The sequence below is a fragment of the Myotis daubentonii genome, chromosome 3 (genome assembly GCF_963259705.1).
Source record: "Myotis daubentonii chromosome 3, mMyoDau2.1, whole genome shotgun sequence".
Taxonomy (NCBI): domain Eukaryota; kingdom Metazoa; phylum Chordata; class Mammalia; order Chiroptera; family Vespertilionidae; genus Myotis; species Myotis daubentonii.
This window is the reverse complement of record NC_081842.1, coordinates 156,751,461-156,885,369: the sequence shown is the minus strand read 5'-3', so window position 1 is coordinate 156,885,369 and position 133,909 is coordinate 156,751,461. Positions and strand designations below refer to the sequence as shown.

The 133,909-nt window shown below is 41.8% G+C and overlaps 3 protein-coding genes and 1 long non-coding RNA gene across 4 annotated transcripts; 1 reads left to right on the top strand and 3 right to left on the bottom strand.

Moving 5' to 3' along the window:
• Positions 1 to 39,347: 39,347 nt before the first annotated feature.
• On the bottom strand, positions 39,348 to 59,317 carry LOC132229450 (uncharacterized). The gene is made up of 4 exons (XR_009451686.1): positions 56,579 to 59,317; positions 53,070 to 53,142; positions 40,792 to 41,839; positions 39,348 to 40,243 (listed from the first exon to the last, which is right to left on the bottom strand). It is a non-coding gene; the product is annotated as an uncharacterized LOC132229450 (long non-coding RNA).
• A 2,014-nt stretch (positions 59,318 to 61,331) lies between these two features.
• On the top strand, positions 61,332 to 73,298 carry RPF1 (ribosome production factor 1 homolog). Its single transcript, XM_059689039.1, has 9 exons — positions 61,332 to 61,581; positions 63,464 to 63,520; positions 65,528 to 65,608; positions 68,542 to 68,637; positions 69,253 to 69,406; positions 71,563 to 71,645; positions 72,034 to 72,215; positions 72,407 to 72,533; positions 73,073 to 73,298. Exons 1-9 carry the CDS (start codon positions 61,366 to 61,368, stop codon positions 73,112 to 73,114), a joined length of 1,038 nt encoding a protein of 345 aa, XP_059545022.1. The 5' UTR covers positions 61,332 to 61,365; the 3' UTR covers positions 73,115 to 73,298.
• Positions 73,299 to 74,113: 815 nt separating this feature from the next.
• GNG5 (G protein subunit gamma 5) lies at positions 74,114 to 82,390 on the bottom strand. Its single transcript, XM_059689041.1, has 3 exons — positions 82,182 to 82,390; positions 77,531 to 77,673; positions 74,114 to 74,417 (listed from the first exon to the last, which is right to left on the bottom strand). The coding sequence occupies exons 1-2, from the start codon at positions 82,260 to 82,262 to the stop codon at positions 77,548 to 77,550; spliced, it is 207 nt and encodes a 68-aa protein (XP_059545024.1). The 5' UTR covers positions 82,263 to 82,390; the 3' UTR covers positions 74,114 to 74,417; positions 77,531 to 77,547.
• Positions 82,391 to 94,508: 12,118 nt separating this feature from the next.
• Positions 94,509 to 123,612, bottom strand: CTBS (chitobiase). Its single transcript, XM_059689038.1, has 7 exons — positions 123,383 to 123,612; positions 117,968 to 118,106; positions 117,255 to 117,463; positions 104,198 to 104,369; positions 101,647 to 101,744; positions 101,103 to 101,264; positions 94,509 to 94,843 (listed from the first exon to the last, which is right to left on the bottom strand). Exons 1-7 carry the CDS (start codon positions 123,548 to 123,550, stop codon positions 94,631 to 94,633), a joined length of 1,161 nt encoding a protein of 386 aa, XP_059545021.1. The 5' UTR covers positions 123,551 to 123,612; the 3' UTR covers positions 94,509 to 94,630.
• Positions 123,613 to 133,909: the final 10,297 nt, after the last annotated feature.

The window sequence follows — 133,909 nt, the reverse complement described above, 5'->3', positions numbered from 1 at the left end:
CTTCCTGGTGGTCAGTGTGCATCATAGCGACGGGTCATTCTGGTCTTTCCACCGTAACTGTCACTTAGGCTTTTATTATATAGATTGGTGGCAATTTACCTACTTTGCATTTATATTCTCTCTACATAAACTATCATATATAACTAAAATGAGAATAAAAGAAAAAATATTTGCTCCATATTAGTCAACTCTCAATTGTTCATGGAGTGATTGGCAATCTTACAGATTAAATTTCATCTCCTTCATAGAGACTTCTCTGACTCTCCTGCAGAGAGAGGGGGGAGGAGGGAAACCTCTTTCTCTGTGTACTTCATACTATTTACTCCTATTCCTCTTAATTTTCTTTCTCACTGGTTTATGGTTAAAATATATCATTCTTGCAGCTGCTACTTACTAACTATATGATCTTGGATCATACACTTGAACTCTCTGAGCCTTGGTTTTCTTATCTATGAAATGGATGTAAGAAGCCTAACACAGAGTTGACAATACTGTGGAATTTTAATCTGAATTTCCACACCCAGCAAGAAAAGACAAAAGAAAGTTTAGAATGAGTAGTATGTTCAAAAAATTTTTTTAAATCAGATTAGGAGAAAGAAATGAAACAGCACCTAAGTCTAGCCCATCAACTTAGGGGAAAAGAAGTGTAACAAAGAAACCAGAATAAAATCTAATACTTTCAACTCCAGGATGCTTCATTTTCTGTAATTCTTATTAATAAACATTATATAAATCAATAATAATAAATTTATATTAATTACTAATTGCTTCATAGAGTTTGAGATATAGTTCCTAACTTTAAGAAGTTTACAACCTAGCAAAAGTAATCACATCAGGAAGGATTGCAGAATAACTTGTTTCTTTTTTATTTGCACTTTATTCTTATTTTAAAATATTATTGTTATTAAGACTTACTAATTATAAATACTAACTTCACTAACTTTCTGCATATAAACTCTAGACATCTTTGCAGCGTGGATGGCTAAACAGTTGAAGACACGCTTGCTTACCGAAACCTGGCAGCAAAAGAGACAAGAGCTTCCTTCAAACTGCTCCCTTCCTTACCTGTCTACAATGTCAAAGCAATTATGATATCTGGACAATATTATTATTATTATTATTATTATTATCATTATTTAGTAGTGTCCTTGCCTGTGCCTTAGCATTGACAGCTGGTAGCCTTGAACACCAGAAAAACAGTCCTGGTTCTGCGGTCCAAGTTTCTTAGGCTTGTTACCATTTCCATTGCCAAGAACACTGTTCTGATCAGACGTACCTAGCCTTTTCCAACTTGATGGCTTCCACCAAAATTGACATCCTAGTATTCTGAAGGAATTAACCTAACAGCCTCCAAAGTGTCTCTTTTGTCCTCATGAACTAAGTCACTTTTTCTGTAAAATGTGGCTTTGACCTTGATGCTGAAGACTTAATTTATCCCCATCCACACAGAGAGGGTTATTACTTCCCTCCCTACTAGTGAGAAAAATGAACCTCGTTAACATTTCCAGTGTCCCTTGAGAGGTATAGAGGTTCAGTATTATCATGTGGCATTTGCTATTTTTTAAAAAACTGCATGTCTCTCACTTAGACATCACTTTTCTTTTTTATACCTACACTAGAGGCCCGATGCACAAAATTTGGGCAAGAGTAGGCATTCCTTCCCCTGGCTGCCAGCACCAGCTTCCCTCTGGCACCCAGGACCCAGGCTTCCCTCACAGCCCTGGCTTTGGAAGGTCATCTGATCTAATTAGCATATTATGCTTTTATTATCATAGATAGTCCCAGTAGTTCAAGGATACCAAATACTTGGGAGGAAAAAAATATATATCTTGGTCTTGGAAGTTCCCTGTGGTGGAGCTTAGAGGCAGTCACAATAAATGATAGTGAGCTGTCTTTCTCAACATATGCCCAAGAATGCCACCCAATTATGATGATTCCTGTGGGGAGACTGAGATATGTCTTTAGGAGAATGACATTATTGGAAGGCAACTGAAATATATGAGAATATAGAGGATGTTTTTGTTGATTCTCTTTGAGTGAAATGGGAGGATTTGGGAGCGATCAATTAATGAAATTTAAGTTCTAAACTATGGTTTAAAATAAGTACTAGAATGAAAGACTCATATCTAAGATGGGAGTGTATCTTACAAAGAAGTATAGGATATGTTTGGCTGTAAACAACTTTGTGATAGTGGAGAAAAAATAAAAAACCACAACCTATGGCACTAAATAGAGAAGAGGATGGCAGTTCTAATATGAAAATCCCAAATCATTTTTGCTGTGCTCCATACCTGTCTTAGAAAAACTATTTTCCACAATCTGTTGGTATCAAGAGACCCTTTCCTCTCCAGCTCCAAATAACTGGACTAAGAGTTGGCCTGTGACACCAAAGAAATTAAGCCATAGGCCAAGCTAAGGCCATCAGATTTGATAGTGAGTTTAAAGCAGGAGTGTCAACACTGAGTTTTGAGGCTAGGGAACTGCATCTGGAGGGTCATGTCCATTGAAGATAACTTCTCTATTTTCTGCCTTGTGCACCATAAAGCAAAAGATGCAAAGGCTGGAGAATGGTGCAAACGTACCACAAGATCAAAGGAGCACAGAGAGAGTGATATCAGTTCCCAACTTAGTTCCTTGTAGAGCCCAGTTATTCTCCCTGGTCACATATTCTATGACATACCCCTATATCCTTTCATCAAATGCCTCATTTTTAGTTTAAGTTAACTTGAGTAGGTTCCTGTTTCTTGCAAGCAAACAATTCTTCTCTAAATCACGTAGACACAAGGATGACAATGTGAATGTAGTACCAAATCATCTCAATTGGAATAATAATTGAGAAATGGGTCATAGACAATTCTCACAATTTCACAATCTCAGGTGTTATACATACCAACACAGAATATCGATTATTCTGTGTTGGTATATAAAATGGGAAGTAAACTTGAAATTGTAGAGTGGAATAATAAATATGCTTCATATGAAGCATTTTGTGGGATAGAATACGAAAGAATAATGAGCCCTCGCTGGTTTGGCTTAGTGGATAGAGCGTCCCAGGTTTGATTCTGGTCAAGGGCTCATGCCCAGGTTGCGGGCTCGACCCCCAGTAGAGGGCATGCAGGAGGCAGCTGATCAATGATTCTCTCTCATCATTGATGTTTCTATCTCTCTCTCCTTCTCCTATCCTCTCTAAAATTAATAAAAATATTTTTTTAAAAAAAGAAAGAATAATGATAGAGATTCAAATATTCAGACACTTACTAAGGGTTTTATTCAACCAAAATAATTATTTATTAACTTTTGACTTAACATACTGACAATTTCATTTCCCAAAGAGTACATGAAATGACCAGACCTTGAGATTTGCAAATGAGGTGAAATGAAAGTAATAGTGCCCCTGAAGAAAAAGATCCCTGGATGATTATTAGGGAAAGAAAAGTTGAATGTAGTCCAAGTTTTAAAAGTCTGAGATTGAGATACAAAAGAAAATATGATTCCATGGCAAAAGACTCTTAAAAGGAATGCAGTTCAAGAGGTTAAGAAGTTATCAAAAATAAAATTTTGACGATATGATTTCTCTATGAGAAAGAAAAAGAGAAAAAGGTCTACAGAAAGCATTGTAACTATATAGCCTATTTTCTCACAAGCTCATATGTAACTTAGGTACATACAAAGCATGGGAGGAAAAGGCCAATGAACAGAGAAGAGTAAAAGAATGGCATCACCCTATATAAAGAATTATGTGAAGCCACGACGTTATTTGTTACAAAAAATGTGGTTAACAAAAAATGTTGATACTTATTTTTGGATCAAGATTACATTAGAATTAATAGTAGTTTGTAAATGCCTAAAAAAGTCTCTTTTACTTTTGTCTTTTCAGTAAAGATGAATGGTATTCAAACTGAAAAGGTATGGAAAAAATGGTCTGAGACAACAAAATCAAGGCCACTGTAATGTAATTTTAAAAGATCACTCAGCTCCCTCCAGTGAGTTTATGTTTCCAGGCCCAATCTTTTATAGTGAAAACTACTGAAAGACCAGAAATATTTGAGAAAACATGGAAGACAGACAAATATCATTTTAATTTTCAAAGCTAGAAGATCTGTTCTCCAGTGTAATCCCCAGCATGATTTTTCGGTGGATCCTTAAAAGGCCAGATTGCAAACCTTTGGAAAATGATCAACTGGACAATCTGAAGGTGTCAGCATGAACCAGGTTCTCAAAGAATTAGGCATCTCTGACTACCTCACTTCTTTTTTTGACAAGAGTTACAAGACTGGTTGATCATAAAATTGTAGTATCCTTGGACTGCAACAAAATGAAGCTCTCTCTTGATATCCTTATCGTCAAGATGATAACTTGGGGTGAATTTGAGTACAGTCCAATTAATTTTATGCATTATTCAAAGGGTAGTGATAGTGGATCTGTGTCAACTTGAAAGGAGGTTCTTGGTATCATACCAAAGTACTCAAGCATTTTTCCCAATTTAATCCATCAAGCATACTCTAGACTAGACACTGTGTGAGTAAAAGAAACAACACTGAACAAGACAGACAGTCTCTGCTCTTATAGATCTTATATTTGAGTCTGTCCTTAGCCTTGCTCCATAAACATTTTTATATGACTTTGGTGAGTATTCAGAAGATATATTTATTAAATTTGTATATGCTAAGCAGGTAAGAGGAATATCAAATTCAGCAGATGATGAAATTGCATCCCAAGGAAATTTGAAAGGCTAGTGTCATGGGTTAAGCCAAGTAATAGTAAATATAAGGATAAGTGTAATAATCTTCCCTTAAATCCACAACAACAACAACAACCCACAATGGCCATCACAGAAGTATAAGTTGAGAGGAAATATAGTTTAGCAGCAAATGATGTATAAAATGATCCAGAGGTTTTGGCAGAAAACTCAATATGACTAAATAGTTTAATTGACTGAAAAAATTAAAAAAGAAGATAATGCAATCTTGAGATATATGACTAGAACATATATTAGGAAGTAAGAAAATAGATATATTCTATCTTGTGTTAGTGGCCTAGGTACCACCTTTATGAGGAATGTAGAAAGAGTGGAGGATGTATAGAAGATATTGGCCTGAATACTGATGGCTCTTGAGACAGGAGAAGGAGCAATAGAAATAAATGAAAATGTCTATTTCTGAAAGGTCTTATTGGGGACAGGGTAGATATCTTCAAATATACAAAAGACTATTCTAAAGAGGTAAGATACAAGAATGAAAACAGAGTGATCTATATTTAGTTCAAACTAACTACAAAGTGTGTTTGTTGTCAAACCTCTTGCTTTGGCCTATGATGCACCCTAGACTCCCTCTCCAGCTGTTCTCCCAGATCTCCCCCAGACAGTTACTACACTTCACCCACTGCCATTCTTCTTGATCCTCAAACTCACCAAACCCAACTCCACCTCACAGTCATGTGCTTACTATTCTGCTGTCTGAAAAACTTTTCTCCCAGCTATGTACATGACTGACCTTTCCTCATCATTAAGTTCCTCAACAATTAAGTAATTTCTTATGAGAGATCTTTTCTGATCACTCTACCAAAATTAGCATCTCCAGTCACTTTCAAACACAATGCCCCATCTTATTTTATTTTAGCCTTTACTACTCATTATATAATACTAGAGGCCCAGTGCATGGATTCGTGCACATTGAAAGGAAATTAATTAGAAGGTGGCTGGTGGGGCAGGACTGGGCAAGATGGGCTGGACATGCCCTGAAGCCAATCTCCTGTGGTCCTTCCCCTGCTGGCCTCACCTGGGGCAGCGCTGGGTCTCGAAGGACGTCTGCAGGGTGAGCAGGGTCCCTTTTGCAGGTAGGGTACCTCAGTCTGGCTTGTAGGGATTGGGCCAAAACCAGCAGTCCGACATCCCCCTAGCGGTACTGGAGTACAAGAGGGCACTCTGCAAAGTTGCTATTGCTCGAAAGCTCCTGCTTTGAGCGTCTGCCCCCTGGTGGTCATTGCATGTCATAGCTACCAGCTGGTCGGCCAGTCAGCTGGTTGCTTAGGCTTTTATATAGAGAGATTTTCTTCATGACAGATCATGGATTTTTGTGTTCTGTTCATTGTCAAATAACCCAGGTCCTAGCAGAATGCCTGGAATATTAAGTGTTCAGTAAATATTGGCTAAGTGAATGAATGAACGTAAAAGATGGCAAGATCTGCTCAGATACATGTTTGAGTGAAGAGCAAAATGTCATTGGAAGGGGTGCAGTCGAGAGGATTCACACATAAATCAAAAGGCAGAACTGGATATCTTAAAGTCCTTTTCAACACTGAAATCCTATAATAAGCACTAAATTGTGGGATGTATTATAATTACACTATTGGTATAGAGAGGGATAATTAATGAAGAACAGTTAAGAAGTCTTCATTGAAGAGGTGGAAAATAAAGGGCTCTTCAAGGATGGCCAGAGTTGGAATGGGAGGAAAGATGTTCTAGGAGAGAGCAATATTGTGAGCAAAGTCTCAGAGGTAGACCTGAGGAGCACATGAGAAAGAGACAATTGTAAGGATGAGGCTTGACTAAAGGAATGGTTGTGCTTTGGGAATTTAAGAAAATGAGACAGGGCAGGTAGAGTAGGGACACAATGTGAGGTGGGACCTTAAAGCCAAGCTATGAGTTAAACTCAATGGTATTCTTGAGGAGATAGATGAACATCACAAGAGAGGCAATAATTTAAGAGAAGTTAGACTATGACAGAGTCTACCAGTGGTTCTCAACCTTCCTAATGCCGCCACCCTTTAATACAGTTTCTCATGTTGTGGTGACCCCCAATTTCATTGTTACAAATTGAACATAATTAAAGCATAGTGATTAATCACAAAAACAATATGTAATTATATGTGTGTTTTCCAATGGTCTTAGGCGACCCCTGTGAAAGGGTTGTTCGACCCCCAAAGGGGTTGTGACCCACAGGTTGAGAACTGCTGGTAAGCCTTGTAATCAATTTGGACTAAATGATGTCCTTTCAGTTCTAAAACAATTTATTTTTTCTATTTTATTCCATTTGAGGAGGCTCTGATGATAATCCTGATGTGAGATATGATGTCCTGGCAGAAAATTATAACAACTGAAACATAAAAAGGTAAATGTGAGAGATAATGTTTTTAAAAAGCTGTGAAGATTTTATGCCTAAATTAATAATAACTATAGTTATTTCCATAATGGGAACCTGACATATAGTAGGTGCTCAATAAATATTTGCTTGCCACCATAAAAAGATCCTATTACTGAACATTGGCAAGATATCTATGAGCCTTTGTGTAAGAATGACAATGGATTTACATATGTCTGTCACTCAGTGTCCTGCAGGTAGCTGGCTGACTATGGTTACATGGAAAAGATGTCCTCTATTGTAAACAGATGCCTTCTATGACCTTTATGACTATGACCTTATTAGAATCATTCTCCACCCAGACCAGTTGTTATAACCTTACATGACCAAACCAGACCTATATGAGGCAGCATCATAAAGGGATTAAAATGATTTTTTATCCATCTTTCCAGCACTTATACATTCAATGAATGGAGTCCTTCTTAATTAATTACTTTAAAAGCCCATCCTTTAGTCTCATTCTTCCCACCCACCCTGACACTTCTCTTTAAAAAAACTTTCAGCCATACAATAAAAAAGTCTCATCATTGTAGGCAGTGGCCCATGCCATGTAACTCTCTGCCAAATCTCTAAGGTATCAACACAGCTCCCCACAGCAGGCAGTTATGGTTAAAGATCTGGATCCAGTTGTCCCTAGCCCCATTTCACTTCCTCTTACTTGTTAACTGGCCTCTCTTTCCACTTGACTTATTTATTACTAAGATTTCTTGATTTTTGTTGTTGTTTTTCCTCAGATTTTTTGCAACATTCCTTAAAGGAAATGTTTAATACATTAGTTTTATTTGAATGAATTCAGTATGCCACCCCATGAGAGCCCAGCTGAATTTGGAGGTGGGAGCAGAGTACAGCATAACAGCTCTGTGTAACAGTATAACAGGCTGGGTTTGAAAGCTGGCTCTGCCGACCTTGAGCAATTACAAGCTGTGTGACCTTGAACAAATTATTTAACCTCTCTAAACAATTTTCTACACTGAAAAACAAGAATGATAATAATAGGAATAAGATAATCTATGTAAAAACACTTCGTGCCTAGCACATAAAAATGTTCCCTTATCTTCCATTTTAAATGATCAGAACAATAATAAATATTAACTATCTTAATTAATCTTCTTAATTCAAAGGTTGAGGGAAAAGTAAATGCTCTATCTGCACCATGTTCTAGCAACTGCTCAATTCTGTGAAGAATCAACCTAACAGATCGGTGTAACTAAAGCAAAGGAGCCGGACATACGTTTTGAGTTGTTCCCTTTCTCCATGGTGATAGTGCTTCCTCAATAACAAATAGACAAATATATAAAAGCCAGTCATTTTTTGCTTTATCTCATACTTGAGGACTCAAGAGGAAATGAGTGAAAGACATATTCTCAAGAGAAGAGGAAGGTACAGGCATAAGCCTTGCAAACATGCATGAGAGTTCTTTGCAAATGCTTTCAGTACAACATTAACAAGCTGACTAAAGGGAAAGGGCGCTGCTGCCATTGTTTGCAGAGCAAACAGGCGTGAGGCCGTTGAGGAGAGCAGGGCTTTGGAGGTTTAAATTCCAGTTCTGCTACTTTCCATGCGGCCTCAGGCAATGTGCCCAAGCCCTCAACACCTCGATTTCCTCATTTGTAAAATGGAGAAATTAAGAAAAATAATGTATGTAAAGTTCTTCCACAGGAAGCAGGCAGTGTAACCTGGATCACTACTCCCTTGGAGCAATGCTAATGAAATAAAATTGTGTTCTGATCAGGGTTTCTAGGCTGCATCATCTGAAGTGCACATGGTGCTTTGGTACAAAGGAGGACTTTGTATCTGAATAGGAGGCAGGCGGGTGTTCAATAAATATTTGATCATTTGTTTTGGCTTTCATGGAAGCACCTTGTGTACCTCATACGTGGGTTAGGATCTTCTTCATAACCTTTGTAGGTAGGGAAGCTACCAGCTTCTTAGATTTGCAACATCCTCACCTAATCCCAAGATCCTGTCTATTTCATTCACCACTGTTTTCCTTCATTTCCTAGACTAGAGTCTTAGAAAGTTTCCAGTATTTTTGCAGGAGACTTATCCATGGAAGGAAATCTTGTTGATATTCGGACTGTGTTTAAGCTTTCACTACGTGTAATCATCTCTCTACGGTTGGGAGCTATTTCAAACAAAATTGAGGGAAGAAGAGTAATTTAGATGAGTGTCCTAAGCAATAGATAGAAATCAATGTTATATATCTATAACCTTCTGAAAAAGGGGCTGTCTCCCTTTTTTTTTTCCTTTTGTGTAAGAAGATTGTTATAACCTCTAGAGGCCACTGATTCATGAGGGGATGGGAGCTGTGGACCTTGGGGGCAGTGTCGGTCTGAGCAACTTTGGTTCAGCCAAATAACTGGAGTGTCAGGGGTGGTTTGGGGAGGGGGGAGGTTCTTTAGAAAAGGAGGAAAAGCAAGAAAATAGAAATTCCACCCTTTGGTGCATATATTATAGGGGAGAAATATATAAATCAATTTTGAAATAACTTTATCTCATAGATTAATGTTTTGTATTTCTTTCATATTTTTAACATAATCTTAAAATATGTTTAAAATATGTTTTTAAGTTTTTAAAATATATTTTTAATTTTAAAAAGAAATATATGTTCACTAGAGAATATTGCAATATACAGATAAGGAAAATAAAGAAAATTCAAAGTACTTTGCAAAAAAGAAGATCAGTGGCTGCCTGGAGCTGGAGGTTGGGGGAAGTAGAATTGATTAATAGGGGCATGAAGAAACTTTTGAGGGGAGATGCAAGTGTTTTGTCTTGATTGTGGTAATGATTACAAATATGTATACATTGTCAAAATTCATAGTACTGTATACTTAAATGGGTTACAGCATTTCACTGCATGTAAATTATACCACTCTAAAGCCAAATGATACTTTTCGAAGTAACTTTTGTCATTACCCGTACAAAACTACTGTTAATACTCTTGCGTGCATTTTTTCAAATGATTTTTTATGTGTTTACTAGAGGCCGGGGGTGTGGGGTCTCTCAACCTGGCCTGCACCCTCTCCAATCTGGGACTCCTGTGGTATCAGGCCTAAACCAGCAGTCAGACATCCCTCTCGCAATCCGGGACTGCTGGCTCCTAACCACTCACCTGCCTGCCTGCCTGATCGCCCCTAACTGCCTCTGTCTCCACTCCCAGCCTAAGCCACAGTCTGGCCTCCCTCTGCGGGAGGCAATCTGGAGGACCAGGGGAAGGCGCCTCCCCCATTACCCCACGGCTGCTGCCACTGCTGGCCTGAGCCTGGGCCCTTCGCAGCTGCTGTGGCTTTGTCTGGAAGATCTCCACCCTAATTAGCATATTACCCTTTTATTAGTATAGAATGTATACACATATCTGTTTACATGAAAAAAATGACATCATTTTTTTATCAAATGTAACTGGGTTTTGTTTTTTTTTCAATTTCTATTTTTTACTCTCTTGCCTAGAAGTAGATTTTACCACTATAAACAACTGCTCCACAAAGCTTATTACATAACACTCAAGCGGGGGGAACTTGCTTTGAGGAGAGAGAAATAGGAAACTATTTTGACTTTAACAGCCTCCATAATCTCATTGTTGATGATTTCACAATCACTGCACATTTACTAGGCAGGGTCTTACTATATAAATGTTGGATAACATTTGCTATCAAATTTTAATGGCCACTGAGTGCTGAGAAACCCACAAGCAGCGGCTGCCAACACTCTTGATCATATCACATCTGCCTCTGAGAATGTGATTCTATCTATATGTGTGTGCCTGATGTACAGCTACAAAGCTCTTTGCACCTAGACTAGAGTTTTACCAGACACTTGAAAGAAAGAGGACAACAGAAAATTCTGACTGCTTCATTCAGAGACAAAGCTATTTTCCAGAAGTAATTTTAAGGGAGGCAAAACTTTACCTCTACCCTCTTAGAGTCTCTTGCCAGGTCTAAGAATAAAACTGATGTAAGACAAAGTAACAGGATAAAATCATACAAACTTTATTTAATACTAGTGGCCCAGTGCACGAAATTTGTGCACCCGGGGGGGGGGGGGGGCGGTGTCCCTCAGCCCGGCCTGCACCCTCTCCAATCTGGGACCCCTCGGGGGATGTCCAACTGCCAGTCAGACATCCCTCTCACAATCCAGGACCGCTGGCTCCTAACTGCTTGCCTGTCTGCCTGCTTGATTGCCCCAACTGCCCTCCCCTGCCAGCCTGATCGCCTCCAACTGCCCTTTCCTGCCCACAACTGCCCTCCCCTGCCGCGACCCACCTCCTCTGCCAGGACCGGCCTCCTCTGCACCGCAAGGAGCCGTGGGACTCGCAGGCCTCACCGTGTGGAGCAGCCACCGGGCCCGCCTCCGCTGTGCACGTGGCCATCTCGTGGCAGCCATCTCGTGGCAGCCATCTCGTGGCAGCCATCTCGTGGCGGCCATCTCGTGGCAGCCATCTCGTGGCAGCCATCTCGTGGTGGCCATCTTGTGACAACATCGCGCATGAGGGCCACCTAGGCTTTTATTAGTATAGATAGGTTTTATGTAACATAGAGCCTTCATAAGTAAATGAAGACCCAAAGAAGTGGAAAAACCTAAATGCTTTTATGCTAAATTGAACAAAGAGAGGCAATTGTGGAAAATCAACTAAAATCAATGGGAGGCTAAAGGAAGAAAAGAGTTATTTTTTATTTTATTTTAATGTAAGATTAAGATAAGTGTTTTATTTTTTATTTTATTTTTTTAAAATATAGTTTATATTCAATATTATTTTGTATTAGTTTCGGGTATACAGCATAGTGGTTAGACAAGCATATACTTTACAAAGTGATTCCCCCAATATTTCAAGTACCCACCTGGCACCATACATAGTTATTATAATATTATTGACTAAATTCCCTGTGCTGTAATTTACATCCCTATTTTGTAACTACCCAATTTGTGCTTCTTAAGCCTTTCATCATTTGCAGCTGGTCCTCCAAACCCCTCTCCTTTGGCAATCATCAAAATGTTCTCTGTGTCTATGAGTCTGTTCCTATGTTGTTCATTTCTTTTGTTCTAGAAAAGAGTTATTCTTACAAGGTCAGTTTGTACAGAATTCTCTGGGACTCAATTCCCTGAATATGTTTCTTTCCTCCTGATATACAGAGGACATCATTCACATGGAATTTTATCACTTGCATTTAGGAAGAAAAGGGGAGGTCAGAGCACCCTTTTTACACCTGCTCAGTGCATTTAGCTCAAAATAATCCTTAAACCAAAATGTCATAGTTTAGGGTAATATACTCTGATTTCCTTCATAATTCTGAACCCCTGAGAGCCAGTTCCCACTCTTGTATGTGAGACCTCAGGAGTAAGGATGGAACCAGAGGATATAGAATTAAAACCATCCCTGCAGTTAATATGAATGTTGGGCCCAGACGTTGTGGCTCAGTGGTTGAGCATCGGCCTATGAACTTGTCAGGGCACTTGCTCAGGTTGCAGGCTTGGTCCCCAGTAGAGGGTGTGCAGGAGGCAGCCAATCAGTGATTCTCTCTTATCATTGATGTTTGTATCTCTCTCTCTCCATTCCTCTCTGAAATCAATAAAAATGTATTTTTTTAATATGAATGTTGGCATAAAAGACCAATTGTAGGGGAAGCAGCAGCAGTTCCCACCTAACTTTGGCCTCTGCTCTTGTGGGTACCTGTGTGCAGATGGGCTCTCTAGGCAAAGGGAGAGGTTTAACTTCTCCTGGGGATTTAGACCAAGATGCTAACTATGGGGTAATTTAATCTGCCCCTGCTGTGGCTGGTTCCTAGAGAGCATGAAAGGAAGCCATAAAAGTCCATCCCCTTTTACTGGGGACCAACTAAGTTGGCCCCATTGACATAAAAACACAAATAAAAAACTGGTCAGTTTGCATAACTTATTTACAGCAGTGCCAGGTAGCTCAGGACCTGAGGTAGAGGAGTGTTTAATCCCTGCTTCCTGGTGACTCAGGTCTGCACACCTCCAAGAGGAGGAAGAGTGCCTGGGAACTGAGGGGAGGCTGGGCCAAGCTGCCTGGCCAGCCAATTGTGTCTCCACATCCAAGAAGTCAGACTTGCAGCCACCTCAACTCCCTCCTGAAGCCCAGGTGAGGACTTGGAGGCAGGAAGGCTAGAGTTCCTTTGGAAGGCAGCTATGCTCACCACTATACCACCAACGCCAACTAGAGTTCCTTTGGATCAGGGCTCTGCATAAAGGCATCCGAGTGGCAGAACAAGCGGTCCCCTGTCCATGCCTGAGGATGGTCTGAGCCACTCTTGGGTGCGTACAAAGTGAAGGCAACACATCAGAAGCAGGGAGTCAGGACACTGACAACAGCAGAGAAGTGACAGTGACAGGGAGGGAAGAAGAAGAACTCCAAGTGTGCAGCTGTCTGGAGCCATTTGGCACTGGGATAGCAGCCCTGTGGCCCTCCAATGCCCCTGGGGGCATGGCGGTCTGATAGCACTGCACAGTGACTGATGCTCAGAGGGAGTCATCAAGCAAAGGTCAGGTTATGTTCAGAACATTTTGTCTAAGAAGACAAAGTGAAGCATTTTGAAAAAATCACTTTCTAAAATAAAATTTTTTAAATGGGCATTTGTTTGGATTATATTATGTTGGTTATTAATAGTACTTCCACTTAAAACATTAGGTATATTTCATATTACTATATTAAAAATCCTATTCAGTGAGAACTGATTTTTATCTTTGTAGTCTTACTGATATATAAATAGGTACACCCACACATACACCTATTTTAAACTCAAATCTTCTGTCTTCCTGCCTCTTCTGGGACTTGACACCATTATTTATCTCCTCCCACATCTTCAGCCACTTTTTTCCTACGAGGTCTTTCTCTTCAGCATCTATATAATAAAAGCCTAAGCAACCATTACGGCAGAATGACCAGAACAACTGGTTGCTATGATGCACACTGACCACCAGGAGGCAGACACTCAAGGAAGGAGCCACCTCCTGGTGGTCAGTGTGCTCCCACAGGAAGAGCGCCACTCAGCCAGAAGCTGAGCTCATGGCCAGCTAGTGCAGTGGCAGTGGCGGGAGCCTCTCCTGCCTCCAGGGCAGCGCTAAGGAGCAGCAAACTGAGCAGTAGGGAGCAGCCATCATGTGGGCGGTAAGGAGCAAGGGGTCTCAGACTGCAAGAGGGCACTGGCCAGGCTGAGGGACTCCCCCTCCAGTACATGAATTTCGTGCACCAGGCCTCTAGTATAAACATATTTAAGTCCCTCCCACCTTGAAAACAAAACAAACAAGAACCTCACCCTCTCTCAAAACTAACCTATGCTGTTCCTTTTCTTCTGATTCTTAATGTCCACTTCTCCAAAGAATCTCCTTTTGCTAATTTCTAATGCTTTCTTTTTTTAAGTTTTTTAAAAAATATATTTTATTGATTTTTTTACAGAGAGGAAGGGAGAGGGATAGAGAGTTAGAAACATCGATGAGAGAAACATCGATCAGCTGCCTCCTGCACACCTCCTACTGGGTATGTGCCCGCAACCAAGGTACATGCCCTTGACCGGAATTGAACCTGGGACCTTTCAGTCCGCAGGCCGACACTCTATCCACTGAGCCAAACTGGTTAGGGCTTTTTTTAAGTTTTAATATTACCTTTTGCTCATTCATATTTGAAGGTACCCCTTTTCATAAGCCATGCTTTCCTCTGCGTCTCCATGAAGCTCTTTTATTTTATTTCTAATCCTCTCTCACCAGTGTCTCCTTTCAAGTTTCCCTTCCCCCTCTCTGAACCCTCAGAGTCGATATCCCTCAGGATTCTATCTCTTCTTACTTGAAACATTCTCCCTAAGCAGCTTTGTTCCCATTGCTCGATGACACCCACCTCTATATTTCAGACAAAGTTCTCACTTGTGTATGCATATGTGCATGTGAGTTCAGTGAAGGCACCTAAAATGTCCCATATTCAAGCCTCCTTCCTGCTCATCAGACCTGCTTCTCCTTGGGTTTTCCCATCTGAGAAACACTCACCCAATAACCCAGCTTCGGAGACAACATAGATTCTTCCCTTTCCCTCATTCTCATACAAACAATTGTCACCTCTTGATTCTGCTTCCTTAATATCTCTCCGATCTATCCCCTCCCTCCTGCCTTCCCCATGTGCTGCTCTGCCTGCACGTTGCATCAGGGTATGCCTTCAGTCCTCACCTTCACTCTTCAGTTCTTGATTCCTGACTCCTTATACTCCTTGACTCCTCTTTGAAATTTTGGATTTGGTAATCTGGATTTATTCTCACTCACAATCCAGGACATAAGGCCCTGGTCCTGGTGTACAGTCCAAAAAGCACTCTTCCCCAACTCTTACCACCATCCTCCATAAGGGAGACAGAAACTGGACACTTTCTCTTCGTTGAGGACACTTCCCAACAAACCATAACTCAATCACAAGTAATTATTATTCTCTTTTAGACTTGCTGGTCCCTTTGTTGGCCTCTACTTTATGCTCTGAATTATTGGGCAAAACTTGAGTGCCGATTTCAATATCTAGATCATCAATAGGACTGCTTCTATTACGTGCCTTTTCTTTTGGTTACTAGTCACGTTTTATTGACACATCACATGTCTACTAATTTTATAACATATGCCAGACATTAGTCACAAAAATATCATAAAAATTACAAATGTTATCTTCTATCAGAGAGAGTTCCCCCTTTCCTCTGATAGGCATAGGGGGTAAGGGGATGGTCACTTCAATTACATGAGAAATTGAGGTGTGTTGGGCCAGAATTTCAGTTTTACCAAGACTTGCTCTACCTCTGGTCCAACCCTGTTCCTGGAGCATGGTTCTCCTGAGTTGATGATTGTGAGCCTGAGGGTCATCATCACCTCAGCCCTGAAAGACTATAAGAGATCTAGCTCTGCTCTTCAAGAGTTACAGCCCAACTCGTCAGCTCCTGTGCCTCACAACTTCAATATCTGGTAAATGTCTTGAGGAGAAACTGGAGGCATTTTGAGGCAAGGTCCTCCCTAGGGGATCTTTATCTTCCAAGCATTTCAAGGCTCTGAGAGGTAGATTTCACTACGTCTTTTAGGAGCTTTACCTTAGCCCTATAGCCTCCTGTGCAGTACCACAATTCAGCGAATATGTTATGGGGAAAGTCAACCATGTGTTTGAGTGTCCTTCTTCCTGTCACATTATCCCTTTAAAACTGTTAAAAACTTTCCTGCTGTTTTTTTTTTTCTTTTTCCCCCTTTTAACCCCAGCAGAAGTTCTCTTTAACCCACAGTCCCGATTAGCAAATGCCCTAGGGAAAAAATATCAGATAGTGTCGGTTCAATTTGGAAAGGATTCTACTTTCTCTGGAATTTTAGTTCATTTAATCTTCATTGCATCCATAGCAACTTGATGCCTTTAAAATATGATTTTTGTCATTTATCCAGGCTATCCTTGTTGTTGTACTACATCCGACCAATAAAATAGTCTCATATAAGACTGTTGATAATTAGTTCAGTATTTTGTGCATAATGTACAATAACTTGCCAATTGAATTTTTAATTAATGAATAAAAAATTCATTTAATTTTTTTAGCATCATTTCCTTTTAGTGAGATATTTTACATGAGTTTAATGCTTACTGGTATACAAAATATTTTCAATTCAAGAAAGAATATGGTCCATAGTCCATATTCATTTAATTTTTACAATACCTCTTTAATAGGAGTCAAAATAATGGTAAGGAGGATAAAAATAGCCACTGTTTACTTACTCTGTGCTAAGCCCTATGCTAAATACTTTACACAGGTTATTTTATTTAATCTCTACAGTAAGTTGAGATACCTCTCTCCCTACTTCCATGAGGAAATAGAGGCTGCTGAATGTTAGTGATTTGTCTAAATGCTCAGAGGTGGTAAATGGAAGATTTGGGATTCAAATACACTATGTCTAGTTCCTAGTCCAGGATATTTTTCACTGCATTTCAGCCTTCTGTCTGGTATGCTACCAGTTTTCCTGTAGGGTTGAACTACAATGCCTGATATTCTTCAACCTATAACCATTCCTAAGAACTACATGAATATAAAATGTAGTTTGACATACCATAAGACAATACTGAAAACACTTAGAAGTAGGGTAAAGGACTTGAATCGGTTGCCTCTTTTTGATGGAGATAGTTTTGCCTTGTTTAAATGGCATTTCATTTTCTGGTCTCAGACCTGGACAGCAATAAATATTTGTAACACAAATGATTAGATAGGATGAGTAAACCTAAACCTCACAGGAATTAAATTTGTTACTTTGACTTCACGAGTACCTCACTTCAAATTTCTGTTAACCAGCCACAGGTGAAATGCTACTTTATATTGGTAAAAATAAAAGCTATTCCATTTGTTTCTTTAAAATTCACTACTTAAAAAAACACAAAACAGCAATCCGAATGTCCCATGTTAAATTATTTGTTGTCATTTGGAAAAATAAAAAGATTTACTGAAAAAATAAATCAGCCATTTCAGAAACTAAGTGATTAAAATACATACTTTTTATCATGCTGAACTAGATTTCTCTTTATTCAAAATCATTATTTTTTATCACTTATCTCACTAAAAATGCCTACAGAAACCTTTTGTTGATGCCATCTTTCCATTCATGGTATAAGTGAGACAAGGAAAAGTGAACTGACCGAAGTGTTTATCAGGCATGTTATTAGATACGGATGGGTGGGTATTATAAGCTTTATTTAGTTAAAGCATCATCTTCTTTTCTTATGAAATGTGCATGGAAAATAAGAAATACAAACTTCTCACCAAAAGAGAATTTTAAGAAGAAAATGACATCAACAGAGCCCTGCATTCTTTATTGTTTCTGCCTGAAAGCTATTATTAGTCTCAGTGAGTGAGTGGAATCCTATCTAATAAAAGAGAAAAATGGTAATTGCCGTACGACGATACCCTTTTCATTGGCTAATCAGGGCTATATGCAAATTAACTGCTAACTATGATTGGCAGTTAACTGCCAACTATGATTGGCAGTTAACTGCCAACTAAGATTGGCAGTTAACTGCCAACTAAGATTGGCAGTTAACTGCCAACAAGATGGCGGTTAATTTGCATATGTAGGCACAATGCAGGGAGGCGAAAGGGAAAGCAGGAAGAAGCCCCCTGCCACTGACAGTGATTGGAAACCCAGGGGGGAGCTAAGAGCTGGGGGGCAGGGCAAAGGCGGCCCTGGGGCCGCCTTTGCCCTGCCCCCCAGCCATGATCGGAGAATCAGGCGCCTTTGCCGCCCTGGCCAGTGATAGCAGGAAGTAGGGGTGGAGCCAGCGATGGGAGCTGGGCACGGTCGAAGCTGGCAGTCCCGGGAGCTAGGGGTCCCTTGCCTGGGCCTAAAGCGGAGCCCACGATCGCGGGGCCGCTGCAGCTGTGGGTCCCCGCTGCCCGGGCCGGACACCTAGGCCAGAGGCATTAGGCCTGGGCAGGGGCGGAGCCTGCAACCGCGGGGAGCTGGGGGTCCCCTACCCAGGCCTGACACCTCTGCCAGAGGCCTCAGGCCTGGTTAAGGGGCCGATCCGGTGATTGGTGATCGGAGGGTGATGAGGGTCAACTCCTCTGGCCGAGGCATCAGGCCTGGGTGGGGGGCGGAGCCGGGGATTGGGGGGATATGATGGTCCCCTTGCCCAGGCCTGAAGCCTGGGTCAGAGGCATCAGGCTTGGGCGGGGGGTGGAGCCAGCGATCAGAGAGAGATGGGGGTCCCCTGCCCAGGCATGATTCCTGGGCCAGAGGCCTCAGGCCTGGGCGGGGGCCAGAGCCAGTGATCAGGGGAAGATGGGGGTCCCCTGTCCAAGCCTGACACCTCTGGTGGAGGCGTCAGGCCTGGGCAAGGGGCTGATCAGGTGATCAGAGTGTGATGGGGGTCTACGCCTCTGGCCGAGGCATCAGGCCTGGGCAACGGGCCGATCCTGCCATTGGAGGGTGATGGGGGTCAACGCCTGAGGGCTCCCAGTATGTGAGAGGGGGCAGGCTGGGCTGAGGGACACTCCCCTCCCCCCACACACACCCAGTGCACGAATTTCGTGCACCGGGCCCCTAGTAATTATTATAAACAGAATCCTTTCAGAAAGAATTGTCTTTACCTGTTCACCTCCTGTGTGTGTATAAATTTATATATGTCTTTTATAGATATAAATAAATCTATTTAGCTATATATACACATACATACACACATGTATACATATATATGTATGCACATATATGCATGTATTAAGGTATATATACATTATATATGCATCTAGAACCTATACGTGTATAGACATATGTGTCAAAGTAGGTCTTTTGTTTATTATATAGATATTTATTTTTTATATGTAGATATTTCTTGACCTTTCAAGGTATTTTCAGATCTAGTATATAATTTCTCTTCATACAAGTGATTATGTTAGCAACAGAAGAAACCATAGTACAAAGAGTTAATGTTTGTACGTGATCACAGAGCAGAACCCAGGTGACAGCCTGGTCTGGGACTCTTCCTTCGCACGACGCTGTCATGCTTGCGTGATAGGCTTCACTCCAGCTGAGTCTGGGAAGGACACCATGTCCCCATTTCGATCTCCCTGAATCAATTCACTCAAACAAAAGGTCATTTTAGACAGACGTCCAATGTGACTGATTTCTTTCACTGTTTTGCCCAGTTTAAATAAAATGAGCACATCAGTGTCTTTGTTTCTGTATTATATACACAGCCTAAATGCTGACCAGGTGCTGTAACACTAGTCTCTGTGACCCATTTTAAACCCTGTCTTTTGGATTAAATAAACACCTTTGTCTCTAATTAGAATATGGCTGAAAGGAAGGACAGGGAAGATGAAAAGACAGCAGATGACCCTTTTCTAAGCTAACACTATTAAATTACAAAGGCTAAAAAAGCTATTTTTGAAAACTGCAACCACGGGGAGCAAATTTATCGATCGTATCATTGTTTTTTTCCTCCCTGTTGCTAGGATGTGGTCTATATTAAACACAGTTGTTGCCTTGGTGAAAATCTTCCCAGAGCAAAGTAGTAGTGCTCCCCCTGCTGACCAAGAAGCCCAGGTTGTAGTTTTGTTTTTTTGTTTTTCTTTTCTTCTCAATTTAAAACAAAACAAAAAAATTAGGCAATTAGATGTCTTCAGCATATCGCTTTGGACATTCCTTACAAAATCATATTCTAAGGATATTAAACACTATTTACATGACATTGGAAATTTTCTTTCCTGGTATATATGAAGAGACATGAGGCAAATTCTAACCAGGTGCCAGGTTTCTCATTGCTTGGGGCTATTTCTTTGTTTCCTCTCTTTTAATTCAGGGTGAGCCTGGCAATTAAGGCCGTTCTCACCTTGATATAAATCATAAAGTTCTTTGGGTGCCATTTAAATTTTGAAAGGGCCCAGGACAGGAAGTTGCTTATAATATTAATAGTGATTTTTAATAATCACTAGTTACTTATAATAGAGGAGATGGAGAACGAAAGAGGATCTGACAAAGGTCTTAGCTTCCTTCACCATGAAAATTACTGAAAGCACCTAACAATAAAGCTGGGAAGTGGTAGGGATGGAGTGGTCAGATTATGAAGGGGCAGGTGAGCCTCACTGAATTGGGTGCAACCTATCCAATTAGCTATTACCAGAGGGAGCAGAGTTTGGGAGAGGAATTGGGAAATGGAGTCATAGATTTAAAAATCATCAATCTACAGTATGTCAGAGTTGAAATCATAAGTATGGGCGAGATCATCCAAAAGGGAAAATAAAGAAAATGAAGAGAAAGGGCTAAGCAGGGTAACTTGGGGAACATCACTAATATTGAAAGAATGGGCAGAGAGGAACCATTAGTGAAAACTGTGACAGGAACCTCAGAGATTTTGGAGAAAACCAAGAGAAATTATTATTAGATGAACCAAAGGAGGAGAAAAATTCAAGAAGGAAGCAGTCAGTAGCATCCAAAAACAAAGCCAAGAAGATGAGAACATATTCCACTGGCTTTGTCAGTCAGGAGATGCCTGGTGACCCCAAGAGAGTTTCAGTAGAGTGGTGAAAGGGAAAACACAATTTTAGTGACAATTGAAATGATAGATGAAAATGTGATGAGATAAACAATCCTATTGAGAAATGTGGCAGTGAAGTAGCAGGGAGAAACAGAGTGGTGCCCAGAGGAACCAGTAGGGCAGTAGGAATTTTCCTAAGACCAGTGATATGCACGTTTGAAGGCTAATGAGGAAGAGCCAATGAAAAGGAAGAGACAGATAGGAGTAGAACGATTGGTTCAGACAGGTTTGAGCGAAGTCGGGAGTGGAAAGGATCAAGAGCACAGGTGGAATCTTGTAAAGAGTAAGAACACATTTCTTCTGGGACAGCGGGACAGTAGGAAAGGATGTACAAATGAGCTTTGAATGGTGGTGGGGATGGTGATTTCAGGAGGATGGTACTGAGAAGAAGGTTTAAGGAGACTAGTCAAGGTTTCATGCTAGAGCCATTGCTATAGGAGGAAAGGAAAAGCAAGCCAATTAAAGATTCATAAGAGATGCCCTGGGCAGTGTGGAGGGGACTGTAAGGTTGGAAATAGAAGCTGAAGGAGATGAGCATCTGCATGGCTGAGTGGTTTTCTCCATCAGTAACAGGTAAACCAAAGGCATGAGAAGAAAAACAAGTAATTGGGCTGGTTCAGAGTTAGAGATTGCCATGGCCAGTGACATGGACAAAAGAGTTATGTCCTGGTGAGAATGTGGCAGTGAATAGTTCTGCTGTGGAATGCAGGAGGAACATGAAAGGAAATGAAAATGACGTGGAGAAAAGGGATAGGGTGGAGGTTGCAGGGGTGTGGCTGACAGTTTGGGAAACTAAGATGAGATCCAGAGACCAGAGATACCAAAGGGACTGACAAGCTCATTTAGTGGGAGAGTGAACTTGGAGAGAGATGTTGAAGGATAGAAGCTGGAGTCTGTAAGGGGCTTTGAGAATTCCAGATCTTTGGAATGGAGCAATTCTTGGTCTAAGGGTTGCTGAAGGGGAATGTTCATGAGGCTCTCTGAGGCTGAATAAAACTTAGATGCCAAAACCCTCAGAGAATTCCTCATAGACTGTGGGGAGATAAACCTAAATATCAGGTTATAATAGGATCTATAATAGACTCCTATTTTGTAAGCTCCTACTATATGCCAGGCACTCTATGGAGGCAATTTGGAAATGTTACCTCATTTAATTATCTTTCCATTGTTGCTACTCAGTGGAGTTACTATTACTCCCGTTTTACAAAAGATGAAACCAAAGCTCAGAGAAATGAAGTGACTTGACCAAAGTCCCTCAGGTAGTAAAATGGCAAAGTTGGAATGTGAATCCTCCCAGACCATAAGCATCATACTGTGTGATTGAGTGTTTTGTCCCCAGCAGCTAACAACATCAAGCACATTTTAGGAACCTAAAAAATTGTCACAAAAATAAAGAAGGAAGGAAGAGAAAGTGTAAATTAATAATCTTTAAAAGTGAATGAAGGCCAAAACCGGTTTGGCTCAGTGGATTGAGCGTCGGCTTGCGGACTGAAAGGTCCCAGGTTCGATTCCGGTCAAGGGCATGTACCTGGGTTGTGGGCACATCCCCAGTAGGGGGCGTGCAGGAGGCGGCTGATCGATGTTTCTCTCTCATCCATGTTTCTAACTATCTCTCTCCCTTCCTCTCTGTAAAAAATCAATAAAATATATTTTTAAAAAAAAAGTGAATGAAGGACTTGAAAGGCCACATGCTTTCCTCTGTCCTCTATTTCCTCCCCAAAAGGGTGTGGTCTAATAAGATGGCAAAATCTAACTACCAGCAATAAAAAACAAAGGAGCCCTCCAATCATTCCACTCCTCTTCCCTTGCCATTAAACACGGAGTTTTGTTTTTAAATCAGAGTACACACTAAATTAGATTTCTGACATCAAGACTTCCTGATTATCTTCTATCTGCCCTAGGTTGTCACGTGGGCCACATAAATAAATAAAACAATCTGTTCTTCTCAGACATGGAGCTTTCCAAAAATAATCAGCACTATCAGTTTTGTGCCAATCCTCCCTCCACTTCCCTTAAACTAATGAAATGGGCTTAGGTTCCTCTGGGGACAGAGACAATTGAGGTGAAGCTAGATTTTGCTGGTCAGAAGCTGAAGTGAGAATGGGAAATGTTTTGTGTCCTTGCAAACGCATAGGGAAGTGCTTTCTCACCACAGTCACTGGGAAGGAGAACATTTTCACAGCCTCTATTTTTGATAAATATTTTTAAGAGTGCAATGTTGTAATAAGAGAAAACTTAGCACTTGCATGTAAGCTCTTGGAATAGTTTTTAAAGGACCCTTATCTCTCACGCCTACCCTCCTGACACTTACTATGGCAAGGTGTTGGTAAGCCTGTGACTGCCAGAAGGCTGGCACCTTACCCTCCAAGTAGGCTGGGGGCAGGTAAGTAGTCTCAAGTTCATGAGAACAGAGATCTGACCTCTAAGAGGCAGGAGGAAATACAAAATGAAGCTCTCGGGCAGTTTTCAGAGGTCTGTCTGGGAGAGTGTTTCTATGGCGTCTCTGGGCTACTCTGGGGATGTGGAGGGTGAAAAGTTGGAGGACGGGGATCCATTGCCCTCCATCTAGCACAGCTTGCTCTATACACTGGGTTTCCGAATGAGGTTTGATTTAAGCAAAGATTATGCTAATTAAAAGAAGAAGAAAAAAAACCCAGAAAAGCTCCAAGGTTCTTTCCAGTTCTAAAAATATGCTATGATTCTAAATCTGTGGAGCAGCTACCCAGAAGATGACATGCTGTGATTTGCTGTGGTTTGAGGAGACTCACAATGATTTGTTTGCTCAAAAATCTATCCTATAAAAAAACCAGACAGATGATTCAAGGAGGGAAGGTGGTTAGGAGAGGTTCCGGTTGCTCTGGGAAGGAAGGAAGGGACCCCTGAAGTCAAGTCATCCTGAGGGGACCACAAGGAGCCTAGGGACATCACAGGGGCCCTGATGGCTGGCATGGGAGAAGGGCCTTAAGCAAGGCCATGAGCACCTAGGAAAATTCCGTGCTTCAGCTAAGACTGACCCTAAACCCAGCTTAAGTGAAAAGCTTAAATTTCTTCCTCGTTTCCAAGGAAACATACTTAAGGGACACAGGTGGTAATTCCTCCTGGAATTGACAGAGAAATTCCTCTAAGGTTTGACTACTGGGTTTGTATCAAACAAACAAGCTTGGCTAGTCAGAGGGGATCACAAGCTATGATCAGACCAAATGAAATAAATGCTTAAGAACTTTGGGCATGGATGGGAGGTGGAAGGATAAGGGACAATATATCTTTGTCTATTCTAAGCCTGAGGAGGAAAGAAGACAGCGATTCTCAAATCCAGGTCCAATATAGAAAAGGTAACGTTCTATATTTGTAACACTTTATGTGACTAGGATTCATTTTTAATTTACGAATAATGATGCCTAAGGACAGGGGTCAACTTGTTATTAATAGAACAGTATAAACTGAAAATAATCCATGCATTTACTAGGCTCTTTCCTTTGATTCTTGAATATCTGTATCCTCCCTCAGCAGCTTGCACATAGTAGGTATTCAATAAAATACAGGGGTGAAAAAAAATACAGGGGTGGGGCAAAAATAGGTTAATGATAATAATAAATGATACAATAATTAATCTTACCTAATAATAGACAAACATGTAAATTAACCATCCCTCCACTATGCTCACCAGCCAATCAGGAGAATAGGCAAATTATCCCAACAAAGATTTGCATATGTAGGGGCAAAGTGGCGGAGTGAAGACTGAAGGCTCCGGCCGGAGTGAAGGCCTGCGTCCTGGGTGCCGGAGGAAAACCGGTGCTGGCAGCCAGGGGAAGAGAAGGCCTATTGCATGAATCTCTTCGTGCAATGGGCCTCTAGTTAATTAATAATAATACAAGAATAAACTCTGTTATGCATACTCACAACTGTAAACCTACTTTTGCCCATCCCTGTATGTTGAATGAACAAATAATGTAAGATATTTGTGAGTATGGAGCCATGAGAGCATTGAAGATTTTTTTCTACCTCAGGTGATTGATAGCTTCTTCTGGGGACATGAAAGTCCCCACATCAGTGTTAGCTGAACAGCAACACGTTATTATAGACTTTAATACTGAAATTAATTCCTGTGGATGATGTGAAGGATCTTGGCAGATCTAAAAATGTGCTAAGCCCTTTACGAGCAGTGTATACAGAAGCCACAGTTTGCTCTCAGGGACTAGTTTTTGGGATAATATTTGTTTTCCCAGCATGAGTTACAAAACTAAATGAATTGAGTACAAAGACAATGCATTACATTTAAAGTAATTCTAGAAAACACAAACAGTTGCAATGTAAATAAAGACTTTGCTGGAAAGCAGAGCTGGCGCAAAGGCTGTATTTCTATACATAAAAGAAGAGAAAGCAAATTTTATTCTGTTTCTTGTTAGAAGATCTTCCTAGTTGGAATTTTTAGACTCGATCAATCAGGAAGGGGCTGCTCTAGTAGAGGTTGTATATCCCTAAATATTCTCAATTTCTTTCTGCAATTACATAAAATGGGGTAAAGTTCTACAAACATGGAATATTAATTAGAATCATATTTGTATTTCTACTTACCAAAATCTAATCATTCATTTGTTTTAATAAAAATCTCCTTGATATTACTGTTAAATATTCTAAAAAGTATTCCCTCTTTAGTGGTGTTCAACTTTTTTTACCATACGGTAACTCACTATCAATAACAAACCTTAGTCATAACAAGTAGCCCTGCACATTACTACAAATTCTCAGTTCATGAGGGTGTGCACATTCCAGAATAGATGATGGGACGATTACAAAATCAACATCTAGTCTTCTAGCCATCCACTCTATTTTCACTCTTCCCTGCTTTCATTCTATTTTGTTCAAAGAGAAGTCAGAACGCCTCACTCCTCTGTTCAAAATTCCACAATGGCCAAAAGCCTTGCTGTCACTCAAACAAGCGGGGCGCACACCCCCTGCTCAAGAGCTTTGCGAGTGTTAGCTGTGCAGGGAGCTCCCTCCTCCCAAATGGCATCATGGTTTGCTCGCTCTGCTTCTCCGCAGCTTCACTCGAACGCGGCCTCCGCGGTGAGGCCCTCCCCACCACCTAACACTGCAATCTTATTCCTCACTCTGGACATTGTCTGCCCTCTTTTTCTTTTCTTTTTTTTTTTTTTTTTGTATTTTCTACTTAGCACACCTAACCATTTAAAATAATGTATATTTTACTTTAGTATCTTTCTGACTTGTCCTATAACTGGAATAGAAGCTCTATGTTTCTCTGTTTTGTTCCCTGAGGTGTGTCTAGATCTAAAAGAGTGCCTGTACCTAACAGCTGCATGTAGGTATTTGTTGAATGAATTGCATGACACCAAATAGAACAAACCTCTTGAACCAAAAGTGAGTAGGAAAAGGATGAGAAAATAAGTAACATGTTCATTTGGCTTTACTACTTTGCATCAACTGCTTTTGATAAAGTTGAAATACTTTTACAATGTCAATCTTTTGCATAGTGGATTTTTTTCATTTATCCAAATGTTCCTGTCTTCGTTCCCAGAACTCCAAACATGATGAATAGCAAAAAATTTCTTTGTACTTCATCCACTCTATTCTTTTCCACCACTTTAAAGGCATAATGAGAGGGATTGGGAGTAAGAATAAAAAATATAGATAATGTCAAAATGGGCAAACAGTCCCTGAAAAAGACAGCTGGTCTTTTCAATGAAAATAGTCAAATGTGGGCACAAAGAAATTTTCTTCAATGAGGTACCCTATCTGGTTTGGGTTGTTTAAGCCACTAAATTCAAATAAAAATACTTCTTACTTACTTTTTCAATATGTTTTTATTGACTTCAGAGAGAGGAAAGGAGAGGGAGAGAGAGAGAGAAACATCAATGATGAGAGAGAATCATTGATTGGCAACCTCCTACACAACCCCTACTGGGGATCAAGCCTGCAACCCTGGGCATGTGCCCTGGCCTGGAATCAAACCCTGACCTCCTGGTTCATGGGTTGATGCTCAACCACTGAGCCACACTAGCTTGGCTCAAATAAAAACACTTTTTAAAAAACTATATAAACTAATATACTAGAAGGTAATTCTCATTACACAAGGAGACAGTGTTGCTCAGAAAAACTAAAGATTCTATTTCCTTAGCTAAGTCATAAACATGAATCATCATCATGCACCCAAAATCACTACAGAAAGAACCAATGTGATTTTCCATGTGACTACTGGTCCAACTTCTTCCAAACTTACTACCTTCTGAATGAAAATGGATGTTGCAAAAACAAAAACAAGGAAAACACAAATGCATTTATAAAGGCCCATTGGTAGGTGCTCTGTTTGAATACTCACTCAAAACAGCAGATCAGGAAATTGTCTTTCTTTGTTTATGGTTTTATTTATTTTTTTCATTGAACTTATTGGTATGACATTGGTTTGCAAAACCATACAGGTTTCAAGGGTACAACTCAGTAAAGCATCATCTGCACACTGCGTCGTGCTCCCATCATTCCAAGCAAAGAGTCTTTAGGGCCAAATTTTAAGAGGTAACTTTAAATTAAAAAGAATATATTGAAATTATACAACTGTTGAAGGTTAAAGTTGCTTCAGCCAGAACTCAAGTCTTCCTTCTTTTAAATTGCCTGCAGGTAGCCAGGGCTTTGTTGGCAGTGCCGGTGATGAGGGCTGAGGATTTACCTTCTCATGCTCTATCGGTGTTTTATTAATTCACTCTTAGAGATAAAGAGATGGAGGAGGTATGCCTTGGAGATTAGAGTTACAGCTGAACAAAGTCACCAATCAATTTGAGCAGTGTGTTCTGCTCGTAACATCAGCTCTCAATTATTCCCCATGTGCATTGCCGTTAGGCAGGTTTCCCACATGGAATGTTAACACCGGGCTGGCTTTCTCCTGCCATTAGCGTTCCCCCAAACCAGTGGTCAGCAAACTCATTAGTCAACAGAGCCAAATATCAACAGTACAACGACTGAAATTTCTTTTGAGAGCCAAATTTTTAAAACTTAAACTATATAGGTAGGTACATTGTTATTAACTTAATTAGGGTACTCCTAAGCTGGCCTTTGCTAAAAAACATCCTCAATCTGATTGAGGTACGTTCGCTGAGGTCGACCCCTTCCAACTCTCCCGTCCACACTCGTCTTGTATACTTGTTTCGTCTGTCTCCTTTCGTTCATCCTCTCTATATGTCCAAACCATCTCAACGTACCTTTCTCAATCCTCGACACTACATCTTCTTTCACTCCACAACGTGCCCTAAAATTAACTTAATAAACTTTAAAGTTTTAAGTCAACTTCGCACTTAAGGGGCCAAAGAGCCGCATGTGGCTCGTGAGCCGCGCTTTGCCGACCAGTTTTTGGGACCCAAACCCACCTGGGCCATCCCAGGCTTGTGGGTGCTTCTCAAAGTCAAGTCATTTTCAATGCCATTCGCCTAAAGCAAATCATAATTAGGAGGGGAAAGCCACTACAGGACAACAAAGTAACACATCCCAAAGGCAAACAAGCTACTCACGCTAAGTTTCACATAATAAGCAATTAAAAACGGGTTGTTACTAGGATGATATCATTTTTTTTGAAGACAGGTGATTTTTTAGGCATACACTTACAGGCCTCGTCCAGGACCCTTGGTGACCCAATAACTTGCATTTCAACAAGCTGGTTCCACCAGGGCATATTTAGAGCCCTCCCTGGGTTCTTAAAACACGTACCAAGTGTCTGAGAACACAAGTCCTAGGCATACTCTTCCACTTGTTGCTTATCTCCGTTTCATTCTCCTTGCTATTCCAAATCAAGGTTGACCTGTTTTTAATTTGTTGAAAGATAGCTTATAGGAAACTTTTCCAATCTCAGGATAACCTGGCAAGCCTTACTATTAAAGGAAGTTTTTAAAAAGTGAACACTCAAGATACTGCAAAATCCATTGAGGCCAGATAAAATACTTTTTTCTACTATGCTTGGGTAAGAGAGCTTAAACATGGGCTCCTGACTATCAACAAATACAAGGAAACTGGGAGTTTACAAGGAAACCTGATACTTTGTTTCAACATATAAATCATTAAAACTCAAGGAATGAGCAACTGAGTACAGGAACATCCTAGTGACTATTACGTGAGTCCAGGTTAAGCTCTCCAGTTTGTTAGAGAATATTATTGTTGCCCTTTGAGCTAATGACTATCAATGGATCTGTATCTGACCATAACTGCAACATTATTTACACTCCAGTTTCTTGCCTTAAATATAACCTTGTACATACTGCTGCCAAACTCACATTGGGCCCAGCCAGCGTGGCTCAGTGGTTGAGCATCAACCTATGAACCAGGAGGTCCCGGTTGGAGTCCTGGTCAGGGCACATGCCTGGGTTGCAGGCTTGATCCCCAGTGGGGGGCAAGTAGCTGATCAGTGATTCACTCTCATTGTTGATATTTCTATTTCTCTCTTCCTCTCCCTTCCTCTCTGAAATCAATAAAAAACAAAACAAAAAAACTCACATTGGCTGCTCACTCACCAAGAATAATATTTAATTATAGTTGCCCCTATAATATGCTGTCCATTGATTCTCTTGATCAGTGATTTTTGACTTTTAAAAACAAAGATCTTTTTCTTCTAAATAAATCTTACTTAGCATCCCACTTTTTAAATAAGTTAAACAAGGCTACCCTGGTTGAAGTGGGAATGGAGGCTTAGATCCCCTTCACACCCACCACCACCAGGCCTCAGACTCTAGAAGAAAATGGTGCTACCCTAGAGTTCTGCAGGGTGTGGTTTAAATCCATGCTGGAGATATTGTTACTATCACTGCTGGGTCAGACCAAACTGTCAGAGAGACATACATTTGAGCCTTTGGGCTTTTGTAGATTAATTGTCTGAAAGTTCTGAATCAAATTTACTCAAATTGCATTGAGGTACCTTGTTTTCATATTAAACTAGCGGCACAGTGCACAAATTCGTGCATAGGTGGGGTCTGGTGGCCTGGCCCCAATTGGGGCAGATAGGGGCTGGGCCTGTCAGGAAGAGGAGATGGCAGGAGGTTGGCTGGCCGGCCAGCCCACCCTGATCAGGGCCTGATCAGGGAAGGGGCCGCAGGTGATTGGGGTTGGGGGGGCTAATTGGGGGTGGGGCTGGCCATGGGGAGGGACTGTGGGAGGTGGGCCAGCCGGCCCCACCCCAGAATGGGGTGAGGGGTGCCTATCAGGGGCCAGCAGCCTGGGGAAGGGGTCATGGGTGGTTGGCTGGTTGGCCCTACCCCTGATGGGGTGGGGGTGCAATCAGGGGTGGGGTGGCCAGGGAGAGGGGCTGAATGAGGTGGGCCACCCAGCCCTGCCCCCTATTGGGGTGGGGGGTGTGATCAGGGGTGGGCCTATTGTGGTGGGGCTGGCTGATCAGGGGCAGAGCTGGCCAGGGGGAAGGGAGGGGGCATTTGGCCAGTGGCCAGCTCTTGATCAGGGTGGGAGAGTCTGATCAGGAGCAGGCCAGCAGCAGGGTGGGGCCGCGAGGTTGGCCAGCCGGCACCACCCCCTGATCAGCTGGCTCGCTGGCCACAGTGGGTGGCTTAGCGACCGGTCATTATGGTCATTGTGACCATTATGGTCACTGGCTTTTTATATATATAGATTAGATTTACTTAAAAAGTAACCCAAAGGCCCTGGTCCTATAGCTAGCTCAGTTGGAGCATTGTCTCTGTCTGCCATGGTTGGGGTTTGATCCCTGATCAGGGTAAATATAAGAATCAACCAATGAATGCATAAATAAGTGGAACAACAAATCAATGTTTCTTTCTCTCTCTCTCTCTCTCTCTCTCTCTCTCTCTCTCTCTCTGTGTGTGTGTGTGTGTGTGTGTGTGTGTGTGTGTGTCTCCCATCCTCTTTCTCTCTAAAATCAGTTTTTAAAAAGTAACAGTATAGTAGCCAAAATGGTAGACTTTGGAGCTGGATACCCAGGTTTCAAATTCCCTAATATTTATTAATTGCATCATTTCATGCAAGTTACTTGACCTCCTTGTGCCTTTGCTCCCATATCTATAAAAAGGAAATGAGGACAAAATAGTATCTATCTCAGAGAGTGATGTGCGCCATAAATGAACTCAAGTATATAAAGCAATCAGAAGAATGCTATTTATGAAGAGCCACACAGGATTGATTCTTTTCTTTAGTCCTCAGTATTAAGAAAATTTATCTCTCACCCTGCACTGTATATTTTTATCATGAAAACACTGTAATTCTTACAAATGATTATGATATCTGCTTTATTGTGGCAAAATACAAAGAGGTGTCTACTTCTCCCTCGGGGCCTATTGGAGGCACAATCAGCCAGTCTCCCACTGAGACCACAGTAGGCCTCAGAATGCTTCGCAAGTAATTCAGGCCGCTCCTACCACTAAGTCAAAGCTGGCAGGTAAATGAAACCTACTCCGCTCCCTGGGCTGCAAGTACTCTTTCCATTAAACCACTCAGCATTCCAGGAGGAAGAAACAGCAGGACCAAAGAAATTAATACATAAGTCCTATAGACAAACAATCAGTAAAGATACAGCAATCCTAAATGACTCACTAGATCAGATGGACTTAATAGACATCTTCAGAACACTTCACCCCAAAGCCAGAGAATATACGTTCTTCTCAGGTGCTCATGGGACATATTCAAAAATAGACCACATATTGGGTCACAAGCAAAGTATCCCCAAATTCAAGAAGATTGAAATCATAAAAAGCATCTTCGCAGACCACGATGGCATAATATTAGAAATAAACTACAATAAAAACAACCCAAAATACTCAAACACCTGGAAGCTGAATAGCATGCTATTAAATATTGATTGGGTTACCAATGAGATCAAAGAAGAAATTAAAAACATCCTGGAAACTAATGACAATGAAAACACAACAATCCAAAACCTATGGGACACATTGAAAGCAGTCCTGAGAGGGAAGTTTATAGCTCTACAGGCCTATCTCAAAAAACAAGAAAAAATGGTAGTAAATCATCTAACTCTACAACTCAAAGAATTAGAAAGAGAGCAACAAGAAAACCCCAGAGTGAGCAGAAGGAAGGAGATAATAAAGATTAGAGCAGAAATAAATGACATAGAGACCAAAAAAACAATACAGAAAATCAATGAAACCAAGAGCTGGTTCTTTGAAAGGATAAACAAGATTGATAAACCTCTAGCCAGACTCACCAAGAAGCAGAGAGAGAGGACCCAAATAAATAAAATCAGAAACGATAGAGGCGAAATAACAACAGACCCCACAGAAATACAAATGATTGTTAAAAAATACTATGGACAGCTTTACTCCAACAAACTAGACAACCTGGAGGAAATGGACAAATTCCTAGAAAAATACAGCATTCCAAAACTCAATCAGGAAGAATCTAAAAATCTCAACAGGCCAATAACTATGGAAGAAATTGAAGCAGTCATCAAAAAGCTTCCATCAAACAAAAGCCCAGGACCAGACGGCTTCACAGGGGAGTTTTACCAAACATTCAAGGAAGAACTAAAACCTATCCTCCTCAGACTACTACAAAAAATTCAAGAGGAAGGAACACTTCCAAGCTCATTCTATGAAGCCAGCATCACCCTAATACCAAAACCAGGTAAAGACAACACAATGAAAGAGAATTACAGGCCAATATCCCTCATGAACATAGATGCCAAAATCCTCAACAAAATCTTAGCAAATCGGATCCAGCAGTACATCAGAAAGATCATACACCATGACCAAGTAGGATTTATCCCAGGGATGCAAGGATGGTACAATATCCGCAAATCAATAAACGTGATACATCACATAAACAAATTGAAAGAAAAAAACCACATGGTCATATCAATTGATGCAGAAAAAGCATTTGACAAAATTCAACACCCATTTTTGATAAAAACTCTCAGCAAGGTGGGAGTAGAAGGATCATACCTCAACATAATAAAAGCCATATATGATAGGCCCACAGCCAACATCATACTCAACGGACAAAAACTAACACCATTTCCCCTAAGAACAGGAACAAGACAGGGATGCCCCCTCTCACCACTCCTGTTCAACATAGTACTGGAAGTGTTAGCCATTGCAATTCGGCAAGAAGAAGAAATAAAAGGCATCCAAATTGGAAAAGAGGAAGTAAAACTGTCCTTATTTGCAGACGACATGATATTATACATACAAAACCCTAGAGATTCCATCAAAAAGCTACTAGACTTAATACATGAATTTGGCAATGTAGCAGGATACAAAATTAACCCCAAGAAATCTGAGGCATTTCTATACACCAATAATGAACTTTCAGAAAGAGAGATTATAAAAACAATCCCGTTTACCATTGCACCGAAAAAACTAAGCTACCTAGGAATAAACTTAACTAAAGAGGTAAAAGTCCTCTACTCAGAAAACTACAGGACGTTGAAAAAAGACATAGAGGAAGACATAAACAGATGGAAGAACATACCGTGTTCATGGATTGGTAGAATCAACATCATTAAAATGTCCATACTACCCAAAGCAATCTATAAATTCAACGCACTTCCCATTAAAGTACCAACAGCATACTTCAGAGATCTAGAACGAACTTTCCAAAAATTCATCTGGAATAAAAAAAGACCCCGAATAGCTGCAGCAATCCTGAAAAAGAACAAAGTAGGTGGGATCTCAATACCAGATATCAAGTTGTATTACAAAGCCACTGTTCTCAAAACTGCCTGGTACTGGCACAAGAATAGGCATATAGATCAATGGAATAGAATAGAGAGCCCAGAAATCGGCCCGAACCAATATGCTCAATTAATATTTGACAAAGGAGGCAAGAACATACAATGGAGCCAAGATAGTCTCTTCAATAAATGGTGTTGGGAAAATTGGACAGATATATGCAAGAAAATGAAACTAGACCACCAACTTACACCATACACAAAAATAAACTCAAAATGGATAAAGGACTTAAATGTACGACAGGAAACCATAAAAATTCTAGAAGAATCCAAAGGCAAGAAAATCTCAGACATATGCCGAAGCAATTTCTTCACTGATACAGCTCCTAGGGCACTTGAAACTAAAGAAAAAATGAACAAATGGGACTACATCAAAATAAAAAGCTTCTGCACAGCAAAAGAAACCATCAACAAAACAACGAGAAAACCCACTGTGTGGGAAAACATATTTGCCAATGACATATCTGATAAGGGCCTAATCTCCAAAATTTATAGGGAACTCATACAACTTAACAAAAGAAAGATAAACAATCCAATCAAAAAATGGGCAAAGGACCTAAATAGACACCTTTCAAAAGAGGACATTCAGAAAGCCAAGAGACATATGAAAACATGCTCAAAGTCACTAATCATCCGAGAGATGCAAATCAAAACAGCAATGAGGTACCATCTCACACCTGTCAGACTGGCTATCATCAACAAATCAACAAACGACAAGTGCTGGAGAGGATGTGGAGAAAAAGGAACACTTGTGCACTGCTGGTGGGAATGCAGACTGGTGCAGCCACTATGGAAGACAGTATGGAGTTTCCTTAAAAAACTGAAAATGGAACTCCCATTTGACCCTGTGATCCCACTTCTAGGAATATATCCCAAGAAACCAGAAACACCAATCAGAAAGGATATATGCACCCCTATGTTCATAGCAGCACAATTCACCATAGCTAAGATCTGGAAACAGCCTAAGTGCCCATCAGTAGATGAATGGATTAGAAAACTGTGGTACATCTACACGATGGAATACTATGCTGCTGTAAAAAGGAAGGAACTCTTACCATTTGCAACGTCATGGATGGAACTGGAGAGCATTATGCTAAGTGAAATAAGCCAGTCAATAAAGGAAAAATACCACATGATCTCACTCATTCATGGACAATAGAGACCATTATAAACTTTTGAACAATAATAGATACAGAGGCAGAGCTGCCTCAAACAGATTGTCAAACTGCAGTGGGAAGGCCGGGGAGGGTTGGGGGGCAGGAGGTAGGGGGGTAAGAGATCAACTAAAGGACTTGTATGCATGCATATAAGCATAACCAATGGACATAAGACACTGGGTGATAGGGGAGGCTAGGGGACTGTCTAGGGCGGGGGGATAAAATGGATACATATGTAATACCCTTTGTAATACTTTAAGCAATAAAAAAAATAAATAAATAAAAAAATAAAAAAAATAAAAAAAAAAAAAAAAAAAAAAAAAAAAAAGAGAAAGAAACGTGATTGAAAGAAATTAAGAAGAGAACATCTGTATTTTTAATAGCACTGGGCAGTATATAGAATTTTTATGTATGTTTATATACATATATCCATTTTTTGACTCACTTGATTATCACTCTAAACCACAAATGAGGAAACTGAATTGCTGGGAAATAATGTGATTTCATCAAGTACCAGTACCTAAATCTCTAAGCTTGAATTTGTACTTTGTTTCCTCAGGCATTTTCATTTAGGCTATGTCAATTTGTGTTTCATATGTAATGTTTATGTACTCCTAATTTTCTCTATTAAAATTCTAATGTGGCAAAAAAAAAAAAAAAAAAAAAAAAAAAAAAGAAATTAATACAGAGCGTGCTTATGAAATAGCAAATATAAGAAGCCAGCGTAAGTTTTTATTTATCAAAAATTGATATTGACTTCCTGTGCCAGGCACTTAAAAATATTAACTATTAATGTTAAATAATATAAACTTCATAATAACCTTTTGAGGAAGATGCTATTATTCCTATGTTACAGAGGCAGAGAGAAGTTAGGAACTTGGTCAAGGTCACACAGCTCGTCAATGCTAACTCAGGCAGTCAGCTGCAGAAGACGGAAGACAGCTTTAACCACCTGAGGTGAGGCCTCTCGTTGGGAGTATGGAAGAAAGAAAGAATGTCAGATCTGGGCTTTAAGAGGACCAACCTGCTAGCAGGAAGTAGGGTGGACAAGGAGGGGTGACCAGTATTGCAGTAATGCCCCCCTTATCTGCAAGGGAAATGTTCCAAGCCCCCCAGTGAATGCCTGAAACCACGGATAGTACTGAACCCTACATATACTATGTTTTTCCTATACTTACATGCCTATGCTAAAGTTTAATTTATAAATTAGGCACAATAAGAGATGAACAACAATAACTAATAACAAAATAGAACAATTATAACAACATCCTGTAATAGAAGTTATATGAATGTGGTCTTTCTCTCTCTTGAGTAATTTTTATATTTTTCAGTCCAAATCTATTGAATCTGGGTAACCATCCCTTACCTGGTAAATGGCTTGGTGCCACTCGTTTCAAAGATCCCTTGCTGCTGCCACACCGGTTTGGCTCAGTGGATGGAGCATCGGCCTGCGGACTCAGGGGTCCCAGGTTCGATTCCGGTGAGGGGCATGTACCTTGGTTGCAGGCACATCCCCACTGGGGGGCGTGCAGGAGGCAGCTGATCGATCTCTCTCATTGATGTTTCTGGCTCTCTATCCCTCTCCCTTCTTCTCTGTAAAAAATCAATAAAATATATATTTTTTTTCAAAAAGATCCCTTGCTGAAGTCTTTCTATAGGCTCAATGTTTTTTGGCACAACATGCTGCCATCAGTAGGAACAAGTTTTCTGTTTATGTCTCTACCCAAAAAAATAATACCTTTTCCATCTTTACTAACCACCGCATGCACTGTAGCCATAGCTCTGCAATCTGAGGTGTGACAGCAAAACTAACACGAATTTCTTTTTTCTTCTTCACAATTTTACAGATTAAAGATTTGTTCTCACTGTGGACTGCAGCAACTGAGGTCTACAATTTTTTCTTTCCTTTTCAATTGAGAACTTTCACCTTTTCACTTAAAAGAAGCATTCTCCAGCTCCTTTTTGGCATATCTGAATGGCCATCATCACTACTCTTGCACTTAGGGCCGTTATGAACTAAAATAATAGTTACATGAATACAAGCGCTGTGAAACTGAAACAGTGGACCTGAAAACCACGAGGGCTACTAAGTGACTAATGGGGTGGATGCAGCATGGATACATTGCACAAAGGGATGAGTCACAACCCAGGTGGGACAGCGCAGGACAGCGCAAGCTTTCACCACGCTCCTCAGAACGGCAAGCAATTTAAAACTTAGGAATTGTTCGTTTCTGGAATTTTGCTTTTAATATTTCAGGCCACAGTTGACCACCAGTAAGCAAAACTGCAGAGAGCAAAACGGAGAACAAGGGGAGACTACTGTGATTACTGTTATGTGCTAAGCACTCTCCTGAGTATTTTACATACATTCTGACATTAATTCTCACAGCTCTTTAAGGCCAATATAATTGTGATCCCCATTGTACAGGGAGATTAAGCCATGACACATAGGTAGTAAGTGGCAGAACTAGAACTCAAACCTTATTCTGCCTGACTCCAAACCCGTATTCTTCACTGCTCTCAAAATATGACTTTATGTGACATATGTAGTAAGAAATAATAGGAATGAAAGAATACCGATGTAAGTCATACTGCAAAGACGGAATTCATGGAGTTTAGCAATTGCTTCAGTGCATCGAGGAAAGGGGAGGAGTCAAAGATGACTAAAGTTTGAAGTATGAATAAAGCTTGGAGAATAGTGACATTGTTCAAAGAGATAGAGAAGTCAGGAAGAGCCGGCTCTGAGAGCATGATGAGTTCAACACTCATTCCAGAGAAGCAAAGTGGAGTGGAGCAGAGATATACAAGGATTATCCTAATAGGCATTGCCAATTTTGCAAAAATAATAGTTCCATCTTTTTGTGAAAACTTCTGTTTCTTCTACAATCCTCCCCCCCCCCCCCCATCCTACCACCAAAAGATAGTAAGGAACATTTTTATGAGAGAAAAAAATTATGATTGATTTTTAAAATCTCATGTTTATGCTATTAATTGGTTTGTGACCTAGACAAGTACCTTGACTTTTCTGTGTTCACTCATTTTCCTCCTCTTTAAACTATGTAGGTCGTCTAGATCAATTCAGCTCAGACTTCACTAATGTTTACTGGATGGAGCTAGGCTTCTTTCCAATGCTTTAGAGTCCGTTATTCGAAACAGTAGAAAAGAGGGACAAAGGGCCTTGAGCCCCAGTAGACATTACAGCCGACAGTGCCGCTGCAGTTCGTCTCATGCAAATTCCCTCAGTGTATAAACCGAGAAAATGAGCGCAGGGTCTTGACTCATTCTGGATAAAGAGCTGGTTAGCCACAAAGTCTGATCTAGAACTGAGATCCTAGCTGTCAATCTTGTGCATTTCCCTGGACACCACCATGTGTTTTTTTAATCGTCTGGCTTAGAAATGTTTGCCTTGGATGAACTCAGAGTGAATTCTAAGGGGGAATAAACCTCACACACACATGTACATGAAGCCTCACTGACCTGAGAGAGATTTATGTGTTGGACTGAAGGTCCTTATAAAATGAAATTCCATAACACTCCAACATAAAAATATTAAGACTGCGTTAATGTGCTTTTTATAGCACGGCATTATGGCTAAAGCCTCAGACAGAATTGCTGCTCTCACCACAGCAGACACAGTGTAACTTTCGAAAAGTTACTCCAAATTCTCAGCTCCCAAGACTACAAAAGGGAGGTGATGGTACCCTCCTAGTCGGGGAGTGCCCTTGGCCGAGTGTGAATTCAGTTCCCACTTTTACTTTACTGCTGGAGGAGCAAAGAAGAGAAATGGGCATTCTGAGCTATGTAGGCAGGAAAGAAAATGGATGACAGAGGGGAGCAATAAAGTAAGTCCTTTGTCAAAACCCCAGGTCCCTATCTAATTACCCCTCTCTTTACTGCTGGCCCTGAGAAGGCTACAGAAATGGAGAAATAGTAAACAACTACATTTAAAAATGAACACTCCAATGAGATCAGATTGCACTGCCTGAGGAGCTGTGTGCAGATGCCCACACTGCCCACCCAAGGGCGGGCTCTGCTCACCACCTCTGGGCTGAGCTGTGAGGTTTAATACAACCACCTGGTGTACACCTTGAAATTCCTTAGAGATAGACACTAAGCAAACAAAGAAAAGACTAATAAATGAAACCAACTCATTGATTTTAGATATCATAGTCCTCTTACCTTCTAAACAAGAGTGAAAATAAAAAGATGTACTTAACCACATGCCTCTTTTGAGGCAAAAACAGTCTGAAACACTAAGTAGTTAGTTGCCCACTCTGAACATAGAGTAGCTTACCTCCTCTGACACTGTGCTTCAAGTCTTCCTTTTCTGAATGATGGGCTTTATGATATTCACAATTCCAGGTCCAACATACTTATTATATCTCTTACTCTAAAATGATTTTTTAAATCACGCTAATATTCATTCATTCATCTACAAATATTTATTGTCTCCTATGTGCCAGGCACTGTTCTGAGTGCTAGAAATACAAAAGTGAGTGAAACAGACTAAAATCCTGTGCTCATGGAGCTCATATTCTGGTTGAAATCTCTCCCTCTTTATTTTCAAACGGCCCAATTTAATAAATGTTTGTTGAATGAATGATAAATAATATTTGGGGTAATATGTGAGAATCAGACAAATTACAGTATAAAGATGAGATGTAAGCCATTTAAAACCTAAATTAGACTGTATATATTTTATAAATTTGTCCTTGAGTTTCATCTTCATTGCCCTTCAACTCTGCTTTTTCTTTTTGGGAAGTAATTTCTTGGAAGTGTTTCTACCAAACACTTTGTGTAAAACATCAACAAAGGAAAAAGACACTTCTGCAAAGAGAAAAAAATAAAATGGAGAGTCTGCCAATGATCACCCTCATTCAGCGAGGCCCTCAACTTAGAGACCTCGTGTTTCTATGCCGAGCATCAAACTTAAAAACCCAATGAAGTGGCACCTCAGAAACCAACACTAAATAAGTAAAAATCTGTCTGAAAACTTACTTCAAGGAGGTTCAGAGATGACCTTCCACAGCCTGGCCTTCGGGCTTCCATGCTTGTTTGAGTTCATCTGAACCCAGCAGATCACTACTGACTTCCAGTCAGTGGCAACTTCATTTTCATAATGGCCTGTCCTAGGTGGTGCACTCCTTGGAGGGATGGGCCAGACAAGCCCAGGAGTTTCATAATGCTGTCAGGCTCAGAGCATGTCCTTTGCCTCCGGGAAATAAAGTTATGAGGATAAGAGGTTATGAGGGAAATCACTTCTAGCATCATGGAATGGCAACACATATGGAAACACAGACATCAAAGCCTGGGTAATTATTAAAACAATTTTCCAAAGAAAGAGGTCCCATCATTGGAGGAAGCCACCTCTCACTCTCCTCTTCTAAGCTGATGCGATGAAAGGAAAAAGATTTATTATTATACCGGGAAGTTAAAAAGAAAGAAAGAAAGAAAGAAAGAAATACCAGAACACCACAAGCAAATGACATTTGCTAGCCTAAATAATGCTACCTTCATCTCAGTGTGGCCTCTCCTTAGAAGGCAAACCTATAATAAAAGAAATGAACTAAGCTTTGTTTGCCATCTCTCTTAAGAAAAGTATCATTTGTATTATCATAAACTACATTCATATCCAAGAAAATAGCTGAAGCTAAACAGAAGTTTTTAAATAATACCAACAATATGCAGGTAAAGATCCTTAAAATAGAAACACAGAACAAAATAAAAAATGACTTTATGAGGTCCAGGGCAGAAGCTCACCTCCATCCTGAGGACAGTAGTAAGAGGTGCATTCAGCTTGATTCCCTTCTTGGATTGTCCTCTCAGGTAGTCTCTTGCAAGAAGGCTGACTTGACAACTACTACTAATAAAGCAGTTAGAAGCAGTTCTCTTTTTAATTAGAGGCCCCCTTGCCTGGCCCGTGTGGCTCTGTGGTGGAGCATCGAGCTACAAACCAGGTCATGGTTTTATTCCCACTCAGGGCATATGCCTGGGGTTGTGGACTTGATCCCCAGTAGGGGGCGTGCAGGAGGCAGCCAGTCAATGATTCTCTCTCATCATTGTTTCCATCTCTCTCTCCCTCTCCCTTTCTCTCTCTTAAATCAATAAAAATATTTTTTAAAAATAATAATAATAATTAGAGGCACCCATGTCATGACAAGCAATAGCTCTAATATGATATTGAAAAAAAATGCCCAAAACTATTGACTTTTGTAAAATGTCCTGATCAGAAAGGCTGGAAGAGGGAGAGATGGATGGTAGTGGAGATGCAGATATAAAAAGAGAGGATGAGAGATAAGCGACACTTTTGTGTTGCCTAGTTCTAGTCATTTGCTTTTGAATATTTTAAAAATATTTTATGAGCATTGGTTCCTCCTTTTTCAAATTTTCATCTTTCTCTTCAGCTTCCTTTACTAGAATTTTCTTCCTTTTTATTATAAAACATTTTTAATGTTGACCTTATTGCAGGTGTTCCCCTTTCCACCTGCTCTCTTTGCCCACCTCCACCCACTCCTGCCTCCCCCTCCCCTGGCCTTTCCCACACTACTGTCCATGTCCATGGGGTATGCATATATGACATATATTACATGTTCTTTAGCTAATCCCTTCACCTTCTTTATTTAGTAACATCCCCCTCCGCTTGGGCACCAGCCAGTCTGTTCCATGTGTCCATGCTTCTGGTTCCATTTTGTTCATGAGTTTATTTTGTTCATTAGATTCCACATATTGGTAATGACTTTTTCTTCTTTTGTTGCTTTTTCTCTTCCTCTTTTACTCCTTTTTCTCTGTACTGCAAAATTCCAAGTTTCTGTATAAAAAAGGAAAAAGAATGAAATGAGAAGGGAGAATGAGAGTGTGATCAGGATTAGAGGAGGAATCATTTATCTCCCTTGAACCCTGGTTCTATGAAAATATCTGTATGACCTGGTAAAAATTATTTCAAAATGTGGCAGAGATGGAGACTTAAGAAGAAAAGTCCACCATTATAAATTCCAGTTATGAAACGTATTAACACATTCCCAGTCATTTTGCACCCCCCATACATTCCACCTCCTGGCTTTGATATTACATAAAAACATACAGGAAACCTTTGAATGCCAGAGGTCCGAAAATGTGCATGAAAAAGATTACTAAGGACAATATCTTGTGGATGATCCACAAGCCAGTGAATAGGATAGACTGGCTGGGGTGGGGGCAGGAGAGATTAACCAAAGAACATATATACATAACCCATGGATACAGACAATAGTGTGGTGAAGCCCTGGGGAGGGCCGGGTAGAGGGAGGATCAATAGGGAAAAAAAGGGGGGTATTTGTAATACTTTCAATAATAAAGGTAAATATTTTTAAAAAGATTGTTCATCTTTGGACACAGGCATAATCATTGCTGTCATTACACTGACTAAGAAGAGCCTCTATCTACCCAGAGAAACAACCCAATATATCTAGTAATAAATGCACGCTTTCCATCCATGAGTAAAATATAAAATAACACAAAATATACAAATAAAAATACAATCCTATCTAATAAAAGAGTAATATGCAAATTAACCATCACTCCAATGCAAAAGATGGCAGCACCCAGTCCTCTCAGCCCCGCTGGAGTCCTCCAGTCCTGGGGGTGGCTGCTGAGAGCAGGATCTGCTTGGCCATCGCCCCGGCGATCCGGGAGCTGCCAAGCGGGTCCCGCAGGCAGCAGAGAACCACGGGGAGTGGGCCAAAGCCATCAGTAGGACATCCCCTGAGGGCTCCTGGATTGGAGAGGGTGCAGGTCGGGCTGAGGGACCCTCCCTCCTGTCCCCCATGCACAAATTTAATGCACTGAGCCTCTGGTAAATAATAATCCTATCTAATAAAAGAGAAACATGGTAATTGGCGAACGACCGCTACCCTTCCCATTGGCTAATCAGGGCGATATGCAAATTAACTGCCAGCCAAGATGGCGGCCGGCAGCCAGGCAGCTTGAAACTAACATGAGGCTCGCTTGCTTCAGTGACAGAGGACTCCAACGTTCCCTGCCTGACGCTGCAGGCCTCTGAGCGGCAACTCTAAGCAACTATGTAACAAATATAGAAGCTAAACAAAACCCCAGAAACCTGCTTTAGTCCGCCCGGCTTCAGCCAGCAGGATCGCAACATTGTAAGCAAAAGCCAGAAACATACTTTCAGCAGCGGAGGCCTAAGAGCTGGAGCCAAGCCTCAAAGCTAAAGCTGGCCCAGAATAAAAAATTTTTAAAAAAAGAAAAAAAGGAGTGGTTGGGAGCTTCAGTCACCCCCAGCCTGAAAACAGCCCTCAGCCCCTCACCCAGACTGGCCAGGCACCCCAGTGGGGACCCCCACCCTGAAGGGTGTGTGACCAGCTGCAAACAGCCATCATCCCCTCACCCAGGCTGGCCAGGCACCCCAGTGGGGACCCCCACCCTGATCCAGGACACCCTTCAGGGCAAACCAGCAGGCCCCCACCCGTGCACCAGGCCTCTATCCTATATAGTAAAAGGGTAATATGCCTCCCAGCACCAGGATCAGCGGAGCCGCGAGGCCTCCCGGCACCGGGATCAGCATGACAGGGGGCAGCGCCCAAACCCCCTGATCGCCCTGTGGCTCTGTGTGTGACAGGGGGCGGGGCCACAATCTCCCTATCCACCCTGCTCTGTTCGTGACAGGGGAAGGCGCCCCAACCCCCTGATCAACCCTGCTCTGTGCCTGATAGGGGGGAGCTCCCCAACCCCCTGATCGCCCTGCGGCTGTGTGTGACAGCGTGCAGCGCCCCAACCCCCTGATCGGCCCTGCTGTGTGTGTGATGGGGTAGAGCCATAACCTCCCCATCGGCCCTGCCCTGAGTGTGAGAGTGGCGGCGCCCCAACCCCCTGATGGGCCCTGCTCTGTGGGTGATAGAGGGTGGCGCCCCAACCCCCTGATGGGCCCTGCTCTGTGTGTGACAGGGGGCGGTGCCCCAACCCCCTGATGGGCCCTGCTCTGTGTGTGACAGGGGGCAGCGCCCCAACCCCCTGATTGGCCCCGCTCTGTGCGTGACAGGGTACAGAGACCCAATCCCCCTGATGGACCCTGCTCTGTGAGTGACAGGGGGCAGTGCCCCAACCCCCTGATGGGCCCTGCTCTGTGCGTGACAGGGGGTGGCGCCACAACTTCCCCATCGACCCTGCCTTGAGTGTGACAGGGGACAGTGCCCCAACCCCCCAAACGGCCCTACCCTGAGTCTGACTGAGGGTGGCATCACAACCTCCTGATTGCCCTGCTCTGTGCATGACAGGGGGTGGCGCCCCAACTCCCCAATCGGCCCTGCTCTGAGCCCGACCAGGGGCTGCACCTAGGTATTGGGCCTGCCCTCTGCCACCCGGGAGCAGGCCTAAGCCAGCAGGTCGTTATCTCCTGAGGGGTCCCAGACTGCGAGAGGGCACAGGCTGGGCTGAGGGACCCCCCTCCCCCCCGAGGGCACAAATTTTTGTGCACCGGGCCTCTAGTAATAATAATAATAATAATAATAATAATAATAATAATAATCTACACTAATAAAAGAGAAAAATGGTAATTGGCGTACGACGATACCCTTTTCATTGGCTAATCAGGGCTATATGCAAATTAACTGCCAACTATGATTGGCAGTTAACTGCCAACTAAGATTGGCAGTTAACTGCCAACAAGATAGCAGTTAATTTGCATATGTAGGCACAATGCAGGGAGGCGAAAGGGAAAGCAGGAAGAAGCCCCCTGCCACTGACAGTGATCAGAAACCCAGGGGGGAGCTAAGAGCTGGGGGGCAGGGCAAAGGCGGCCCTGGGGCCGCCTTTGCCCTGCCCCCCAGCCATGATGGGAGAATCAGGCGCCTTTGCCGCCCTGGCCAGTGATAGCAGGAAGTAGGGGTGGAGCCAGCGATGGGAGCTGGACACGGTTGAAGCTGGCAGTCCTGGGAGCTAGGGGTCCCTTGCCTGGGCCTAAAGCGGAGCCCACGATCGCGGGGCCGCTGCAGCTGCGGGTCCCCACTGCCCGGACCGGACGCCTAGGCCAGAGGCGTTAGGCCTAGGCAGGGGCGGAGCCTGTAACCGCGGGGAGCTGGGGGTCCCCTGCCCAGGCCTGACACCTCTGCTGGAGGCCTCAGGCCTGGGCAAGGGGCCGATCCGGTGACTGGTGATCGGAGGGTGATGAGGGTCAAATCCTCTGGCCGAGGCATCAGGCCTGGGCGGGGGGCTGAGCCGGGGATTGGGGGGATATGATGGTCCCCTTGCCCAGGCCTGAAGCCTGGGTCAGAGGCGTCAGGCTTGGGCGGGGGGTGGAGCAAGTGATCATAGGGAGATGGGGGTCCCCTGCCCAGGCATGATTCCTGGGCCAGAGGCCTCAGGCCTGGGCGGGGGCCAGAGCCAGTGATCGGGGGGAGATGGGGGTCCCCTGTCCAAGCCTGACACCTCTGGCGGAGGCGTCAGGCCTGGGCAAGGGGCCGATCAGGTGATCAGAGGGTGATGGGGGTCTACGCCTCTGGCTGAGGCATCAGGCCTGGGCAAGGGGCAGAGCCAGCAATCAGAGGGGTCTGGGGGGTCCCCTGCCCAGGCCTGATGCCTGGGCCAGAGGCGTCAGGCCTGGGCAAGGGGCCGATCCTGGGATTGGAGGGTGATGGGGGTCAACGCCTGAGGGCTCCCAGTATGTGAGAGGGGGCAGGCTGGGCTGAGGGACACTCCCCCCCCACACACACACCCAGTGCACGAATTTCGTGCACCGGGCCCCTAGTAACAATAATAATAGGTATCTTGAAAAGTATTTTTATTTTTAAACTACTGAAGTATTTTGAAGTACTAACTTCTTTTATCTTCCTCTTTTTTTTTTTTTTTTTTCCAGTTTTCTTGTGCCTCCAGCCTGCTTCCCAATTCAAGCACTTAGAAAATTATGTGTTTATTGCCTCTTAGTAGCTTTGGGGCGAGGTGGAAAGCAGAAGAGGCCTACAAGTCCCTTATGACTCTTCCTGGACCTTAGGAGAACATTGTGGTTTTGTGAAAGGTGTGAAAGCGTCGATGCTAAACATAAAAAAAGTGTCTTGGTCAGAAATATAAGGGGAAGAAGACTTTCACTAGTTGAGATTCCCTCTGTTCCAGGGTAGTGGCTGAGGGGAGAAGAGGAGGAGAGAGAGGAAGGACTGCAGGTTCTGAGAGCAAAGCAAACCTGAGCCCACTTCTTGCCGGCACACTAATGCAGCATCAAGACCTAGACAGTAAAAAGCTGCTGGACTGGTAAAGTGCAACAACCTTAGTAGAAAATTTCCAGCTAATTCCAGTAGGTAAAGGTCTTGGCCATAGGTGATGTATAAATTATGGTTCTTAGCTTGGAAGCAAACCAAACCTGGTTTGAGACTGTATTACCTCAGCAAAATGGAATTTATTGGAAGGTTATGGGAAAATTCAAGGAATCAAAAGTAATCTGGGAGCACCTAGCTTCAAAAAGGAAAAGACTAAGGTAATTCTGGTCATTTTGGTGACCTGAGTAACAGGAAGTAGGGCTACCTCTAGGGCAGTGGTCGGCAAACTGCGGCTGGGCAAACCGCGGCTCGCGAGCCATATGCGGCTCTTTGGCCCCTTGAGTGTGGCTCTTCCACAAAATACTGGCTCTTCCACAAAATACCAACTTCTGTGCATGGGCCACAAAGTTTCAATCGCACTATACGTGCGCGCCTGCACGGGGTATTTTGTGGAAGAGCCACACTCAAGGGGCCAAAGAGCCGCATGTGGCTCGCAAGCCGCAGTTTGCTGACCATGGCAGGGTGCTGACACCAAGTGGATCAGCTATAATCTTCTCCCATCCTTGAGTCACTCGTTACAAAATTTAAATTCCTGGAGGAATTGAAAGAACCTTGCTCAGATCTCTTGCTCAACTTTCAGCTAAGGAGAGTAGGATAACTTATTGGATAGTTGTAGGAGATTGTAGACATTGTGAAAAGATTAAGCCTCCACCCCAAAAGAAAATCAAAGTGCTATTACAAAAAAAAATTAAAGAAAGAATGGATGCTGGGCAGACGTAAACAATATATGCTCACTGACCACTTTAGATAAATAAAAAATCTTATATGCTTGATTACTTTTTAATATTGTGAAAATCAATTGGAAGAAGTTGGAGTTCAACTATATTTATTGTGGAACTCCCCTGCTTACAACTGTTCATTGACTCCCTATTCTGTCCAATAAAGCTCTACCTTCCTTCATATTCTTATCCTTGCCTATCCCTCCAGCTTATTCTTCAATTCCTTTTTTCCCCTGCAGTTTATGTCCTAATAATCCCATTCAATTTTCTGCTCCTGAACACGTTACCCTATTTCATATTTATGAGTTTTTACACAGGCAACACCCTCTGCTTGAAATTACCTACCTTATTCCTTGTCTACCTGGAACTCACTGACTCAATTCAAACACTCTTCATGCCTTTCTGATACCTATCATCCTCTCCTCCACCACGTTTTCTTCTTCATCTTGGTATCACCATTATATATCTTGCACATGACTCTATTTTTAAAATGTATTTTATTGTGTTGTAATAATTTCTTTATATGCTTGTATCCCCTACAGACCTATGAGCTTTTTTGGGGGGGGGGGGGTAGTTTCTGAATAAATGGTTGTTGAATGAACTAGTGAATTTTCCAGTAAGACACCAATATTCACCAAGGGCCCACTCTGCTTGGAATCATAAATAGAAGGCATAGTAGTTGGTAGTCATTCAGAATCTTTACTAAAGCAGTATTTCTCTACTACGGGTAGATCATCAGTGGGAAGGGAAAAGTGGTCTTGGTAGGACATAAGGTTTTCATTAGAATTTCTGAATATTCAATCTTACTTAATCTCCATGCAAGCATGGTGTACCATTTTCTGCCAACAGAATTTGCTGATTTTTATTTATGTTCATTTCATATCTGTAGTGGTAAAGTTTATACTCCAAAAAATTATCATATTTTGAGAAACCACTTGGTTTTATAGAGTGGGTCATTTTATGGAATAGACCCTAAGAATATTGTCTGAGCTTATTTATTTCCAGGATTTAGGTTCTTTGGTGATGTAATTATCAGGACTTAAGAAATTATTCAAAGTCACTTCAATAGCGGGACCTTTAAGGAACTGAAAAATTAATAGAACAAACAGGACAAACACATATTCACACCCATCTGATATTATGCATAGTTATGAGAATATTATTGACTATATTCCCTGTGCTATACTTTACATCCCCACGACTATTCTATAACAACCAATTTGTACTTATTAACCCCTTCATCTTTTTTACCCATCTTCCCAATACTCCTCCCATCTGGCAACCATCAAAATGTTCTCTATATTTAGAGTCTGTTTCTGTTCTGCTTGTTCATCTATTTCACTTTTTAGATTAAATTGTTGATAGATGTGTATTTATTGACATTTTATTGTTTATATTTTTTATCTTTTTTTCCCTCTTCTACTTAAAGAAGACCTTTTAACATTTCATATAATACTGGTTTGGTGGTGATGAACTCTTTTAGCTTTTTCTTGTCTGGGAAGTTCTTTGTCTATCCTTCCATTTTATTTATTTATTTTTATTTTTTAAATATATTTTTATTTATTTCAGAGAGGAAGGGAGAGGGAGAGAGCGACTGAAGCATCAGTGATGAGAGAGAATCCTGGATTGGCTGCCTCCTGCACACCCCGTACTGGGGATCCAGCCCGAATCCTGGGCATGTACCCTTGACCGGAATCGAACCCTGGACCTTTTGGTCTGCAGGCTGACGCTCTATCCACTGAGCCAAACCGGCTAGGGCTATCCTTCCATTTTAAATGACAGCTTTGCTGGGTAGAGTTATCTTGGTTGTAGGTCCATGCTTTTTATCACTTTGAATATTTTGTGCCAATGCCTTCTATCCTGCAAAGTTTCTATTGAGAAATCAGCTGACATTCTTATAAAAGCGCCCTTGTAGATAACTAACTGCTTTTCCCTTGCTGCTTTTAGGATTTTCTCTTTGTCTTTAACCTTTTGCATTTGCATTATGATGTGTCTCGGTGTGGACCTCTTTGGGTTCATCTTGTTTGGGACTCTCTGCACTTTCTGGACTTGTATGCCTATTTCTTTCACCAGATTAGAGAAGTTTTCTGTCATTATTTTTCACATACGTTTTCAATTTCTTGCTCTCCCTCTTCTACTTCTGGCACCCCATGATGTGATTGTTGGTCTACTTGAAGTTGTCCCAGAGGCTCCTTATACTATCTTCATATTTTGGATTCTTTTTTCCTGTTATTATGATCAGGTGTTTTTTGCTTCCTTATATTCCAAATTGCTAATTTGCTTCTCAGCTTCATCTACTCCTTTGTTGATTCTTTGTAAATTATTCTTCATTTAAGTTAGTGTATCCTTCATTTCTGATGAGTCATTTTTTATGCTGTCGAGGTTTACTAAGTTCATTGAGCATCCTTATCTCCAGTGTTTTGAACTCTGCATCTAGTATATTGCTTGGCTTACTTACTATTCATTGGTTGGGGGAAGAAGATAAGAGTGATGGTGTTTAAGAGAATAAGCTTGCAACGAGTAGTAAATAAGTCATAGAGATCCAAGTACAGTATAATGAATATAGACAATAATATTATCCTATCTAATAAGAGAGGAATATGCAAATTAGGCTGGGACTCTGTAATGTCACGACCGCTTGGCAGGGGTGGGCAGGTGGGAGAGGGGAGTGGGGTCTGCCTGGATGTGAGTTTGTGGTGCCTCCTTAGGAGTTGGGGAGCTAATGACCGATGTGCTCCGGGCCTCCTCCACAGCCCTTTCCAGCAGGCATGGGGTTGCTGAGACCCAGGCCGGGCCTCTGGCCACAGATCCACAGCTTCGCAGAGACCGACTCTACCAGGTGCCCAGAGGCCATGTGGCTGGGCCGCAGGGTGCCTGTTCAAGATGTGACACAGAGGAGGTGCAGGAGGAAACCCAGAGAACGGGATGTGGGAGTTCAAGACTCACTTCCTTTGGGCTTTGTCCTTCTTGGCCTTGGTCCTTTTCTTTCAGGCCTGGAGCGCAAAAACTGCAGGCGAGTGGGATGGATGAAGACCGAATGTGGAAGAAAGGAGGTGACCCAGGTGAGGGTGGAGACCTAGCAGCAGTGGGAGGCCAACTGTGGTGCCGCCTGAGGGGCTGCTCCTGGGCGAGCCCCGAGGCTTTGGCGAAATGGCCGGCCAGGAGGCGGTGGCCCAAGGGGCGCAGAGCGGTGCCGCACCGGCTCTCTATGAGGACCCCCCACACAGGCGCTGCCTTCACCAGCAGGCTCTGGGCAACATCTGCAAATGCGACTGCAACCTCTAACATTCTGGGCAAAGAACTGACCCTGTGCCCCTCAGTACCAGGCTTGCTAGGAGTGTGCTGTCACCAATGCCATAGATCAAAGGCAAAAACCTGGTGAGGTGGGGTGCACCGGAGGGGGTTCAGGCCGTGGCAGGGGGCGGCCGGCTGGGATCTGCCTCACCTGCGGAGAGCGAGGTTCTGCAGTGGCCCCAAGACCTGGGTTGGCCCAGCGGGGAACAAGGGGCATGGAAGGACGCCTGGGTGGAGGGGCGCGGACCCGCAGCCTGAGGCGGGGGGGTTGAGGGGCGGTGCCACCTCAGTGGAGGGATGCCACACTGCAGGGTACCCAAATGACTGGTGGGATTCAGAGAAGCTCCGGGCGCCAGGCCTCACCCGGGCAGCCTTTGCACTTCAGAGGCGATGACTCCTGCTCCCACCTTGGCCCAAAAGCAAGCCCACGCCCCCTGCGCGTGAGTTCGAAGCTTACCATCTGCTCCAGAGAAGGGGGGACAGTAAAGAATGGGGGTGGGAGCGGGGGAGAGGAAAGAATGTGGAGCTTTGTGATGAAGAGGTGCTTGAGAAGGAGGCTTGGAAGCTTGATGGGGTTTGTTCTGTTTGCCCCACAGCTGCCCCTTAGGGATGGCAGAGAGCATGGCTGTGAGGGCTCCCTGCGCACTGAGTCAAGTTCCGCAGACAACTGGAATTGGCCTCAGTTTCCTGCTCTGTAAAATGGATTAAGCGTGTCCCAGAGCCTTCGCTGAGCTTTGAGGGCCAATTGAGATACTATATACAGAAAATGAGGGAAGAAGTGAGAAAGAAAAGGAAGGGCAAGCAACACAAACAAAGATTGGAAGGAACCTGTAAACCTATTGTCACTTAAATAGGGAATATAGTCAACAGTGTTGTAATGACGGTATGATGCCAGGTGGTACTGGAAATATCGGGGAAACTTTGTAAAGTATATGATTGTCTAACCACTATTCTGTAACTAATATAAAACCTGAAACTAATACAAAATAATATTGAATGTAAAGAAATGAAAATAGGAGTGAAATTTTTATAAATTTCAAAGTTCAAATAAAGGCTGTAAAGGAAGAAAGGGGGAGAATAAAAATAGTATTTTTCATTTTACCACTTTATTGTCTTTTCAGTACATGCAAAAGATAGTTGTCTTTATATGGTGATTTTATATTTTTCTATGTCATTATCCCATTTGATGTTCAGGGCAACTTAAAGACAAGATAATTATTCCCTCCACTATTCAAAGAAAGGAAATCTTGGTGTCTGGCCCCAGTGATTCAATCGTCCAACCCTATTGTAAAGCAGGGTTAGTGAAATTTTCTGTGAAGGGTTATATCTATACTAATAAAAGCCTTGGGGGCGATCAGGCCAGCAGGGGAGGGCAGTTGGGGACAATCAGACTGGCAGGGGATCAGTTAGGGGGCGATGAGGCTGGCAGGCAGAAGCAGTTAGGGGCAATCAGGCAGGCAGGCAGGCAGGCAGGCAGGCAAGCGTTTAGGAGCCAGTGGTCCTGGATTGTTAGAAGGATGTCCCCTAAACCAAAAGTCAGACATCCACCGAGGGCTCCCAGATTGAAGAGGGTGCAGACCGGGCTGAGGGACACCCGCCCGCCCCCGACCCCACCTCCCCCACCCCCCGTGCACGAATTTCATGCACCGGCCACTAGTGTACTATAAAGATTTTAAAAATTAAACCTATGTTCCTAACCATTAAAATACATTACTTCCCAAAACCAGGGCTCCCTTTTTATTTAATACCACAGCACTTATTGATAGATATAATCTTCTAACGTCTAGAGTTCTTTTCCAGTGCTATTTAATGCCTGAATTGAGGTATAAGATTTTATGTTGTATGTTCTGATTCTTCATTATATATTAAAGTCCTTGCAGAAAGGGGCCTTATGTTGTGTTTTGTTCTTTGGCTTCCTCACAATGCCATGCTTGATTGTGAGGGTTCAGAAATATTTCTAGAATAAATGAATAATAGAATCATCTTACTTAATAGTGTATATGGACTAAATGTGCTACACTCATTAAGTACATTTCCAAGTTTAGGGAGACTTCCATTTTTAGTGAAGATGCCTATGGGTAAATACCATTACTCCTATTTAAATGTGTGATATGACAATACAATGTTCCTCTGTATATAACACACTGTGTTTCCTTATCTAGAATAGCAAACCCTGACCACTCTATGCTAGATGTTAGTTTCTCAACAAATGCTAAAATGTTTATGCTAGTTTTAGATAAAATATGAAATAGTATCTTTTATCAGCTATGTAAAGTACATTAGGTACATCTTCATTTTGTATAAGGCTAGAGGCACAGTGTTCTAGTAATTCAAATGGCAGCCCAATATGAAATCTCCCTATGAATGATTTCAATGTGAAATCTAGTCCAAATATTTGAAAACTATTTTATTCCTGAGAGAGAAACCTGGAAGAAAAATCAAAATTCTCCCTGGCCTATGACCAACAATTTTGTAATTGTGTCAACCAAATAATTTTCAATTTAGTACCTCACTTCAGGAAATCATAAAGATAATTCTTTCCCACTTCCTATAATTGTGAACCCCTGAGTTAAACTGCATAGTTTAATTATATATATGGAAAACAATGCATCAAATATACATATATTTTTACTTAAACTTATTTTGCCAAAATTGTATTAACCTCTACCATCTCTGCAATAGAAAACATGGGTTGAAATGGTTAAATGAAAAATATTGCTCTTACATTTACTGCTCCAAACTTCATGCATCTGCCTCTTTTAAGGGATCCATATTGCACTTCATCAAGTGCTTTGTTCCTGAACATTCATTGCAGAATCAAGAAAAAAAAAATGAGTATATGCAGATGTATGGGGTTGTTCACTTAACAGTTCATTCTAAATAATATGAATCTAAGTACATGACACATGATTAGTTGAAAGAGCTTTGGCCTAAGAATTATGATTCTTGGTTTATCTGGTGCTGTTTTGAAACTCTTCAAATTTTTATTTTCCCACTGGAAAAGTGGGGATCATTCCTGCCTTGCATCCTATATAATAAAAGCGTAATATGCTAAGTGTCTGACCACCAAGGGGCAGATGCTCTGACCAGTAGGTTAGCTTGCTGCTGGGGTCCAACCGATTGGGACTGGGCAAGAGGGATGGACACACCCTGGAGCCCTCCCATGGTCCCTCCTGTGGTCCCTCCCCGGCCAACCAGCCCCCATCACCTTGATCAGGACTGGGTGAGACGGCCTCAATTGGCCCCGATGGCTAGCCAGGCTGAGGGACCCTACCCATGCACGAATTCATGCACTGGGCCTCTAGTTTATTTATAAAAATTTTTTTATAAATTTTTATTTTTATAATTAAATTTTATTTATTTTATAAATAAAAAATTTTAGAAGGATTCAGATGATACATTGGAAAGACTTTGAGAATCTCTAATGTTAGATGTATCATAAGTCTTGGTATTTTAAAGTAGTTTTGGCTTTAGTTTACATACATATTACCAAAAAAGATAAGGGAGATAAATAGTTTCTTCTATTACAGGCCTTTTTCAGAATTTCTCAACATATATCTATAGCCAGAGCAAGATAACATGTTATCCTTAAGTACTTTAAAAAACAAAATACAATAAAACAGAAAGCGTCAAAGAAGACAGATAGCTTTCCGTTCAGCCCAAAATTTATTTTAGAAATGTTAACTTCACCATGAACTATTCACCTTCAGCCTCTAGTGTATTTCATATGGATGATTAAAAATTTTGATATTCTGGTTTCCACTGAAAAATTCTGCATTTTGACAAGTTTTGATGAAGTCTATTCACTCTAGACAATTTATGCAAACCTAAGTTGAATAGTTAGTTGATTTTGACTTTATCCCCTTGAATTCCTAGAACTGCTCAGAATAAATTTTAAAATATAATTACAGGTAGCACATTGAGTCAGTTGGTTAGTCAGAGAAATCCAAGCTCTGAATGCCTACTTCCTGCAGCACACTGCATTAAGTGCTCTGGAGGAGGGCGGAGGTGGATGAGATCAGTCATCCATGAAATTATTTGAGGATTGTTATTAAAATAACATATCATCAAGTGCAAAGTACTCAAGTAAAAACTCTGTACATATAAGTTCAAGGAATAGAGAGTAAATGCCTGTTCTAGATATTTAGAAAATGTGTTTTTTGACAGTTAGTAGCTTAATTTCTTTTATCTAAAAATAATTCAAATAGTTTGTTAAGTGAGGATCAGAAATTGATTTTTTAAAAAGAAATTTAAAAAAAAATTTTCTTCTGGAATAATTTTAGATTTATGGAAATGTTGCAGAAATAATACAGAGAGTTTCTATATACTCTCATCCAATTTCAGTTAATGTAAACATTTTACATCACCATAATACATTTTTCAAAACTAAGAACCAATATTGGTACATTACTATTAACTAAATTTTGGACAGTGTCCAGATTTAATTTTTTTTCCACAAATGTCTGTTTTCTGTTCCAGGAGGCAGTCCATATACCACATTGTATTTAGCAGAAAGAGATTTTATTTATGTATTTATTTATTTTATTAGTTTTATTTTTCTAATCATACTCTTGGATTATCTAGATATGCAGTTATATTACCTGGAAATAATCATCATATTGTCTCCACTTTGCAATTCTTTTATTTTTTTAGCAGAAAGAGATTTTAGTGTCATAGTAATTATATTAAAAAATCCACCATTTCTGCCGAAACCGGTTTGGCTCAGTGGATAGAGCGTCGGCCTGCAGACTGAGGGGTCCCGGGTTCGATTCTGGTCAAGGGCATGTACCTGGGTTGCGGGCATATACCCAGTAGGAGATGTGCAGGAGGCAGCTGATCGATGATTCTCTCTCATCGATGTTTCTGACTCTCTATCTCTCTCCCTTCCTCTCTGTAAAAAATCAATAAAATATATTTTAAAAAAAAATCCACCATTTCTGAGCAAAATGGATCACTGCCAAAAAGGGATGTGCACAGTAATAAAAACAGGTTGTGTCCGAAAGCCACCCGGCACACCAGAGTGTCAGATTCTTAACTAACTTTTAGCAAAAAGTAAACATGATCTTGTAGCCAGTTACTAATCTCTGTTTTCCTTTTTTTAAAAAATATAACTTTTTATTTTTTAATTACAATCTACATGCAATATTATATTAGTTGTGGGTATAAACATAGTGATTAGACATTTATACAACCTAAATCTCCCACCCATCTGACACTGTACATAGTTATTACAATATTATTATTTTTTTGTTAATCCTCACCCAAGGATATTTTCCATTGATTTTTTTTTTTTTTGGGGAGAGTGGAAGAGAGAAGGAAAGACAAAGAGAAACACATTGACTGGTTGCCTCCAGCCCCGACCAGGTCTCGGGCCGGGAAGGAGCCTGCAACCAAGATACCTGCCCTTGACCAGAACCAACCCCGGGACTCTTCAGTCCGCAGGCCGACACTCTATGGCTGGGGCCATAGTTATTACAATATTGTTGAGTATATTCCCTATGCGATACTTTACATGCCCATGACTATTTTGTAATTACTAATGTGTACTTCTTAATCCCTTCCCCTTTTTCACCCATCCTCCCAAACCCCCTCCCATCCAACAACTGCCTAACTCTGTATTTAGGAATTTGTTTCCATCTTATTTGCTTATTTTATTTATTTGTTTATTTATTATTTACTTATTTATTTATTCATTTTAATATATTTAAATATATTTTTATTGATTTCAGAGAGGAAGGGAGAGAAACATCAATGAGAAACATCGATAAGTTGCCTCCTATACACACCCCAATCAGGGATCAAACCTGCAATCTAGGTATGTGGCCTGACCAGGAATTGAACCTGCAATCTTTTGGTGTATGGGATAATGCTACAACCAACTGAGCCACCTGGCCAGCACTCGTCTTCTTTTGGCAGCCTTCCTGTGTTTGTTTTTCTATGTATTAGGTAGAGCTGCTACATCTCCCAGGCTTGGTAGAGTGGCCTAATGTAGTAGGTGTTTTGTAGCGTCCAGTGGCACAGCCTCCTTGATCACCCAAGCTGAGCACTCAGCATGTGTCCCCCTCCCCCAATGTGGGTTGTGCACACCCCCTATTGTTGTTGAGCCTTGATTGCTCTTGGCACCTCAAGGGGAGAGATTTACCCCTAGGCCAACTGGCTGAGAGGATTGGCTTCAACCACTGTAGAGGATCAATTGTGCAGGGAACCACTCTATGGAACAGGAGCAGGACTTACTTCAGAAGGTCTCTGGTGCCTGCTGAGTCCACCCCTTCAGTGTGTCTCTTGTGGGAGAGGTTGGCTGGTGCTTCAATGTGGTCTGAAGATGTACACTAGGTACACTGCCTCCGGGGCCTCCTGGAAGAAAATGCAGGCCTAGGTCAGCTGATGCCTGTGCCCAAACCCGGGCCACCTGGTATGAGCTACAAAATGATATGCAGATGGTTGGTACTTGTAGTGGGCTTGGAGGTACCCAGAAGAGATCACGCTGTAAACTGAGGCAGGCTGCCAGGAGTTGGGACTGCTTAGCAAGAGGTATGAGGTGTCCCAAAGCCAAATGCTTCTTGTTTGAAGTTTGTGAACCTTTGATAGATTTTAGAAAATTCCACAGCATGAGCCAAGGTAAGCCCTTTGTATGGAAAAGCCACTGGAAGCTGCTTGAGTGGGGCAGGGTCACGGGGATTAACCAGGGATGGACCAACAGTGTTAGCCAAGCTGATGGAGACTCAGATACAATGCCTACCTGACCCTGCAGAGGTAGGGGTCAGCAAAGGCTGACCCCAATGGCTTCTGCCAGCACTTCTGTCTTGGAGAATTCTGCCCTTCCAGACAACTTTCAAGCCCACCTAAGGCTGTTTCTAGCGGTTTATCCATCTGAATGGCCTGGCTTGACTCATGCTTCAGACTTTCCTAAAATATATCAAACAAGCTGCATCTGGTCTCAACATGCCCTGTACCTTTTGCTAAGTGAACCTAGACACAGCACTAGCAGCAGCCAGACTTAGTTTGCAGCATGGCCTTGCCAGGGTACCTCCAAGCTCAGCACAATAAGCAGCCATGAGCAAATCACTTTATAGCTCATGCTAGGTGGGCCCAGGTAGAACACAGGTGGCAGCTGACCTTGGCCTGCACCTTCTGGGAAGCCCCAGAGCCAGTGCACCCAGGAGACAGCATCAGAACATGGCGATGCATCACCACCCAACTGCCTCCACAAACAACACACTCAAGGGGCAGACTCAGCAGGCACCAGAGCCCTGCTTAAGTACGTACTGCTCTGTGGGGTGGACTCCTGCAGAGCTGTTCCTCCATGATGGTCAGATATCAGTGGTCAATGGTTGCAGCCAGTCCTTGCAGCTGATTTGCCTGGAGGTAATTCCCTCCCATTGACATGTCAAAGCAGTCAAGATTCAACTACAATAAGAAGGTATACACAGCCCATATGGGGAGCAGGGGGAGTTACACCTTGAGTGCCCAGCTTCAGTGATCAGGGAGGCTGTGCCATTAGACCAGCCGTGGGCAAACTACGGCCCGCGGGCCGGATCCAGCCTGTTTGAAATGAATAAAACTATTGAAAAAAAGACCATACCCTTTTATGTAATGATGTTTACTTTGAATTTATATTAGTTCACACAAACACTCCATCCATGCTTTTGTTCCGGCCCTCCGGTCCAGTTTAAGAACCCATTGTGGCCCTCGAGTCAAAAAGTTTGCCCACCCCTGCATTAGACCCTTCAGAACACCTACTACATAAGGCCACTCTACCAAGCTCAGGAAACAGCAGCTCTACTTAATTCATAGAAACAAACACAGGAAGGCTGCCAAAACGAGGAGACAAGGAAACATGTCCCAAATGAAAGAACAGAACAAAACTCCAGAAAAATAACTCAACAAAATGAAGACAAGCAATCTACTAGATGTAGAGTTCAAAACACTGGTGATAAAAATACTCAGTGAACTTATTGAGAACCTCAACAGCATAAAACAGGACTAATCAGAAATGAAAGATACACTAACTGAAATGAAGAATAATTTACAGGGAATCAACAGTAGAGTAGATGAAGCTGAGAATCAAATCAGTGATCTGGAATATAAAGAAGCCAGGCAATTCAGTTTCTCCCTGTGTGTCCTTGGTACCATTTTTTTTTTTTTAAATCCTCACCCAAGGATATATTTTTCATTGATTTTTAGAGAGACTGGAAGGGAGAGCGGAGAGAGAGAGAGAGAGAAACATTGATGTGAGAGAGGCACATTGATTGGTTGCCTTCAGTATCAAGCCTGCAACTAAGGTACGTGCCCCTGACCAGGAATCAAAGCCACAACCCTTCAGTCCACAGGCTGACACTCTAACCATTGTGCAAAACCAGCCAGGGCCCTTGGCACCTTTTGACCTGCTGCTCAACACAGTACTCAGCATAAGTGAGTCTGAGTAAGTCCATGCATAGGCCATTTAAGAGGAATGTCTGGAACTCCAGCAGCAATCCATCTCACTCAGCCACAATCCCTGCTTGTTTTTACAGCTAGAAGTTATGACACTGGAACCTTGGGCTGGGAGCCTTGTATGGGACTGGGACTCCTTGCTCCACAGAGGGGAACCTCTGTAGCCAAAATATGCCTCTGTATTTTTAACCACCACATGTGGGTATGGGACCAGCCCATTCGACCTTCCACCCCTCTTATAAGTCTCGGTATGGCTTCTTCTGTACATCCTTAGTTTATTGGACTTCTGTTCAGCTATACTTGAGGAGGCTCTCAATGATGGTTGTTCTGTAGTTTAGTTGTAATTTTGAAGTGGTTCTGGGAGTAGGCAAATACAGCTTTTACCTACTTTTCAATCTAGATCAGAAGCTTCCATTAATATTTTATTTGCCTAAAGATAATGATTATATCACTACAAGCTCTACCATCATTGTTAGAGGTTTTTTAATATATATGAGAGCATCCTATATAATAAAACCCTAATATGCAAATAGACCAAATGGCAGAACATCCAGTCACTATGATGAGCACTGACCACTAAAGGCAGACATTCAATGCAGGAGCTGCCCCTGGTGGTCAGTGGGCTCCCACAAGGTGAACACTGCTTAGCCAGAAGTTGGGCTCACAGCTGGCAAGTGCAGCAGTGGTGGCAGGAACCTCTCCAGCCTCCAATGCAGGCAGGCGGTAAGACTGCAAGAGCCCCCAGCTGTGAGAGGGATGTCTGACTGCCAGCTTAGATCTGATCCCAGAGGGGTCCCAGACTGTGAGGGATCCCACCAGTGCACGAATCCATGCACCAGGCCTCTAGTAATAATAATAATAAAGAGAAAAGTAAGCCAATCTTCAGGGGTCCACAAATAAAAGGTAACAGGGAGATAGCTTAGCCTAAGAAATAGCACTGGGTTATATACATCAATAAGAAGCCTTCATTACCCACAACTCCTCACTCTCTTAAACCTCTTCTGCATGGCATTATGAGTACTACCATCAGCGACCTGGACTATCAAACAGTGTCAATAGTGAAACATATAATTTGAAATTAAGGCAATTTCTGGGAAATTAACTCCCAGTAGTCAATCAAAAGGAAGTCTTTTGTCTCTGTTTGAAGGACATTTTCATAAAACTGAAATGAGGAATAAAAAAAATTAACCATTAGGGAAACACTTTACTTGGCTTCCATGGCTCTCTACTGTCTTTCTCTTTTATTAGATTCTCCTTTTCTTTCCAACTCTTCATGTGGGACTCCTCGGGTTCAGTCCTTCATCCTCTTCTCCTTTTCAGTTCTCTAGCTACACTCACTATCATGGTTTAAAACACTACCTGTATGCTGATGACTCCCAAATTTTGATCTCTAGTCCACACCTCTCTCTCTTGCTGCAGAATCATACATCCCAATTGAGTACTTGAGAACAATCATAACTGTCTCAACCTTAACATTTACACAACTACACCTTGATTTTACTCTTCAAATTTGCTCCACCAGTAGTCTCTCACATCTTACTGATGTGGCTCCATTCTTCCAGCCGCTCAGTTCAAAAGTCTTGGAGTGATCCTGACTCTTCTCTTTCTCTCATCCTTCATTCAATCATCAGGAACTTTCAAATGAATCTGACCACTTCTCACTCCCTCCATTAGCACCACCCTGGTCCAAGACACTGTCATTTCTTCCCTCCTTTCACTTTCTCTCCCCTTAAGTCTATTCTCAAAAGGAGAGTCTGAGTAATGCCTTTAAAATCTGAGTTAGGTCATGTTATTCTTTTTCTCAAATCCTCCAAGAGATCTGCATGTCACATAAAATAAAAACCAAAGTAAAAAATAAATAAATAAACCCCTACACAATCTCTCACTCTTAACCCCCTCCTCCCCTTCCTCTTCTTTCCCATGTGACTCCTGCCCTCCATGGTTCTTCCCAAACATGCCAGGCTTGCTACTGACTATGCGCCTTGCAACTGTGCTTCCTTTGCTTGGACAGCTTTTCTAAGGCTTGCAGCTCTTCCCCCAGATAACGCCACAGTTTACCCCATTATCTCCTTCAAATCTTTGCTCCTGACCGAGGACCAACCAAAACCTTCGCACATGGGGACCACGCTCCAAACTGAGCTACGTTCGTAGCCAGGGGCTATGATTTCCTATTTAAAAGCTGCAACATGCCTTTCTACCCTTCATCTTCTTTATCCTGTTCTATTTTTCCCCCACACCGTGTATTATTTACTTTATGGCTCACCACATTATAGACCTGTAAGCTCATTTTAGATCTCTCTAGTAAAACGTAAATTCTCTACTGAAAAGATTTTGTTTTAATGTTTTGAGGGCTTGAACATAGAAAACGTTCAGTAGAGAATTCCACGAATTCATCATTTTACTGTCCATACAGCTTGGCAACCCCATTAACTTTTTGAAACCTAAATTTCAACACCTTCTTAAAAGGTTAAATGCTCCGCCGGCACTCTACATTTTTTAAAGAACTTCCCGCCCCGGAAGTAAAAGCCTAAGAGGGTCGGGGGAGGAAGCTACTTCCGTTTCCGTACGGACGCCAAGGAGCAAACACCATGGAGAAGACCGGCGGCAGCCGAAAGAAAGGCCTGAAGCGCAAGAGCGCTGCCGAAGAACCTCAGGAGGCTGCAGTCGGTGAGGATGGGGCGACGGAAAGCGGGGGCCAAGCCCCGAAAGCGTCTGCCTTCCCTCCGGGCTTCAGCATTTCCGAGATTAAGAACAAACAGCGGCGACACTTAATGTTCACGCGGTGGAAGCAGCAGCAGCGGAAGGTAGCAGAGGGGCGGAGGCGGCAGGGCGCATGCGCAGTGTCCCTGGCGCGCGGGAGAGGGCGGCGCGGGTGGGCGTGTTGCACTTGCGTGGTCTCCCCTCCCAGGGATCCCAGCCGGAGGGTTGGGCGGGGCTCCCGATCGCCTCGTCCTGCTTTTTGCCGGAGCGGCCGGGTTTCCCTTTTTTACCAGCTCCTGGCTAGGGTTCGTGGCTGAGAATGAAAGCAAGAAGCCCTGCTCGCCCACTAGTGAAAAGTACTCCCTCCTGGCCTGGGAGGCAAAGGCTCCCTCTCCGCGCGGTCCCGTCCGCCTTCAGCTCCGGGTGGTTAATGCCTAAAACCTAATCCAGGCAATGCATAAACTCAGAGTGATGCTTCTCTGATTACTGCGGCCACTCGTACTGAAATTAGTACTGTAAAGTTTCTAGTAATCTTATTACTCCTTTTTATTTTGATATTTCCTTTTTTTTTCTTAAATCTTTATTGTTGAAAGTATTACATATGTCCCCATCCCCTCCCACATTGACCTCTTCTAGCCCGCCCTCCCCTGCCCCTTCCCCTCCCCCCACCCCCCTCAGGCTTTCACCATCCTGTTGTCATACAAGTTCTTCGGTCGATCCTTTCCCACACACCCACCCTTCCCTGCCTTCCCTCTGAGATTCGACAGTCTGTTCCATGCTTCTGTGTCTCTGGATCTGTTTTGTTCATCAGTTTATTTTGTTCATTGGATTTGATACTTGTCTTCCTCTGACTGGCTTATTTCCATTAGCATTATATTCTCCAGGTCCCTGCATACAGCTTTATCCTCATACTGTTCTGTGAGGTAAACAAGTATGGGGAGACAAGCAGATAAAGCCGAAGGTCACAGTGCTCATTTGTGGTTAAATTTCCGTTGAAAGCAAGAGTTTGCTTATTCTTGCACATCATAAAAGCTCACACACATAATACTCTTTATAGGTGCCTGACTCCTCTTACTAGATTTTTTGAAACCCTGGACTGAGCCTTAAGGGCTAACGTGCTATTGGAGTACATAGAAGGAGCATCTAACCAGCCGCGGGCAAACTACAGCCCGCGGGCCGGATCCGGCTGGATCCGGCCGGTTCGGCTGTTCTATCCAGCCCGCGACCCAAAAGAGCGGAGGGTTCTCTTGGCCCCCCCCCCCCCCTTCACCAGCAGCAGTGTTAACATGGCAACGTAGGGAAACAGGGCCGCAGCTCCTTCTTCTGAGTCCAGTTTAAGAACCCATTGTGGCCCTGGAGTCAAAAAGTTTGCCCACCCCAGAACCATTGTGGTGCGGGGGAAGGGTATTCTAGAAGACTTTTGAGACCTGATACATTGAGGCTTAATAAACGCTGGGGGAGAGGGGGAGTATTTTCTGTTGTCAGTTAAGCATTCTGTTCAGAAATCTCCAAAAGATACACATTCACAGTACAAACAATCTTAACTTGCAAGTACTTAATAAGTTTAAAAGCATTTTTTGATTATAAAATATATGGATAGCTATTTGTACTTTTATGGGAAGCAACCTGAAAACAAATCTCCCATTCCCATTTATTTTTAGTACTTTCCTAGAGAAACAGCCAGCATAGCCATGTTTTTCATTAGGATGCGACTTGTTAGAAATGCAGAAAAAAAAATTGGTCAACTTAGATTTTGTTTTTTAAGAAGCAAAGTCATTGTTACAAAAATCGTATTGATTGTTCAGTTCACTTGTTTTACAGTAACTTAGGTATGAAAATCTATGTCAACATTTTAATTTTAATAAATTAGGAAGATTAAAGATTACTCCGTGTAAGTATTCTTAGCATTAGTAATTTGTAGTTTCAGTGTGTTTGTGATCTAACTAATGATCTCTCATTCTTTTTTTCTTTTTTTAAACCTTTTAGGAAAAGTTGGCAGCTAAGAAAAAACTTAAAAAAGAGAGAGAGGCTCTTGGTGATAAGGTAAAGAAAATTTTTAGCCATCTATCTTAAGAAGGAATGCTCCCTGATACTTATGTTGAATGACTTTCTTTTAAAATTTATTTTGAAATATTTCAAGTGTATAAAAATAATATAGCAAACTCCTTTTTACCCTTTACTCCGCTTAAGAAATAATGCATTAGCAAATACTGTTCCAAGTCCCTTGTGTGTTTCTGATTGCTTTTTCGTCCTCAGATAACCACTCACAAAATTGCTGCTTATTGTTCCCATGCACTTCTTTATTACTTTTACTATGTATGTTTGTGTTCCCAAACAAGCACAGTGGTGATGTTTTGAATGTTTTAAAATTTTAACATAAATGTTATGCATATTTTGACTTGCTTATTTTACTTTATGTGTTTGAGAAGTAGAGACATACACATCTCCTTGACTTTGGAAATGGGGGAAGCTCCCTAAATTAGAGCTGGAGCTCTTGAGATTTGAAGCAAAGGTTCTTTGTCAGACAAATACTCTTCTGTTAAAGCATTGGGTGAATAAGAATGAGAGCTGTCACATGATATGAATCTGTGAAGAGGGAGAAGGGGGGGATGGAAGGAAGATGATATGCCCGGATGGGTTATAGCAAAGGAGAGAGCAGAGATAATGCATCAAGAAAACATTTGGCTATTTTTGTGATAAGTGAAATCTTTCTATTGAAAATTTTAAAAAGAACTAAATACTTGCACATTATTGCACAACTAAGTTATTTTCATTTGGTTTCATTTCACTTATAGTTTGTTCTAGGTTATGATTTATACTTGCAAATTTTTAAAAACGTACAACTCTTCCCTCTTCCCCTCTCTTAAGATGAGGTACTAAGAAAGGATAAGTGTTTTTTAAGAAGGGAAAAATATAAAGACTGAAACATTTTGCTTTTTCATGCATTCTCTTAATAGTATTAGGTTAAATAACACGAACTTGCCAATATTAGACTTTCCTGACCTGCAAAATTCTATCAAGCAATATTAGTCTCTTTTTAGCTCTCAATAATCAATTATAGCAAATTAATATGCTGATCACCATTTGAAAATATCACCATTCTGTTTTTTTGTACTGAAAGATGACTTCCTAGAACTGCCTCCTTCAAAAAATGATTTAAAACTTAATATTTGTTTCATAGAATAATAAAAATAAAATCCTAAATGGTTACCAACTCATGCTTCTTCTATCTCTGCTAGTGTACATATACTTTGAATTAATTTTAGTTAGTGTATGTTACAGTTCTGTATTCCTGATCCATACCATTTTATTTACAGTTTTTGATCTAAGCTGAGTATGCATGATTGCTAATTCTAAAAGTATTCCATTATGTTGTTGGATCTTTGTCCTATCTATTCGCTGTTCATATCTATTAAAGGACTTGTATGCATGCATATAAACATAACCATTGGACATAGACACCAAGGGGGTGAGGGCAAGAATGGGAGTGGGGGGATAAGGACACATATGTAATACCTTAATGATTAAAAAAAATATATGAAACTAACAAAAAGAACAATAGTGATACTACATCTTTCTTTGTGTAAATTGCTCCCCCCTTTCATTCCTTACCATAAATCCCCCGTTCTAGAATTACTATTTCAGCAGATAGATTTGTAGCTTTTGTTATATATATTCTGAATAGCTTTTTGAAAGCTATTGGGACAAAGCTACATGTATATTTACTTTTGTAATTTTTTTCCATTTTGTTTGATAACTTTTCTTTTTAGTGGATAGTTATTTTGACCAATATTTTTCTCTCTGCTACTTCTGTCTGTTTTTAAGCCATTTCATCCTATGTTGGCAATTCTTTTAGTACGTGTGTGTTCCTGCTCAGAGAATTAAAAAACCTTTTACTCAGTATTGTCGTTAGGATTGATGTAGCAGTGGGTTGAAATGAGCAACAGATTGTGTTTTGGATTGTTTACAAATTTCTGTTATTCCCAACTGTAATGAAAAATTATTTATGTAAAAATGCTTCTACAACTTAATCTTATTTCTTTTATTTAGGCTCCACCAAAGCCTATACCCAAGACCATTGACAACCAGCGAGTATATGATGAAACCACAGTAGACCCTAATGATGAAGAGGTAACATTAAAAGTCTTAAATAAATTTGGATGGCCACACTTGATAAATTATCTGTTCATATGTTGACAGTTAATTTAAATTACTGTCTGGTGAATTCGTATAATGGACTGATACAGCTATAATGTTGGCACATTATCTTATTTGCTATCAATTGTTTAATAATTAAATTTCCCAGTAATTGCATAGAAAGAGGCAGTGATTTATTTTCTAGGAATTTATTATGTTTTATACCTTTTGTCATTTAATCTCCGTATAACACTTCTTTTTTATATATCATTTGAAAAGTATTTCTCATACTGTAGAATTTTGTAACACCTGTTAAACATTTTGAAAATTAAGGATAATATTTGATGGTATTTTTTGTGTCCTTATAAAACCTTTTGGTTTTAAAATAATCTACTTTTCACATTTTTCCTTTAAAAAATTTGCAGTAGTATAGTCAGAGAATCAAGGTTTTTAAAATGTTGTATATATTTTTAAAATTTTGTTGTTTGCTTTTAAACAATGCTTTTTATCATAATTCTTTTACATACCTCCTAATATTCATTCAGTCAGTCTTCCACCAAATGTTTTATTAATTTCCTACTGTGTATTGAGATTTGTTTTAGGGACCTGGGATCAATCAATACAAATACTCTCACATATACACACAAAATTTCTGCCCACCCAGAGCTTATATTCCAGGAGGAGAGACAAACAGTGAACATCCTATATAATAAAGAGCTAATATGCAAATACTCATTACGCCCTCACGCCCTTGAACAGGAACTGCTCAGACACTCAACACTGGAGAGAGAGGAATGAGGACCAGCCAGGCACAAATGAGCTTGCGAGAGAGGAATGGGGACCAGCCAGGCTGCAGCCTGGGAGAGGGACAAGCCACCCACCCCGCAGTCTTGGGCACCAGAGACTGCGCCTGAGGTCTGGGAGAGGGACAAGCCGCGTGCCCCGAGGTCCCAGGTGCCTGCAGTTGTGGCCCGGGCAAAGCTGCCCGCCCATGGTCCCCTGCGGCTGTGACTGACCCAGGTGCCTGCAACTGGCTGGAGGAGGAATCCTGGGTCCCAGGTGTGGGGCGAGGCAGAGGCGGTTAGGGGTGATCAGGCCAGCAGGGGAGCAGTTAGGGATGATCAGGTAGGCAGGCAGAGGTGGTTAGGGCAATTAGGCAGGCAGGCAGAGGGGTTAGGGGTGATCAGGCAGACAGGCAGGCGAGTGTTTAGGAGCCAGCAGTCCTGGATTGCAAGAGGCAGTTGGACATCCCCCGAGGGGTCCCATATTGGAGAGGGTGCAGGCCAGGCTGAAGGGACACCCCCCACACTCCCATGCACAAATTTTGTGTACCGGGCCTCTAGTAATAAAATAAGTAAGTTGTGATATGTTAGCAGATGATAGGTTACTAGAGTTAACAAATAGGGTAAAGAGGATTTAGGACTAACTGGAGTAGAGTTTGCAATTTTATATATATATACGAGTTTGTATGTGTATTCATTTATTTATGTTTTACATAATTTCAGACTTAATAAGAAAAATAGGAGTTTGTATGTTTTCTTCATCCAGATTTCCTAAATGTTAAATTGTACCATACTTACCTTTCATTTATATTCTTTCTGAAATGCTTGAGAGTAAGTGGCAGACAATAAGCCTCTTTGCTCCTATATACTTTTAGAATGTTTTACCTAATAAGTGTATTTTTTAAATAAACATAGCATAGAGTTATCAAAATCAGACAGTTAATATTGATATATAATATTATCTAATTTGTACAGCTTATCCAGATGTTACCAGTTGTCCCAATGATGTCATTTTTAGCAAAAGAAAAATCCAAACTCATGCATTTTATTCTATTATAATGACTCTTTAACCTCCATTAAATTGTAACAGTTCCTCAGACATTCTTTGCTTTTAATGACATTGACATTTTTGAAGAGTACAGATCAGGTAGTCTTGTAGAATGTCGCTAAAAATGATTTGGAGGTTTGCTCATGATTATATTCAGTTATGTACTTCTAACAGGAATACTACAGATGTGATGTTATGTTCATTTCAGTGCCTCTTATCAGGACTCATATATTAGTGATTTTCCCATTACTGGTTATGTTAACTTTCATCACTTTTATTAAACTGCCTGCCAGGTTTCTCCCATTATAACTACAGTTTTTCCCTTTGTAATTAATAAGTATTTGGGGGATAGATACTTTGAGATTATATAAATAAATGTTACTCTTCAAACTTTTAATCAAGATTTTGCAATTACAAATAATTTTTTCCAGTCTGATAGGTGAGAAATTATATCTCAGTGTAGTTTTAACTTGCTGTTCTCTTGTTAAAAATGAGATTGAACATGTTCTTTTTTTGAAATATGTTTTTATTGATTTCAGAGAGAAGAAGAGGGAGAGATAGAAACATTAATGATGAGAGAGAATCATTGATCGGTTGCCTCCTTCGTGGCCCCTATTGGGTATGGAGCTTGCAACCTGGGCATGAGCCCTGATTGGGAATAATGGAACTGTGACCTCCTGGTTCATGGGTCGACACTCAACCACTGTGCTACACTGGCCGGGCTGAACATACTTTTTTTCCCTGTCTTTTTAGTCAATTATTTGTTCATGTCTCGTGCCCATTTTTCTGTTGGTTTGAGTTGCAGTTTCATATACAGCGGTCAGGGTAGGTTTCATTGAGATGACTTTTAGCAAAGACTTGAAGGATATAAAGAGATTAGCCATCTTTGGGTGAAAAGTACTTCAGGATGGGGAAACAGCCTATGCAAAAGCTGTAAAGCAGGAGCGTGCTTAGCATGTTTTTTGAAGAAAAGCAAAGAAGCTAGCATGCTGAAATTAAGTGAACAATGGGGGAGAGTTGTAGAAGAGGTCATAAGAAAGTATGGGGAAAGGGAAAGCCAGATCAGTGACTTGGTTAACTTGTTTTTCTGTTCTTAGGTTGCTTATGATGAAGCTACAGATGAATTTGCTTCTTATTTCAACAGACAAACTTCTCCCAAGATTCTCATTACAACATCAGATAGACCTCATGGGGTAATAAATACATTAATTAGTATAGTTCTTAAATTCCTAATTTTCTTTTATTACTTTGACTATTTAAAGGAACTCTGTTCAGAAGAGTTAGAGATTGCCTTAGTGATGCCTGTGAATAAGCTAAATAAAATTTAATATTGGTAATACAGTGTAAGAAATGACTTGATAATTTGCAAGAAATGACTTGTTTTCAAAGCCTGATTCTTCAGGATAGGGTTTTTCAACCTCAACATTGTTAACATTTGGGGATGTATAATTTTTTGTTATGGGGGTTGTCCTGCTCATTATAGATACTTAGTTGCGTCCTTAGCCTCTATCCACTAGATACCACCAGTAATAGCCGTCCCCCACCCCCAGTCATAATCACCAAAAATGTTTCCAGACATTGCCAAAGGTTCCCTGGTGGAACAGAATCACCCCCAATTGAGAACCACTGCTTTAGAATGATCAGCCTTTGGTAAAGGATGGAACTGTTCAGATTTAACTCTTGTCCTAGCATTGGTCTCTATTATAACATTGTCTTATAATAATCATTATGCCTTTCCTGATAAATATATATCACATAAGATTTTTATTCTTTTCATTTTTGAGGATTTTTTTTATTTTGTTTTACAGAGAACAGTACGACTCTGTGAACAGCTTTCCACAGTTATACCAAACTCACATGTTTATTACAGAAGAGGACTGGCTCTGAAAAGAATTATTCCACAGTGCATCTCAAGAGATTTCACAGATCTGATCGTTATTAATGAAGATCGTAAAACACCAAGTATCCTTTGTTTTTTAAGGAAGGGCTTCTATTTTGCATGGTTGATGTTAGAGATTAGCAGTAACATAAATTTTTGCACAGCAGTTAGTAAGTTTGAATTTTGTAGTTTGCTTCTGACACAAACAACATTTAGTAGGAATGTTCTAGAACGGATTCAAGCCCTGATTTAATTTGCAAGAAATGACTTGTTACCTCTCTTAACCCCCTTATAAGATTTGATTAATTTTTTCAATGTGCAAATGATACAGAAATACTTTTGACTGTGCCTCATGAAGTTGAACCTGTGGTGTACCTTTGAAAAGAAGAATTCAAACATTTACTGATAATCTGCTATGTGATAGGCACTAGTATCTGTCAGAAACAGATCTTTCAAGAGCTGATGGATTAGATGGGAAGAAAGGCATTTACGTGACTATAACTCAATTTCAAGTGACAAGTGCTATAGTAAGTAACAGTGAGAACTGAGATATAGATCTTAATTTTGACTACGTAAAATGAGGTGGCATTTGAATTGGGCATTATTGGATGAGTAAACTATTGAAGCTATTTGAAATAGCATGAGTAAAAGAAAAAAATGGTTAATATGTATGGTGTGTAAGAGATTGTATCACTGCCTACCAGTTAGGAAACACCATGAGGAGACAGGTTAGAAAGATAGCTTGGAACCACATTGAGTGTCAGACCAATGTTTTATTCTGTAGATGAGGCTGATAAGAGTGGCTTGAAATTAGCTGTAGCTGTCAAGAATCAAGGTATCTAGTTTGTTTTTTTCACTTAGCATCTGAGGAACTGGTGCAGGTAGTGACACAGCTAAGCCCCATAGCTCGTTACTTGGTTTTATAACCAAGGCCTAAGTCCAGACTTGATTTACAGTCTGTATTAGAAGATGTACTTAAACTGTTGGAGAGGTCATACCAACCAGGCTACTGTTTTAATAATCTAGGTGGGAAATCTCAAAGACATCAACTAAGACAGTAATAGTAAGAGAGAGATGTAGAAGTGAGGAACTTATGTAAGCAGTAGGATTTAGTGGGAGAGGAGGAAATTCAAGATAACCATAGCTTCTACTCTGGATGAATAGGAGTGTTGATTCCATTATAAAGAAGACAGTATGTTTTATAAAACTAATATTATGTACAAATATTTGAAAACAATCAGATTCTCATCTTTTAAGGTTCAGCATTTCAAAGAATCAGGTTGTGCTATAACCACTTGAATATTGTATAGGTCAGTGATGGTGAACCTATGACGTGTCAGAGGTGACACGCGAACTCATTTTTTGGGTTGATTTTTCTTTGTTAAATGGCATTTAAATATGTAAAATAAATATCAAAAATATAAGTCTTTGTTTTACTATGGTTGCAAATATCAAAAAATTTCTATATGTGACACAGCACCAGAGTTAAGGTAGGCTTTTTCAAAATGCTGACATGCCGAGCTCAAAAGGTTCGCCATCACTGGTCTAGGTAGTAATCTTAATTTGCTGCATCAAGGACTTTTAAAGCCTTGGGCTGCCAACCCTGCTAGGTAGGTAGGTGTCTTATATTTCATTCATGGCAGACAATTAGTAAATGGCTATTACTAAGTTTAATTTGTGGTACAGTAATCACAAGAATAAGAGCTTGTTTCTATCAAGAAGAGAATTTAGGAGTCTCTGGTTTTGTGGGATGATCAATTCAAAGCTGGCAGCATATCCTAACCTTACAAACATCAAATGTATATACAAATGTATAAAAGTGCACTTTTAGGGTTATAAGGCTTCTAACATGGAGGTAAACTTATATTCTATTTACAGTGCTATAGTTACTCTTGAATCCATTCCTGTCTTATCATTCCTGCTAGAGTAGTGGATATTAGTTGCTTCACATACTTTAGTTGAATGCTCAAAACACCCTGTAGAAGGGGCTGATGAGCTATTTATCCTATTGTGAAAAGAGAAAAGGTAGGACAATAGGCTAATCCATTTTTCTGAAAGATTTATGTTGATTTATATGTCTAGAGATTGAGGCTTGGTAAGAAAATCTCCGTTAACCCAGAGGAATGCATGCACCCCACCTATTCACTTCGCTACAGATTTTAGGAGCCTTTGAGGATCAATTATTTAAACAATTCAAAATTTAGATTTGAGTTCAATATGTTCTTAGCTTTATGAACAGATGGATTAATTCTGAGTCACTTGCCAAATGGACCAACTGCTCATTTTAAAATGAGCAGTGTTCGTCTGCGTAAAGAAATAAAGGTAAGTTTTAGGCATTTCTTGATTGGCATTGGTCCCCTCATAGTTTTTGCTTTTAAGTAGACTGACTTAGCAGCTGCTTGATTTTACTAATGGCATTTGCTCTCCTAATTAAAGCAATAGTTTTATCTACTGGCAGGTTTCTTGTGAGACTGTCATAATTGAGTTATGGCAGACAGGCAATAACTTTCATTACTGTGAAATGTTACTTTCCTAGAACTTCCCTTTTGGTGCATTCACAGCATACAAAAAACTTTTAGATAATCTTACTTCATGGGTGTAGTAAGCCATTTGTGGTTGTCATTGAGATAAATTTCTCATTTGTCATGGGAATTATAAAACTTAAAATTGCAATGATACAGTTTTGCTAATAAACTTGTGATTTTTCTAGAGAAGAGGCAAGGACCCCACAGAACACGTACCTGAAATAATTCTGAATAATTTTACAACAAGGCTGGGTCATTCTGTTGGACGAATGTTTGCATCTCTCTTTCCCCATAATCCTCAGTTTATTGGAAGGCAGGTTGCCACATTCCACAATCAACGGGATTATATCTTCTTCAGATTTCACAGGTGAGGAAGGTACCTTTACTCCTTGGACTTTTAATCATGAAATACCTGTTCAAGATAAACCTGTTCCTAATGTATTTTGACAGGTATTATATAGATGAGAAATACGTTCTTTTCGACCATCATAAATGTTAAAGAAGTAATAGGTGGGTTAATGCGGACTAATTTCCTCAACTTTTTCTTTACCTTTAAAGATACATATTCAAGAGTGAAAAGAAAGTGGGAATTCAGGAACTTGGACCACGTTTTACCTTGAAATTAAGATCTCTTCAGAAAGGAACCTTTGATTCTAAATATGGTGAATATGAATGGGTCCATAAGGTATGTACTTACTCTAGAAAAGCCATTTAGATGATTTTAAGTATGGGATGAGAAGGAAATCGTGTACTTTTTAAGCTTTGAGTTGTTCTACCTCAAGTTATGCTTCTGAATATCTTCTGTCATGAGCTAAAAACCATTTTCTGATGTGGTAATTGGATCTGGTGATTAATCCTGGTTAATTTGAAGTATCCTAAATATTAATGGTTCTCAAAGTAGGACCAGAAGCATCACCCAGAAACTTTTAAGATGAAAAATTGTTGGGCCACAGATTTACTGAATTAGACCCAGCAATCTATGCATAAGATTGTGCTACCCTGATTCTGGTGCATGCTTGAGAACTATTTTCTATCTAGTAAGTAGTATTTCACTTAAGTGTGATTTTTACTTTAAAATTGTGTATGTTTAACACACATCTATTGGAACTGTAATTTCCAACACCTTTTATATTAAACCTGAAGACTGATACTTCAGTGACAATTTTTAGCATTGTTACCCATTGATTGATTGTGTGCTAACTTTGTTTACTCCCTAATTTTCAGCCCCGGGAAATGGATACAAGTAGAAGAAAATTCCACTTATAAAATACTGAAGGAATAGTACTGGATTTTGCGGAACGGGCCTATCTTGAATTTGTAACAGAAGACTCTTCAAAATGGCATTTACTGATTTCATATACCTTATTTCGTGTCTGGACAAATTACCAAGAGCCATGAATTACCACTCACTGTTTCTGTAGGAAATACAAATAAAAGTATTTTGGTGAGAGTTTAGGTTGCAATTTAGATTTCCTAAAATTTTTTATTTTTAGTAACTGAATAATTTAAGTTGGAATCAAGACTCAATCTAACTTTCCCATATGCACTCTTTTAATCTTTATTGTTGAAAGTATTACTTGTCCTCTTTTTTCCCTATTGACCCCTTCTAGGCCTCCCCCACCCCTCTACCATCTACACTTTCATGGTACATGTGGGCGAGTGGAAAATACAGTGCTCGGTAGATACAATGTAACCAACCCACTGGTTTTCTACCAGACTCTTGGATCTGGCACAGAGTTTTTAACTTTTCTCAATGATTGGAGACCACATGTCTGGGATGTTTTAACATTTCCTTAAGCCTTTCCGAAGGATAAAAATTTTTAAGCAAAATGGTTTACCAAGGACTTAAAGCAAAGTTGCAAATTATTGAAGCCAATCTTTGGTTCCTTTTTTCTTACGTTATACATCATTACTCTCTACTGTAATATTCCATTCAGGAATTGTCTCAAGCTCTGAAGTTTTTCTTATATCTTCTAATGGAATTCTTACATCCAGTCTTTACTATCCTTATTAGGAGATAGGAGATAAAGTAAATAACTTAGGTGTAGTGGTAATAAACCCACAAAGGAGTTTATTAGAAATATTTATTAAAACAAAGTTAGCCCTGTAAATAACTCATATGAGTAGAAACTATTATGAGCAACTTTCTCCTGACTCTTAAAAGCAGTGTGCAACTTACCTTTGCTTTTCTAGCAGTTTTGCAAATGTATGGCATAAAGTTATATGAGAAGAGTTGGTGGAACAAACGCTAAAAGCAGCCCATAATGACTGGGAAAATTGCCATTTAATTTAGGTGTTCAAAACAAACTAATACATAGTGTACTACCAATAATTAGGCAAAAATACTTTTTATACTAAGTATTTTATTTGTATGCTGCTGCCAGTGTATATAAAATAATCATTCTTGTGAAATAGAAATTCATGAAAATTCAGAGAGGTAGATGTTAAGGACTGACAAAAGCAGAAGTTTGTAGAGTATGGCACATGTTATAGGGTAAGCCTTTTGTACAGGCTTCAGAATTAGCTCTCTTTGAATATTTGCCGGTTCAAGAAAAGTGGTTTAGAACACCTGAAATGAGAAGAAAAAAAGTGAGTTAGAGTAAAATATCAAATAATCAATGGATTAACAATAGCACTGCATTTTGTATTTTTACAGCATTCATCTGAATGTTAGTCTATAAAGTACTTTCAATTAAACTAAATCTAGTTTTAAAAACAAAACCAGACACATCACAGGGTTTCTGGAGAAAAACGGTAGGAAATGACTATGGTGTAAAATGTAACCACCTCTTAATTTTCAAAACCACTCTGAAGTATATATCATTTACAGTTTACAATAAGACTTAAAAATTAACTTGCTAAGATCATTGCTAAAATACACTCTGTCTTAATTTACAATGAACAATAGTATTGGGGAGAGCAGTTTGGTAATATCTACTAAGGTAGAAAGTGCAACCACACTTCACTCTTTACCCAACTAAACCTATATACAAAGAGAAACATGTACATGGATACTGTTTATAGTGATATTTTAACAGCAAAGAACCGGAAATAGCTTAAACAACTCAACAGGACTAGATAAACTAAGGTTCATACACAATGAAATACTAGACGGCCAATTAAATGACTAAACAATTTATATGGAGATAAACCAACAAATATATGTAGTAAAAATAAAAACATGGGCATACCACATGTTATCTATGTGGAAAGGTAGGAAAAGTGTATCATTTTAAAACTAACAAGCTAAACTAATTCAGGATAGATACAAGTTCATCTTTGTACTTGAAAATTTGATATATTCCATAACGAAAATGTTCAAGAGGCATAAACAATCAATGGTGGAAAAACAAGTGTTCAACTTAACATTTGATTCAGTGCCAATTATAAAAACAAGATAGGCAGAAAATAGCAAATAGGCTGGCAAGGGCTCAGCATCAAGTTCCAGGTGAAATAACGAAGTTTAATAAAAAGACTAGTGTTAATAAAATTTAAATGTCATTCCTTATTGAATAATTTTACTTCTAGAAATGTACCTTAAATAGGTAAAGTATATATAAATATATAGATACCAACATATTCCCTTCAGTGTAACTTCAAATTTGGAAACTTCAATATTCAATGAAGTATAATTCAGTTACAATACAACCATTGAACATCTCACAAATATTTAATGAAATAAAATTCATAAATGTTTTTAAACAAACTACATACCATAATCCTCATTTTATTTATTTTTTATTGATTGATTTGGGAGAGGAAGGGGGAAGAGAAACACTAATTTGTCCCATTTATTTATACATTCATTTTTGATTCTTGTGTATGCTCTGGCTGAGGACTGAACCCACAACCTTTGGTGTATTGGGACGATGCTCTAACCCAGCGTTCGCCCATCAGTGGTCAGTGGACCACTGGTGGTCTGTGAGGTCCAAAAGGTTAGCGACCACTGCTCTAACCAACTGAACTACCTCTACGCAGGGCTGATCCTCATCCTTAAGAATTTTTTTTTTCTCTTAAAAGGAAATATCTAACAATTGTTATTTCTAGGTATACTGACCATGGTACTTTGTATTTTCCTTAGACCAGCTATTGATAAGTTAGCTATGCTGCTGTTGATAAAAACCATATATTTTTAAATGCTATGAGTATAACGTTTCAACTGTAAATTCTCTGCACTCATGTCACTCACTGTGGGCCCAAGACCACTGGCAGTAGTATAACCCAGAAACTTGTAAGAAACACAGGTTGTAGGACCTCACTTCAGACCCACTAAAATAGAATTTGCATTTTAACAAAGTGATTTATAGGTATATCAAATCTAAAATTTTTTTACATCATATTTTTTCCTAGCCAAAAATGTTTCAATCATCATATCCACAAAGCTGTTTCATTATACTGCCAGGATTAATAACCATTATTTTACTTTGAAACCTGGATTATTATCCCAGCCATATTTAAACACTTTATCTGTAGACTCCTGTGAAATGTAGATTATTAACTGCCAGTTAAGAGCCAGGCTACTTAACAGTACTTTATATCAAATGAAAATAAACCATTTTTTAAGTGAATAGGAACATAAGTTTAAAAAGGATCTTTAACCATAAAAATATGTAATTGCAAAAACTGCCATGAAGAATTAATATTGCCATAAGCAAGGAACTACAGCTTAATAGGAGTTAGACTGTTGAAAAGACTTCCATATGGAAAACCTATCACTCAAAGGTGCTTCCAACCCCCCCCCTCCCACCCCCTGCCCATGTTTCCAAAAATCTTAACCAATCACTGTATTTACTGGAAACATGCTGTACTTATACAGACTTCCTGGGTACTCCCAAATCTACAAAGCGTAATTAGGGAGGGCACAACTATGTAACATGGTATTTTGGGAAGCAGCTTCCTGGACTTTGAGGAGTTAGACTGTTTATAAAGGGTGTGTGCCATACAGAGTGTTTTGGGTTTTTTTAAAGCACTATTAGTTTAAGGTTGCTCCTCATAGGTCAATACTAGTGAGTATACACCCTGACTAAAGCACTATGGCTTTATAAAAGGTAGCACCCTTGGGTTACACTTAAAATGTAACCACAGCATATTCTGGTACATCTCTTTTGGACTAATATGGTTTTGCACACATTGACATTTGATCTGGAAGACACAGATTAAAATTTAGAAGTTAGCTTATTCAACTGTCTCATTTTCTCTTGCATTCACAGCTCCCAATTCTTTTCTATATTGCCCTATAAGTGAATTCTGTTAGAGTAAAAGCATCAGAATCAGTCCAAATCAATTGGTAGTACTTTAAAAGTCATCCCCATAAACATTCTATAAAGTTTAAAAACTATTTGCTACGTACACAAAAATTAGACTAGTGTTTAGGGCCCTCAAAATACACCATTAGGGCCAATGCTATAAAAAGTAACACAGCTTGTCACTGTGATTTTCTAGTAACTCTCCTATATCCTCTTGTATGATTATTAAATCATCTATTTAACCCTCTTTATGGTAAGATAGAAACAATTAGTCTTCATGGACTACTAAATCAGTAAATTCCATCAACCTTCACTTTCCTCACAAAACAAGACTGGAAACTTGCAGTGCCAAACAAAAGTGCATAGAAGCAAATAAAAAGACAACTGGTTATTCCAGCTTCATGCAGTTTTATTGTTTTACTGTAAGGAAACTTACCTTCAAAATTCATTTTACTACAAAAAGGAACAAACTTTCTGGGGTCTGAAGGGATTGGTACTTGAAGATACTCCAGTTAACAGGGGGTCATGTTGAGCATTCTGCAGACAGAATTGTTTCAAATCTGCCGCTGCCTGGGAAACCTATACAAAACAAAGTGGGAGGGAATGGGAGGTGATTAAGAATGTTTTCAGAAAAAGTTTTCTCAAATCTTTCAAAATACCTGCAATAAACATTTCTCTTAACTCAAATTCCATTTATCTGTAAAGTACAGCACATCTTGCTAGTTTATTAATAAGCAGGTTGCTCAAGTGCAACCTTGAAGGGAAGCAGCATCTTACTTTTTATTAAAAAGCAGTACCCAAAGCAGTACACGTGATAAGAGTTTAAGCAAAAAGCATTAAAATTCTAGCAAACTATTACTTCACCTTGAAAGCAATACTGAAAAATGCTACCACTGTGAATGAACATGAAGTTCTAAATCTAAACCATTCAATTCACTGTTTTGGTATCATGCATCATCAGCTGTTTAATGTTACAAAACTGGACAGTGACAGCTTTCTGCTCAGTATCAGGGAACTAAAAGCTGATAGCAAACTTCAGTTAATTTTAACAACTTCACTGAGCAGCCTGCCTGTAAGAAACTGTATTTGCCTTAAATGTGATTTTATTGTTGTTGTTAATCCTCACCCGAGGCTATATATCCATTGATTTTTAGAGAAAGTGGAAAGGAGGGGGAGAGATAGAAACATGGATGTGAGAGAGAAATATCAACTGGTTACCTTCCGCATGTGCCCCATCCAGGCTGGGGATCAAGCCTTCAACAGAGGTACATGCCCCCGACCATAATCAAACCCAGAACCCTTCAGTCCACAGGCCAATGCTCTATCCACTGAGCCAAACTAGCTAGCACCTTAAGTGTGATTTAATAATTTTCATGTGTATACAATGCCACCCAAATAGGACTTAAAGAACTTCTATGGCAGGGGTCCTCAAACTACGGCCCGCGGGCCACATGCAAATACAAATATTGTATTTGTTCCTGTTTTGTTTTTTTACTTCAAATAAGATATGTGCGTGTGCATAGGAATTTGTTCATAGTTTTTTTTTAAACTATAGTCCGGCCCTCTAACAGTCTGAGGACAGTGAACTGGCCCCCTATTTAAAAAGTTTGAGGACCCCTGTTCTATGGCTTTACACTTTACTTTGTTTATAAGCTGTATCATTTAAACATCCTATATAATAAAAGGCTAATGCAAATTGTCCCTACTGGCAGGAGTTCGACTGACCAAGAGTTAGACATGTGCTGACCACCAGAGAGTGTGAAACATGGTGGGTGTCAGCAACGCGGTGCTGGCTGCTGGCAGCCGCTAGCTACCCTACCCGTGCATGAATTTCGTGCACTGGGCCTCTAGTTATACTAATAAAAGGATAATATGCTAATTAGACAGGGTCCACTGGACATCTTCCGAACATCCGACTTCTTTCCAGACAGTTAGGGGGCGACCAGGCCAGCAAGGGGGCAATTAAGGAGCGTCCAGGCGGGCAGTTAGGGGGCAACCAGGCCGACAGGGGGGCAGTTAGGGGGCGATCAAGCCAGCAAGCAGAGGCAGTTAGGGGCGATCAGGCAGGCAAGTGGTTAGGGACAATCAGGCAGGCAGGTTAGGAGCCAGCAGCCCCGGATTTCAAGAGGGATGTCCAACTGCTAGTTTAGTCGAACATCCCAAGAGGGGTCCTGGATTGGAGAGGGTGCAGGCCGGGCTGAGGGACCCCCCACCACCACGTGCATGAATTTCGTGCACCGGGCCACTAGTTTGTATATTTGGTAAGGTGATGCAGGATACAAAAACAATGAACTGAATGGGGTTCAGGTATAGAATATGGATCACTAAAAGATGCCCCAAATGAATAAAATATCCTAAGTCTTGAACTGAGGTTTAGGAAGATGGGAAAAATAATCATTTATTCTCAGTTTTAAGTATCCTCAAGGAAGGTGAGTGCAGTAGTCAGTCCAGCTGGGGTATTTGGCCCTTGAAAGGAGTAAAGAGCATCACAGATGCTCTCTATACCAAGAAAGCCTGCAGATTATTGCTGTACCTGATAAAAGTACATTAACCTGATAAAACGATCCATCATCCTAAGCTGAATCTAAACTCCACTCTCAGAATCTATGTGTATGTTTGGCTTATACAACAGTTCAGGGTAATGAGTTCCATAGGTTTATTTAACAACTGTGTAAAGTAGTATTTTTAAAATACCTGGTAGCAACTACTATGATAAATGGCCACTCTGCTCCCTCCAAAAAAAAAAAAAGGTAGGTATAGAGCTAAAGTGTTACCATTTTTCACAGTCTTATAACTTGATTTCATTCACATTGACTAGCAGCAAAAATACAGTAAAGTATCTGTTAATTTTCTGCCTAAGGTGTAGTAAATTCCAACTTAACTCCCTTTCACAAACTTCTCAAGCACCACTATGTGCCAAATATACTTCTAGACATTGAGAATATGTAAAAGCAACCAGGTCCCTGCTGTTATGGAGCTGACAGTTCAGAGAAAAAGACAGATAAGGTGCTCTAAAGAAAAAAGAATGGTTTGTTAGACTGTGATGTACAGGAAGGTGTCTCTGAGGAGGTGACATTTAAACAACTCAATGCCCCAAAATCCAGCCAAATGACCACCAGTGTGAACTGATCAGTGAGAATTCCAAGGAGTGGGGAAAACAGGCAAAAGTTCGAAAAACCTCACAAGCTGCTAGCCCCTATGGCGCTGTAATGATCACCATCCAGGAGGCTGAAATCCTATAATCCTGGCATAATTACTAGTGCCCCAAAGGTGTCCTGGATTGGCATTCAAGTGTATGGTCACCCTACATAGGGGAGAATTTCTCAAGCACTTGTGACAATTTCTATCAACTGTATTCAAACAAAGGTTTAAACAGTAAACTTGTGCTAGCTTAAAAATATCACTGGTAAAAAGAAAGCATCTAGCACAGTCATGGATAAAAAAAGATGCACAAAATGAAATCAAACTGACCACATTGTGCATCTAAAAACTCATTTAAAGTCTCAAGGTTTGAATGGCACCCTCCTTCTGCCGCGCCCTACCATCAGACAAATTGAGAACTCTAAACCCGAGTCACTTGTGGTGGCTTTGATGTTCCGACCAGAAGCCTCCTAAAGAATTAAGTATAGGATGCAGGCATCATGCTGGGGAGTTACTGAAGGGGCCAAGCTCTTCCTAATGAAGCCCTCGGAGTCCTTTAGTCTGGGGACTTCATCTCATTTTCCTTGGAGACTGGGGCTTAAGGACCCGTACTTAACACTTACAACTTGCAAGCAGCATTTTTTTTTTCTTTTCTGAGCCATTCCATTGTATAATAAAGGCACACCTGACTGTCCACAAATACCACTGGATAAGGTTAAGAATCTGGAGATTAGAGAAACGAATTCCAAACAGCGATGGAGTCCACAGCACTTACAGGACAGGGAGGGGAATCCCACACCAACACTAACGGGAATTTCCCTTCCCTCCTGAGGTGAACACAACTACGTTAGGTTCCTGACATTTCTACTGAAGGAAATGGGCAAATGGGAGACCACTTTATCCACAAGACATTGCGGGGGGCAGTAAAGACTACCCTGATGAATTCAGAATCAAATCATCTTGGAAAATGGCTGCTTCTTTGGACAAAGTGAATGATTCCTATTCTACTCTCGTTTCTTCTTTTAATTACAAGGCGCGTTTCACACGTAAGATGATCTGTACCAGAAAGAAGCCAATCCACTTGGGATTTAAAAAAAATCTGGAGGAACTTGGAATAGCATTTAAATGTCAGGTTATCGCACACCAACACATACAAAAGGCTCCCCCCCCCCCCCACCGCACCCTCCGCCACCCGCCCCAAAATAAAATAGCCAAAGACAAGGTCAATGCTAACCAAATGCCAAAACAAGTAAGACCGGTCCACCCTAACCACTTTCCGGCGGTGTGCGGCCTGGAGGTACCCCCAAGGTCAGACCTCCGCGCACTGAGCCTAACGGGCATGAAATGCACGCTTGGTGCGAGGTTGGTTATACAGGCACCAGAGGTAACCTTACACGCCGGGGCGTTTCAAAAACGAACATATAGCTCAAGTTCTGCAAGAAAGCGTCCTCAAGCTCGGTGGATGAGAGGAGCTGGAGGTAACAATCTTCTGCTACAGGGAGTGGGTTTGGAAAGGTCTGCCACGAAAACAAAAAAATACGTCTGTTCTCAATCATCGGATAAAGCCCCGCGGGGCGACGAGAGGCGGAGGCTGGCAGAGGGACGGGAAGGGTGCGGACCGCGCGGAGGAGCAGCCGCGGGCCCGGCCAGCGCGGAGTCACCTCGCGGGGCGGAGGATGGGGGGGGAGAAGGGGGGTCAGAATGCGGAACGCCGCAGCTCAGCCCGGCCGCCGGCCCGCTTCGGGAAACCCTAGGGCGGAAGGGCGCGCGAACCTGGCCCCCAACCCCAGCGCCGACCCACGTCGCCAAGTCTCTGACGTTCGTAGCTCCCGGGTCGCCCACGGAGGCCGGCGCGCACCCTCAGTCCGCCCGCCCCGGCCAGCTCGGCGGCGATCCCACCGCCACGTCCGCCTTCCCCTCCCCCTCGGCCGCCCGCCCCCACTCACCTTCACGCGGTTGAGCCCGGCCTCCAGCCGGAGCTGTTGGACCACCTTCTTCATAGCGGTGACGCTGGAGGAACCAGACATGGTGCACGCGAGTGCCGGGCAGATTGGTCGGTAGCGGGTCGCGGGTCCGCGGGGGCCAGTCAGCGGGGCAGCGACGCGAGGGGCGGAGCTCAGAACTTTGTAAGTTTCCGGTCCTTCGCACAGCGGCTCCGCCCTCGGTGCGCATGCGCGCCTCCTCCGCGGGCAGTTTCAGCGCCACGCCCGGTGGGACGCGAAAGCAGGGAGGCGGAGACAGAGCGTGAGGGGCGGGGCATGGAGCGTGAGGGGCGGGGCGGAGCGTGAGGGGCGGGGCGGCGGAGACGGAGCGTGAGGGGCGGGGCGGCAGCCGCGAGACGCATGCGCAGACTGGACCAGCCTGCCTCCGGTGCCCGGGAGGCGGCTTTAGGAGAGGTTGTGAAAGCGCGGGTCCTTGGCCGCGGAGACCCAAGAGGCACCTCAAGGAGACCGCGGAGTGGAAGCCGGACGCTTGCGGGAGCTGATCGAAGGCCTGGCGGCGGCGTGACCAGGAGGTTCCAGTTTTCCTGACGGAGTTGGCGGCAGAGATTGAGGGGAGGGAAAGGGAGAGCCCTGCCGAGGCGTGGGAACTAGAAGCACCCGGGTTCTCACTGTCACCCCATCCCCACAGGTGCCTCCACGTGACCCGATTGTGTCCTATGGCGACCTGTCCACAGCCTGCTTTCCCCCGGTGAGACCTGAGGCCGAGAGGGCGCGGCGGGCGCGGTAACCGCCCGCGGGGAGCCGCCGGCTGGCGGGCCAAAGCGGCGCTGGTTCCCTGGAGGAAACGGGATCTTCTCATGGTTCCGCTTCTGTTGCCTCTTACCTCTTGGTTTCCTGGAAGAGGTGGTGAAAAAGCCAAGGTGCTGCTTGACTACCTACACCTGTCTCCTCTTGTTATCTATTTCATTTGAGGAGTTAACACTTACTTTACTTAAAAAAAAAAAAAAAACTTTTTTTGTGTTTCGGGAAAATTTGCTTTTTTTATATTTCACAAACTTATCAACCTTGATCTTCAAAGGGGTTTTCTAAAGAGATAGTAGGATTAATCAAGCAAAATAGGCTGCTTCATCCATGGGGAAAGTATGTGTTATGTCAACGCATTTAGGACAAATGTTTCCTATTCTTTTATATTTCTACATATACCTATATAGATATATCTATATCCACATATATATAGTCTTGTTGATTTCAAAGAGGAAGGGAGAGAGAGATAGAAACACCAGTGATGAGAGAGAATCATTGATGGGCTGCCTCCTGCATGCCCCCCACTGGGGATGGAGCCCACCACCCGAGCATGTGCCCTCATCCAGAATCCAACCATGACCTCCACTCATGGGTCAAGGCTCAACCACGAGCCAGGCAATGTTTCCTATTCTGGTGGAACAGCCCGTTAACGACTATACTAATGATGTCAATGAATATGAATGATTTCATTATTAATGCATTTCAAATTTTTTATATAGGGAAAAATCCCATATATAATTTGCACTATGCCAACAAGTCCTAACTCATTTCCTGAACAATTTAAATCATTTTACAAAAATGTCCAGTGTACTTAAGCATTGTACTTAATTCATACAATGGATGTCATGGTTAGGATTATAAACAAGGGTTTGAATTCAGGCCCTATCTATCCTTGGTATCCCTGGGCAAGCCACTCAAACTTTGCTGAGATTCTGTTTCCTCATTTCAAAATGAAATAAAACTTCCCAGAGCTGTTTGTGAGAATGAAATGAAATTATATACATTAAGAATATGACAAGTTATCTCAATATCACTTCTCCCTCTTCCCCAGCGGCATTTTAAATTATTTCACTTTTGGTGGCTTGTTGACTAACTTCATTCATGCTTTACACATTTGGAAGATTAAAAATAAATATATTTACTCAAAGAATGGAACATGAATGAATGGTGTTATAGATTATACAGAACTAGAAATCTGCTTCTCTGCCTCCCAACCCATTTAATAATTTTGTGTGAGATTCCACTATATTAGTATATTTAAATTAGCCCATTTCAGGTTTCCAATTGTAGTATTTATTTATTTCTAAAGTTCACTGAGCATCTCTTTGTATACTCTATAAATCAGACAGGAAATAAAAATCACCAGAATCCTTATTTCTCAGTACTGCAGAGTATCAGAAATTCTTAAGCTTCCTTGAAGATTCCACTAAACAACTACTAGAACTGATAAATGAATTCAGTGAAATATAAAATACAAAATAAATATCCAGAAATCATTTACATTTTTATACACCAATAGTGAACTATTACAAGGGGAAACTTAACACATTGTTTGCGGGTAGTTTTTATCACGCGCTAACAGGTGGCGCGGGCCATTTTTGCTAATTTTTTGCGCAAATGGCAACGTTCAGTAAAATTACGATAACTTTAGTTCACGTTATTTATGCTTTACCCGCATTCTACCGCTAGTCTAAAAAACGTATTAATACGTGTCCCGCGCTCTACTACACTGGTAGAACGTATAAATACGTAAAACGTATAAATGCGTTTCCCACATAAAATGTGTTAAGAAAACAATCCCATTTACAATTGCATTAAAAAAAATACCTAGGAATAAATTTAACCAAGGATGTAAAAGATATGCACTCAGAAAATTATAAAGCACTGAAGAAAGAGGTGGAAGAAGATACAATTAAGTGGAATCATCTTACCTAATAATAGACAAACATGGTAATTGACCATACCTTCCCTACGCCTCCCATTGGCTAATCAGCAAGATATGCAAATTAACTGCCAACAAAGATGGCGGCCGGCAGCCACGGAGCTGGAACGAGCAGAGGAGGCTTGCTTGCTCCAGTGATGGAGGAAACCAAGGTTCCCCGCCTGCCACCACCTGCTCTAAGCTCCGAAAGCAACAAAGTTTCAATTATAGAAGGTAAATAACCCCAGATACCTGCTTTCAGCCAGCCGTGGCCACTGAGATGGAGCCTTGGGTTGCCCCCTGGCGATGGAGGAAGCCAAGCCCTGGCTGGCTCTGAGCTCCACTCCAGGCTACAAAGTTTCAATTATAGAAGGTAAATAAATCCCAGGGGGGAAAAAAGAAAAAAAGGAGAGGCTAGGAGCTTTTGTCGCTGGGGAGGCTTGGCCAGCCTGAAAACGGCCCTCAGCCCTTCACCCAGACTGGCCAGGCACCCCAGTGGGGACCCCCCACCCAAAAGGTGGTGTGGCCAGCCTGAAAACAGCCATCAGCCCATCACCCAGGCTGGCCAGGCACCCCAGTGGGGACCCCCACCCTGAAGGGCAAACCTGCCGGCCCCCACCCATGCACCAGGACTCTATCCTATATAGTAAAAGGGTAATATGCAAACTGACCCTAACAGCAGAAAGACTGGGAATGACTGGTCACTATGACACACACTGACCACCAGGGGGCAGACACTCAATGCAGGAGCTGCCCCCTGGTGGTCAGTGCACTCTGGGGGAGCTCTGCTCAGCCACAAGCCAGGCTGATGGCTGCCAGTACAGCGGTGGTGGTGGGAGCATCTCCCGCCTCCTCAGCAGCGCTAAGGATGTCTGACTGCAGCTTAGGCCTGCTCTCCACTGGCAAATGGACATCCCCCGAGGGCTCCTGGGCTGCCAGAAGGATGTCTGATTGCCAGCTTAGGCCCAATCCCCTGGTAAGCAGGCCTAAGCCAGCAAGTGGCCATCACCCAAGGGGTCCCAGACTGCGAGAGGGCACAGGCTGGGCTGAGGGACACTCCCCACCCCCATGCACAAATTTTTGTGCACCGGGCCTCTAGTATACTATGTTCATGGATAGGAAAATGTCTGTACTACACAAAGCAATCTATAGATTCAATTCAATTTCTATCAAGATACCAATGGTGTATTTCACAGAACTAGAACAAATACTGACTCTGAATAACCATAACAATCTTGAGAAAGAACAACAAAGTTGGAAAAATCACACTACTTGATATCAAACTATACTACAAGCATAGTACTGGCAGAAAAACACATATACAGGATGCCCCCTCCCATAAATGTACACAAACTTTGAGTAATTATAAAATGTATTTTATTAAAATACATTTCATTTTTAAAATGTAATAGAATCTACAGATACAGTATGTAGGTTAATGAAGCAGAATAGAGAGCCTAGAAATAAACCTTTATGGTCAATTAATATTTGACAAAGGAGGCAAAAACTTAAAATGAAGAAAAGATAGTCTATTCAATAAATCGTGTTGGGAAAATTGGACTGGTACAAAAAGATGAAACTAGACCACCTTCTTACACCATATACAAGAATAAACTCAAAATGGATCAAAGACTTAAATGTTAGAGTCAAAATAAAAATTCTTTAAGAAAATGTAGGCTGTAAAACAGACATTTCTCAAAGCAATATTTTTTCTGATATATATCCTTTGGCAAGGGAAACAAAAAAATAAACGGGACTACATCAAACTAAAAAGTTTTCGCACAACAAAGGAAATCAACAAAACAAAAAGACAATCTACTGAGTGGGAGAACATATTCATTGATACATCTGATAAGGGGTTAATATCCAAAACTTATAAAGAACATCTAAAACTTAACACCAAAATATCAAACAGTCCAATTAAAAAATGGTAAAAGGGCCCGATTGGTGTGGCTCGGTGTTTGAATGTCAACCTATGAACCAGGAGGTGATGGTTTGATTCCTGGGCAGGGCACATGCCCAGAATGCATGCTTGATCCCCAGTAGGAGGTGTGCAGGAGGCAGCTGATCAATGATTCTCTTTCATTGATGTTTCTGTCTCCCCCTCTCCCTTCATCTCTAAAATTGATAAAAATAGCCAGCACTGGTTTGGCTCAGTGGATAGAGTGTCAGCCTGCGGACTGAAGGGTCCCAGGTTCGATTTCGGTCAAGGGCATGTACATTGGTTGCGGGCACATCCCCAGTGGGGAGTGTGCAGGAGGCAGCTGATCGATGTTTCTCTCTCATCGATGTTTCTAACTCTCTATTCCTCTCCCTTCCTCTCTGTAAAAAATCAATAAAATATATTTGAAAAAAAATAAAAATAAAAATAAAATTGATAAAAATACATTTTTTTAATGGACAAAGGCCCTGAATAGACATTTCTCCAAAGAGGACATACAGATGGCCGATAGACATATGAAAAGATGTTCAATGTCATTAATCATCAGGAAAAATGCAAATTAAAACTACAATGAGATATCACCTCACACCTATCAGGAAGGCTATCATCAACAAATCATCAAACAAGTGTTTGAGAGGATGTGAAGAAAAGCGAACCCTCGTGCACTATTATTGGGAATGAAGATTGTTGCAGCCACTGTGGAAAACATAGTTACCTCAATAAGTTAAAAATGGAACTGCCTTCTGACCCAGTGATTTCACTTCTGAGAATATATCTGAAGAAACCTGAAACACTAATTGGAAAGAATATATGCCCCTCTATGTTCATTGTAGTGTTATTTACAATAACCAAAACTTTGAGGCAGCCCCTGTGTCCATCAGTAGATGAGTGGATAAAAAAGCTGTGGTACATTTATACAATGGAATACTACTTGACTAACAAAAGAAGTCAATCTTACCATTTGTGACAGTATGGATGGACCAGGAGATCAATTATGCTAAAAGACATAAGCCATTCAGACAAAGACAAGTAATGTATGATTTCACTCATATGTGGAATCTAACGAACAAACAAAATAGAAACAGACTCATAGAGTACAGACTGACAGCTGAGAGCGGGGAGGTGGGTTGCGAGATTTAGCATACAAAATAAAGCCAACATTTCATTCCTGGCAGGGGAGTGGTTATAAAGCGAAATTATAAAGTAAGTGAGAGATTAGACTAGAACTCTATAGCCCCAAATATTTGGCTGTCCAGCTTTCAATCTTCTTTTTTGAATTGTCATTGTTTTGTTAATTAGCTAATTAATAGGTAAGGAATTTGAAAATACCAAAGATTATGTGGTAGGAGTTAATAAGTGAAATGTGATTTGGTTAGGATCAACTACAAATTCTAAGCATGCCTAAAGAAGTTAATGAAGCCTCTGTTGGTTTTGATAGTTACCTCAAGCAATGAAGAGATTATTGTAAAAATCAACATAGAGGCAGTAGCGGAGTCCATTATAGCCAAACTGGGAATAGATGCAAGGCTAGAGACCTCAACAGGAAAACTTTTGACTCTTCTTTCTAGTGCTCAGCTCTAAACACAAATTACCTATGTATCTCCTCAGTTACCTTCTCACAGCCAGTTAGTCATTCTGCCTATTCTTTATCTATTTTTCTATCTTTGTTTACAAATAATTGTAGCTTTCTGATAACATGGGCTTACCCATGGCTATGCTACTACTTCATGATTTTCCCTTCCTCCCTTCCTCCCTTCCTCCCTCCCATTCTTATTCATTCTCTCTCTCTCTCTCTCTCTCTCTCTCTCTCTCTCTCTCTCTCTCTCTCTCATTTTGCTTCAATATCTATTAATGACACACTTTAATCTTGAGTTCTCTCAATTCTGATTCCTGCCAGGCCATTTTATTTGTCTATGTCCAGCCAGGATTTGGTCTTAGTATTGATTCAATCAGAAATGGTAAAGACAGTTATAATTCAAAGCATGGCTCCTTTGCTATAGTATAGTGGGGAAGTTTACCTTAGGACAATAGAAAAGCAGATCTTGATTGATCTGTGCTGGGTTTGCTTAATTAAAAATTTCTTCTGAATTAAAATATCAAGTGTTTAATGTATCCACAGAAGTTAAGAATTCTGGCCTCCCAGTCTGCATACCAGTTACTGTATTGTAATTATAGACTATTATCACTAATTCTTTTCTAATAAGGAAATTACTATAGATGTATCTGAGTCTTCTCTAAAAATATATTTATACTTTATAGAAAATATTATATGTATTTTATCTTAATTTTTGACCAAGAGAAAATGAATTATTTAAAATGTGTCCTGCTTACAACTCTATTATAATTTACCACTTTACTTAATTGTATAGGATGTATGTTCATTCCATTATAATTATTAGCCCTATTTATTAGTAATATATCTAGAGTTACTTAACTTCTAGGCATCTCAGTTCGCCCAGCTGTAAAAATGCAGATAGTAATAGTACCTGCCTCGATTCAATTTTTGATAGAATCAAGGAAGTTAATCCATTTAGAAGAGTGCTTGCCACAGAATAACACTATTCTAATGCTTAAGTACCTCTTCAGTTCCTCAGGCCTGGGATTTAAGTTTTTTTTTTAATGATTATGTATTTGTTTTTTACTACCTCTTCACTTGCGAACAGATTTTGAAGCTCCAGCAAAAGATAAAAATATTGTTCACTCTAATTTTTTTAGAACAGTTTAATCTTATTATGACTATATGCTAACAAATGAAATTATTTGATAGTTTATCTAGCAGTAAATAAGCATGATTATTCAACAGGACTATTGATCTATATATAGTTAATGTAGTAATCCATTGGAAGTGTTGAAATTAACTTATATAAAAAAGCCACACCTTTATTTAGATGACAATTATGTAATTTTAGATGGGTAAAATGAAATTGAACTTCTAAAGATAATTTGTTTTATAGATGAGAAAACAAGCAATTTCAGTTATATGCATACTGAAAGCTGAATTCACAGAATAGAAATGAAACATCTTTACAGCCTGTTAGGTATGTTAATTCAAAACTTTTATTTGTCAAAAAGATTAAATATTTATTTGGTCCGATTTGTTTAAACTTTGTTCTCCTTGGCAATGTTTTATGTAAATCATAAGGTTTATGTTTTTCACAAAAATCTTTAGTATTACAAATGATTTTTGGAAATATTAGATGTATAAAAGTAAAATGGCATCTATTTGGTTATTTTTTATGGTTTCAAATCTATTGCATATTATTTTGATAATATTATATTTTATAATTTTCATTTTTAAATAGTCTTAAAATTTAATATGACTTTACAATCATAGTTTGGTACATATGAATATATTTACATATAAATAGACATTGTTTAATTTATTCATTGTACTTTAATTGAAAGCAATCTGGAAATATACAAGAATAGGGATATTGAACTTGCACTCAGCTATTACAAAGCTTAATGTCTAATAATTTAAATTTAGTAATTTGTTTTAGAAATATAAAGACATTAGAAATTCAGCATATTATATGGAAAACTAGAGGCCGGTGCAAATAATTTGTGCACTCGTGGGTAAGGGGTCCCGGCCTGTGCCCTCTCACAGTCTGGGACCCCTAGGGGTGACCACTTGATGGCTTAGGCCTGCTCCCCGGGGGATTGGGCCTAAGCTGGCAATCAGACATCCCTCTGGCAGCCCAGCAGCCCTCGGGGGATTCCCACTTGCCAGCAGGGAGCAGACCTAAGCTGCAGTCGGACATCCTTAGTGCTGCTGAGGAGGCAGGAAAGGCTCCCACCACCGCTGTACTGGCAGCCATCAGCCTGGCTTGTGGCTGAGCAGAGCTCCCCATGTGAGAGCGCCCTGACCACCAGAGGGCAGCTCCTGCATTGAGTGTCTGCCCCCTGGTGGTCAGTGTGTGTTATAGTGACCAGTCATTCCCAGTCTTTCTGCTGTTAGGGTCAGTTTGCATATTACCCTTTTACTATATAGCAGGGGTCCTCAAACTATGGCCCGCGGGCCACATGCAAATACAAATATTTGCATTTTGTTTTTTTACTTCAAAATAAGATATGTGCAGTGTGCATAGGAATTTGCTCATAGTTTTTTTTTAAAACTATAGTCCGGCCCTCCAACGGTCTGAGGGACAGTGAACTGGACCCCTGTTTAAAAAGTTTGAGGACCCCTGCTATATTTGATAGAGGCCTGGTGCACGGGTGGGGGCTGGCTGGTTTGCCCTGAAGGGTGATCCGGATCAGGGTGGGGGTCCCGCTTGGGGGCCTGGCCAGCCTGGATGATGGGCTGATGGCTGTTTGCAGCTGGTCACACCCCCTTCAGGGTGGGGGTCCCCACTGGGGTGCCTGGCCAGTCTGGGTGAGGGGCTGAGGGCCGTTTTCAGGCTGGCGGGCGACTGAAGCTCCCAGCCTCTTTTTCTTTTTCTTTTTTTTTATTCTGGGATTTATTACCTTATATAGCTGTCACTGGAGCTGAGAGCCAGTTTGAGGCTGTGGCTGGCTAAAAGCAGGTATCTGGGTTTGTTTAGCTTCTATAATCGAAACTCCGTTGCCATCACTGGCGCTCTAAGCTCTGAGCCCATTGGCGGCTAAAAGCAGGTTTCTGGGTTTGTTTAGCTTCTATAATTGCAACATTGTTGCATCCAGAGCTCAGAGCTGGGCCGCAGCAGGCGGGGAACCTTTGCTTCTCCATCACTGAAGCAAGTAAGCCTCATGTTCGCTTCAGCTGCATGGCTGCCGGCCACCATCTTTGTTGGCAGTTAATTTGCATATCCTGCTGATTAGCCAATGGGAAGCATAGCGGAGGTATGGTTAATTACCATGTTTGTGTATTATTAGATAGGATGGTTAGTCTTACTCTGCCATAATAATTGTGTAAATAGGAAATGGAATATTCTCATAACAGATGACTGAATCATCATGTATTTCTATTTAGAGGAGAAAAATGTGCAGGAATGCAGGATTCATGTTAAGTCCAGAGTTCAAGGATGCAGACTTTTAATCTAAGTATTTATAGGAACTAATACACTAGTAAGTGCAACACAGGATTCTCAATTGCCTTGAGAAAAAGAACAGAGACTTCTGTACATTTAGAAAGGTTCTTTGCACAAACTTTCTCTTTTAACCTGGTTGGTGTGGCTTAGTGGTTAAGCTTTGATCCACGCACCAACAAGTGGCTGATTTGATTCCATCAGGACACACACTAGGGTTGGGAGCTTGATCCCCAGTAGGGGGCATGCAAGAGGCAGCTGATTGATGATGTTTCTCTCTCATCGATGTTTCTATCTCTCTCTCCCTTTCCCTTCCACTCTCTCTAAAAATCAATAAAAACATATTTTAAAAGACAAGTTTTTAAAAATATTTCTCCCTTAGAAAGAAAAACTACTTGAGAAAACAATGTCTTTACATAATTAAAATGCAGATAAAGAAAAAGAAAAATCTACCCATGAAAAGAAAACTAGCCAAGAAACAAAGTATAGATGTCCATAATGGAGGAATTTTAATAACTGGAACTTTAAAATTATAATTACAATTATTATTGTAAATAACAATTTACAATAATAATTGTAAATGACAATGGATAGAATCAGGTTCACCAGCAAGTTTTTCCTGTTATAAAATACCAGAAATAACCACATTAAAAATTTAGTTGGAAAGTAATAGGTAGGTATAATTTAAAATATTACTAAATTATCTTATTATATTTTTTTAGTATTTTAATCCTTCAAATATATAATTTTTCCCTCTGGAAGTTTGAGTTTAATTCATAAGCCTCAGATTACATGAGTACTATATGGAGTCAGGGAGCAGGAAAATTATTTCCAGCAGTTTGATGAACCTAAACAAGAGAATGAATTGCAAGATTTAAATTTAGATTTATTGAAAAAACAAGTATAGAGGAAACTGCTTCTCAATGACTAGGCTTTAAAAAATCTCTTCTAAGTAAACATTTCCATTTCAAATTATACATATATAAAACTAGCATTTATTTGTAAGCATATCTACACTAATAAAAGACAAACATGCAAATTGACCATACCTTCGCTATGCCTTAACCCATGCCCACCAGCCAATCAGAGCAACTATATGCAAAATAACCCAACCAATATGGCGGCTGACAGTCACAGAGCTGGAGCAAGCAGGAGGCTTGGTTGCCCCAATGATGGAGGATGCCAAGCTTCCTGCCTGCCGCGGCTGGCTCTGAGCTCCACTCAAAGCAACAAAGTTTCAGTTATAGAAGGTAAATAAACTCCAGATACCTGCTTTCAGCCGGCCTGGCCGTGGCCACAGAGCTAATCTCCTCTCAAGGCTACAAAGTTTCAATTATAGCCCTTCACCCAGACTGGCCAGGAACCCCAGTGAGGACCCCCCACCCTGAAGGGGGTGTGACCAGCTGCAAACACCCATCAGCCCCTCACCCAGGCTTGCCAGGCACCCCAGTGGGGACCCCCACCCTGAAGGGGGTGTGACCAGCCTGCAAACACCTATCAGCCCCTCACCCAGCCTGGCCAGGTACGCTAGCGGGACCCCCACCCTGATCCGGGACACCCTTCAGGGCAAACCAGATGGCCCCCACCTGTGCACCAGGCCTCTATCCTATATAATAAAAGGGTAATATGCAAATTGACAGGCTGGGAATGACTGGTCACTGTGACACACACTCACCACCAGGGGCCAGACGCTCAATGCAGGAGCTGACCCCTGGTAGTCACTGCACTCCCACAGGGGGAGCTCTGCTCAGCCACAAGCCAGGCTGATGGCTGCCAGTACAGTGGTGGTGGTGGGAGCCTCTCCCACCTCCTCAGCAGTACTAAGGATGTCCCCGCTGGCAAGTGGACATCCCCCAAGGGCTCCCGGGCTGCCAGAGGGATGTCTGACTGCCAGATTAGGCCCGATCTCCTGGGGAGCGGGCCTAAGCCAGCAGGTGCTCATCCCCCGAGGGGTCCCAGATTGCGAGAGGGCAAAGCCCAGGCTAAGGGACCCCCCCGAGTGCACAAATTTTTGTGCACCAGCCCTCTAGTATGTTAATATTAGGGGGGAAATTTTATCATAAAATTCTGAAAGCAAGTGTTCTTAATTATAGTATTAAAACATCTTATAGAGGAATATTTAATACTAGAGGCCCGGTGCATGAAATTCATGCATGGAGGGGGGTCCTCTCAGCCCAGCCTGCACCCTCTTTAATCCGGGACCACTGGCTCCTAACTGCCCCCCACTGCCTGCCTGGTCACCCCCAACTGCCCCCCCCCCACCAGCCTGGTCACCCCTCACTGCCCCCCACTGCTGGCCTGGTTGCCCCACACAGCCTGCTGCTCAGTCGTTTGGTCAGCCCTCACTAGCCTCCTGCCACCCTGGTCGCTCCACACAGCCTGCTGCTCAGTTGTTTGGTCGTCCCTCACTAACCCTCCTGCTGGCCTGGTCGCCCCATGCAGCCTGTTTGGTTGTCCGTTCGGTAGTTTCGGTTGCAATGGTCGCTTTTATATATATAGATAGTAAGTACACTTGTTTCTTCCCTTTATGTTTCTGGACACTGAAGTTATTTATATCTATACCTATCTGCATATCTATCTATCTTTCTATCTATCTATCTATCTATCTATCTATCTATCTATCTATCTATCTATACTTCCACATACAAAAAAAGCATTACTTTATTCTTTATCTGTTTTTTATTATACTAATAAGTAACATATACAGCCATATAACAAAAATGTATAAATTTTTCATCTCTTCAAGAGACTAGATCTGTTTGTACAGATCTTTTTCAAAATCTTAGTAGTTTGACAAAAGATGTTCATACTTTGGTTTTAAGGCTTCCCACATTTCTTCAGTTTGCTGTTTGGCTACAGCATCTCCAGAGTAGTCAAGACAGTTTGCATTCCACATGCCAATACCCCGTAAGCCCCAGGTTTGTACATATGCGCTCTTTAAAGAAATGCTCTTCGGGTTATCATACCACACTTGATGAAAATGGCCAGCAGAATCCTATACAAATAAGTGAAAGTAGAAATTTTAAGTATTCAGTGCAATAAGAGGAAAAACATTTCTTAATTTCAAGGATTCTAAAAGGATACAGTGAAATAATAAAAATGTAAGGGCACAGCACCTTCCAGCTCTATGATTGCATGGTCTATATGTGATACTTGGTAGATATCATTGCTTGTGGCATTTTTACAACAGCAGAGATTACACAAATAAGCCTCCCAATAGCTTCCATTTAAGGTTTTCTCATGCCCTAAGATTCCTTCTTTGCCCTGATCTGATTATCATCAACCAAGATGTATATCTGAGTAACTTGTGGAGTTTTTACGTAAAAGTACAGATTCCAGTTAATTCATTTGACTTAATTAAAACCTTCCAGGGCTAGTGCTCTGATATGTATTTGTTTGTTTTGTGTTCTGTGTTCCGTTAGGTAATTGTGATATTCAGCTAAGGCTAAGGAGGATCGCTGCTATGGTTCTCTGATACCAGCTTACATACTTTTTTTATATTCCCTACAGTTTCTAGAAATGTGCTTAGTTAGGAGCTCAACAGATTCTTTTGTTTATGATGGATTAGTCAAATCAAGAGGTAATGGCAATAGACAAGGAAAATAACTTCTTTTCTAAGTCTTATGGAATTGACCTAAGAGCCTGTCAGGTCCGACTCCATGGGCGCCTTATGCACACAGCTGACGAAAACCATAAACTAGAAAGTGGTCTTTTGCTCACCTTCTACCCTGTAAAGTCCTTCTCCCCATAACATCTTCTCTATCTAGCACTGACAGTCTCTCTCTTAGAAGGTAAATCACCCTATATAATAAAGAGGTGATATGCAAATTGACCGTCACTCCAACATACAAGATGGCCACCCCCATGTGGCCACAAGATGGCCAACAGGGGAGGGCAGTTGGGGGGAACCAGGCCTGCAGGGGAGGGCAGTTGTGGGCGATCAGGCCGGCAGGGGAGGGCAGTTGGGGGCAACCAGGCCTGTGGGGGAGAGCAGTTAGGGGCGACCAGGCCGGCAGGGGAGGGAAGTTAGGGGGAACCAGGCCTGCAGGGGAGGGCAGTTGTGGGCGATCAGGCCGGCAGGGGAGGGCAGTTGGGGGCAACCAGGCCTGTGGGGGAGAGCAGTTAGGGGCGACCAGGCCGGCAGGGGAGGGAAGTTAGGGATGACCAGGCTATCAGAGGAGGACAGTTGGGGGCAGTCAGGTCGGCAGGGGAGCAGTTAGGCGTCAATCAGGCTGGCAGGGGAGTGGTTTGGGGGTGGTCAGGCTGGCAGGCAGAAGCAGTTAGGGGTAATCAGGCAGGCAGGCAGGCGAGTGGTTGGGAGCCAGCAGTCCTAGATTGTGAGATGGGTTCATGATTGGAGAGGGTGCAGGCTGGGCTGAGGGACACACACTCCCCCATGCACGAATTTCATGCACTGGGCCTCTAGTTTATTGGATAAAGGAAAGAGAAAAGGAGTGGATCTAGGCAAAAGGGTAGAGGAATGGGGTGGGGGGATAGGAGATAAAAATAGAATGACCTGTGGTCAAAAATAATTTACTGATTTTATATACATTTTGGGAAAATTTTAAAGGCAGTTCTCAACTAATGCTGGTAGCGTTTTTTTCTAAATGATAGCACCACTGGAATTAGAATAGTCTCCTAAAATAACTTCTTTGAAGAACAACAGTCACTAGTAAATAAATAAGCTATGGAATATTGAAGTTATAATAGACTCATTACATACAAGCGTATCTTATACTATATCTTATATTCTGTACTTTCAGATATTTAGATCTAGTAACAATTGTAATTCACCATTAAAAGACAACTTGAAGAACTTGTACCTAAATATAGAAATATTAATTTTTGAAGATTAGGAGCAAATCCTAATAGCTTTGAATTTGCCATCATTCGAGCTAGTACTCTGAGACTTTTTGACACTGTTAAGAAATTTCAAATGCCTCAAAATAGTGAAGGGTCAAAGGATGAAAAACTGAGTACATGTAGGAGTGATATATATGCATGGATAGGCATAAATGCCTTCAAGAATACTGAGTACCAAGATGAAGCTGTATTGCTGAGATAGCATAAGAAGGCAGAATAATTCTCTTCAATCACATCAGAAACTTGATTTTGGTTGCTGCTAATTTTACAAGCAACAAAAAGAGGAACAAAAGTGGTATGATTAGATTGTTTTCTGAAGTGCCATGGAATGAATGGCCTTCAAGGCTCATCAAAATGTATTCTGAATTTTAAGACCTTAAAGAATGTGTCTTCTTATTCATTATAGAAAAAATAAGACAGGTATTCAAAAACACTACATCACAGCAACAACTATTATTCTGTATTACATATTTCTAAATTATGTATAACTAGGGGCCCGGTGCACGAAATTCGTGCACTGGGTGTGTGTGGGGAGGGGAGTGTCCCTCAGCCCAGCCTGCCCCTCTCACATACTGGGAGCCCTCATGCATTGACCCCCATCACCCTCCAATCGCAGGATCGGCCCCTTGCCCAGGCCTGACGCCTCCGCCAGAGGCATAGACCCCCATCACCCTCCGATCGCCTGATCGGCCCCTTGCCCAGGCCTGACGCCTCCGCCCGAGGTGTTAGGCTTGGACAGGGGACCCCCATCTTCCCCTGATCACTGGCTCTGGCCCCCGCCCAGGCCTGAGGCCTCTGGCCCAGGAATCATGCCTGGGCAGGGGACCCCCATCTCCCTCTGATCGCTGGCTCCACCCCCCGCCCAAGCCTGATGCCTCTGACCCAGGCTTCAGGCCTGGGCAAGGGGACCATCATATCCCCCCAATCCCCGGCTCCGCCCCCCGCCCAGGCCTGATGCCTCGGCCAGAGGAGTTGACCCTCATCACCCTCCGATCACCAATCACCGGATCGGCCCCTTGACCAGGCCTGAGGCCTCCAGCAGAGGTGTCAGGCCTGGGCAGGGGACCCCCAGCTCCCCACGGTTGCAGGCTCCGCCCCTGCCCAGGCCTAATGCCTCTGGCCTAGGTGTCCGGCCCGGGCAGCGGGGACCCGCAGCTGCAGCGGCCCCGCGATCGTGGGCTCCGCTTTAGGCCCAGGCAAGGGACCCCTAGCTCCCGGGACTGCCAGCTTCGACCGTGCCCAGCTCCCATCGCTGGCTCCACCCCTACTTCCTGCTATCACTGGCCAGGGCGGCAAAGGCGCCTGATTCTCCGATCATGGCTGGGGGGCAGGGCAAAGGCGGCCCCAGCTCTTAGCTCCCCCCTGGGTTTCTGATCACTGTCAGTGGCAGGGGGCTTCTTCCTGCTTTCCCTTTGGCCTCCCTGCATTGTGCCTACATATGCAAATTAGCCGCCATCTTGTTGGCAGTTAACTGCCAATCTTAGTTGGCAGTTAACTGCCAATCATAGTTGGCAGTTAATTTGCATATAGCCCTGATTAGCCAATGAAAAGGGTATCGTCGTACGCCAATTACCATTTTTCTCTTTTATTAGATAGGATTGGTTACATACAGTCTTTACAAGACATATTCTTGAAACACCCTTGTCCATGCATGTTCCTAACAGTGCTAGGAAACAAGGTTCTATGTTAAAACAACAACAAAAAAAGATGTATGTACTGTAGCACTGCTCAAAGCCTTTCTTATAATGTGCATTTTAAATCTCCAGGAGGGACATACAGTATGCACTGTTTTCCAAATTTATTTGGCCATGGTGTGTGTGTGTGTGTGTGTGTGTGTGTGTGTGTGTGTGTGTGTGTATAATATTAACAGTTCCTAGAACAGGATTCTATCAATACTATTTGGCAAAGGCAAGGTTACAGTATGCCATAGTTTAATTACTAGGTATGCACACTAGACTCTAAAGTTTAGAAAACTCTACAATGAAGTTTTCTACATAATCGATATATAGGCATGTATACATCCATTATAATTTATTAAATACTAGAGGCCTGGTGCACAAAAATTAGTGCACTGGGGGGGGGGGGGTACCTCAGCCCAGCCTGTGCCCTCTCGCAGTCTGGGACCCCTCGGGAGATAACGACCTGCTGGCTTAGGCCTGGTCCCGGGTGGCAGAGGGCAGGCCCAATCCCTAGGTGCAGCCCCTGGTCGGGCTCAGAGCAGGGCTGATTGGGGAGTTGGGGCGCCGCCCCCTGTCATGCACAGAGCAGGGCGGATTGGGAGGTTGCGATGCCACCCTCAGTCACGCTCAGGGTAGGGCCGATTGGGGGGTTGGGGCACCGCCCCCTGTCACACTCAAGGCAGGGTCGATGGGGAGGTTGTGGCGCCACCCCCTCTCATGCACAGAACAGGGCCAATCAGGGGGTTGGGGCACTGCCCCCTGTCACGCACAGAGCAGGGCCGATCAGGGGGTTGGGGCGCTCCCCCCTGTCACGCACAGAGCAGGGTCAATCAGGGGGTTGGGGAGCTCCCCCCTGTCACGCACAGAGCAGGGCCGATCAGGGGGTTGGGGCACCGCCACTCTCACACTCAGGGCAGGGCCTATGGGGAGGTTATGGCTCTACCCCGTCACACACAGAGCAGGGCCCATGGGGTGGGGGGGTTGGGGCGCCGCACCCTGTCACACACAGAGCCGCAGGGTGATCAGGGGGTTGGGGAGCTCCCCCCTATCAGGCACAGAGCAGGGCCGATCAGGGGGTTGGGGTGCCTTCCACTGTCACGAACAGAGCAGGGCCGATAGGGAGGTTGTGGCCTCGCCCCTGTCACACACAGAGCCACAGGGAGATCAAGGGGTTTGGGCGCTGCCCCCTGTCACGCTGATCCTGGTGCTGGGAGGCCTCTCAGCTCCGCTGATCCCGGTGCTGGGAGGCATATTACCCTTTGACTATATAGAATAGAGGCCTGGTGCATGGGTGGGGGCCAGCTGGTTTGCCCTGAAGGGTGTCCTGGATCAGGGTGGGGGTCCCCACTGGGGTGTCTGGCCAGCCTGGATGAGGGGATGATGGCTGTTTGCAGCTGGTCACACACCCTTCAGGGTGGGGGTCCCCACTGGGGTGCCTGGCCAGTCTGGGCGAGGGGCTGAGGGCTGTTTTCAGGCTGGGACTGAAGCTCCCAACTGCTCCTTTTTTTCTTTTTTCTTTTTTATTCTGGGCCAGCTTTAGCTCTGAGGCTTGGCTCCAGCTCTGAGGCCTCAGCTGCTGAAAACAGGTATCTGGTTTGTTTCGGTTCTATAATCGAAACTCTGTATCAACTCCAGCTCTGAGATCCCAGCTCTCTGAAAGCTGGTTTCTGGGGTTTTGTTTAGCTTCTATATTTGTTACAATGTTTTTTAAACTGCAAGCTCCGAGGCTGGCAAGGCAGGCTAGGAACGTTGCAGTCCTCCGTCACTGAAGCAAGCAAGCCTCATGTTAGTTTCAAGCTGCCTGGCTGCCGGCCGCCATCTTGGCTGGCAGTTAATTTGCATATCGCCCTGATTAGCCAATGGGAAGGGTAGCGGTCGTACGCCAATTACCGTGTTTCTCTTTTATTAGATAGGATGTATGGTTGCTATCATCATTTTTTATAAAAGATTATCAGACCATTAGTTAAAATTGATATTCTTACTGGAATTAACTTACATCATATATTTTTAGGGCTCCTTTTACAGTAACAATCCAAAGTGAAGTCAAAGCTAGTACTTAGAGTTTTGAGGTGTGAAAAATTATTATGCTAAAGGTAAATTATGAAAAGTATAACTTTTCTTTGCCTCTTTGGTATGGCAATTCCTATTTATCAAACACTACCTGACAGAATTGCTTATCATTCATCCATTTCTTCAAATCTCTGTAATATTTTTAGTTTCTAATTTTAACATTGTTTTTCATTGGTCTCATATCACACAGTTTGACTGAATTTTGAAATGATGCCATTTTCCATTGTAAAGTCCATGATGGCATCTCTTGTTCTCATCCTCATTCCTTTCTGCATAGGAGCCTCATCAGAGTCTCTATCTAGTTTGAAATGGAGGTTTTCAGAGCTAGCAGCCTATTTTTTCCCAAAGCTTATTAGAAGCCACAGTCTTCATACATATTTGTCAACTATTCAGGAAATCCTGTTTGTTATATGCATGTTTTTATTATACCACCTACAATGACAAGTGGCTCATGAAGAGCAGTTCCACTGTGACCATAACTTGAATTGCTCACAAGGGAAGTCAAGTTCCTGATTAAACAGATTCAAAGACAAGTTTACTGCTATAAAAATCAGTCAATATGTTGTACTGAAAAGAAAACTGATAGAAATTCTCCATCTCAAATAGGTAATTATGAAAATATGCAATAACAAAAAGTCTTACTTTATAGTTATAATATGGAGACTTCTGATTTTCATCCCATAGGATCCCAGAAAGAGAACTCTTGACTTGCTTCATAATTATTTTATAGGGCACCTGACGTCCTGCAGCATCACTACATGGAGCTCCCCGGAAAGGGACTTTTGCAATGGTACAAACATGATCCTAGAAATGCAGAAATGTTCATGTTAGAAATTATCATTTAAGTATATGTTAAGAGTTAAATCAGAAAATATACTGAAAACTATTTATTAGAAAAAAGGTATACTATATAAATGTAGATATGCTGACTATACAGTATGAAAATTAAATTTCATTATTAAATGAAAATATAGAACATTCAGAAACTTTCATGGGATTGAATATTTAAAAATAAACACTTTCCCTTTTAGTCTCAAACTACTAGTATATTTTAGAAATTCTAAAGTTTATATAGACTATATATAGGATAGTTGGTAAATTCTAAATAGAATATTATATATTACAGCAAGATCTAAAAATACAAAAGAAAGAGAAATAAATTATGTAAGAAATGAACTGTTCTTACCTCTGATAGAGTCAGGCAGGTATAATCATAACCATACCAGGGAAGACCCATTACAAGTTTCTTAGGGTTAATGCCCATCTTGATGTAGTCATCATATGCTAATCAAATAGGAACAGAAAAGGCATATTTTTTCCCTTCACATGTCTACTAATATATTTATACAAGCCTTGCAGCATCTAAGTTTGTAAAACAGGTACATTTCTGCAAAATACTAATACACTGTTTCTCTGATATTCTGAAAATCATCCCTTAAGAACTACATTATAGTCCTGGCCGGTTTGGCTCCGTGGATAGAGCATCAGCCTACTGACTGAAGGGTCCCGGGTTCGATTTCAGTCAAGGGCATATACCTCGATTGCAGGCTCAATCCCAGAGCATATGTGGGAGGCAACCAATCAATGTGTGTCTATCACATCGCTGTTTCCCTCTCTTTCTGTATCTCCCCCTCCCTTCCACTCTCTAAAAATCTATGGAAAAATATCCTCAGGTGAAGATTTAAAAAACAAACAAACAAACAAAAAACTATACATTCTAAATCACTTTCTAAACCATTTCTATTAAGTAATAAAAACCACGCAAAATAATTAAGATGAAATTAATGCAAAAATTACAAAATTTAATTCTAGAAAGAATGACACTTCAGGAAAGCATGCTGATTGTGTCTATTAACTGCTAGGTATATTTTATATTCTCGATTCTAAAGGGTTTTTTCTTTTAAAAATATATTTTTATTGATTCAGAGAGGAAGGGAGAGGGAGAGAAAGATAGAAAAACCAATGATGAGAGAGCAGCATCTGCCTCCTGCACACCCAACCCTGGGATCGAGCCCTCAATGTGCCCCAACCGGAAATTGAACCGTGACCATTCATAGGTCAACATTCAACCGCTGAGCCATGCCAGCCAGGCATAGGTTCTAAAGTTTCGGTAAAGTTCTATAAGTCTTAAACTTTTTGTCTGGGATGATCTCAGAATTTTTTATAGAAAGCACAAGTGTCTCATGTTTTCAAATACCCTAAAAGCATGAATTACAGCTAGGGATGAGAAATGTCCCCCTCTTACTCTGTATTAGATAATCTGTGGTTATAGAAACAAAGAGAAAAGAGAAGAAATTACTAGTACTATGGATCCCTTTCTGCCCAATGCTGCAAAATGTGTTGTTGTTTTTCCACCAAGAGAAGTTCTAAGACTATGTAGAATGTTAAGTAAATTTGCTACTTTTCATAACCTTTGAAATTATGGTATACCATTCAATAGCCAAGAAAGGGGTGGGTTATTCATCATTTCTGAAACACATTTGATTATGAAGCCTTTTCTATTGTCTAAAGTTTTACATATGTCTCCTTTTTCCCCACTTGACATCCCCCCGCCCCAGCCATTCCCACCCCGGGCAAGCCCCCACAGCCCCAGTGTCTCTGTCCATTGGCTATGCTAATGTGCATGCATACAAGACCTTTGGTTGCTCTCTAACCCCCCTCCCCTGCCATTTGTCTCTGGATGTATTTTTGTTCATCATGATTATGAAACTTTTATTGATAGAGCACAATTATCATCTCTTCCATGAAACAGTTTGGGAAGATTAGATTAAATAATTACTTTTTAATTATAACAGAATTAAATTGTCAAATTTTTAATTATCTGTCCAAACAACTAGGACATGCTAAAATCAGGCCAGGTTCTAAGGTTTTACCTCTATATAAAAAAAGAAATAATTTTTTACTTATTAACCGATCAACAAATCAGTGCCAACTATCTGAGAAAAATTCACTTGAGTCCATATAGTAAGCAACCTTTGATTCAATTGGTTGATGGGATATAAACTAATCCAAACTTTGGAAAGGATAATGCAAAGGCCATATCATATGAATGAGAGGTCAGAAATACTCTTAATTGTGATGCTATACAGGCATATCCTCCTTATTGCACTTCAAAGATGTGACTCTCCAGCCACAAAATGATTATGACTTCCTTTATTGCAATACTCACTTTATTGCTGTGGTCTAGAACCAAACCTATAAAATCTCCTAGGTATGCATGTAATTTGCAATATAGCATGTACTAATAGTAAATGTCAAATGAAATAAAGCCAATCCTATCAATCATGTGTAGAAGGTATTCACATCATAACTATCTTTGCTATTAAATGATTTAACATTGGGTATTTCAACAACAAAAAAATCTTGCCAAGTTCTAGATTAAAAAATATCTTATTTATGTAATTTTGAGAGAAGTGTGTTGACTTGAAGTTAAAACGCTTGAGTTTCAACGATGTAATACTTCATAGCTGTGCAATCAAGATAACACCCTTCATCTCATGTGCAATAGATGACTAATAAATAACATACTTATTTAGAAGATTTTTTAGAAGAATTAAATAAAAACTTTAAAACTTTAACATTTTTGTAAACTTTAAAGCTCTCCAAATTAAATGTGTTTCATGTTTCAAGAAAGCATGGAAAAGGTATACAAATGCCTTAGAAATACTAAAATAAGACTTAGTGTTTGAGGTTATGGAATTAATATTAGCAATAAATGATTATTTGGTGTGTCTTACCAGTTATCGTCTGATTATAGGGAGCATTGGCTGCTGCAATACACTCTGACCAGACCTGACTTTGTTCATCATAAGACATCACAAAGAGAAAGTCACAAGCATCTGCAATTCCAGTATAATTATAGCACCTTCTGTCTATGCACTTTGGAGACCAAGCTACATCAAAGGTTACCTGTGGAGAAATGCAAACCATTTTACGTAACAGGATCAATATGCATATTATGTTAGATGTTTTGTTGACTACATATTCTCATCTAATACTATCCAAGAAAACAGAACTGCTTTCATATATGAATGTAGGGTTGGACACATATGGAAATAGAAAAGGTCTAAGAAACACATTTTTTGCCTACATGGATTGTTTCAGACATATATTTGGACAATATTTTGGATACATATTTGGAAAATGGACATATATTTGCAACCAGAGTTAAATATATATAATTTCAGGAGCTGTGAACTGCGTAGAAGGGGAGTCTTAAACTCAAATGTCTTCAAAGGTTAGACTGGAAACTCAACAGATCGAAAGAAACAGGTGTAATGACAGTAGGGCAGTGATGGCGAACCTATGACACACGTGTCAGAGGTGACACACGAACTCATTTTTTTGGTTGATTTTCTTTGCTACATGGCATTTAAATATATAAAATAAATATCAAAAATATAAGTCTTTGTTTTACTATGGTTGCAAATATCAAAAAATTTTTATATGTGACATGGCACCAGAGTTAAGTTAGGGTTTTTCAAAATGCTGACATGCCGAGCTCAAAAGGTTCGCCATCATTGCAGTAGGGTGTGGTGGGAAAGCAATTGGAAAATAAAAGCAGCACCCTAAAATAATTCAAATACAAAAGTTTTTTCTTGTTTTTTTTTTTTAATATATATATATTTTATTGATTTTTTGCAGAGAGGAAGGGAGAGAGACAGAGAGTTAGAAACATCGATGAGAGAGAAACATCGATCAGCTGCCTCCTGCACATCTCCTACTGGGGATGTGCCCGAAACCAGGGTACATGCCCTTGACCGGAATCGAACCCGGGACCCCTGAGTCTGCAGGCCGATGCTCTATCCACTGAGCCAAACCGGTTCAGCCAAATACAAAAGTTTTTTAAAAAATTACCCAGGTTGCCTGACTGGTATGGCTCAATGGTTGAGCCCTGACCTATGAACCAAGAGGTAAGGGTTTGATTCCCAGTCAGGACACATACCCAGGTTACAGGCTTGATCCAGTGGAGGGTGTGCAGGAAGTAGCCAACCAATTATTCTCTCTCATCATTGATGTTTCTATCTTTCTCTCCATCTCCCTTCCTCTCTGAAATCAATACAAATTTATTTTTTAAAATGATGCAGGATAAGTTGGTCAGTCATATGCTGGTACAAGATGACTGGCCTGGAAGTAGGAGCCCGATTTACAATTACATTATTATGATGGGTTTATTCCAACATTACAGTTAAAGAATAGTGGTGTTTTATAGCTACAGGTATAATCAACTAGAAATGAATAAATCACTTAAATGGTCCAATTTTATGGAAATATTCCAATAAAACTTAAGTGATAAATTATCTTCCATTTTGAATGGTGAGCCAGTCTTCTACAACAAGTCCATTTGCCTTAACCAAGTATTAATTAGCCTTATGTGTGAGCAAATATTCTAAGGCAGTGATGGCGAACCTTTTGAGCTCGGCGTGTCAGCATTTTGAAAAAACCTAACTTAACTCTGGTGCCGTTTCACATATAGAAAATTTTTGATATTTGCAACCATAGTATAAAAAAGATTTAAATTTTTGATATTTATTTTATATATTTAAATGCCATTTAACAAAGAAAAATCAACCAAAAAAAAAAGAGTTCGCGTGTCACCTCTGACACGCGTGTCATAGGTTCGCCATCACTGTCTAAGGTTTCATTAAAAGTTCTTATTTAGGCACTCAGTAAACCCACTGATTAATTATTACAAATGATTGAGATACTTTAGTTAAAATTTTTACACTTTGACCAATTTATTTTACTATTACTATTTTTAAGACTTTCTCAAAGTTCTCTCAATAATTCTCTGAATATTAACACTAAAGGAAACTCTACAAAAAGAAAACCTTATAGGTTATAAGGCAAAATTTTGCTTCTTGGGCCCTGCCTTATTGCTGCTTCCTATTATAAAATGGGAGCTATACTACTGTAAATATTTTTCAAATCCCTTTTGTAAGTTCTTACCTCTCCCCTAAACATTAATAGTATTTTCACCTGGATTTCATAGTTAATCTCATATTTTGAGAGGGCAATATTAATATTTTAGACAAATCAAAAGACTGGTTCAAGTGTTGGCTCTGCTTAACTAGGTCTGTGTAACTTAAAACATCTGTGTTCCTACCTATAAATATGAGGATGTAGAAAGAACTCCTCAGGAGCATTTCTAGCTCTTTAATTCTCAGACCAAAATTCTGTAATCTTAAATTATCACATTTCCCCCAAAACACATTTCTCCTTCCAGACTCTATTGTAGTCTCTCTCTCTCTCTCTTTTTCTGGTCACCATTTTAAGAACCTTTCTGACTCTTCTTCCCGATACCCCATTGCTAATCTCATGTTTTCCTTTCCTTCTCATAATTCTTTGGCCTCTTCCTTTCCATTAATTAATTAATTCAATAAACATTTGTTGAATAGTTGCTGAGTGTTAGGGTTATGCCATCATCCCAATCCAAACCATAAATCCTATTATTGTATTATCGGGTTAGTCCTTACTGGTCTCTCTTTCTCCTCTAGAAATTTTACATACTGCTGTACAATATTCTTCTCCAAGCAGTTTCTACACATGTAACCTGTTACTTACAGAATAAAATGCATAGTCTTCAATCTGATATTCTTGACCTTCCACAATCTGGCCTATCCTGGCAACTGTACTTACCACTAATCTACCTAACATGAATTTGACATAGAAGCCCAAATTGTTCTACTTGCCCCTCAAACATGGAAATAGTTCTACTGTTCAATCTCTTCCTCCTTGACCTTTCACTATAGCTTAATCAGCACTAGCAAATAGGTTATTTTTTTTTTCACTAACCAATTCTAATTTATGAATAAAAGCAATGTAAAGAATGTGGGGAGCCATGGCCAGTTGTTCAGTGGTTAGAGCATTGGCCCTTGGACCAAAGGGTTAGGGGTTTGATTCCTAGTCAAGGGCACGGACTTCCTCCCTCCCTTCCACACTATCTAAAAATCAGTGGAGCCCTGACCGGTTTGGCTCAGTGGATAGAGCGTCGGCCTGCGGACTCAAGGGTCCCAGGTTCGATTCTGGTCAAGGGCATGTACCTTGGTTGCGGGCACATCCCCAGTAGGGGGCGTGCAGGAGGCAGCTGATCAGTGTTTCTCTCTCATCGATGTTTCTAACTCTCTATCCCTCTCACTTCCTCTCTGTAAAAAAATCAATAAAATATATTTTTAAAAAATAAAATAAAATAAAAAATAAAATAAAAATCAGTGGAAAAACATATCCTCGGGTGAAGATTACAAAAAAATGCTTAAAAAAAACCCCTGACTATTAAAGTAAACCATTAAAAAAAAAAAAAAGAATGAGGGTTAAGTCTTCGATAGCAAAGTATTGAGAAGAGGAATCTGGTGGCCTGCATACCAGATATTTGCTATTCTTGGTCTAAATTGTACTAATCTGAAAAGCTGATTTCCACTCAGATTAATCCTTGTATCATTTATTAATTTCTCAATAATTCTCAAATGCCCATTACCAAATGTACCAGAATCACCTTGCACAACTTGATAAACATATACTTCCTAGGCTCTATCCCAGATCTACTGAGTCAATCACTGGGTATATTTTTAACAAGTATTCCCAAGTGATTCTGAAATAGGTTTAGAATCATTGGTTAATGATTACTTATATAATACAAAACATAAAATATATTTTACATATCTTCACTAATAAAAGAGAAAAATGGTAATTGGCGTACGACGATACCCTTTTCATTGGCTAATCAGGGCTATATGCAAATTAACTGCCAACTATGATTGGCAGTTAACTGCCAACTATGATTGGCAGTTAACTGCCAACTATGATTGGCAGTTAACTGCCAACTATGATTGGCAGTTAACTGCCAACTAAGATTGGCAGTTAACTGCCAACTAAGATTGGCAGTTAACTGCCAACAAGATGGCGGTTAATTTGCATATGTAGGCACAATGCAGGGAGGCGAAAGGGAAAGCAGGAAGAAGCCCCCTGCCACTGACAGTGATCAGAAACCCAGGGGGGAGCTAAGAGCTGGGGGGCAGGGCAAAGGCGGCCCTGGGGCCGCCTTTGCCCTGCCCCCCAGCCATGATCGGAGAATCAGGCGCCTTTGCCGCCCTGGCCAGTGATAGCAGGAAGTAGGGGTGGAGCCAGCGATGGGAGCTGGGCACGGTCGAAGCTGGCAGTCCCGGGAGCTAGGGGTCCCTTGCCTGGGACTAAAGCGGAGCCCACGATCGCGGGGCCGCTGCCACTGCGGGTCCCCGCTGCCCAGGCCGGACACCTCAGCCAGAGGCGTTAGGCCTGGGCAGGGGCGGAGCCTGCAACCGTGGGGAGCTGGGGGTCCCCTGCCCAGGCCTGACACCTCTGCCGGAGGCCTCAGGCCTGGTCAAGGGGCCGATCCGGTGATTGGTGATCGGAGGTGATGAGGGTCAACTCCTCTGGCCGAGGCATCAGGCCTGGGTGGGGGGCGGAGCCGGGGATTGGGGGGATATAATGGTCCCCTTGCCCAGGCCTGAAGCCTGGGTCAGAGGCATCAGGCTTGGGCGGGGGGTGGAGCCAGCGATCAGAGGGAGATGGGGGTCCCCTGCCCAGGCATGATTCCTGGGCCAGAGGCCTCAGGCCTGGCCGGGGGTCAGAGCCAGTGATCGGGGGGAGATGGGGGTCCCCTGTCCAAGCCTGACACCTCTGGCCGAGGCATCAGGCCTGGGCAAGGGGCCGATCAGGCAATCGGAGGGTGATGTGGGTCGACGCCTCTGGCCGAGGCATCAGGCCTGGGCAAGGGGCAGAGCCAGCAATCGGAGGGGTCTGGGGGTCAACGCCTGAGGGCTCCCAGTATGTGAGAGGGGGCAGGCTGGGCTGAGGGACACTCCACACACACACACACACACACACACACACACACACACACAGTGCACGAATTTCGTGCACCGGGCCCCTAGTATATATATAAAATATATTTTTTAGTCTAATCTAATAAAAGAGAAACATGCTACACCCACAAGCCATGCCCACAAGCCACGCTCACCAACCAATCAGGAGCATATATGCAAATTAACCCAACTAAGATGATGGCAGCCACGGAGCTGGAGTTGCCCCCGGCAATGGAGGAAGCCAAGCTTCCCGCCTGCCCTGGCCAGCCCTGAGCTCCGCTCAAGGCTACAAAGTTTCAATTATAGAAGATAAATAAATCCCAGATACGTGCTTCCGGCCTGCGGCCATGGCCAGCCTGCAAACAGCCCTCAGCCCCTCACCCAGGCTGGCCAGGCACCCCAGTGGGGACCCCACCCTGATCTGGGACACCCTTCAGGGCAAACCAGCCAGCCCCCACCTGTGCACCAGGCCTCTATCCTATATAATAAAAGGGTAATATGCAAATTGACCCTAACAGCAGAACAACTGGGAATGACTAGTCACTATGACACACACTGACCACCAGGGGGGAGATGCTCAATGCAGGAGCTGCCCCCTGTGGTCAGTGCACTCCCACAGGGGGAGCTCTGCTCAGCCACAAGCCTGGCTGATGGCTGCCAGCACAGCAGTGGTGGCGGGAGCCTCTCCTGCCTCCTCAGCAGCACTAAGGATGTCCGACTGCAGCTTAGGCCTGCTCCCCACTGGCAAGTGGACATCCCCCGAGGGCTCCCGGGCTGCCAGAGAGATGTCTGCCAGTTTAGGCCCAATCCCCCAAGGAGTGGGCCTAAGCCAGCAGGTGGACATCCTCCGAGGGGTCCCAGACTGCGAGAGGGCACAGGCCGGATGAGGAACCCCCCAAGTGCACAAATTTTTGTGCACCGGGCCTCTAGTTAACTACATTTTAAAATTTTGAAAGGCAGGTATCATTCACTCACTTGATAAACAATTTTTAAACATTGTGTTAGACATGTTTGAAAGAGCTGGTCCCTGTCTTCAAAAAAAAAAAGCACTGTCTAGTCCTAATATTCTTTTTAATTTTGTTTAGATATTATTGACAAATAAAATTATAATATATTTAGTGTACAACATGATGATTTGATATGCATATATATTATCAAAAGTATTCCATTATAAAGTAATTAACACACCCATCACCTCACATATTAACTTTTTTTATTGATGATAGCATTTAAGTTCCACTTTATAAGCAACTTTCATTTATATAATACTAGAGGCCCAGTGCATGAAATTCATGAACTGGGGGGTGGGGGGTCCTTAGCCTGGCCTGTGCCCTCTCATAGTCCAGGAGCCCTCAGAGGATATTTGCCTGCTGGCTTAGGCCCACTTCCTGGCATTCAGACATCCCTCTCTCAGTCCAGGACCCCTTGCTCCTTACCGCCCGCCTGCTCGCTGCTCCTTACTGCTCAGCTGGCTGCTCCTTAGCACTGCCATGAAGGTGGGAGAGGCTCCCACCACCACCGCTGCTGCACTCGCCAGCCGTGAGCCTGGTTTCTGACTGAGTGGCGCTGCCCCAGTGGGAGCGCACTGACCACCAGGGGGCAGCTCCTGCATTGAGCACCTGCCCCCTGGTGGTCCATGCACATCATAATGATCAGTCATTCTGGTCATTCCACCGTAATGGTCACTTAGGCTTTTATTATATAGAAGATGGCATTATCAACTATAGTCAACATGTTATATAGGAATCCTCAGGCGTTATTCACCTTATAATTGGAAGTTTGTATCTTTTTACCAGACTCTCCTTATTCCTCCCAGCCCCTGGCAACCACCTACTCTCTGTTTCTCTGAGTTCAAATTGTTTCTTTAAGAGTCCACACCTAAGTGATGCCATGCAGTAATTGCCTTTATCTGTCTGGCATATTTCCCTGAGCAGAATTCCATCCAGGTTATTCAGGTAGTGTCTCTAATGGCAAGATTTCCTTCCTTTTTATTTTTTTTATTTTTGAGAAAGAGAAACATCAATTTGCTATTCCACCATCTACACATTCATTGGTTGATTCTTAAATGCACACTGATGGGGGACCCAACCTGCAACCCCAGTGCATTTGGAGGATGCTCCAACTGAGGTACGTAGCTAAGGCTTTCCTTCTTTTTTAAACCTGGATGATCTCTCTCTCTCTCTCTCTCTCTCTCTCTCTCTCTCTAATAATATTTTCTTATCCATTCATCTGTTGACATTTAGGCTGTTTTCATCTTTGCTCTTATGAATAATGCTGCAATAAACATGGGAGTACAGCTATTTCTTTGAGAGAGTGATTTTGTTTTCTTTTTATATATTAGTTCTACTTAATTTCTTAAGAAATTAATTTTTGTGGTGGTTGTACCAGTTTACATTCCTACCAATAAGTAAGAAGGTTGTATGTTTATTAGAATTTATCCATTTCTTCTAAGTTATCTAATTTGTTGGTGTACGATTCTTATGATCCTTAGGATGTCTATTTGATCAGTTGTAATGTCTCTTTTTTTGTTACTGATTTTCATTATTTGAGAACTTTTTTTTAGCCTAACTAAAAGTTTGTCGCCGAAACCGGTTTGGCTCAGTGGATAGAGCGTCGGCCTGCGGACCGAAAGGTCCCAGGTTCGATTCCGGTCAAGGGCATGTACCTTGGTTGCGGGCACATCCCCAGTGGGGAGTGTGCAGGAGGCAGCTGGTCAATGTTTCTCTCTCATCGATGTTTCTAACTCTCTATCCCTCTCCCTTCCTCTCTGTAAAAAATCAATAAAATATATTTTTAAAAAAATAAAAGTTTGTCAATTTTATCTTTCAGAACACCTCAGCTTTTAGTTTAATTAATTTTTTCTATTGTCTTTATAGTCCATTTTATTTATTTCTACTCTGAATATTGTTATTTCCTTCTTCTACTAACTTTGAGCTTCATTTATCCTTTTTCTAGTTTCCTGGAAGTGTAAAGTTGGGTTATTAGAGGGCTTTCTTCTGAATGTAGGCATTTATCAGTTTAAACTTCCCTCTTAGAACTTCTTTTGCTGCATCCCATGAGTTTTAGCATGTTATATTCTCTTTCATTTGTCTCAAGATACTTTTATTTCAATTTTTTCTTCTTTGTCCATTGGTTGTTCAGTAGCATACTGTTTAATTTGTACATATTTGTGAGTTTTCCAGTTTTCTTCTTGTAAGAGTTAAGAAGTCTTTTCTATCAAAATTATAATTTAGATATTAACTCCCCTCATCTCCTGGCAGGTAGTTAACAGTCTAATAAGTAACCAGACTAGCAAACATTCCTGAAGAAGAAATAGTTTGTCCCATTCCCCAACATACATTCCATCTCCTTCCTTATTGGGCTGCTTTTCTCAGATTAGACATTCAAGCTAGAATTTGAAGCCACGCCTTTCAGCCAATCTGGGTACAGCACAGTAGCTCTTCAGGGAAGGAATAAAAGGAGAGCAGAATCCTCATAGTGTGTGCCTGCCCTCCACGTTGCTGGTGCATGGCACCTGTCTGCACAGAAGTAAACTTGCCTTGCCTATCCACTTTCGGGTGTTTGTCTCATTTCCGCAACAATGTTGACAAGCATTTCTAACATTCTTATAATTGATTTCTAGTTTCATACCATTGTGGTCAGAAAAGATACCTGATATAATTTCAGTCCTCTAAACATTATTGAGATGTGTTTTGTGGCTTTAAGAAGGCTAAAAAAGCTAATTCCAATGTAACCCTGATATTTAGGGGGGGGGGAGGGGGTGGGAGCTAGCAATCTGAATCTGTGCCAGCAAGCCCAGTGTACATTCTTGATAACCTATAATGAAGTCACTGCCCCTTTCCCACAAACTGGTCTTGCAAGAACTGTTACCTAAATGCTCACAGAGGCCATAAACCATTACACAGCCCCCGGAGGAGGGTTATTAGCACTGGCGCCAGGCTAGGCTCTTAGGCTGGTCTCAAGACCTGCAGCACCTGGGGCTTTTTGCAAAGCCCGCTAAAGGTCTGGAAGTCCCATTCCACATTTAGGGGACAAAGACACCAAAAGGGGATAAAAGAGGGGCTTCCACCATATTGGTTTGCTCAGAATTTGAGAGGCAACCTCCTCTTAGTCTGCCGGCGTAATAAAGCTGTGTAACTCCATTTGTCTAAGCATTGCTTGGTTTTTCTCTGGTCTTCTACAACAGTCTAACACAGCCGTGGGCAAACTACGGCCCGCGGGCCGGATCCAGCCCGTTTGAAATGAATAAAACTAAAAAAAAAAAGACCGTAGCCTTTTATGTAATGATGTTTACTTTGAATTTATATTAGTTCACACAAACACTCCATCCATGCTTTTGTTCCGGCCCTCCGGTCCAGTTTAAGAACCCATTGTGGCTCTCGAGTCAAAAAGTTTGCCCACCCCTGGTCTAACATATGCTCTCTCCTGGAAAATGTTCCATGTGCACTTGAGAAGATGTGTATTCTGTTTCTGTTGGATGGAATGTTCTGTGTATGTCAGTTAGGTCACTTTCCTCTAATACAGTTATTTTTAACCAGCGTGCTGCAAGAATTTTTAAAACATGCAATACCTGATAATTTAGTCAGGGGCACTGACCTCTTTTCCCTTAGATTGTCAAATAAAAAAAATGACAACAGCCAACACAACAACAGCCTTTCAGCATGAATGCCCTGTCTTGAACCATAAATATATAGGTCATATAATATAGCTGCATCTTATTGGTCACGTCCCATAATAAGGTTGCATCTGATTGGTTAATTCTTGGTACCAGAAATCCTTATATACAAGTATAGGAACCTGATTTTTTTTAAAGTCACTTTGAGCAAAAAGGGTAGGTAATTACTATAATATTTTTTATAAATCAATCAAAATTATACCTACTTTTTCTGTCTGATTAGCAAAAATACATTTTTTGGTGTGCTACAAAGTTTATATGTGCCATGAGATGAAAAGGGTTGGAAATTGCTGCTATAACCTTATTGAAGTCTCCTTATTGAAGTCTCCCTAGTGATTATCTGTCTACATAATCTATCTGTTACCAGAGCTGGCTAATTATTGATGGGCAAGGGAGCAAAGGGGGAGACATTGTTGAGCATATTCAGCTGGGAAGCAGAAGCCTGTTTGCTTCACCAGGAAGCTATAGCTTCACACTCCCCCCAGGAACCACCAATCAATTGCCCAAAGATCACTGGGGGAAGGGATAGAACAAAGGGGAAGTAAACACATGGGCAATAAAATCAAAATGGCACAGTGGGAGGTGTTCACCACAGAAGCCTGTCAGTCTAATCTGGGAAAAAGATCACTGACTACGGGGTGGACCCCAAGACAAGCCCGAGAAAGTTTGGGAAGCTAATTGGTTATTTTGTTTGTTTCTTAAATATATTTTTATTGATTTCAGAAAGGGAAAGGGAGAGATAGAGTTAGAAATATCAATGATAAGAGTGAATAATTGATTGGCTGCCTCCTGAATGCCCCACACTGGGGATTAAGCCCACAACCCAGGCATGTGCCCTGACCCAGAATCAACTGTGACCTCCTGGTTCATAGGTCGATGCACAACCACTGAACCACACCGGCCAGGCTAATTGGTTATTTTGAATAAGTTTCTGGTTCCTCCAAAGCCCAAGAATACATAATTTCAGGTGAACAAAGAAGCTCTCTCTCTGACCTGCACTTGCCCCATTCATTCTTGTTCTCCCGCCTGGATACATATGACCAAGCAGGTCTAGTGGCCACCTGGCCCGAAACAGACTATGTGGGCTCCCAAGGATTACGAAACAGGAACTCTGGGCATCGGCTTTTATTTTGGCCCTGCTGAAGACATGGTTGGACTTTTTCAATGGTGGGATGAAGGGAGATTGGACATCGGGAAGCCAGGAGAACTCTTTTAATATTGCACCACAAATAAACCATGCCACATCACAATTTCTTGTGTGTGGATCCTTGAAATGCTTTTCTCAAGATCCCATGAAACAGTCTTTTTCTCACTGACAACATATATACTGCTTAAATTGGAGTATAGAAGTCCCCTATTATTGTAGTAGTAGAGGCCCAATGTACAAAATTCGTGCAAGAGTAGGCCTTCCTTCCCCCGGCTGCTGGCACTGGCTTCCCTCTGGCCACTGGCAGGCAACTGGGACTCGGGCTTCCCTCGTAGCCCCGGCTTCGTCTGGAAGGTCGTCCGGAAGGACGTCTGGTCTAATTAGCATATTGCGCCTTTATTATTATAGATTGCTGTCTATTGCTTCCTTCAAATATGTTAGCATTTGCTTGATATACCTGGGTGTTCTAATGTTGGATGCGTAAATATTTATAACATATATTGGTCCATTTGATGTGTCTCATAAGTTCCTTAAGCTACCTGCAGTCTTTTTCATCCTTTTTTCTTTTCACTGCTGATTAGATGAAATTCTCTACCTTTAAGTTTACTGACTCTTCTGCTTAATTCAGTTTTTTATTGAACCTTCTGTTGAATCTTTCAGTTCTGTTATTGTTATTCTTCATTTCTATGATTTCTGTTTAGGACTTTTTAATATTTTCTATCTTTGTTGAAATTCTCATTCAGACATTGCTCTCCTGATCCAGTGAGCCATGTTATGACTATTATTTTGAATTCACTATGGAGTAAATCACTTACCTCAATTTCATTAAAGTCTTTTTATAATGTTTGATCTTGTTATTTTGTTTGGGGCCTGGGGAGGTTGCAGTCACTACCTAGATGTGTGCTAATTAGAAGTCAGAGCCTCTGGCACCAACTTTATGCCGTCAAACCCAGAAAAAGACTAGGAGATACATTGCTGGTTTTTGCCTGCTCTTTCTGAGCTGAGCTCTGTGGGGGCAGGAGGGGGAAATACCCATTACAAGTGCTCAAGTGCTTTGGGAAACTCTCTTTGTCGCTAACATCCTCTGACTTTCAGAGCTAGGCTTGGGGGGCCATCCCTCACGTGGGAGCCTTAAAAATTGGTGCATTCCAAACCCCTCCTTCCTCAGAGAGAAGCTGTAGTTGGGGGCTCCCTCCCTATTAAATGGTGCTGTGTCAGGAGTGGGGTTTATGGCAAGAGTGTGTCTCACCCTTTCCTGACCACTTCAATGTTATTTTCTGTCGCCAGATGTGTATGCACTCAGTTAGGTTCTGGATTTCTCTGTAGAAATTGTTCCATTTGCAGCTGTACTTTTCATGTGTCCATTTTAGGTGGAAAATTCAGGAGTATCCTATGTCTTCATTTGGTCTAGAATCTCCTAGCCTAGTAGTTCTTAACCATAATTACCTATGAGACGCGTAAAAAATATTGACTCTGGGCTCACTTAAACCGTGTGAATAGTAGTCCCTGGGAGTGCGTTCCAGTGTGTATGTATGTGCGTGTGTGTTTATGACTAGGTTTGAGAATTACTAATCTGGGGCCACATTATCCTTTGTTACCCATACATTGCCTGGCAAGATGCCCTGTGCTATGATCTGCTCTAATCGCGCTCATTCTGGCAGAGGGGATGCACTCTGCCTTTTGTCATAACTCTGACTGATTCTGGGGAGTCAGTCCTTTGAGCCTTAATGGGCCTTGGGTGCTTTACAAAGTAATTCAGTCTATGGAGCAGCTGCAGCACCTCTACGCTAAGGCAAGAGCTGTCTGTCCGGCACCGGAGAAAGCAGGGTCTCAACAACTTAGCCCTTCCTGATTCTTTCTGATCCCTTTGCCTAGCTAATAGTTCTAGTCCTGCTGCAAGGTTAGAAGGTGGTGCAATCCATGCTGTATCTTGATGTACATAGAGAACAGACTTATCATCTTAAAATTCTGTAAAACATTTAAAATAAAACCTCCAAAGTTCCAGAAATATTTTCTAGGATATATATTTTCTACTCAATTACTATAAAACAGATTGTATTAATTATACCTTCATGAATACATCTTGATAAGGAAATTTAGGGATTTCCAAAACACATCAAAGGAATTTTTACCTGTGATCCCTCAATTTCACGATGGAAAGAATCTGTAGTTTCTTTGACTAAAGCAGTTAAGGCATCATATTCAGGTGATGGACAAGTAGCTTCTTGCTCTATGTCTATATTAATTCCATCCATATATTGTGTTTTGGCCAAATTAACTTGTTGAGCTATCCAGGATGTTCTGAAATGAGGATTAATGATATCCTTTAAGGACACATCTCCTGTGAAAGCAATACACACATTTTGTTCATATATGCTTTTCACAGGTTAATGACATTTACTTCACAACCCCATTCCAAAGAGATCAAAATGTCCTTTAAACATCTCATTATTTTGGAACTCTAAGCTCCCAATTTAAGTCTTCCAAATGAAGAAATAATATACCAAAATAATAAAAAGTTATTACTCATTCATATCCAAAGTAACTGTTATGAGTAATTAGTAAAATCATTCTCAAAGTAGAAGCAGAAATTGTGGACTATGACTAGCTAAAGGTCATCATGCTAACTAGGAGCCACGTTTTGCTCAAAGTGATATAGTGGTTTGTTTAATTCCTTAATAATATTTGTAGTTGTGAAATGAATTACACAGCATGTAAGAGTTTAGGATGCTAAAAAATATACTAGATGAACATGAAAAGGGAATTTTTTTGAAAGTTAGAGTAGCAAATGATGCAAGTAAACTTACCAATTGTCTGGAGACATCTGGTAAAAACTGGCACTCACCTTTTAGCACTACTCTGGCTCCTTTTGAATGAGCATAGCACATAAGTTCTGAGTCATATTTTCCAAAAAGTGCCACAGTTGTAATCTGTGACCAGTCATAAGATTTCCAAGTTTTGCCACCAACATCAAACACAAAGACCTGTTAGGACAACAGGGATAAGCAAGTACCATCAAACATCAAACATATGCTAGGCACTGGGGGCACTGAAAGTACAAGAGTGAAAAAGACATGGAGTGTAGGGTCCCAATATAATTGGTGGCAGGGGAAACTAGCCAGCCTGGAAAGTAGGGAAGGGTAGCTAGGAAGAGACAGTAGCAAGTGTCAAGGCCTAAAGGCAGAGAGAGCATGGTGGTTGTGTAATTAAATACTGAGTACGGCTCTCACCTAGAATTTGTTTTTTTTGTTTTTTGTTTTTACTTCTGACCTCCAAAACTGTAAGGAAAAAAAAGTGGTGTTATAAGACACTGAGTTCGACACAGAACTTAGCAGTCAGAGCTCAGAAGACAGAACCTACACAGAACCTACAGACAGAGGAGAACCAAGATGGCGGCATAGGTTAACGCCGGAGTTTGCTGCTTTGAACAACTACTTCAAAAGTGAAACTAAAACACGGAACGGACATCACCCAGAACCACAGGAACGCTGGCTGAGTGGAAGTCCTACAACTAGGAGGAAAGAGAAACGCACACGGACACTCAGAGGAGGCGCAGTGCTGAAGTCAAATTCTGATGTGCGGAGTGCTCGGAGCGGGCTGGTGGCGGAGGGTGCGGTTGTTGTTTTCAATCGGGAGGGAGTCGCAGACTCTGAGCACCAGATCCGGGCGAGTCTTTAGGGACCCAGACTCAAACGGGAGAAGCGGGACTGTCTGGCTTCGGTCAGAGCGAGTGCAGCTTTCTCTCCGAGCTTTGCAGCGGGTTCTGGGACTCAGAGAGGCAGAGCCCCTGGGGACAGGACTGAGAGCCGCCATAACTGCTCTCTCCGGCCCACCCTGTTGATCCTGTGCGACCCGCCCCGCCCAAGCCCTGCACAGAGGCATTTGCCAGATAGCCTCAGGCAAAGGCTAGATTAGCACCTCCCTAGAGGACAGAAGTTCTCTCACTGCTGACACAGCTGATTCTCATAGCCACTTGGCCTGGAGGTCAAACCCTCCCTGGAATTAGCTACAACAATCAAGATTTAACTATAAGACTGCGAACAAAGACCACTAGGGGGTGCACCAAGGAAGCATAACAAAATGCGGAGACAAAGAAACAGGACAAAATTGTCAATGGAAGATATAGAGTTCAGAACCACACTTTTAAGGTCTCTCAAGAACTGTTTAGAAGCTGCCGATAAACTTAATGAGATCTACAAGAAAACTAATAAGACCCTCGATCTTATATTGGGGAACCAACGAGAAATTAAGCATACACGGACTGAAATAACGAATATTATACAGACGCCCGACAACAGACCAGAGGAGCGCAAGAATCAAGTCAATGATTTGAAATGCGAGGAAGCAAAAAACATCCAACGGGAAAAGCAAAATGAAAAAAGAATCCAAAAATGCGAGGATAGTGTAAGGAGCCTCTGGGACAGCTTCAAGCGTACCAACATCAGAATTATAGGGGTGCCAGAAGATGAGAGAGAGCAAGATATTGAAAACCTATTTGAAGAAATAATGACAGAAAACTTCCCCCACCTGGTGAAAGAAATGGACTTACAGGTCCAAGAAGCGCAGAGAACCCCAAACAAAAGGAATCCAAAGAGGACCACACCAAGACACATCATAATTAAAATGCCAAGAGCAAAAGATAAAGAGAGAATCTTAAAAACAGCAAGAGAAAGAAACTCAGTTACCTACAAGGGAATACCCATACGACTGTCAGCTGATTTCTCAACAGAAACTTTGCAGGCCAGAAGGGAGTGGCAAGAAATATTCAAAGTGATGAATACCAAGAACCTACAACCAAGATTACTTTATCCAGCAAAGCTATCATTCAGAATTGAAGGTCAGATAAAGAGCTTCACAGATAAGGAAAAGCTAAAGGAGTTCATCACCACCAAACCAGGATTATATGAAATGCTGAAAGGTGTCCTTTGAGAAGAGGAAGAGGAAGAAAAGGGTAAAGATACACATTATGAACAACAAATATGCATCTATCAACAAGTGAATCTAAGAATCAAGTGAATAAATAATCTGATGAACAGAATGAACTGTTGATTATAATAGAATCAGGGACATAGAAAGGGAATGGACTGACTATTCTTGGGGGGGAAAGGGGTGTGGGAGATGTGGGAAGAGACTGGACAAAAATCGTGCATCTATGGATGAGGACAGTGGGTGGGGAGTGAGGGCGGAGGGTGGGGCGGGAACTGGGAGGAGGGGAGTTATGGGGGGAAAAAAAAAGAGGAACAAATGTAATGATCTGAACAATAAAGATTTAATTAAAAAAAAAAAGACACTGAGTTCGCGTTAATTTGTTATAGAGGCAATAAGAAACTAATACATTTAAACCACATTTTTGCTATAGAACAGTTGCTATAAAATTGAGTTAAACATTTCAGGAAAAAACTTAGAGTTTTCTTAAGAAAGTCCTTCATATCAGATGAATTAGAATCGCAGAGAAGTGAAACTGTTCTGTTCAGGAACGATGATGTATAGCATTTAGATTGCGACAGCAGGGACAAACCAGAGAGTGACAGGCAGGATTAAATCATAAAAGGCCTTGAAAGCCCTCTTGAGAAATTCGTATTTTATCCAGAGGGAAAGCGTTTAAAGGAGAAGTCACACATTTACACGTTAGGTCATCATTTATGTATGCATTTTCGGAAAATCCCTTCAGCTGAAGTGGAAATGGGTTCCAGAGAGGCTAAAACTGGAGGCAGAATGTCTAATAGGGAAGCTGTTGGAAGAATATAGGCAAGAGATGTTAGTGACCTCAGCTAATGTGGAGCAGCAAAGGTGAGATTAATGAACAGATCTGAAAGATGCCAAGGAAGCAAAAGTAACAGGACCTTGTGACTATTTGAATGAGAAAGGCAAGAGAAAAAGAGGAGGTTGATAACCTTCAAGTTTCTGGCTACTATACGTGGAGCCATAGATACTGCATTTCATATATATATATATATATGTGTGTGTGTGTGTGTGTGTGTATATATGTATATATGTATATATGTATATGTATATATGTATGTATGTATATATAATATATATATGTATATATATGTGTATATATATATGTTTCAGATAGGAGAGAGAGATAGAAACATCAACGGTGAGAATAATTGATCAGCTACCTCCTGCATGCCCCACTCTGGGGATCAATCCCGAAACCTGGGCATGTGCCCTGATTGAGAATTGCACCAGGACCTCCTGGTTCATAAGTTGATGCTCAACCACAGAGCCGTACCAGCCAGGTGATATTGCAATTCTATGAATGATTTTTGGGGAACCTGACTTCCTAGAATAGTACTCAAGTTAAATTCTGAAGTAGATGATGTTATGTTTCTCCAGTATTTTTACCCCACAGATAATTCTAGAAGCACAGAAGGCCCACTGATTACTATTATTTTATCCCAAATAAGGTGTTAATTGATTCAGCAAGCACTTACTGAATTCCATCCAGGAAGGTATAGGAAGAGCATATTGCTAGGCATTAGTGACGAAGAGGTTAAAAAGAAAGAACAGGTCGTTTATTTAAGTACAATTGTGGTAAGAGCTACATGGGAATGCCGCGGCCCATGGCAGCATATAAAGGGGCCTGCTTCCCTACTTGGGCAGGAAAACTTCACTGAGGACTACACACTTGGAAAGGACTGAAATCTGGGGGATGATCTAGACAGAATGGAGGAGACATACCTATGGACAAAAAAAAGCATTCTCAGCAGAGGAAAGAAAAGAATGCAAAGGTCTCAATCCCTCAAGAGAATTTGGGATTTATGGAATCAAAAGAAAGTCAATGTGGCTAGATACAACAAGATCCTGTAAGTACATGGAATCAGATGAATCTAGTAAGGTGGCAAGATAAGTAAAGCTTTGGAGACCAGAGAGGGTTTTGCATTTCATCCTGAGATCAATGGGAAACCATTAGAGTATTTTAAGCAGGGGTGGGGCCCAAGATGTGCTTAAAGAAATAAGAGAGAGGAAGAGAAGGATAGCCTATCCTATATAATAAAAGCCTAATATGTAAATTGTCCCCTGGAAGTGGCAATGGCCCTACATTATAAAACAATGCTGTTTGGACTAAGCCTTTCCACCTCTCTGATGTCCAATTCCCTGTTATGTTATGTGCAGTCATCAAACTCTACGCCAGTGGTTCTCAACCTTCCTAATGCCGCGACCCTTTAATACAGTTCCTCATGTTGTGGTGACCCCCAATTTCATTGTTACAAATTGAACATAATTAAAGCATAGCGATTAATCACAAAAATAATATGTAATTATATATGTGTTTTCCGATGGTCTTAGGTGACCCCTGTGAAAGGGTCGTTCGACCCCCAAAGGGGTTGCGACCCACAGGTTGAGAACCGCTGCTCTAAGCAATCAGGTTGTTTTCATGTTGCCTCTGAAACAGTTGGATTAACGTTGTCAAAGGCCTTTCAAATTGTTAGGTGAGTAGAAAGAAAATTCACTGAAAGACCTATTTTTACCTCCCTTCTTGGGTGGTTTTGAGGTGCCTAAAGGAAAGGGGTGGTGGGTAGAGGAAAGGAAAGGTAAGCGAAACATTCTGCTCTCCAATGCACTGTTGGAGTGCAAAGATTCAAACTGAACCCTCTCTCTCTCTCTCTCTCTCTCTCTCTCTCTCTCTCTCTCTCTCTCTCTCCCCCCCCCCCCCCCTTCTCTCCCTCTCTCTTGTTAATCCTTACCCGAGGATATTTTTCCATTGATTTTTAGAGAGAATGGAAGAGAGAGAACATCTAAGTGAGAGGAACACACATTGATTGGTTGCCTCCTGCACACGCCCCGGGCTGGGGAGAAGCCTGCAACCAAGGTACTTGCCCTGGGCCAGAATTGAACCGGGACCCTTGGTCCGCAGGCCCACGATCTATCCACTGAGCCAAACTGGCTAGGGTTGAATCCTCATTCTCTTCAAAACCACGGGATGTTGCTGCTTAGGGGACGTCTCATTATCCTAGTTCCTTGCTTGCAAGCACTGCAAGCGACACAGCCCGATAATGAAAAAAGCTTGTGTTTGGATTCGGATCTGGGTTTGAATACTTGCTATGAGACGTGGGAGGAATTACTCCATCTCTCTGAGCTCGAGTTTCCTCATTTAAAAGATGCAGGAAATTCAGAAATAGAAAGGTCCCGAGCAAGTAAGTGGTCAAATTGGTTTCAGCACCCGCACCACCTCTTTTTAGGGCTCAGTTCGACTCTAACGTCTCTTTGAGATTGGAGGACCAGACCCCGAGGGGCAGGGAGAGGCACCTACCTCGAAGTTGGAGTGGTTGCGGATGGGTTGGCACAGCGCTGGATCCTGGCACGGGCAGCTGGCCGCGGCCCCAAGCGGCCACAGCAGCAGCAGCAGCGGAGCGATCCCAGGGGCGCTGCTCCCCGGCCGGGCTAGGAGGCGCGGGAGTCCGCGCGACGCTCCGGACATGCTGGCGGGTCACCGCGCGAGTGGGTTCCCCGGGCCGGCCGGAGGGGCGGGGCCTGCAGCTTTGGTTCAGGCGGAGTGGGCGGTGCTCCCGGGGGAAGGGAAGGGAAGGGGCGGGGCGGGAAGGGGCGGGGCGGGAAGGGGCGGGGCGTTAGCCTGGCTGGTGCCTGGGCAGCGAGTAGTAGGGAGGCCGCTGTGAAAGGGGAGCCAGGGCCTCTGGTCACAGGTGACCTGCTGACGCAAGTAAATATCATCGCTACCTTTTATGTCCCCACCAACACGCTGCAGCTCTTGGTTTGCGCACTCCTTGTGGAGTCTGCTGGGGGAGGGTTCCCCCAGAATGGAGAAGTAGCGGTTCTTGGAAAGGAAGGAAGAGCTACGTGTTGGAATGGCCCAGAGATGTTTAAGATGCAGACATCCATTCTGAGTGAGGATGGCGGCTCACATACAGTCGTCTAAGTCCGCCTCCTGGAACGGTTCTGGAGCCGCAAGAGGTGCCTCAGAAAAATAGGATTCAAGGAGGGTAGTGAGGGGAGGGGGATTTCTGAAAAGAAGGGGGATTAGGTGAAAGCTGCTTGAGAAGCAGGTAGATCGCTAGATTTTTTTCCCTCCAGCTTGTGTCTGTAGGCAGCCGCCCCTTCCTACCTAGGCTGAAGTTTTGAGGTTTAATTCTCTGAACAGAGTAAAATCTCTAGGAAGTGCTTGGGAGCTATACCTAAAAAGGGAGATAAGGGACTGTGCGCCTGGATCCAAGATACTGACATCGGGGATCTCCACAAACTATACACCAGATCGCTCCATACTGAAAATCAAAGTCAAGAGAGGGACCCACTCACTCAGCGCTCCCTCCCTCTTCACTTCTTATCTTTTTAAGTCATGGACAGCAAACAAGAAAACACGATGATACAAAGAGAAGAAGCCTAACCAACAGAAAGAGGGATGCAACAGACACTGCAGGGTGAACACTTTTTAAAATTCCCAGTAATGTTCCCGGGAGGTTAAGAGAATATGTAACCTCTATAGGGTGCAAGGGGTGGTGGGTAAATTGAGTTTGGGGAATTAGAAGGTAGCACAAGTGAGGGGGGAAAGCTCACAGAAGATTTGAGGAAAATAGAGCAAAATGCTCTTCAAAGAGAAAGATAAGAAAATTAGAAGAGCAGTGCAGAAATCAATTAAGTAAATCAATAAAAACTTTCAGGACTGAAGGACATGAGTTTTCAGAATGAAAGAGCAAAGAACAGATCCTAAGAGTTTCCAGAGAGGAGAAAAAGTCACGTGGGATAGAGAATCAGGATGTCATCAGATTTCTCAACAGCAACACCTGAAGCTCAGACAATGAAACAATCATTTGAAATTCTAAAAGAATATGACTCCACTTGAAATTCTGCCAAATTATCAACCACATGGGAAAGTCATGCAAATTTTAAAAGTATTACCTATTATACACTCTTTCCCAAATAGAATGTGTTTCACCAAAACGAAGAAAGAGGACCAAAGGGGATACAGGAAAAGGAGATCTAAAATAGAAGTGAGAAGATGTAAATAGCCACCAACCTCCCCCTGCCCCGAAAGATGGCGAATCCCATAGTAACTGCTGAGCATCACAGGGTGTAGGTTCAGATTGGATCCTGCTGCAGAATTTGTAAATGAAATGCTCAGCCGCTCATCAGCAGTCATCTTCTTTCCAGAGTAAACAGATAGTCAAGATGTAAGTCAGGGAAAACATCTTTTTATTAATGAGATACACAATAATGGTAGTGTATGGCTGAGACTGATTGATAAACTCAATAAAGTAGTATATTCTTAATATGAACGGTTTCACTGAATCTAGTTATCTTTTAACCAACAAGGAAGGAGCCTTCTGATTCCCATAGTTTCAGACTATTCTGTAATGGAGAAGAAAATACATACCTGCCTATGTGGGGGGTTCCCAAGACCTCCCACGTTCAGTAATTCACTAGAAGAAATCACAGGACTCAGCTAAGATGTATTACAGCAGAAGGATACTAAGCACCATCAGCAAAAGGAAAAGGTGCATGGGGTGAAGGATGGAGGAAACAGGTGCCAGCTTCCAAGAGGTCTCCTCCCATGGCGTAACGTAGGACATGCCTAATTACCCCAGCACCAAATTGTGACAACACGTGTGAAGTGTTCTCTATCATGGAAACTCATCAGACTCAGAAATGGTAGGAACCATCTGAAAGCCAATTCTCCAGAGGCCAGCCAAGGGCCAACCTTGCGAGCAGGCCTTACTACGGCCTGTCACATTCTTTTTTCTACCTACTACCCAAATGAGGAATTGTTAAATATGTGTGTATGCACATACATATATCACTATGGGTGCACAAGAAGCTAGTAACAGTGCTTGCCTCCGAGGAGGGGGAAAAGTGGGTACCTGAGGGAAAATGGGGGGAGGGAGACTTGCTTTTCACTGTTTACTCTTTTGTTCCTTTTGAAACTCATATATATGCACCAGCAGAGCAATACTTAAAGCGCTGTCACTTTATGATAAGTACCTTTAACTACTTAATTTTTGTTGCTTCTTTAGATGTGAACAGAACAAAATACTCCAACTTGCCTGAAACTGTTTCTTAGAATAAAGGACTCCTTCAAGGGCACAGGCAGTTCGGTTTGGAACATGCAGCTAGAGAAGCTGAACATTCAAAGCCTCAAGCAGTGTTTTCTGTCGTCCTTAATTGATATGTGGGGAAAAACAGACTTGAATACTTCTTGTAAAATTGTCGTGAAACCTGTGAGTAACCTAGTCATCAATAGTTTTGCAAGTAATGCATTCAGATGGTGAGGGTGCTCAGGCTGTTTCCTGTGTCCCATTGTAATCTTCGAGTTTTCTGAACTCCAGTCTTTCCCTCCTTTAATCCAAGCAATAATCCCATGGTTTTCCAACTTTAGCCTTGATAAGAATCACCTGCAGGGCCCCAAATACAGAGTCCTAGGCCCCATCTCAAAGATTCTGATTCACTGGCTCTGTATGGGCCCATGAATATGAACTTGAAACAAGTGCCGCAGGTGACTGTGGTGCAGGCGGTTGTGGTGTATCCTTGGAGAGACACTGCCATAATTAGAGCTTTCATAATCTTCCTGAAGCACAGGGTTAGGGTTTTGTTTACATCCTAACACCTTTTCAAAAATCTCTCCCCATTTAGTACCGCAGAGTTTCCTAGACTTATGGGAGCTCACGGTTCCTTCTGAGGATCAAAAAATAGCTATGAACTCTCTAGAAAAGGGCATATACATATTCAGACAAATTTTGTAAACAGTTTTTAAGTTTATCTATGGACTGCTACAGTACTTGATCTTAAGTATAACACTAAGAAGTGAGTGTAAGTTTTTAGTGGCATTCATTATATTTATTTTACCGCCACTCATGCCCCATCTTTCCAAAACCTCCTTAGGTTCAGCTCTTTCCCATTCTCCTTACCAGTTGCTGTCTTGTCACTCCCACCTGCTAACATGTAAAAGTGTCACATTTTCCTGAACCAAGAATCAGGATTCTATACAAGTCATGGCACTTGATACACATGACAGAAAACTCTATGTGGCTTGAGCAAAAAGGAGGAATTTATTAGTTTAAGAAACTAAAAGTTCATGTATAAATCTTCAGGACCCAATGACTGATAATATCACTAGTTCTCCGTCTCATTCTCCATTTCTTGCCTCTGCTTTTCTCTGATCTGGCTCTACTCTCAGGTAGGCTTTTCTGTTATAGTAAAAGTGATTGCAACAGTCCCAGGCTCCCCAGCATCTCCAGACTGTCCCCTAAGGTTTGCAGGTCTTGGGGCAAGGATGAAAATAAGTCCACACACCTGAAGACTAAATATTTTAAAGTTATAACCAAGCCAACAAACTATCCTCTACCTTGAGAGTATTTTGCACTTGAGAGAGCAACTAAACTGGTAAGATAAATACTTGGATTTCGTTGGAGTGCCTCATATATTTGATGTGTCTAATATTCTCTTTTGATCTGGGGTGGTCACTAGAGTTAGAGAGGAACTGAGCGCACCTCCTCCTCTCCTTCCCCTGTCCCTTCAGGAATGCTGTGGAGCTCAGCTCTACTGCACATTTGGGGGCAAACCTCCTGCAGTGGGAGCTCTCTGGAGGGGTGGGGTCCAGTGGAAGGGAAGTATGTGAAATAAAATCACAGCTTTCTGCCCTAGCCAGCTTGGCCCAGTGTGCCATGCCGGGACAGCCATGGATGAACCTGCATTTCCCCCAACTCAGGCCCCTGTTCCCCATATTCAGCCCCACGCTGGGCGCCATATGTGCCGAGCCAGCACAGCCAGGTTCGGTGAGCCTGAGAGGGGGCGGTGAAGGATTAAGAAAAGACAGACAAGGGTGGGGCGGGAACTGGGAGGAGGGGAGTTATGGGGGGAAAAAAAAGGAACAAATGTAATAATCTGAACAATAAAGATTTAATTAAAAAATAAATAAATAAAAAAATAAAAAAAAGATTAATAACTTTCCATCAATAAAAGACCCAGGAATACAAAAAAAAAAAAAAAAAAAAAAAAAAAAAAAAAAAAAAAGACAGACAAGAGAAGAAAGCTGGGGCTGGGTGGGATGCTGCACTCTCTGATGGAGAGACAACTCTGTGGCCTGCAAGCCGAGTCTTTATTTTATAGCCAGATTCCATAAGGCAAAGTAAGGGCATGGTCACAGCATTCTCACAGGTTTTGAATCTACTCAATTACATGCATCTGATCAAACTTAGTTTACTTGCTGCACCTCCTGCAGCCCATATCACTTAGCCATGTGGGACCACAAGTTTGGACCATAAGGTCAAGCTTACAACTATACCTTTTGACTGTAATTGTGCTGCGACTTACACGTGGCTTTGCCACGAGAGGATCATGCCTTCTCATTAGTCCCAGGCTTGAACCTGTCCAAATGCTGTAGCCGCTCTCCACAGCCCAGTGGATAGAGCATCGGCCTGGAGACCAAAGGGTCCCAGGTTTGAGTCCAGTCAAGGGCACATACCTTGTTTGTAGGCTTCTCCCCAGCCCGGGCCCTGGTTGGGCCCTGTGCAGGAGTCATGCAACCAATTGATGTGTTTCTCTCACATCGATATTTCTCTCTGTCTTTCCCTCTCTCTTCCATTCTCCCTAAAAATCAATAGAAAAATATCCTTGGGTAAGGATTAACAACAATAACTAAAGAGATCACAGTTTTCTGTTCTGTGCCCTAATCAAATATAGTCAATGGACTCAGAACTATGTTTAAAAGAGGACATGTCTTGCCTTAAAAAGAGAGAGGCCTTGAACCCTAGAAAATTCTAATACTAATGAAAGAACTGCTGGTGTTCTCACTGATTAGAAAAATAAATCATTCATTTTTGCTTCCAGGGAAGAGTACAAACTGTTGAGAAAACTGGATTTTTGCAAAGTCACAGCAGAAAGAAAGTGGAAGAAAATCATTGAAAAGGAGCAAACTTATGGATAACAAATGGGCCTGTCTGTCTGGTTTCTGTAACTTCTTAGCTCTTCTGACTCATTGACATTATAAAAGGCACCTGCCTGAGTCAGAAATTTATTTTGGAGATGTTCCCGCTCCCTTACTGTTGGAAGGTGTCTGTGAAAAGACATCAAAGGTTTACAGCAGAAATAAATAGTCCAGAAGGAAGGGAAAGTTCAAAAGTGTGAGATCTCTAGCTAAAGCCCACACTCAGAACACTGCCTGCTCAGGAAATACACCCACCAGTAATTAATACAAAGATGGATAAGCCCAGTTTCAAAGGAGCAGAGACAGACCAGGAGAGTAAAAGACACACATATCAATGAAATTATAATAATAAAAGCGTAATATGCTAATTAGACCGGACAGCCGCATGACCTTCAGGACGACGCTGGGGCTGTGAGGGCCAAGCCCCTTGCGTGAATTTTGTGCATTGGGCCTCTAGTACTTTACAGAAGTCTGAGCTTTATTTTAATTTCATCATTTAGACATTTTTGGGTTATATTGGCCACATTAAGAACAATAATGCATCTGCAATTGCTTGAATCTGTACATGCAAAACCTGTGGATACGGAGGGCTAACTGTACTCAGTGCATTCACAATATCCTGGCTTTGGGGATCTCATTTCTGACTACTTTCCCTGTGGAAGGTCAAACAGACCATTTTCTGAGCAGCTCCAGGAGAAAATGCTGGCCAGGAGAAAAACTTTGAACAACTCCTTCCAAACCTCAAGGGAAAGAATATTCTGTGACCTTGAAGCAGAAGTGATAAACTCCAACCTGTAAGTTGACAACCATCCAGCAAACCTGACCAACACCAGCAGCCCGTTGGTAGCCTGCGAGTCTATTGGTATGTGGGCTCTAGATTTTCTTGCATGGAAGTCACCACAGGCTCTGGGATGGTGAGCTCTGGGATCCTACTGGACTACTGCAGTGGGTTTTCTTTCTTTTATTTTTTTAAATCTTCACCAGCAGTTATGTTTTCACTGATTTTTAGAAAAGGAGAGAGAGAGAGAAATATCAATTGATTGCCTCCTGTACAAGCCCCAAATGGGAATCGAACCACAGCTCAAATATGTGCCCTGACCTGGAATCAAACCCACAACCCGTCCTCAGTGTGTAGGATGACGTTCCAACCAACTGAGCCACCTGGCCAGGAAATGGGTCTTCTCTTGATAGCAATCTCGCTGCACAGTCTAGTGTTTTTCCCACCAAGCCTCACCTGGTGACAGTCATGTGCACAGCACATGCCCCTACATGCTAGTGGTTAGTCCACACCCTTCTTTCGCTATCAAGAGACCTCATGAAATGCAAGTGTGTGGGAACGACAAGAGGAAAAAGTGTGAATTTGCTCTAAATAACATTTAAAAAGGAAATTCATTCACAAGCATTCATACTTTATTGTAACTGATTTCTTGCCAGGTAGCCGTGGATGGAAACCACTGGCTTGGTCCATGGGATTGGGTTTTTGCTCATATACTGTGAGGACTGGAGTCTGTCCATGAGTCTTGGGTCCTGACCACCTCCATAGGCCTTGCCAACTGCTTCCCCTGGGAGGAGGGACCCTTTGTCCTGTGTTTCCAACTAGAGATTGACATCCTGTTCTATTGGGGCACACTGATAATGCTCTTTCCATGTGCTGTTACACAAGTTGCCGAATTCTCCTTTTGCCTTTGTTACTTCCAACTGGGTCTCCGTCATTTACACACTGGACCAAACATAACTTTGCTACCCTGGGACTGAGAATGCTCGTTATGGCCCTGGAGGACCAGTCTAGCAGCTGGGATGGTAACCCCTATCCGGTCAAGTCCACAACTATCTCCCTCAAAAGAGGAATATTTGAAGCCAATAAAAATTACATGAAATTCTATTTTAGTTATCTAAAATTTCATACTAACAGTAATTTTCATTCATTCATATACTATTATGACGGCTTTCCTGCTCGAATGGCGGAGTTGAATGATGGTGACAGGAGCCGTATGTGATGCTTTCATTGCTTTGCACTGCTGCTCAGTGGTAACTGTGGACTGCAAATCGCAGTGATAATTTGACAATGTTTTGGTGCCACAGGTTTCACCCTACAGTGACATTTAAAATTTTTTTTTTACGACCTGTGCTTAGCCATCATGGCCAAACAAGAAGAGAAAAGTGGATTTTTCATATTGTATTCTTGAGGCACAGTGGAATTTGGTTACCAAGTTTCATATCAAAGCCTGGTTTTATTATGCAGTGACACTGTGGCTGTGTTGAATGAACACAACGTATGTTGTCATTATTAGATAAGCACTCATCACAGTATTTCCAACTCATGGGAAGCAGTGGTCTGAAAAATTAGAAAATTTAAAATGGATATCCTATGGTATCAGAATTTCTTCATAAAAACAAAAAATGAAAATGAGGCTGCAACCAAACTAAGTTTTCAAGAAGTCCATTTATTAGCCAGGCAAGGAAAGCTGTTTACCGATGGTGAGTTGAAGACTTTTATCTCTGCAGCTAAAAAAATTAACCTGCTTAAGGCTATTAGCTTTTTGGTAAGAACAAGTTATTCTAAGAACTGAGAACATTGGGAGCAACATCAGTCGTCAATTTAAAAAACCAAGGAAAGTGGTTTTCCTTGGCTCTTGATTCTTGATGAGTCAATGGCTATTACTTATACTGCCCAGTGTGTGTGTGTGTAGGGTTGTTTGTTTCTTGGGGAGTCAATTGCAAGTTTGAAGTGACAGAAGAATTAGCTTCTATCAATAGCTGACATGGAAGTACAGGTGAGAATATTTTCAAAGACATTGAGAAAACACTTGAAATTCAGTACAATCTGGAGTAGAATTTGCAAAGATGTATTATTATAACTGACTAAAGAGGCCCAGTGCATGAATGCATGCATGGGTGGGGGCCGGCCAGACAGGGGGAGGGGCCGAGGGAGGTTGGCCGGCCGCTGTGTGTGTCATAGTGACCAGTCGTTCCAGTTGTTCCGGTCGCTTGGCTTTTATATATATAGATGGTGGTAAAAGTGTGTGAGTAGCAGATACCACACAGAAAGATTTGAATCTATTTGGTCCTATTTTGCAATGGCTATAGCTCTGCTATTGAACCAGTGGTCCCAATAATCAATCTCCTCATTCTTGTGAAGTTAATCATTGTCAATTCTGTGAAGGTTTGTCAGAAACAGGGGGTGAACTTTCCCAGCCACATAGCAGTGTGATGGCTTGGCAGGGGTAAAGTTTTATTGTGATTATTTGAGCTCAGGGCCAAACCTGAACTTTCTCTAAGGAGGAAACAGCCTCACCCACTATTATTGAATCCTGAAGGGCTTTAAAATTAGCTTTTGCTGTACATTTGATGTTTCTTAATGAATTCAACCTTTTTGCCTGAACTTTCTTGAAATTCTCTCCTCCCAAAAGATGACTGAGGACAGCTTCTTGATATTCATCTCAAAATCCTGGCTCGTCTGCTTCCATACCTGCCTTTTAAATGCCAGTCATACCCAAGTCTGAGACTACCTTCTGCTTCTTGTTCTGTTAATGTTTTGACCTCAGGCATGCCCATCTATCTATATATATATATATATAAAAGGTTAATGTGCTAAGTGTCTGTCTGACCAGTAGCTATGATGCGCACTGACCACCAGGGTGCAAACGCTCAACACAGAAGTTGCCGTGACGCACATTGGCCGTTTACAGAGAAATGGCACCACAGACCTTGTGCTGACAAAGCAACCCTCAGCTTCCCCCAAGTGGGACACAGGCCCCACCACTACCCCAGAGCAACACCCCACCAAATCGCAGCCAACACCGCCAAGACTCCATGCTTCAAAATGCAGCCCACAGCCCACAGTCCAGCCCAGCCCAGAAACGGTCACTGTGGGCACTGGGTAATAATGTCACATAGCAACGCCCAGCTTCCTCTCCCTAGCAACTAGCCTCCTTGGAGTTTCTTCAGCGCAGGAACACAACTTGCTTTATAGCCAGGTGGGAACATTTTACACTTTAAATAAATGTCTGTGAAGCATTTTCCCGTGCCTCATCTCATTTGATCCTCACAGAAGTCCTGGAGTAGGTAGATGGGAGACTTGGTGGAATCCTGTTTTCATTAGCCAGAAAATGGAGATTTAGAAAGCTTAGAAACTTGACTCGACTGAAAAGAAGTAAGAAATGGTGGACCTTGAAAATGACTTCAGGCTTTCTCACTGTGCAGAATATAGTCAAACACAGCTGCAGTTAAATATTTTACCCTTATTCTCCCTGCATGATCTACAATAATAATCTGCTTCATGTTGCTATTTATTGCTGTGTTGCTGACAATTACCTGAAAGAGGAGTTGGGGTGCTTCACTGGGCTGGAAAAGGTTTAGCTAAATCAGAAAGCAGGTCTAATTAAGCAAGTTTATTCTATCTATACTAATAAAAGGGTAATATGCTAATTAGGCCAGGTCAACCAGCTAACTTCTGGACGTCCAACTTCCTTCCGGACAAAGCCATGGTAGTGGGGGCAGAGGCAGAGGCAGTTAGGAGCGAGATCAGGCCATCAGGGGTTTAGGAACTATCAGGGTGGCAGGGGAGGGCTATTGGGGGCGAACTGGCTGGCAGGGGAGGGCAGTTGGGGGCGATCAGGCCAGCAGGGGAGGGCAGTTAGGGGCTATCAGGCCAACAGGGGAGGGGAGTTAGGGGCTATCAGGCAGACAGGCAGGTGAGTGATTAGGAGCCAGCAGTCCCAGGTTGCAAGAGGGATGTCCAACTGCTGGTTTAGGGCTGATCCCAATAGGCCACAGGGATCGGGCCTAAACTGGCAGTTGGACATCTCCCAAGGAGTCTCTGATTGGAGAGGGTGCAGGCTGGTTTAAGGAACCCCCCCCTCCATGCACGAATTTTGTGCACCAGGCATCTAGTATATATATAAA

What these genes read in the sequence shown, in the direction of transcription:
- RPF1 (XM_059689039.1), top strand. Translation starts at nt 61,366, where the DNA reads ATGGAGAAGACCGGCGGCAGCCGAAAGAAAGGCCTGAAGCGCAAGAGC. An exon ending in GGAAGCAGCAGCAGCGGAAG is followed by an intron (nt 61,582 to 63,463) that starts GTAGCAGAGGGG and finishes TAAACCTTTTAG; the next exon opens with GAAAAGTTGGCAGCTAAGAA. An exon ending in GAGAGGCTCTTGGTGATAAG is followed by an intron (nt 63,521 to 65,527) that starts GTAAAGAAAATT and finishes TCTTTTATTTAG; the next exon opens with GCTCCACCAAAGCCTATACC.
- GNG5 (XM_059689041.1), bottom strand. Translation starts at nt 82,262, where the DNA reads ATGTCTGGTTCCTCCAGCGTCACCGCTATGAAGAAGGTGGTCCAACAG. An exon ending in CCGGGCTCAACCGCGTGAAG is followed by an intron (nt 77,674 to 82,181) that starts GTGAGTGGGGGC and finishes TGTTTTGTATAG; the next exon opens with GTTTCCCAGGCAGCGGCAGA.
- CTBS (XM_059689038.1), bottom strand. Translation starts at nt 123,550, where the DNA reads ATGTCCGGAGCGTCGCGCGGACTCCCGCGCCTCCTAGCCCGGCCGGGG. An exon ending in CTATAATCAGACGATAACTG is followed by an intron (nt 101,745 to 104,197) that starts GTAAGACACACC and finishes CTATTTGATTAG; the next exon opens with CATATGATGACTACATCAAG. An exon ending in CTCCATATTATAACTATAAA is followed by an intron (nt 94,844 to 101,102) that starts GTAAGACTTTTT and finishes TTATTTGTATAG; the next exon opens with GATTCTGCTGGCCATTTTCA.